The following is a 110,862-nucleotide window of genomic DNA, read 5'->3' as shown; positions in this document are numbered from 1 at the left end:
GCTTTGACATTTAACAGCCAACAAATTCAGAGCTAATTAAAAAAAATAAGTAAAATCTCAAATATCAGTATGAGAAAATGTGTGTTTATATGGATGACAACGTAAAATGTATGGTTTGGCCAACAGCACCCGGCAACACAGGCACCTTGTGGAAAAAGGGGGATTTGTTAGCAGGCTAATTACAGCAGGGCTGCCTGGCAGAATAATGGGAATAACGGAAAATCGGAGTTTACGGGACTGTTTACTGCCTGGTTACGTGCACTCTGTCAGCCTGTCCTTGCTGTTGTTTCCAGGCATCAAATGATAGCATCTAAATCTCAAAGGACAACAGGATTAAAACAGAGCGTGATATGATCTGATTATGCTATTCTAAACATGCGTGAATGTGTGTATTTATGCAAAGTACTTGACATTAATCTGTGTGTCTGCGATTCGTTCCACGTTTGAGTGACAGTAATCCGTGTCATTTTTTTTTTTGGGAGCTGAATTCGAAATTGTTTCGCAGCCCCGAATCTAAAGGATGAAAAGGGAATAAAAAGCTAATTTAGCATCTGAGTAAATATTGCGGATTCTTTGGGTTTTCGGTCCATCCTCGAAACACCTGAGCTCTTTCCAGCAACATCATCCCTTATTTGAGATCCTCAACCCTCCTCCTCCCCAACACTGACGGCAGGTCAGAAAGTGTGAGTGAGTTACAGTGAAACAAGACAAAGCAGCGATTTGCGTCGCCAGCAGACCACAAGGGCCTTTTCTTCACAGGGTTGTGCAACAGAAGATGTGGCCCAGGGAGCTGCCAAAGCCTCTGGGCGTCTTGTAGGCGTTTGGCAGCCGTGCTGGGATGTGATTGTCACATCTGGCAATGCAGCGATGCCAACGCCGCCGAGCCCAGCCGAGCCGCAGGTTTGAAGCCTCCCTCACCATTTCATATTCTGGGCCCGGGCTGTCGGCGCACTCTGCCACCGACTCCGGCGATAACAAGAAGTCCTTCCCGAGATTACACAGAACCACTTAGCAGCTAATCTGCATAAAGACAAGCCTGGAACTGCGGCCCCTCAAAAGTCTCCTGTTGCATGACCCACACGGAGAAGATTTGGCCTAAAATGGGGGACGCTTTGTCCTGCAAGGGGATAGAATCTTGGGTTTCATGAGCAGTCATTAGGTATTTCTAATTATAGAGGATACGGGGAGGAAGCTCTCGGTAATTAAAGGCTAATCATGCTGGTAGATTCAGAGAAGCATCCTCATCAAGCCCCCATTAGCATCCCTCCTCATGATGCCCAGCAGCAACACAAGCCACTTCATGGAGGCTGGGATGGGTTTTTCCTCCCAAAAAAGAGTTAGCATTGCCACAAAAGCAGCCCTCATAAAACCAGACCAACACAGAACTCCACACAAGGTAGAAGGAAATCCAAAAAATCGTAAAAGCTCATCAGAAAGAAAGCAAAAATCCCACGACTATCCAGGAATCCGACCGAGCAATTATAACCAAATTAGCATGCTAATCATTCTGGTACGTTCTGGGATTATTTCTCATATTTGGAAGACTGTGGTTGGTTCCACATGGTGCTGGGGGTTGGGTGTTAAGGGTGAGCACGCCTGTGGGTGTCTGGGGGGGGGTGCATAAGTACAGCTGTTTAGCATTCTTCTGCATCATCCCCCTCCAGGAACTGTGTTTTTCCAGTGTGAATGAATAAATGTGAAAGCTGAGCTGGATGGAAAAGAGCAGCTTGGCGCGCTGGTGGTCTCCTGGTCTGAGAAGGCTGATCCAGAGCACCGGGCTCTTTTTGACAGACAGCACCCGGAAGCCCCGTGAAGAGCCGGCAGCCGTGTCGCAGCCTCCGCCGCTCCACAGGTCCGCGCTCCCGTCTCTGCGCCCTCTGCTCCGCGGTAAAAATAGATCAACGGACCGGAGCGTTCGGCAGCTCCACGCTTCTCTCTTGGATCTCGAGCAGGTGCGGCGGGTGCGCCCCCCCCTCAGTGTTTGTGCATCTGTGGCGACATTAAAGGGCACGCATTTCTGACAGGTTGTGCACGTGCAACGCGGCGTGCCGACGCGGTTTTTTTTTTTTTTTTTTTTTAAATGTATCAGTTTTCCGTCACGCTTGATGAAGGTGTGAGTGTTGGGGGGGGGGGGGGGGGGTGTTACTGATCTGATTCTCCTCCACCTTGAATTTAACTGATGAAGCAAGCTGACGTCAAAGCGTCTAATCTCGATGCGCAAACACAATATTAAGAAGCTAAAACCAAAACCAGTCCAATCAAGGCACGCGTCATGAGTGGGTCCCTGCCTTTTGTGGATGCGTGGAACAACAGGAACCTGTCCGAGTGTTTGCGGGGAGCTGGAGACAAATCCACGTGGTTTTTCCACACTGATAAATGTGTCTTAAATAAGTCTTTGAAAAGCGATCCTAGAGACATATTCATCTGTGTCTGTTCTTGCTGTCAATCAGAGATCTTTTCTTTCTAAGTTGCCTGGGGTGTGTGAAGATCTCCTGTTTTCAAGTGCGGCGGCTCCCTGAAGCCCATTGATCCGTGTCTGGAACGACAGAATCCTGGCTCCTCCCTGATTAGCATCCCACTGCTAATTAAACAGCCTCGCCGAACAGTTCACGTTGATAACAAGGTAGGAAGGAAAGGTCAGGCCATCACGTCCACTTCAACTGGGCGCTGTTGATAACAGCCCTGCGTGCACGGGCACACGTTCAGCACAAACGGTGTTTTTGTGGGGAAACTCCTTCACGCAGCTTTTATCTGGATCAAAGCAGGCTCTCACCAGTGGCACTATGTAGCCCAAAAAATTGCTTTTTCAGGATAAAGCAACACAAATCCTTCTGGACTACACGAGGAGGGCTGAACCTGAACCTGGTTTGGTCCAACCAGGTGTCCAGATCATCCAGAACTTCCTGAGTTCTGGACGGATTTCGCAATAATGTCGATAAGCTCGGAAAAGCTCACACGCGATGAATTGTGATGCTGAATATCGCAGGGCCGGACCCACAAACACATGACCTATATATAAACTATCTTGCCTGCTCATCATTTATCATGAAGCGGCAGAATCAGGATAGATTGGTTCAATTAGACTGGCCTTTAATGTAATCTGTTTAATCCATTTCTATCATCAAAGCCAATACCTACCTTTCTCCTTGGAGAGCCAGATTAGCCCTCCAAGTGCATCTCGGAATGAGAGTCTCCGCTATAATAATAATAAAAAGGAGCCTCGGAGCCGCTTGGAGCTTCCTGTATTTGCTCTTTACAACTGGCTGCGGAGGACACGGCGTCGCCGTTGAAGTTTTAATGGGCAAAAGATTTAAGATCTTCATATCCTCGCCGAGATTGCAAATGCTCTTTGGCACAACGCGCTAACAAAACAGGGAGGGTTTACGCCTCCTGTCTGGGCTCCTCCACAAATTGCCACATCGCCTCTAATATCTGCACCAGGAACGCTCGCAGGCTGCGGCGCTTTAGCTGCTCGCAGGCGCAGCGCACCAATCATCCGGGAGAGTTGGGATTATTGCACCGCTAATGTCTGCACGCTTACAAGTGGGTTCAGATTTTACATAACATATTAGGTTTTTAGCACTTTCCGACAACAGGTGGCTTTAATTTGATCTCATCATATCTAAAGTGCCTGATTAATCAGAGTGTGTGTTTTTATGGTGTTTTATGTGCCATCGTCTTGCTTTTATAGGCCCATACATGCAGGCGCTTGAAGATGGACTCGTTGCCCCGACTACTGGGTGAGTGAACCGCAGCGCTGTCACGTTACTGTGGGGTTCGACACCCGTTAAAGGGACAGGAACAGAACCAACTCGCTGAGAGTGTAACATTTTGGGATCCACAACCCAGTGAATTAGAGGAGCTCATTAGCAGCTCATTCAATTACACGGAACAGGCCGAAAGCATCAGGAAGCACAGAACATGCCAATTTTGAGGGTATAAACATAAAAAAGTCAACCTGACTCCACCTTTCTGGGTCAAACCTAAAGTCAGTCCCAGTTCATCAAACAACAAAGCTGGGCCATGTGTGTATGTGTCAGCTAATCCATTATTAAAGTCCAGTCAGGGTGAGGACATCAAATATTTATCATGAAGCATCTAAAATCACAGGCCTGCATGTAATGCCTTGGCCAAAGTGAACACGGATCCTCTCCAACCGTCAGGAACACGTGACAGTTCTCAGTCACTGACAGGATATGGGATGTGGAACAAGTTGGTTTTTCCGCTCTTTAAGGCTAGCTAGCTCGTTCGCTGTCCCATTCGTCCAGTGGAGCGACACGGTCACAATATTCAAAACGTTGATTACATCTTTCCGAGCTTTGAGCTCCAGAATCCCGATTCTGGATTTAAAGGCTGCGCGCCGTCTTAATAGAGGTATGGATTTGTGAGCTCCGTGACAAAATTCTTTCCCCAAAAGAGGGAGAATCGGGCATGAGAGAAGCGAGACAGTTTTCTAAATTCATGGATTTCCTCCAGCCGCTGCAGTTTACCTGCAGGGAAGTCGGATTTGCTGCTCAACACCCATCTATCCATTCCCCCTGCCTCCAGAGCCGCACCGTCAGGGGAGAGGGGGGGGGACCATGTGCAGGTATTTGCTATTTTGGGCTGAAAAGGATTCCATGGTGCAGAGTTGAACGCGTTCTTACGCGTGTCTCATCCTTCTTTTCTGTGTTTCCTCCTAAAACATCATTTTAAAGCAACATTTTCATGGTTTCTTCTGCCAAAAATAGGCTCGTCTGCTTCGCTCCGCCGAAGGTTCTTAATGCAAGGGCACCGCTCAAAGACACACGCGGGAAGGGTGTGACATGAGTGCAGCTGACAGATGTGATCAAAGATGATTGATTGGATGACAAAAGGCAGGCACATCGCAACACGAGGGGGAGGGGTTAAAGGTTCGGGCTCCTGGAGTGTCAGAGCACACCCGGGCCCCCCACCTCCACCACCTGGTTCCCGCCTCCTTTCCCAACACAAGCCCAATTCCAAACCATTTCTGACAGCAGGTATTGATCAGGCGGACGGGAAGGATCAATGCTTGTTGATTAGGCAGAAAATACAAGGCCGAGAGTGGCTGCTCCGGGTTCAGGACTTCAGAACAGAACCTGAACCAGGGTTCGGTGGTTCAATCGTCAACCTATCGATCCAAAGTGGACGAGACCGAACAATCAGTCTTACATATTGCACTTGTAAATAATGTATTAACAGCAGCAGCGTTAAAAATTCATTGAAGCCAGATTTCTGCAGATGCTCGCACGACGGCGTAGCCCGGGGCCAACACATCAGCATGCAAAATAAAACACGCTCTGCTAGATTAAATAAGGGAATTAATTGATTTTCTGTGTCTAAATATCTGTTGATAAAGACTCTCAGCCCCGCAGGAGCAGCTATGACGTCTGTGCGCTTACTGCCACCTGCCGCTTATTACATGCAATTGCAGTATGTCGGGGGGGGGGGGGGGGGGGGGGGGGGGGGGATTTTTTTCCTGAAATGCTGCATTTAACAAAAGCTGCAACGTGAGGAAAGTGAATTATCTGCCCGAGAGGGCCTGTGGGGACAGTCTGCTTTTACAACACCGAGAAAAGCTGTAGAAAAATTGTCTTTTTTTTAGGCCTTCAGACGATCAACAGCAGGAGGAAGCCGCGCGTCTGCTGCCATCTGCTGGTTCTTGTACGCAAGCGCACCGAACTGTTTCCTTTCGCGGTGTTGCAGCATCTTTCCATGCAAGAAACGTGTCAAAAACATTATTTTCCAGTGTGTCTGGAAAGAACAGGGCTGACCTTGTCATGCAGCAATCATCCAGCAGAGGGTGCTCAAGACGCCCCAGCTTCGCGTCATCTGAGGTGACTGACCAACCAGAAAGACGGACACAAATCCACATAACAGCGTAAATATTAACCATTTATTTAGATGTTGCATCATAAGATTATTCCAACATTGCACATGGACTAATTTTGACAGTTTTATGGCTTCAGAATATGGATTAAATATCTCTTAAAGACAAGACAAGACAAGACAAAAAAAAAAAAAACACAGAAATTTTTGGACACTCCAGCACCTCAGCAAGACTGTCCAGCGTGTGCTAATACATGAGAAACAGGCAGTAATACACATTTATATGCAGAATACATATGAAATATATGTCCTATATTACCACTGCATATGGAAATCAGGATCATTTGACACAGCACGGATGACCAGAGGAGAAGCAGCCGCTAGCAAAACACTCACAGTGCGCTGGTGTGGATTATGGCACATCTATCCCATAATTTAACGACATCACAGGTAATATGAGCAGCTGCTATAATAGACATTTACATTTAAAAACACGCTAAAAACATCTTCAAATGACAAAAGGTTTGAGGTTGTTAAGTATGAGATGAATAACCTTTAACATAATTCTTGTCTTTTAAGGCATGGTAACGCACATCACCGCCGCGGCGTGTTAGCGTACGGTATTAAAACCCACTTCACCGATCAATAACAGTCTTTGGTCACAAATATTCCCGCTCATCTCCCTTTGGGCACCATGAAACTCAACAGTGAGGACTGAGCACGGATCTTAAAGGGGTGTGATTCCATTTCTGCATCTATTCAAACGCTACGTTTGAAATGAAAAGAGACAACGGAAATGATGTAGAGAAGGCAAATAAATCCCAAAGTCTTCTGGAAAAGAAAAAGAATGACCTGTGCTAAGACATGACCTTGGTTTGCTGTAAACAACTTTGAGTTGACACATTTTGACAGGTTGGAAGTAGAACTGACTCCCATCGGGGCTAAAAACCTCTGAAAAGCAGGAAGCAGAGCAAAATGGCAGCTACCGCTAATCCCAGAACTTAAACAATTCCCACAGAGCACCAAGGCAACCTTAAACTACCACCCAAGCTAATTATCTGTTCATAGCCTCGAGGATTTACTTTACATAATATTAGTGACATTATTTTTAAGCTTATATTTACCATTTCCTTGACAGAACACTCACATATAAACTCTGACATTTGGTCTCATAAAATGTTTAATATAGACTGCCTCATTAGCTTTGTTCTCTCTTATATAATTATATACTTTTCATTCATTTAAAGCTACATTTAAATGTGAATTTGATTTATTTTAATCTCTGAGAGCACATAATTTTTACTTTATTTTGAAAATCATATACTCTGATTTAAAAATAAACCTCTGAGCTGTGGGACTCGACACTAAAGAGACGTTTGATGAAAGTGTACATTCAGATAAAATTCACCACAAGAACAGATGGAGGAAAGTCGACCGGGGGACAATCAGACCTGACAGAACAGTGAAGGGCTGGAAAAGTGATCCACACTTTTCCTGATGAACATTCCCGTCTTTTTTCCCTAATCGATCGTAAGTAGCTCAGCATAGTTGGCCATCTGGTTCCGTAAAAACAATCCTCTCACACGTGGGACTCATCCAGGTCCAGGTCGATGGGGGAGAGTGGCAGGGGTGACCTGCGGGGTGAGAGGTGTGACAGCAGCGGGGTGAGGAGGGGGTTCTCCGTGCCGTCTTCCTCGCTCAGATGCAGCAGGTTGGCGCTGCGAGGCAGAAGCGCCGTCGTCTCTTCGTCTCCGGGGCTCTCCCTGAGCCTGTGCGGCCCTGGTTGGGGCGGAGGGAGGAAAGGGACTGGGGGAGGCAGTGGAGGAGCAGGAGGAGGACCCGGCGCCGGGCGCTGTGCCTAGCACGGGGAGGGGTGGGGGCAGAGGAGAGGAGGTGCGGGATAAGACAAGAGGGGAGCAGGTCCGGGAAAGGGGCAGAGGGGAGCAGGTACGGGATGGGGGCGTTGGAGTGGAGGGGCGGGATATAGAGGGTGGAGGCGAGAGGCTGCTCCGGAGGCCCCACTGCTCTCTCTTCTCCTTGCTGCTTATGGTAGGAATGACCTGGGTGAACACACAGGCTGTTGCTCCTCTAGCTCCAGTTTACCAACTGAGTCACAGTCACAACAGTTATTGGTGTTTTTGGTTGGGAAAGATACAGTGCACGGGAATTTAGCTGCACTACCACGTGTGGCCTCTGGGTGGCAGTGGAACTTTTTTTTTTTTTTTTTTTATAAAGGACTTATTCGTTACTACCATCATGAAACCAGTTTTAACCGTGATTCAAAACAGCCACGATGGGGTATTTCACCTTTTTTGCACGTTTGTTGTTCCTACCTGTGAGATGGCAGGAGTGTGCAGGTCCGCAGTGACCATGGCTGATGAAGCCGATGGCACCTCCAGGGTTGGGGACTTTGAAAAGGCAGGACTGGCTTTGCTGCCTTCAGCCGGAGGCTCCGCAGAGCTGGGAGTGGGCGGCTGCTGTCCTGGACTCTCCGTAAAGGTGACGGATCTCTTTTGGTCTCCGTGAGCTATTGAAACAGACAAAACCCACCCCCCCCCGGGTCAAAAGAGAGACAGCAGTCTGAGTGAGAGGACAAACACAGCACCAAAGAGAGGTGAGGCAGGGATGGGAGGGGGAGGAGGCAGAGACTGGGAGGGGACGCAAGACAGACATGCAGAGCATCCTATCGGGTTAGGTTGCAGATTACAGGGGGGCGGGCCATTGCAGGGTGGAGAGGAAGGGTTAAGTGGTCGTGTCTCACCTTCACAGTCCAATAAAGTTTCTTTATTTTCGAAAAAAAACAAAAAAAAAAGCATGAGACACAACAGAGTGAGAAGAGTCAGTCTGGTGACAGGTGATACAACAAAGAGCAGAGGTTGTGAATGAGGACGAGGGGTCAGTTAAGTCAACACGCCCACGGAGGGAATCATGAGTCCTTTTTTTTTTTTAAACATCTGACATTTTTTCCACAAAGATCCACTCACCTTGACCAACAAACACTCACTGTCACACACACAAATTACCAAGTGGTTTGTTCTTGGGCTGGATGCTCCGGCGGGTCGTCGAGAGCCGCGCTCCCGATCGGCTGCGTGGTTCATTTTTTGGGATGGACAACAGGGGGCGACGCAGCTGCCAAGCAGAGGGTCGGTGTATAACTGCGTTTACACATATTGTGTCGGCAAAGTGACGCTTACCTGTCTGAGGCCTCGTTTCCGTCCCAGTGGTGGCTGGATCAGAAGGTTCTGCTGGCCTGGTTCACTCTGCACGCTGGCAACCCTGGTGCAACCAATCAGAGGGACAGACAACACACAGGGAAATAGATCACTGCGGCGGGAACACAGGGCCATCTTTACCTCCAGCTGAGCTCAGCCAACAGTCATTTTGTCTGTAATAAAACACTTTGTTGCTATTCTACCCATTCACACACGACAAACATGGTGTTTACAAGACGCCCAGTCACAGTGCGGAAGGAAACGGTGCTGCTATGATTCACACGCTGGGACACAACAGGGGACAGTCGAGACTGGAGTAGCAACCCTGTCAGGGTTTTCAACCTGAACGCACTTTAAGTTCCCCTTCTTCTAGTCTGGCACATTCAATTTACTGAGGGCCAATCTGGAAATGAGGAAAAGTCTTTTTTATTTCTTTTTTTTTATTTCATTGCCACTCCAGTTCCCGCTTGCCCCAACAGATTGGTATCCAAAGTTGGACGCCCAATTTGATCAGCGAGAAGCCTGAGAGACACATAAACAGTATGAAAACACCGAGGCACCAATGGAAGAGAGGCTGACTTTGTTGATGGCACATCAACGATAAAAATACCCACAGCTAACAGAGGCAAGCTCAGGGGCACCCAGGCCCTGAAAGGGCCGTTTCTTTTAAGGCGGAGGGGGAAGGGCCGGGTTAGAATGGCACAGCGGATGATCTGAGATGGTGGTCAGTTTGGAGCTCAGGGGAGTTGGTGGCGGAGGGAGACAGAGAAGGTACATTGCACCCACAGAGAAAGAGATAGAGTCAGATAAGGGGGGGAAGGGAGGAACGGTGAGGCGGGCCGAGGCGATTTGACTGGATGTGGATGAGTGATCAACGGTGAGACAGCCAATAAAGGGAGGCCGTCCTGTGGCAATGCCCCTCCCACTGGCAGACAGATGCAACGCACCGATGGGACACACACACACAGAGGGCCACTGTACCTAGAGAGGTTACCCTCCTGCAGAAGGCCCTGGGACTCATCTAGCACATTGGGTTCACTGCAAAGAGGGGGGCGAAGGGGGAGAACTGGAGTTTAGGGAGTGCAGGTGAAATTCCCATCAAGTCCCTGAGCCCAGAAAGCGCGGGGGTGTTGGGGGGCTGGGAAGCCCAGACTTCTAACTGCAGTTTTATTCTTACCAAGAGTCTGAGTCGCAGTGCTGACCCGAGACTGCTGCACAGAAACATTTGAGATCAACAGAGATACACAGAAAAAGATGACTGTGGGAGATGGCTGCTTCCAAAATGTTAAATCTCCATAGTTGCATCATCAAGCCAGGACTGAAATCACACATTTCCTTGAGGCACCGGTTGCTATGGAAACAGACTCAGTGGTGGGCTCCACTGGTGTTCATACTCAAAGCTCTTGCCTTCAATGAACTACATATGAAAAGAAGGGATTAGTATGCATGGGTGTGAGTTCTCCCTACCAAATATTCACACCTGTACAAGAAGAACTGAAAATCTGAAAACAAGGAGGTACAAAGAAAAAGAGAGGACCAATCGCAGCCGTCTGTGTCAAAGCAATACCGAGTTACATTCTCTTCTTTCTGGATAGGTGGTAATCTGCTTCAGTTCCTGCCCAATTGATGCAGAAGCCGAAATTGGCAAATGCCAGATAGGAATGATAACCCTCTTCCTCTTTCCTGCTCCAAACTATCTTCGGTATTAACGTTTGGAAGTGTGTCAGTTTGGAAGCTGAGAGCACTACCTGTGGCTTGGCAGCATTGTGGTGCGGTGGGCTTCGGGCTGCGGGGCTACCGAGCCGGTGGCGTGGCTGGAGAAACGGCGCTGCGTGATCACCTGAGGCAAGAAGGCCTCGTGCTCGCTCACCACACTGGGAATACTCACGGAATCATCTGTGAAAAAGACACTTTGTTATTTCGATGTACTGGAAAGTGGAAAACGGAAACTAAAAGTGTTGCCTACTCTCTTCATCGTCCTCATCAGTGCGGCTGAGAGTGTCTTGCGAAGGCTGGCGTGAAGGCTGACTGTCCTGTTCCCAGACGGTGCCCGTACCCGTGTTGGACCGCGACATTGTGGCCAGACTGAGGCGATACGCTGACGTGGACGTCCCCACAGTGCTGATGGACGTCTTGCCCTGATAGGCTGTCAGGTGGGCGGGTGGAACAGAAATATAAGACCTTAAATGCTAACGTTCAATGAAAAGGCGGCCGTTTTAGACGAGCTGTCTCACCGGAGCCACTGTGAACGGCCTCTTTGAGGATCTTGAGCTCATTGTTGAACTCGGCAAACAGGGAGCTCTTGCAGAGAGGACGTGGGATGAAGCGCCGCTCCAGCTGGTCGGCGATGTGGTGCCGTGCTGTTATCTCCTCCTGGGAATCTGCTGGCTGGGTCAACAACTACAAAAACATAGAGATAGTAACACCAATGGTAGCACGATGCTGGAAAAATACCACTAAAGAAATAACTGAATGAACCTCTGGATACCTTGCACTGGATGAAAGGTCTGAGCAGGACAAAGATCGGGATACGGGTCCGGACAATGAAGTCAATAAAGTCCCAAAACGCCAAACCGCCCACTTTTCTCAGAGCCATCTCTTTTACCTGTAGGCTAAGTCGGTACCACTGGTTCCCCAACGCGCGCTCAAAGCAAACCAAGACCACCTTCAGAGCTGTAAGAACAAACAGGATGAGTTTCTGGAAGGAGAGAAAGCTCTGGAAAATCTCCCGTTCATACCCAGATATGCAGCCTGGCCGGTGGACTCAGCTAAACCCTCACGGCGCAGATCTTTCCCCGTGTCACCTGGAGTGGAACAGTGAGCTGGAGAAGCATCCAGCATGAAGTTCTTGGTGCGTGAGGTGGAGATGATCCGGGGAGGCAGGAGAATGTTGATGACCGTCTGCAGCAGCAAGAAGATCTCAGGTGGCTCCAGGTGAGGACTGTCTGAAAGTCCACATTAAAAAGAAAACATGGAATGTTTCTGTCTCAGCCGGGATGACAATAATCCACCATACCTTTACTTCCAGAGCCCACAGTGAGCACAAATGGAATGAGCAGATTGAGGAGCATCCCCTCTCGCCTCTCTTGATTGGTGAAAGGCGAGATCACATGACTGAGAGGAAAGTCCTCCTTCAAGGCCTAAGATGAACAAATATGGTCGCAATAAACACGTGTCCCATGTTGCCGTTGCAGACAGACGGTGGGTGGTCTACAGAAATGAATGGTCTACCTGGATCTGCAGGGCCACCAGTCGGACCACTGCCGTGCTGAAGGGCAGTGGGGGGGAGAGGTACGGGCTCAGGTGGAGAAGGGGGAGCCCGTCGGCTACACTAGATGGACCGACCACACCCATGACCTGGAAAAACCCACAACAACCCTCAACAACCATGTGGTGACTGTGATGATTTGCACCTCATAGGACGTGTCTACAGACCAGGTTGACACAGACGTTGATGAGCGAGCGCAGGTGTGGGAGGAAGGAAATGATCGGCTGCCGCTGGAGCGTTAGGCAGATTCCCTCGATCAGGCTGCTGGCCGCCTCCCACTCTACCTGTCTCCTGGTAAACACGGCACCAACCAAAGGACCATGGTCAGAAATGTAAACAAGAGAGCTGAGACCCTCAATAGCCAATTACCTTAAAACCATGTTTGCCTAAATAGCTGCTGTTTTTTTTTTTTAGAAAAAAAGATGCCATCGACACTGCAAAGCTCTCTCTCTCTCTCTCACACACACACACACACACTCACACACACAGCCTGGTGTAACACCTGGGGCCAGCATTCCCCCACCACCAGGCAGTTGTTATATAGTATGAACTTATCAGGAAAACAAAGAAGAATAAACTAAATCCAATATGTACATCTGCAACATCTTGTAAGATTCAGATGCTGGTGGATGCCGGTTTGATGGACACACTGTTGGAAAGCTCACGTTGCATTTGAACTCCTCTCGCCCACAAACACACCACAGCAGCACTTACGATACACCAATCCACAAAGGCAGTGCTACAGAGGACAGTGCCAGAAGCCGTCTATCTACTGGACACACCACGTCACCGAAACAGCACGATACACTCACGGGGAGACACAAAGAAGTGATTGTAGTCAACAGACCTGGTGCATAATGCCTGTGGGCGAGCGCACCTGAGCGTTGGCATTTTGTGAATCTTGTTGAACATGCGGTCCAGCCTCTTGAGGATGAGGATGAGGGCGGGCCGCACGGCCTCCGACGACCAGTCGGTGATCGGCAGCATCTCCATGACGTACCGGCGCAGCCCTCGGCTCTCCATGGTCAGCGTGTCGTAGGGAGCGAGCTTCAGCAGGGCGTGGGCAATCTCCGCCAGCCTGCCAAACCCACAGGAGCAACTTCAGCGATTCTATTCTCAGGCTGCTGAATGTGAACCGTGTGAACATCATAGAACCATGGTTTCATCACCTCATGTGCGACTTGATGTCCAGCAGCTCGAGTGCTGTGACTCGCGGCTCACCGGCGACGTTCTGCAGGATTTTGAGCCGCGGTCCGCAGTGCTTATAGAATTCTGTGCAGATGTTCAGGAGGGACTCCCGGGGGCGGCGGAACTCTTCCCTGGCTATGCGCTCGTCCAGCTCCTCCCTCGGCATCCCCTGGCCCTCTTCCAGCAGATGGAGGTTATCCCTTCTCGCAGACAAATCTCAGTCAGGCCTGTCATTCAGCCAGACATTCTCAGATTTTTCCGTGTGTCAGACCTGGTGTTGACCCCTCCAGACATGGCGTGATTAGCTGCGGTGCCTCCTTTGTGGCCCTGATCACAGCGGGACATCTGGGGTGCAGTCATTGGCCTGTGGATGATGAAAGCAGGACTGTGAACTTTCTGACAGGGACACATGCCATCTGAAGGTCTATGCAGCCAGACCTTGTCAGGGTCTCAGAGCTGTAGAGGAGCGCCTGCAGCGATGTGGCCAGAGCAGCGATGGCTGCGATCTCGTCCCTGGCAGCCGATGCCGATTCCATCGTGACTGTGTTGCTCTTCAGCTTCTGAAGGAAGCAGGGCACCAAGGCCTCGAGCACCATTAGCATCTGAAGGCTAAAGACGTGTGTCAGCGGGACAGAAAACCACAGAGGAAAAAGACATTCAAAACACTCGATCGGTACCTCCTGAAGGATTCAGGTGCGTAGGCGACCACAGTGACGCACAATTTGACGGCCTCGCTGATTGAGAAGGCCAGGTCCTCGTTGCCGTAACAGAAGTCTGCAGTACAACAGGCACAACTCAAGCGCATGCAAAATGTGCTTCAGTAGAACATACCGATCGTCATTTTACCCAGGGAGCGCAGTGGTTTCTCCGCTTTCACGAGTTCGAGTGCGTCCAGAGCGTCCTGGCTCTCACCCTCCAGAGAAACCAGCAGGTCAAAGAGACACTGAGCCGACACTCCTTTCGACAGACCGGTGCTGGTGTTGGTCTGGAATCATAAAATGAAAAAAGGAACATCAGAAACAAGAGCACATGTCCATGACGAGTAGCTGACCTTACAGTAAACTCCAGCAGAGGAGCCACGCTGGCAAACAGTTGCAGGATGAAGGGTTTGCGGTGAAGGATGTAGAACTGCCGGCAGCAAAACGCGATGCCCTGTCTCAGCAGGGGGTTGCTCTCATAGTCAGCATAGACCTAAAAGAAAGGCGCAACATGACAGAGTGGTGTCACGCAACTTCCTGCCAAAACATCACAGTCAGAAAAGATTTAAGGGGGCGTAAACATGGGCTGCCCCCCCACCTGCAGCATCGTGGGCAGGATCCACTGGTAGCCGCTCAGAGAGAAGAGGTGATTGAAGTGAATGGCCGTGTTGATGGCGGTGGCCGTGTACTGCCTGAGCAGAGAGCTGTCCTCCGGGTGCAGCAGCAGCGCCCCGTTGAACACGTTCAGGAACAGCATCATCTCGTCGCCCCACGGGTACTCGCTGGGCATCCCCACAAACATCTCTTCCAGGAGCTTGATCCACAGCACCTTGTGGAGGGTGTCCAAACCGAACAGCTCCTTGCCTAGGATAATGAGGACCTGGTTAAAACAGTGGTTTTATGTGACGATCCAGCTCAGATTCTTTGATTTACCTTGCGGCTCATTGAAGAGCGAGAACTCTGCATCGATTGCGGTGCGGGGGAAGGACGGCAGGCGCAGGAGGTCTTCCTGCAGTAGGGAGACGTGGGATTGCTTGTGCACATTGGGCATGTGCTGAGTAAGGGAGATAAGGAAGAGCACCCGGCCAACCTCCTCCAGTTTACGGGAAAACACCTAAGGACCAAAAAATGGGATGGAAACATTTATCAAGTTGCCAATCTTCATGTCTAGTCTGAAGACATCATACAAACCTGTTTCTGGATCAGTTCTTGTCCTTTCTCAGGCAGCATGTGGACCAGATTGAGCTGAGGAGAGACTGACCTCCGGAAGGGGTAGATGTCTCTGACATACGTCTGGGGGTGTAAAAGTGCAAAAAAAAAAATCATACAAAAATAAAGCTGCGTTGAGTTGGGGAAGTTGATAGGGACCAGCTGAATGTTACCTTATTGTAATGGATCAGGTTCCACCGTTTGTCCATGAGGAAGTAGTGAGCTGATCTGGCCTCAGGTATGTTAAAGAACTCCAAACACTCCTGGTTGATTCAGGGTGGGAAAAGATCATCAGCCACACTTAGCTATTATGGAATAAGGGGTTCCTCAAGGCTCGATGCTGTACCCCTCTTTTTTTTTCTTTTTCTTTTTTTTACATCGCTCATTCTAGGTAAGTCATCCTTTCCACAATTTAAGATAACAAAAGGTCTTTCAGGTCATTTGCATGCCTCAGTTTAAGGAATGTTTTTGCATTTTTCTTGCCTTTTAAAACATTTTGGTCATTAATATTGTGCATTAATTCCTCTCAATATGTTGGAAGAAGTGCCCAAAAAAAGAATACATGGCAATTTTTTCCTTTAATATAATATATTTTTAGGTCTTAAATATATATTTTTTAAAATAGCAACCAATTACAGGTAAACAAATGATCGAGCACCTTGAGCAAAGCCTCAAACTGGGTGTCTTCGTGGACTGGAAGCTGTGTCGGGATGTCACATTCATTCTGCCCGTGAACAACCAGTGTTTTCGTGCCTGTGTCAAAAAAAGCCACACGCCCACAAAAGAAATATTCAAAAGGTTACTATTCTGGGAAGATTTCAATTAATAGTCCTATTTAGAAAGCGGAAAGTGTCCTTTGCAGTGAATAACACTTGTGACTAGAATGGACTAGAATGTCTTTTCATGTCATACCACATGGTGCCTCAGGAGGCAACACTGAGCCCACTTAGAGCAACATAATTGGAGACTATTTGAAGAACTGTAACTGAATGGTGTAAGTATAATAGCAGCCAAGGCCTGCTCACCCGGCATGGATGCGGTGACCAGCAGTTTGACTTCACACTGCTCCTTCTTCATGGTCTGCTTGAGGTCCTTGAAGAACAGTCCCTCCACATAGCCCACAACCTCCCACAGGAAGGTCAGCGTGGCTGAGATGGCGTCCATCCCCCACTCGCACGGAGTCCGCACGAAATACATGATTAGGCCAACCTGGGGAGGGGCACACATACGTTTTCGAGGACTTTCCTACCAACTAAGAGATACAGAAAGGGGATTGTCCACACCAGGTAGTTGAAGAGGATGTGAGAGGTCTGAGCTGGCAGATCGCCGATGTTGAGCAGCAGCTTCCTCAGCATGTACATGAGCTCATCCTGCCACCACACAGCAAATGTTGAAAATCCTTTAACAACGTTTTTTTTCCCCAAATCAGTTTCTCTTGATTCTGATGATCACCCACCTGTCGGTTGCTCACGGTTAGCTTTTCTAAAAAGTGGCGAAGAACCAGTGCCGGATCTTCAATCAGGCAGTTCCAGAGGATTTGTTTGGCCACAGCGCTTACTGAGGGAAATATTTACAGCCTTTTAAAGACATATTTTCCTCCAAGTGAAACGCAAGAACCCCACAGCCATACCAAGCGTCCGCTACTCAAATAAATCCACTTGGCATTTTACAGCACCTACCAGCCACTCCATCTTCTCGAACCTCCCCATCCTCCATGAGGTGCACTATTGGCAGCACTGCAGCACAGATGCATGCTGGGAACACGGACTGGGGCGGCTGTAACATGTGGTGTGTGGGTGTGTGTTCTGTTGTGTTCTCTTCATCTGCCAAAAAAGGAAGGGGAAAATCATTTAAAACAAACAAGACCTGCATGTCAAAGTTTGTGAGTTAGCTACCTTCAGCACTAGCCAGAGAGCGGACGGACCACACGGAACCTCGACGGAAGGAGTAGTTCCTATGGGAGTTGCTGGAGGCACAGGAGGGACTGACGGACAGACGGCGGGATGTCAGGTTCACCACTTCTTCTGCTGGCGTGAGGAATGTCCGACATGATTGGTACAGATAAAGAAATAAAGACAATATTCTCTCAGGATCCAGTAGGTGATCCAGCAGACGAAGGCCCAGCGTGGACCATGTAGAACAGAGCTCAAGATTCTGCTTTCAGAAAACTTGGAAGATCATATCTGAGCATAAGGAGTAGCATTCTGGTACTTGGTGGCTGCACCAGAGAAACCAGAACCAGAATCAACTGTGTTTAGATGTGGATTCATGGCTGGCAGTCCCACCTTCTTCCTCTTGCTCAGGAGGGGGGCTACAAGTGGGCTCGTAGCAAGCCTCCTGAACTACAGGGATAGCGGTGATGATGCTAGCCTCGCGGCCCAGCCGCCGCTTCTCCTCCTCCTGCTGCAGGTTCTTGAGGATGTGCTCGGCCCGCTGGTGGGAACGCGACACGGCCCGTGCCGAGAAAGATTTCTGGGAAAATGCGAGAGAGGGAGAGAGTGGAAACAAAAAGTAAAGAGGAAACAACAAACGGTGTGCCGAAGATCTGAAGTAAAGGAACAAAAGCGTTCCAACAAATTTCAGGACAGTTTCTGGAACATCTGTGCACAAATAATCTAGATTTAAGACTCAAGCACATCAATACAGTAACTTTTTTTTTGTTTGTTTGGAGCACTTGCACATCAAGTAAAACGATATTGACGTCTTGAATGAGAAAGTTGTCAGTCATCACAAACTAACTGAGATATATTCAAATTGGAATTTGGAGAATGTGCAGTACTGTATTTTGTGGGCAGTAAGCGCTAACACACAAACACCCAAACAGGCTAAACACGATATGAAAACATAAAGAGCAAACTCATTCTCATCCAACGACCATACAAAATCAGGAGAATACACACAAAATGTCCGAATTTCCGGTGCATGCTGGGCTTTAACACTGACGCTGTTCAAGATGCAGCAATGAGCAACACCGACGGCTACTGGCGAGCTAAAAACAGACACAATCCATAGAGATAATTTTCCAGCCAGTTTTTAATGATCTGATGAAACAAGATGCATCAGTACAAACATCCGGACAGTTATCAACTTACTATGGCATGGACTGGCTGAATTAATGCGGAATACTAAAGAAAAGACAGTTGACAGATAAATTACAGAGCAGGTGCCCACACGTATTCATCAGAATGTAGTATGCATCTCTGGAAATGCATGCTTTTTCACACAAAGGAAAAGAAAATCAACTGAAAGGAAATCTGTTTCAGCACAATAAACAGATTTCTTGGTGCAGCAACCATTTAAAGTTCATTGTGTCTTTGCTTTTGGGATGTTTTGAGGTTGTTTTTTTTTTGGGGGGGGGGGGGGGGGGGGGGGGGATCACACACACCGGATGGTTCTGAAGCCCAGGTTTGGTCGGAGCTTTTGTGGTATCTCCGACACAGTGCCGACAATCGTCAATGAACTAGCCGCGTCACCGACCAAAAGCTGCATATTTTACTGCTCACAAACACGGAAAACTGAACTGAGTTTTTGGTGCAAAATCGAGCTCACACCAAGAAAGCTAGCAGGTTAAGTGGAGCCAGCTTTTCTTCCATCAATGTGTTGATGAGATTTGACTTTATTGGAACTGCGGACTTTTAGTTAACACAATTGGCCTTTGGACTAAAGACACATCGTAACACCAGCACATACTGACAGTTACGCCATCTTAGTTTGGATGTTAGCACATGCTAGCATGTGGTTTTTAGCTGTGATGATAAAGTCATTTATTTATATATGTTTTACTCAAATGTGGTCCATTGCAAGTCACAAGTCCCAAAAACAAGTTTTAATCCCACGACTGAGAACAGGAAACTCAGACTCACAGACTGGTCTTCGTTGATTGGGTCCTGAACGCTCCCGGTGTTCAGAGGCACCCAGGGGGGGTCGAAAATGGGAACACAGGGCATTCCCAGGATTGGCGAGGGAAGAGTGAAGTTGATGCTGGGTGGAGGTATCTGGAAAAGACGACAAAGGCGCGTCAGCGAAGCTAGCTTCAGCCTGACGAAGGATGGATGACGCCCACGCTGCACCTTAAAGATCTGCTGGGCTCCCTCCTCCATGCGAGGCCAGACCTCGTAGCGGAAACGCCACAGCGTGTAAAACTTCAGGATGGAGTTGATGCGCTGACATGCCTCCTGGTGATGCAACTCCGCCATCATCATTTCGGTGACGGCGTCGGGGACTTTGACTGCGCACAGGAGGAACATGGCAGCTGGAGGGGAAGGAAACAAAAGGGCCAAAAATAAAAGAACAAAGTAAAGCACATCATATCAAGCAGATCTCTATATGTTCCAGCTAGAACTACAAATAAATATGTGACCAGCAGCAGCTGCCATATGCTCGTCCACGCTGAGCAGGAGCTCCCACGCCGCAGGCTGGATGTCTCCGTACATGTCGTCAGTCAGGATGGGAGCTGCCTTGATCAGCAGGGAGAGAGGAGCCGGCGACAGACTCATCACCTAACAGAGGAGGCGAGTCCACATTTACCTTCATAAACACACATTTCCCAACACCAAATGAGACGACATAAGAGCATTAGCTTGAGTCCCTTACCTGGTTCCGGATATACTTGAGCATGCCGGTATCCTTCTTCCCTTCAGTGTTAGGGTCAGTGGGTCTTCTCTTCATGGATGGGGTCCTCAAGCAGGACTTGTCCGAAGACTGACAGCACAGAAAGCTCTTCGGTTAGCATCATCAAGAGCCTTAGCTTAGAATGCTATCTCAAGTCAGACCTACTTCCTTATTCTTCTTTGCACGTGCCATGATGTGGCCAGAGATGGCGCTGTCCTCTCTCAGACTGTCTACCGTCTCGCCGTATACAAGTTTGATGGCCCGAACCAGGCGAGCGCAGGAGCGGCTGTGGTGCTGGTAACAGCGCGGGTGGCAGAAGTCGATGTGGGTGCAGATGAAACTCTGCTGGTTGCACAGCAGGATCATGATCTGGAAGGAGGCAGTGGTTGAGACGGGCACACGCAGAAGCGCGCTGATAAAGGATCTAAAAAGACGTACGTGGAGCCAAGACATGTTGCGGTGGTAGTTGTCCTCGGTGCCTCCTGAGCTCTGGCCCTCAGGTTCGATGCTGGGTTCACTGGTGCTGAATGGGCTGCCTGGAGGAGAAAACCAGTACAGGTTAGCAAGTATAGCTGTTGACTAGGTACTCTGAGGCTTTCGCCTTCCACCCCTGCACATGACTTTATTAGCTTTGGTGATTTCATTTCAGAAAAGCTGAAACGGAAGTGACTCAGAAGTTTCTGTCAGAAAAGTCTCGCCTATGTCGGTCACGGTGTCCCGGCTGTGCGTCTGTGACAGCAGCCCTTCTTCATTCTCTGACTCGGAGTCTTGCCGGGACAGTTTGGTGCTCTTGAGGCTTCCGGCCCTCCGGATGGATGACAGGGAGCCTCCTTTCTTCACACGGAAGCTGCGAGCCCCTTTGATTTGGAGCAGGCGGGAGCCTCCGATGCGGATCTTTCGGATGGGCGCTGGAGAAGACGGCAGTGGGGAGAGATCGTCTACATTATTTGTGACAACGAACAGAGCGGCTGGCAACGGAGAGTAGCGCGGCGATGCAGACGACCCCTTATCTCACCTTGGGCTTCCTGCCCTTTCTTTTCATCACAGGTGGTGTCGGACTTCAGCGTGTGGCTGCTGCTGTTGAGCGAATCGTGCCCGTCTTCATCATCCAGGATGCCCGCGAAGCTGATCTTCCTCTCGTAGCGGTGACGCCCAAGCTCCGGATCCAGGCGCAGGCGGCAGCTGTCCAGGTCCTAAACACAGGGGACGCATTACCCAGGGCCATGGGGGACAGAGACAAATGACACTGGTTGAGCCGCATGACTACCGACCACAAGGGGCTCCGTTCGTGGCCGTGGTAAGCAGGGAAAGGTCTCACGCTGGAAAGTGGTGATTTCCAAAAGCAGCTGACAGGCGGCCATCTTCAACGCAAAGGGGCAGCCGCATTTTGTGGGATTGACGGTGTCTTGGTGGAGAAACACGCCGAGGTTAAGATCACGGAATAGGCAGCTAGATCTTTCCTCAACTTACTGTCATCCAAATAGTCCTCCTCCTCATCCTCTTTTCTCATTCTCCGTTTGGTCTCTTCGTCAAAGATGTAGCCCAGGATGTTGGCAGGACTCTCGCTGTCAGAGTGACAGAGCTCGCTGAGCCTGGTGCCGATGGCCTGGGTGGACAGAGCTAATTACAGGCCCGTTTGGACATGACACGACGACAGAGCTCGGACTTCCACTCACATCTCCCCACTGGCAAAAATGTTTGGCTGCATTCCACTGGAGTTTCTGGTTTCTCTTGTTGCCCACTATTGGAGATCGGCCCCTGGACAACCCCCTCTTGGTGATATTTACATGGTGGCCCTTCATCCATTCAGGCCAGTTGCCCCGGTTACAGCGGTGGACAAAACGAGCACATTCCAGGAAGAGGGAGGCTCGGGCCACAACCGGTGCTTCCTGGAAGGAATCAGAACCGCGATGATAACGTGGTGATGATGGACTGCTCAAGCCTTCAGGCTGTCAAACTACGCACCAGGTCCAGAGCAGCGGCGAGGATGGAGGCATCGGGAATCGTTCCCGGCTCGCAGCAGTTCAGCAGGAACTGGAAGCGCTTCATTCCCTGGCGGATGGCTCCCAAATTCACCACGTTCTTATTCTTCATGGCCTCCTGACTGGCTGCAAGATGCTCCTGGAAACCGTGAGGTCCTGATGGAAAAGGCCAAATGCGATAGAAGACAAGAGAAAACAATATAACACTGGAGGTGCTGGGCCTTTTTTTCGTTTTAAACTCAGACATTGCATGAAGCAACATCGTCAGGCTGAACAGAAAGCCACCACAAATGAAGCTGAGTGAAAGATGAGCACAACTATCAGCAGTGGTTACACGTCCGACCTGAGCTCCACAAGAGAGGACGAGTTCAACCAAATTACAGGTCGCGTGGCTGCAAAAGTGACTAATGTAACCACAGCTGCCCCAAAGAAAGTGGCATCTATGCTGACTGTTCTGTTGTCGGTCCCTCCAGGGCTTCCGTAGATCGCTTTTTGCTGCGTGAAAGCTGGTGTCATCCTCTGCCAATCTGAATCGTCACCACTAGATGCTGCCAAACCCCACACACGGATCGAAGTGAGCGGCATTTTTTTTTAGCCCAGCAATCCCAAAAATCATGTGGAATCCTGGAGGGATGGGTTTTTTTTTTTTAATCAAAGGCATGAATAAATACCACCAGACGTCACCACAGAAGAGACGGAGAGAGCGCTGACAGCATCATGCTAGCGGTAGCACAGCTCTACGGTAGAAAGATGGTTTTTGTAGGTATGAGTTTGTGACCACACATGTTTCCTTTTCTCCGTTTTCCATGTGGAAGATAGAGGAACAGGTTCTGCTGTAGGAACAGGTCGTGCACGGTTGGACAGAGGAGGATGCAGTATTGGTGATACAATGCACAGTTGGGGGGGTGAGTTACAAATATTTAACTGAAACTATTCACATATTGCTATCACTGACCAACATTAGCATTACCGTACTTGTTTAAGATCAGGAATAAGCCTTTGAACTAAATGCAGGTGTCTCTTTTTATCAGTGGAAAAGGCATCAACACAAACGAGACACTAATGTATTGAAAATGTCACATTCAGTTTATCAGTGTAGCAGGCAGCTAACCGGCGATACTAACATGAAAAATGGGGCTCGGGAGAGTAGCTCAGACCAGAACTAGCAAGGCAAGACAAAACACAACACCACACTGACAAAACAAGAGGAGGGACGAGGACTAGATCAACAAGGGACAGTGGGGTGTTGGTGGGTAAGGGGCACCCCAGGGTGGGGGAGGTCTACCATCTTTCTCTTCTGTGTGGTGAAGCTTGGATGGATTCCTCCTGCCAGACCTCCATTTACCGAGCCGCTTGAAGAAATTCTCCTCCTCGTCCCGAGTGTACTCTACTCCCACAGCGCCACCTTCTGACAGCTTTACCGCACTGGTGAACTTCACCTGCAGGGGGCAAAACAAAGTCAGACAGAACGGCCAAAAGTGTGTCCGGACGCACAGCATTTTGTATTCCCCTCTGACCTTTGAACTCTGCCGTATGAAGGAGAGACGATCCACTGAACTGATATCCAGCAAGTCTTCCACGCCATCAGTTAATCCCGACAGAGACGACCGCTTCAGCCAGTTTCCTGCGGACGCGTGAATATGGTACCGATTTAAACAGGAAACAGCTACTTCTCGAGAAAAGCCACGACAGTACAAGACCAGGAAGTGCTCATGCATGTGGGCAGTGGGGCTGGGAGGAGGAAGCATTCCAGCATTGCGTTGCAGCTCTTAAAACTCAAAAATAATATACAAAATTAAGTTTTTCATACCAGGTGGAGGGAGCGCGTCTACTGCCCAGACAGGATGCTTTTCTCATGAGAGCCGTGCCGCTTTATTACCATCTAGTGCACGATGTTGCATTTGGAATTGGGATTTTTTCACAAAATACCTTGAAAATAGTTTAGATTATTGTACTGTAGATGAGCGTCCTCAATCCTAAAATCAATTAAGCAGCAAGACCTCACCAAGGTCCTGCTCGAAATCCCTGACACCAGGTTATGTCATAGCTGCCATGCTGGCGCTACTGCCTATTTATACTACTAGTACTGGTTAACATAGTAAATACCTCTCCAGGGGCTGTCTGTGTCTGTTAGCAAAACAGCTTAAAAAAATACCAATTTTAATGAAATTTTCAGAAAACGTTGACAATGGGCCAAGAAATAGCTGATTAAATTTTAGTGATGTTTCGGATTCCGAAGGGACTTTGAGCTTTGACCTTCCGAAGCTCAAGGCCAAGGGGCTTTGATCAAAATATAACCTCTCTAATCATAATCAATCAAGGTTACGGTCTGTAACCTCCATTAAAAGAAGCCAACTCAGATCTCTCTCCATGTGGCGGCTTGTCTGATTTTTGAGGTCTGGATTTTGATCATTTTGTTTGGCGCTTGGTTATGATTCAAAAATGTGTCGTTACATCATCCCAAGTGCATGAAAGGAATCCGTTATAACATAACTGGTTATCACAAATTTCAATAAAAATATTTAATGTGGTTATATGTGATACCCAACCGGCCATCAGCAGGAGGGTCTCCCCTATTAGCCTGGTCCTGCTTCCCTTTAAATAGGAGTTTTTCCTTGGCACTACTGTTTTTCAGCCAAAACCGGGCTTACTGTAAAGTGCCGAGAGACAATTTTGACGCTAATAAATAAATAATAGACATGAATTGAATTGCTGACGCCGACCACTAGAGGGCAGCTAATTCCAGGAGTACACACTTTGCTTCCATCCATCTGATAAAACGTACAAATTTTGACCAGTTTTGAAACATCTCGCACAAGGGAAACAGATGACCAGCAGGGGGAGATAAGGACGTGAGATTTGGGACGACAATGGTTTCTGCATCCACATACGTAAGACAGAGAGAGTGAGTGGTGCGCGAGCGGTCCCACGGCATGCTAAAGCACAGGAAGGAACACAGAACAGACCAAAGAGATGAGGTTGTTTGGTCTCTCGGCAGGCAGAGTTGCAGAGTTCGACATACGAAACACACGTTAGAAGGTAGTTCAGGGAGACGACAAATGTAAAATGCATAATGAGAGAATGTGATAGAAACAAAATAATGATTAATGGCATGAACTGGACCTTAGTTTGACGTTTGACCCCATATTAATTTAGTCACTCTGACAAGTTCAAGCTTCCAACCTAAAAACCACAAACTAACTCACCTATCGGCAGCTTGAGTTTTTTACGCAGGGAAATGCGGCGGGATCTGGATCGAGAGCGCCGGTCGGTGGTGGTGCCGGAGTGGGCGGTGGTGCACTCTGAGGTGTCTTGCTCTGACTGGCTGCTGGTGTCACTCGCGGCGCTCTGAGACTTGAACATCTTCCTCCAGAAATCCTTCCTGCCCAGCAGAGCGCCTGGGATCTGTTCATCGCTGTGGGGAAAGGGGGCATTTTATTGATAAAAGGATGCCAAAAAGGACTAAAGGAGCGAGCGACACAAGAGATTCTACACTTTCTTCAACTGGGGGCTGAGACATGACGGCCGTGCCTCGACAGAGATGGTGCGATGGGAAGTGACCACTCACTGTTCGGGGGTCTGGGGGGGGGGCTCTACGGGAGACCGGATACCTGACCCTTCTCCCCAGACACGCCCGCACACACCAACCTGCACACACCAACACACATACAAATCTGGTCCCTGCCTGATTTTTCACTGTCCGTGGGATCTGAACATTGAGATCAATTCTTAGTTTTTTGGGTGATTTTACTGCCATCTAGCGGTAAAGCTGGGGATTTTGACCACGTGTCTCAAGCCAACAGTTTTTTTCCCCCTCCATTTCTGGTTTGATGGTGGGATTCTGCATTAGACGAAGTCAAACATCATTCACTCAAGCCGTAGATGCAGACAGGACAGAAAAATGGAAGTAAAAGAAAATAAATCCACACGCGTACCTCCTGCCTCCGGATTGTTTAGCTTCCTCCTTCTCGTCCGTTTTTTTGGCAGTGGTGATTTTCTCAGCACTGTCCAGGAGCGCACTCAGCGCCACCCTGCGGAACACATTGCCATGAGCCTCCTTGATGAACTGCACCAGCTGGCGGATGTCGCAGTATAGACCCTGCGTGGAAAGAGGGCAGCAGATCAGAGGGAAGGAGAAGCGAGTGAGTTGGAGCGAGAACAACGGTGGAATCGGGCTGATTTTATGTGTGCGTGCTTGCATAGGCTGTTTTTATGAGGATGAATGAGACACCAGCTCAGATTTTGAGTGGGAGGCTTCTGATTCTGTGCCCGTCTTCAGCCGTGTGTCATCTCCCGCCAACGTGCACAAGCGATGCCAACTTCTGGCTTTCTGGACACCTTGTGCAGTCATGTTACCTCAGAACAGTTCTTAAACGATAAATTATGCAGCTCTATACACGGATCGGGCCCAACAATGAGCTTTTTAACTTAAATCGTCCAAAATTTTGCACAGTTTAGAATATAAACTTAGAGCACATAGATCTTCCAATATAGAGCAGGTCTGTAAAAAAGAGGAGGATCAAAGTAAAATAGTGAGACATTTTGCAGCTTTTATTGGAACAATATCGCTTGATGGCCGCAAATGTTAGCTTGGCTGACAGTGGGACCTCAGCTCGCAGCTACAGGCAGCCTTTAATTAGAGCGGGACTTCACCTGGAAATGAACTGTGAGACGGGAAACAGCTGGAAAATGAACATTGGGAGACCAGATTGGAGTTTGTGAAGAAGAGGTCCCTTCAGCGGGGGACGGAGCGCGGGCGGGCACGAGTACGTGAATGACACAGAGAAATGCAAAGCAGATTCGATGTAAACTTGTTTGAGGCTCTAGTGGATTCAAATCCCGGACAATTTTAAGCTTCCGCCCTGACAGATGTTTAAGGAACGGGAGGACATCTGATCATCCCAGTTTTCCAAACCAGCTGCTATGATGAAACAATGATAACTGAGGCAACGCGATACGTCTTGTGACGCAGACATCGGTGGTCGGGAAAATCAAACTGTGTGGGCGGCCGATGTCACCTGCCACTCACCAGGTTCTCCGGACTGTGCAGCTCGTGCGTGGTGGAGGCACAGCGGGTGATGAGGGACTTGAACATGCATCCCACCACCACCGCCTCCATATTCTGTGCCACGGACTTGTTGTCCCCCGTGGTGAAGTTGTTCCCAAAGCCCGCCTTGTCTGGAACGCGAAGTGGTAGAGACCACGGATCACACGGAGGGGGGGGGGGGTTAGTCAGCAGGGGAGAGAACATTATTGACAGCTGATCAGCTTGAGCATAAAACACTGAGCCCGTACAACAGGGAAGGAAGTGGGGCAAAGGAAAAGGGTCCATAAAGCATATGAGGAGAAGCAAACTGAAAAGGATTCCAGGAAGGGAGTAAGGAATACATGCAAGTGACTAAGGCCTGCTCTAAGAGTAGGGGGGCTGAACCTGGTCCAGTTGAATGATCACTGCAAAATACACAGCTCTGCTGATGCTGAATCATTTAAGTCAGAAATTTGGGAGTTGCAGGCAAATTGTGTCACTTTTGGAGACAGTGAGGGGTACAGCAATGGATGCGGTGCCAGGGGAAGGGTCTGATCGGGTGATCTTACTGCCATAATTGACTGGTATTGATTATGTGTATCTACCGATGTTTCTTTTTTTCGCCCTCCTGGACCTCTCACCTGCACTGCCGTACTCTGCAAGAGAAAAGAGGCAGGGCACAAGTTGATCGACATCAGGCCAGCACAAACATGTATGCGGCATCAGAAAGGACGTGGCACCCCCACCTCCGGCAGGGAGGTGAACTCGCACACTAGTAACCCACACACACACACGCACAAAAAAAGGAAACAAAGGTGCCCCGGTTCACTTTCAGAATCCAGTCACTCATCGGTTCGGTAACTTGCCATCATCGATCTTTACGATTTCATCTGCGCAACATTAAATTTAGACATGAAACTGAATTGGAATGTAAAATGTGCCTCAGTGCCACTGGGTCAGGATGCAATGGAGCAAAGCTCTGGACCGGCAAGTGTACGGAATGGATGAGTGAGTAAAGGAAGGCAGGATTCAGCTCATTGAAGAGGAAGAGGAAATAAGAGGGAGGGAGATGGAAGCAGCAGCAGTCTGACGGACAAAAAGGGACACAGACAAGCAAGGACAGGCGGAAGAAGGAAGGGGAAAAACAGATATATCAACAGAGATAGTGCTGGAATGCAAAGTCAAAGTGTGGGGTGGGACAGCGAGAGTGCAATTCAGCTTTTTCCTGAGCAATAACGTGTTCTAATTTAGCACCCACCATTAAGTCTGACGTAAAGATAGATGATTCATGTCCTGGTGCTCAAACTAAAGTTTGGACTTGAAGCAGGAGCTCAGCTCAGAAGATACACCATCAGGAGGTGCTAACCGCTAATGTAGCTGAAATCAAGGCGCTACAGGATCATTTCCGAGCAACTTATTTATGGTTGCGCTATCGGGGGCTATAAAAGTTTGGGACTTGCTGGTCCGCTTCACATGCACTCCACATACTTACTGTCGGTGATGGGCTCCATACAGAAGCCCAGCAGTGCATGCAGGAAGTCCACTATGTTATTGAGGGAGTCTTTGTTGACATACTCGCGCATCGTCTGGCGAAACTGCACCCTGTCCAACTTGTACAGGCTGGTCAAGCAGTTCTGAGCCTGAGGAAAGGATTGGTTAAGGTCACTGCACGTCTTTGATCTCATCACCTTTGGGGCATCACGCCATTTCCGGAAGGTCAAACGGGGTAGAGGAATGAGGCTGACCTGCATCCTGAGGCGGTCTCCGGAGAGGCCGCGGTGTCCCTCGCCACAGCCGTAGGCGCATCCAAGCGACTTTACTATCTTTATCAGCATAGTCAGAGCCAGACGGTGGGTGCTGAAGCTGGAACCCTCTTCCTGTTGACACAAATAACGTTTTTGCGCCTATACAATCAAGGATTTCATTTAAAAAGTCTTGAAAGAGCAACGTCAGAGCAAACCTTTTTGTCATTATCCTTGTTATTCTTCACATCATCTTTGCTTCCCTGCCCACTCCCTCCACCACTCCCGCCACCTCCTCCTCCCCCACCACCGCTGCCTCCATCTCCTCCACCACCTGCTCCTGGGACAGCCCCACCTCCCTGGGCTCCTCCTCCTAGTCCCTGACCAGCCGCATCTTTGGCCCGCGCCTCCTGGTTCTCCTTGTTTTCAGCTTTGGACAGTTTCTTGCCCATCCCAGGCACCACGCCCAGCTGCAGGAGGCAGTCGATGATGTTGAGGGTGACGTCGCAGATCCTCGAACTGATGTCGTGGCTCAGGACGGCGTAGAGAGCGCGCAGCACAGCCTGAAAGGAGTCAGAATTGGGATTTTTCTGCAAACGAGTCAATAACTGATAGCAGCACCCTTCAAATCTAGCTTACTGTCAGATCCAGCATTCCATTCTTCAGGACAAAGTTGTTGGTGCCCTCGATGTTCTCCCCTTCCTCCAAGAAGGAGTAGTTGATGCAGGAGTCGGTGAAGCTGCGCGGCAGGTTGGCGCACGCCAGCGGCTCCACCGGCATCTCCGGCACGGCGACGGGGTTGCACAGCCTCTTCATGTGTTCAGTGAAGAAATCAGCGTAGCCGACATTGAAGGACGCCACTGTGGTGTTAAAGGCTGCCATGGTGATGGTAGAGATCTGAGACCGAACTGAAAAATCCATCCAATGTGTTATTTCCCAGGAATCATGAGAATTATCATCTATATTAACTTCTTACTGTCCTAATTATTTGCAAAATTACTTCAAGTTAATATTTCGGCATGTTTTTCCCTGTCTCTTGCTCTCCCTGACTACCCGTCAACGCCATGGCTCAAATGTGCCGCCGTTTGGAAAACGGCCGAGTCGGCGCTGTCACAATATTTCCATTTGGTTCTATTCCCGCTCCGGTCTGCCTGAGTGGATTCTGAACTTCTGGTGTTTGTTGTTTGTGTTTTTGTTTTCCAGCACAGCTGTCAGAGGAAGACAAAAGGAATGTTTTAAAATGTTTTGATGTGACGGCAGTTGTTACCCTCTTTGACGGCGTTGTCGCTATGGCTGTTGGAGTGGTCGGGCATGTCTCTCAGCAGGGAGTGGTGCGAGTGGGAGTGCTTGGCGTTCAGGCTGTCGGCGTCCGCAGCCGTGTCCGTGCTGCCTCGCCGCGTGAACTTGCCTAGAGAATTTGATGAGTTAGATTCCCCACATCGCAATAATGCCAGGTTTTAAGAGAAGCTAGAGGGAGTGGAATAAGCTGGCTTGTCTTGTACCCATGAAGGTGGCCTGCCAGCCCCCGCGGTCCAGAGCACGTCGGTCATCGCCCAGGCCGGAGAAGCTTCCAAAGGAGAAGGTGCTACGCGTCGGTGAGACATCCAGCTGGTCCTCGTGGAGCAGGAACGGCATCCCCATGCGCCGCTGTCGTTTTTTCCCCGTGTGGTGGAAGGGGATGGAACCTTTCCTCTCACGGTCCTCACGCCGGTTCTTAAACTGGAAAGTTCAGAATTTTCCAAGATTAGATTTGGATCTCCAGCCGACGACATCAGCGTGCAGGCGTCTGACCTTTTTGAAGATATTCATGCCCAGGTCAGAGGCGAGGTCAGGGACGGCCTGTCGACGGAGGTTGGTCAGGGAAACCTTTGCAAAGGTCTCTGTGCTGAGAGACTTTTCCTCCTCGTTGCACTTCAGACTCATGTCCTGTAACACGCAGCCACGTTAGACTCTCCTCGATCCCACAACAGCGATGGCAGAACCCCGCAACAACAGCCCTCGCACCTGAGTCTTTTGAGTGTTGACGAGGGAAGGAGCGGCGGCCACCATGGAGCTGCTGCGAGGCCGGGGCAGCGGCGCCGCCAAAGGCTCGGCGACACGCTCGGGCCTCTCCTCCAGGATCTGCCTCAGTCGCTGCAGGTAGTACATCAAGGCCCAGTGAACGCCCTCCTCTGTCCAGTGCGTTTGGAGCAGGCAACGCAAGACGGCCACGTCAAAGTACGTGGCGTAGCGCGCTCGCTGGGCCAGAGATGCTGGCAGACCTGCAGGGGCTGATGTCCTTGGAAAACAGGGTTAAATCATCTATTAACCAATGCATTAAACGTTCTGTGTCCTTCAAGAACCTTTAGAATCCATATGGGTTGCTCAGCTAGGACCGCACTCATATATTGCTAGCATCAGTGGTGTTAGCTGCTGTAAGAATCAGTGAATCCATTTGAGTGTTTTCCTGCAATTCGAGTCGTTCCGGAACTGTCACATCGCCGACTATCGTCGCGACAGTTACTCTTTGTCACACTCTTTCCTCTGATATTAGCTTGTCATCAGCTCCTTGTGCACTGCTTCATTAATAATGCATCACAGGAGGGTGGTAAACAAGGACAGAGCCCCCCTCCAGCATCATTGGGAGTGCAGAGAGGAGGCCCTGTCGACGTGAGTCCACTATAAATAAGCTGGAATGAAGGTCAGCAGTTAGCAAGCTGCAGAGCGCGGAGCGCGCCGCCCCGCAGACTAGTGAGGAACATATTGATACCATGAGAGAGAGGAGGCGAGCGGGAGAGGGAGGGGGCATTTAATCTTGGCTGGTGTAATAAATGGAGCAGGAAAAGAGGGTCGATATCTACACGAATCGCTCTGAGCGGACAGCGGATGGAGGCTGGATCCAATTCCACTGTCTCAACCCGTGCTGTTGTATCTGGTTGTCAAGGAGATAGAGTGACGACAGCCAGCTGGCCCTTCTGTCTCCATGAGGTAGGACGGGATGCAGCAGCCGGGAGGTTGCCAAGGAAACTGTCTCAGCATCAGCAATGCTGAGAACGCGGCGCCACCGGATGAGCAAGGCGCATTAATCACAGGCAGCGACGGCTGAAATGATTAAATCTGGGCTGAGCGGTGCTGAGGTGCAAGCACGTGAGGAAGAGATCCCAATCCCAGCTCCCATGTGGCCCCTGTGACGACGGAAAAATGATTGAGAGGATATTTTTGAGTGGATCCTTGAAATTTCCCATCTGGTTCACTTTCCACTCTCATAACTTCAGATTGCGAGGCGGCGGGGATCTATCGCCGCCTCCCCGCGTGACCACGTGAGCGTTCAAAAATCCTCTGGTGCTCGTGTCTATATGAGGATAGAGCGAGCTTTGGGGGAGGGGGATTTGGGCTGATTGCAAATGGAATGCTGACTGTCAGAGGAGTGTTGGAGTTGTGGAGATGATGTAAAACCCTCCCAGCCCCCCTCTTTGCCTGCCTCGCTGTCCCAAATCAGGTTGAACGCAGAGTTTAAGGACAACTTTCGAAATGAACACATCATTAATAATAAAATGAGACCTGTGGCTTCCTGCCGGGCCAGGAGAGAGAGCTAAAACTGTCGTGATAGCTGCGGGCCAATAAAGAGCCGCGTGTCACGCTAGGCTCGGGACGCTGCCAGCATCAGACACGTAGCACATTACTTCAGCGTAATTACCCTGCTTTTGGGGGCACATGTCAGAAGGATGTAACGCCGAAGCGAGACAAGGCTCTGCACTCGCGCTGAGGATGCGCGCCGCCGCCTCAGGCTACGCATTACACGCCGGCGAGGCCGCGTGGTGGTTCCACATTCGCTGCCGCAAGAACAAATGTTTAGCTATCAGATGATGTTGGTAGCACCAGCGCCGCGTCTCATATACAACACTTAAGAGCTGCTTGAATGGAACTGTCTCCATGGCAACACCTGTGACATGACCGATTTAGAGCTCGCAGCGGTCGAGATGAGTTTAAATCCCAATTTGTGATACGATGAAATCACAGCAGGAAGCTCCAACGGCTTAAGAAGCTAGAAGTTCTTGTAATGTGGGCAGGCGGACGGGCTTCAGCTCAGGGTCGGGACAGATCTGCAGGTCAAACCGATTAACAGCGCTCACTTTTTCTTGGAAGGGCCTTTGACCGGCGGGGGTTGTTGGGAGGGGCCGCCTTTCTCCACCGAGTTACCGCGGCGACAGCTCTGCTCTGCGGAGGCGGGGGAGGAGGACGAGTCAGACCGGGCCGCTTCGCAGACCACCTGGAAGCCCTGAGACTGAGACGGACAGACGGGCAGTAAAGACTGATGTTGGCGTTCTGACACAGGCAAACCACACACGCGCTGTCACACGACTGGGCTCGAATGAATATAAGCAGCCGCACTCTGGGGGGGGGGGGGGGCATAAATCCAGCCTGAGCATGTTCAAATGTCTAATACATGTCTCACCATGGGACCTGGGTTAGCGGACCCACCGGGGCTGCACTGGTTGTTCACTGGGGAGTTCCTCTTTGCTGTCGAGAGAGCAGATAACAAATTAATTACGATCAAACTGGTCCATGCCGACATCTTCAGAGTGCAGCCCCCCCATCCCTCCCCCCACCTGTCACAATGTTTCTGATGGGTTTGATGAGCAAGGTGAAGGCGGGGATGTCGGGCTGGCGGTGCTCCCACATGGGCTGCCATATCACTAAACCGCTGGCCAGACGGAAGTTCAGATCTGACTCCTGGGGGGGGGGGGGGGAGCACAAGGTAGCATAAAACAGAAGAAACTTACAATCATCTGCTCTGTGTCCAATGAAATGGCCGCTGGGGCTCTGACCTTTATTCGGTGAATGAGCGGCGCGAAGAGGAAAACGAACAGCTCCACCGTGGCCATGCTCTTGTTGAACAGTTTAGCTCGAGCGTTCTCATCCTCCTCCAACAGGGAGCTGCCGTGCTGCGGGCCCGACCCCCCCAGGGCGGAAGAGCCGGCGCAGGAACCCAGAGGAGCCCCTGGGGATGAGCCCTGGTTCCCCACAGGCTGGAGGAAGGCGCTGCTGCTGCTGCTGCCCCCCGCGGACCAGCCGTGGCCCAGGCTGGGCTCGTGGTTGCACTCGTGCGCCGCCTCCAGCAGCATCCAGTGCAGCGTGTGGAGCAGCTTGGTCTCAGCCACGCCCAGCTTGTCCTGGTGCCCTGTCAAATGTCCACATGGGACATCAGGACTTTTCACTTCAATGTAGCACCAATGCTAGACGAGTGACAGGACCCGTGTGCCTTTACCCAGTTTGTTCCTGTTCGACAGCAGGATGGAGGTGCAGTGGAGGACATGGGGCAGGGCCGCTTGGACCAGTTCCCAGCGGGAGATGCTCTGGATGGCCTCTGACAGCTCCGGCGACAGCCCGTGGAGCTTGTTCTCCACCAGCACTCGCTCAAAGGACTGAAGGACAGAGAGGAAGAAGACATCAGGCAGGAACTGAGGGCTCTTTCTTCCAGCAGCTAAGTGCACCACACTGCCCCAAGCGTGGCAAAGCCTGTGGGACAGACAGGGGCAGGTCTGTTTCCACCCAGCAGAGCCTGGAAAACATCATTATGGATATAAATTTATCATGGGAGGAAGTGCGTGTGTATGTGTATGGGGGAAGGGGGGGGTAATTTTCTAAATGAAAAATCCCAGTGAACCCACCAGTGCAGGCGCGTGAAGGTGACACCAGATTACAGGATTATTCTGTACTCCCAAAATGATCATCGAACTCACCACACAGGACGCCTCATACTGTTTCCCCAACTTCGGACGCAGAAATGCACTAAAAAAAGAAAAGAGAAGAAAAGAAAGCGAGAGAAGAAAGGAGGACGGATCAGATCTCCGGTGACACCAGTTTGGTTTACAGGTGACATCACGCGTTCCGCATCCAGTCAAAGATGATGAACACCCTCCTCCTTTGAAAGTGACACGATCGCACGCATCTTTTCGCGCATCTTTTCGCGCGTCGGGCGGTTTTTGACGTGCGTTTTGCCCGTTTTCCGCCCGCTGAGACAAACACCTGTTATCAATCTAGTGAATGACGCCAAACCTGGTCTGCCGCCACAGGAAGGTCTGGATGGGGAACGGGATTCCTTTCCCGCACTCCGGCTCGTTCTCGTCCAGGCTTTTCCTCTTCACCATCTTGGCCGGACCTGCGTGACCGGCTGCGCGGCGGCGGCGGCGGCTGCTGGCTGTGCGCAGGTGACCAGCGAGCACCGCTCACGACATGATTGGCTTCGTCCTGCGTAAAATGGCTGCAAGTGTTGGCGGTAATAGAGAGAGATGGGAAATGAGAGGGAGAGAGAGAGCGCAGGGGGTGGGGGTGGAGGGAGAAGGAGATGCCGCTCTGGTTTCTGCGCCTCCCTCACTGGACAGCCACAGATGATCGGCGTCCTGAAGCTGGGGAGATGCGCCGCTTAAAGACGCAGTGTGATCCAACAAGCGGCCCGGCCCAGATGTTCTCCTCACCCAGCCCCTCCTGCTCCTTCCAGCTTCCTTCAGATTTCCCAGGATACGGCACTAAAACGCTGCGCCTGACTCAAACAGGGGCAGAAATGTGTCCAGATGGCGCATCCGCATAATCCCCCATTAGAATATCAACAGGTTGCCGTCAGGCAAGTGGATCAGGTGAACCGGAAATGGCCACGTCTGGCCCCCACCGCTGGGGACGGGCTGGTGCGGTGTGGAAACGGAATGTTTTATTGATTTAGTTATTGATCGAGAATATACTTAGCTCATCAAAATATATATAATATTAAGAATTATTAAGAATTATTTAACCATCCCGTTGAAGCCAGTCCACTCTGTCCCACTATTGTGAGTCTTTTTAGCCGAGTCATCAAATAAAATATCAAATCTAGAAAATACTAATGAGGGGAAGTGGCATTTACCTTAATTCTGCTAATACTGTCCATTTAAGAATGGCCAGATTATTAACAACAAACCCCTGCATGTAGCAGGCCAACAAGTTAGCATCTTAGCTTTGCACCTGGTTCTGAAACAGTGTCCATCACAAGTGCCACCATGTGTTGTGTTGTTGTGTTGTGCGCGCCTGTGAGAAGTCATGCGACGCGCGTCAGTTTTTAGAATCTTTATTTCTGTTGTCGCCACCCTGTGGGAGTATTTGTCATCGTATACGTCTCAAACATCGGAAAGGTGCGCACACATCTACACGGGTTTCTTTTCTTTTAAATACACTTACACAGGCAAAAGGAGTTGGGGGGGGGTGAGGAAGCACAGAAATACACGGGTGAGCTGAAGGCTGAAGGTTCACAACGCTGAGCAGAGAATATTCTAGCACAGTTGTTTTTTTTTTTATCTAACAGCTTTAAATCGAAGGTTATTTCTCACCTTTCAGTGGCACCGAAGGGCCACGACGCTCCGCCACTGGAATGTCTTAAAATAAAGTTCCCGCGCTATTGAAAACTAACGCACTCACAAGTTCAACACACTCAACTCTGGGGAAACACACTAAAATGGACAGAACACAAGCCAGCGGTACAAAAAGGCTGAGTTTGGACCTTTTCCAGTCAAAGTGTCTGTGACCAGAATGCACAATCCACTATTTTCTCAGTTTACCATTTTAAATGATCTATTTCTTTAACTTAGCTTTTAGTTACTTTAGCCAAAAATTAACCATAAACACAAGAAACATTTTAAAAATCCTCAGAAGTATCATCTGTTGTTAGTCCAGCGGTATTTCACACATTAAGAAGACAAAAACTTTTTTTTGGATAACTTTTATCATATTTGTTGTAACTTGCTGCTGTTTTGTCCATTTGTGCATTTCCTTAACTTGCTCTCGCTCTCAGTACCACTAAACACGTGCTCTGAACGCCATTTTAAATGGGTGCCAGTTATTCTCCAAACTAGATCTGGCGTAGCTATAATAAAGTTGCCATGCCAACAGAACAGCAGGGTTGCAGCCAAATAAAAAAAAAAGACTGAACGTATAAAAACAAAAAGAGCAGCCCACTAGCTTGCGTGAAACGGAGAAAAGAGAAAATCTAGATAAAAATGTGACGCCTTTAACGCTGGATTCGTCAAAGCTGCAGCGGTTATAGGTGGGGAAGTGCTAATAAGCCACTGCAGCCACAGGAAACATACAAAACTGGAACTTTCACTACACTGACAGAGTCAAAGAAGACGTCATTTGTCCAACGATTCAGCACACACAGGGAAACAGGCAGATTATAACCAACAGAATGGGAGTTGAAGCTTCTGACAGGATGACCGTTAGCTTACACGCTCGTCAGTCTTGTCGGGTACATGAAGACTCGTGGAGACTAGCGAGACTTCAGTACCCTGTTATGTTTGAATGCCCAATTCAAGCCTCAATCAACCTTCATCCAAGCAGATGTGTGATGGTTGTTTACACTATTAAAAAAGGTGTACAATCATAAAACAGTCAACTCAACTCGGTCCCGACACAACCAAAAAAAAAAAAATTCCACATCTGAGTGAAAAGAAAACAGGAAATTGAGACAGAAGAGGGACGGTTCCAGAGTAATTCCATTTCTTTTGATCCCATCGGAGGGGTTGTTGACAGATGAAGCTACGGGTGTTGGTGGGGTCACGGTGACTGATGGGGACACGGAGCCGTGGAAGTCGGGTATTCTGCTGTGTGCTCATAACCCCTGCTTGGCCAGAGCGGCGGTGACGTCCTGGGCCAGCGTGGAGAGCTGCGGCGACTCCAGCAGGTTGATGCTGCCGGTGGAAGACAGGTGAGGGGAGGTGCCTCCCGTCCCCACCCCAGGAGAGTGGGTGACCACGATTTCAGCGCCATGGTCCACCCGAGCTTTGGCCACTTCCCGGAACATCAGCTTGTGGTTCTCAATCTGCGGGAGACGAGTGAAGGGTCAGGACAACGGTCACCCGGCACGTTTGTCAGCCTTTTCCTCACCATGACATTCCCTCCTCCGGGGGTGTGGCTGACGTTCGACAGGGAGCCCACCTTGGCGTGAGCCTTATCTTTAAAGTCCACCTTCGCGTTCTCGATGCGCACGTTGCCTCCACCTGAGGACAAGAAGACCATCAACCCTCAGTCGCCACGGTGATCCCAAAGACTGCTTCATTTTAGCAACTTCAAGGCAACTCGTTTTGGCGGGAATTTCAAACACATTTCCAGCGAATACAAAAGATGAATTACAAAGAGATGTTGGGGGTAGCTAAGCTAAGCTAACTGATCTTGTTGCTTGATTATTTTCAGCTTCATACAGAATAAGAACAAGTCTGCATCTGTAAATACGTGTGACGGGGGCTGCTCGTACCAGGCCTGTGGTGGATGTTGGACATGGAGCCACATTTGGAGGTGACGTGGCTTATGTCAACCTTCTTGGTCTGGATCTGGACCTGTGGGCAAAAGCACAAAAGGTGGCATTAAAACACACACGTCGGCACACGAGGGACACCTTCATGAGTCCACCACTCACGTTTCCGCCTCCTGGTGTGTGCTGGAGTTTGTCCAAGGAGCCACATTTAGCCTGAATGTGACTAAAGTCCAGTTTGACGCTCGGAATCATGACCTGGGAACGAGAGCGGCACCGAGTTAAGAGTCATACCAGGAAACAGCGGATGGCTGGAGGCGGGAGGAGTAATCCAGTCAAAATGTCCCAGTTTTTAAACCCACGATCTTTGGGGAAAAATATAAATCTGAGCCTTTCGTTGATGGACTTCTAATGCAGGGATAAGAGAGCACAAGCTACACTTTTAGGGCTGTAATCCTGCTGATTCTTACGTTAAAGTGTAAGAACCAAAGTGACTCGAGAGGGAGCAGAAACGTCCAACTCCCCCCAAGCTGATGGCAGTCAGATGAACAAATAAAAGAAGAGCGAGGCTGAGCTGAGAGCAGAGAGGACAGGAGGAAGAGAGAGAGAAAAGGCGTACATACATTGCCTCCTTTGGGCGAGTGCCTCAGATTATCCATGGAGCCGCACTTTGAGTGAACATGACTGAAGTCCAGCTTCTCGTGCAAAATTTGAACCTAAAACAAAATCGAATCCAAGAAAAAAGAAAATCTAGATGTGCCTCCGTTGGTGTGAAAGGTGACTTTTACAAGCATTACAGGTAACAGCCATTCACAGGACGCTAACACGATGCTACCATGATGCTAAAATGAGGTTCCTGATGTCAAAAACCTGTTCAATGATCTGTTTAAGCTCGTCAAACGTGGATATTGATGTTTGAAGCAGCGCCTACAAGAACATGCGTGTTGGTTGAGAAAAGAAATCAAATGTCCCGTCCATCCGTCCATCCGTCCATCCCAGCGGAGGTCCAGGGAAGCAGCATTGATCCCCGGAGTGTCCAATCCAGCCCGGCTTCACCTGGATTACCTTCTTTCACCTGAATCCATCCAATTTTCCCCCTCAGTACACATTCCTCTGAGTGGCTGCAGCAGCAGCAGCAGCAAGGTCAACCAAGGTCAACCCATCCACAATAAATCCAGGGAGGATCCGGTCTGAGTGATCCAGCCTGCCTGATCTTTTCTACGTTTCTGGCTGGATTGACAGAGAACACCCTACATCTCTGGTGTGTGCATTCATATTTTATCATACTTGCCTGAACCGTAGTGTCTAATTTAAGTTGTGGGAACCGAGATTTGTATGTATTTTCTGTCTCCGATAGATCTCCGTGCTGCCTGAAGCCCGCCCCTCCGCCTGCGCCGCTCGGCTTCATTAAAAATGTCTGCCCCCATGTCACATTTCTCCCCAAAGAGGATAAATGAGCTGGCAAAAGTGACAATTACCAGCTTTGTCCTCGATGCATCACTGGGGTTAATTAAACGTCTCTCTTCTGTTCTGCTCCACAATCCTTCACACTGTCTGTTGCCTTGGAGACAGCATTAAAAGAGAGCAAACTGCTGATCTCTTACCCCCACCCCCCCGTTTGAGAGGCAAAAACCATCAGGAAGTGAGGTGATGTGTTCTCCTGCTTCTGTCCTTGTGTCCCCCTTCTCAATAAATAATTCCTGTTAGTAATTATTAATACACAACAGTCGTGATGGGGGAAATACTAAACAGCTGGAATCTTCTCAGAAAGAGAAGATAAAATAAGATCAGACTTTATTTGTCACTCAATGAGGAAAGTGGCAAAGAGCTTTCGGTACGCTCGCACCTCATTGAGAAGCCAGTGAGGAGTTGAGGTGAGGAGAAAGAAGACAGAAGGAAAGTCAGAAAGACGGGCCAGAGGGGGGGCAATGACGGAGATGACAGCAGACAGGGGGAGGACAGCAGAGGCAGGGGGAGGACAGCAGAGGCAGGGGGAGGACAGCAGAGGCAGGGTTACAGGCAGCCTGGAAATCACATCGCCCTGTTTTCATTTCTGATGATTTCATTCTGAAATAACTAAACTAAACAAGTACGGTTCTTCAAGTTATTTATAGATTTGTTACGACCTATTATTAAAACAAGACATTTGTTTTCTTTTAGTAATATGTACAATGACCTTTACTCCCTCTAGAGGTAGAACGCAGGAACTGCACATTCCCATTTAATATTCTCAGTTGTCAAAAAACCATTCACAGCATCAGGGTCACCTGTCCGCCTTTCGGCTGGTGCTTCAGGTTGCTGGTGGAGCCGATCTTGGACTTTACATTCTTCAGGTCAGGCAGGGGCTGATTGAGAACCTTCAGCTGCCGCTGGACAGAGGAAGGTGACTTGGGTGGGGTTCGGATCACTGCCACCTTCTTCTCCTGGAGGACACTGAAGGACTTTGGTGTGTGGCTGCCGGGCGTGCGGGAGCCGGGGCTGCGGCAGGAGTAGCTGGGGGGCGTACCAGGTGTGATGGCAGAAGCGGGGGTGGAGGCACCGCTGCGGAGGGATCGGGATTCTGTACCTTTAACGGAAAAGAGACGACAACGATGAGACAACGTTGAAGAAAACCATTCCTGGGACCACGTGAAGGACAGAAATGGGGGCGTGTGATCCTTCATCGGAGACTGATGAGGATGATAAGGACACAAAGACTCATGGGACCATAAACTCCGCAAACACACAGAACAAACAGCACACGCAGGTGGCTGTGTTCATCCAGCCTGCCGGCTTGTTGCTAGGAGACGGGTGCAGAGACAACGGGAATGAGTTATCAATGTCCTGAGGAGCAACCTGGATCCCACCTCTTCCTCTGACATTGATTTAACATTTTTTAATGAATGTAGCTCAGCTGTAAAACTATATCCTTTATGACCAGACTTTTTAAATCCCACTCTAGACACTCAGCAAAATGAGTTGGTGATCACTCCTAAACTACTGTTGGACAAAGATGCCACGTAATCATGAGGACGGCATGAAGGGGACGGCGAGCAGCTACCGCGTGATCTACCTGCTATACCAGGAGTTCTCCCAGACCTGCTGTCGGCTCTGGACTGGAATGCTATTTGGAAAGAAAAAAAAATGGAGGAAGCAGAGAAAAGCAGGGGACGGGAGGGTGCACGTTACCAATGATTAAAAAAGGGACTGGGGAAAATTAACTGCAAGCTTGTGACTCTGCAAACATGTGCTGATGGCGTGTGGTTGCAGTCTTACAGGTTGGCCGGGAGGGGGTGCTGTTGTCTTCTTGTTCAGCAGCTGGTATGTGGCGTGTCAGAGACTTGGCCGGCCTGGGCAAGGACGACCTCTTCTCCGGGCTGCGGTATGTTCGCTCCTGCATCCAAAACACACTGACGTGTCAATACATCAGGCCCGTTCGGAAGCAGCGGCCATCTTTCCAGCTGACCTATCGATCCCCGCTTTACCTTCTCTGCCAATTTGTTTGGCAGAGGGGGGTGACGGAAACATGCAGATGAGGGGCGAGCCTCAATGAGCTCCGCCTCCATAGCGGGGATCCGTTTAATACTACAGGCAGAGCCTGGCCGGGGGGGATGGGTTTCGGCTGCCCGGCGCTGGACTGCCATCTTTAACAGAAAGGCCCGCGTGGGGCTCTGACAGGAGGCATGCAGGTGAGGATGATGGGATACGGAGGTGAAGAAGACATAAAGAGGAAGAGGACATGAAATGCACCGATTCAGACAACATGTTTCATTCATTTTTCTTTTTTTTTTCTTTGGCGTGTTTTAGAATCATTGGCAACATTCTGACACACCTTAAAGCCAATTTCATGATAAAGGGAAGTCATTCAAATAAAATGATTTTCACCAAAAAGGGTAAAGAACACAATCAGGATGAGATGGGGCACAGAAATGTGGATGTGAAGATCCCTATGCTCTCCTCTGTTGCTCATATTTGATGCTAAAACACTGTCTACCAGCTCTTGATCACTTTTGTACTCACAGATGTTCTCTGTCGAGACTGAGGCGAGAAAAGAGCGAAGGCATGCAAGACAAAACATTAGCATGCACGCAGAGAGACATAAACGTGCACAATGCAACCCCCTGACTCAACACAGAAATCTGAGAAAGGAATCACTTACAGTGGTCCTCTCCCTGGACTGGTGGGCCACGCTGAGAGGCTGGTGGCTCTCCATACCTGGAAAACAAAACTGCTTATGTAGTGACATAAGTCAACCAACAGGGGGGAGGGTGACGCGAGAGTTCCACATACAGCACACAAACAAACCCCCATAAATGCCCTCAGAGGTGCCCAGAGTTCAAAGTGAGACACAAATTTCACACCAGCGGACAAACAAAAGGCAGAGAAGGAACGCGTTGATGAGTTGATCAGTGGATAAACAAACACAAGCATGGAGACAGGCTGGGGGGACTCCGCCGCTTCATCAGCGCAACCAAACACACAGTTTCTCAAATTAAAAGCCAAATAAATGAATCCTTACGTATGGGGAAGCAGCACACGATGTTTGCCAGCTACATTGCACCTGCTTGATTCTCTGAGCCATCAATAGAGGGAGAGCAATGACCAGTGTCAACTTTTGCTGTTTCTCGCCACAACGCCGCCACAAATTGTTTCAGCTTTGACTGAATTTCCGGGTTCGAATCCCAGATTGGCCTCGAGGGAGTTAAAAAGTGGTTGCACTCTCTCTATCCACAGCACCGACTCCTGGCAATTGGTGTTCACCTGTGGCCTTGCGTCTAGCAGAGGCGTGAAGTAGAGCAGGCCGAGGGTGTCTGGCCGCCACTTTGCCTACAATCTTTCGAGACGGGGAACGACTTTGGAGGGCTGACACCTTATTCTGATCAGCCCTCCTCGCTCCGACTAGCAAAGAGGAGAAAAGGCATTATACCAACATGAAAACAATCCCAGCTCAATGTAGCGTGAAGAATGCATAAGCGGAACCTTTTTTCTTCTTCGGGTCCTCTTTCGGGTGGTGGCCAGTTCCTTTGCGGAACACTTTGACCTCTGTCGTGCCTGTGGGGGCCCTTCCTCTACCGGGGGCCCGTTTATTGGGTCTGTCTGACACAGGTGGACTGACAGGAGGCGGTGTCTGAGGAAGGACTTCCATTTGCTCAGTCATGATACTTTTGTCATCATCTGCAGTGGAGAGGGAAGCGCTATGCCAAGTGCCAAGTGCACAACAACTGTTTGTAAAAATGCAGATTTAGTATGCTAAGAAACCTCCTCCGTGACAGGAATGTCTATTAAAAGTGACTTTGGACCTTTTTATGATCTCCTAGGCGATGTTCTGTGAATATGCTAATGCTAACAGTTTAAGGTTAGCTTGACTTATCCAGTCAATAAATGACATGTCAAATGCAAAAATATAAATTGGACCATTTTATTTTAATAAAAATCATAGCAATCAGCTGTTTGTGTTCACTACTTTTGGGTATATTGGTAAGTTTTACGAGCTCTGGGTACCTTGTGAGTCCATCCAGCCACTGTCTGTCCCTATGCAGGACACGTCCTGGGCGGTCTCAGTGTTATCCGCCTCATCAGACTGGCAGAGCACATCAGAGGTTTGGTTCATCTCTTCACCTATCTCCACATCTCTGTCCACCTCGTCCTCCACTTTCGACTTTTCCGTTTGGTCTCCCACTGCTAGTTTTTCCTCTCTTATGCTTTCAGCGCTGGTACCTTCGACCGACTGATCGTGATCAGAACATGGAGATAAGTGTGAACTATCTGTTGCGGGTTCGCCATCCTCACCGGTGTGGGAGCTGTGACTCCATTCATCTCCCGACTTTGGGTCATATTCCCTCATCGATTCACCTACCGTCAGCTTCACCGGCCCCTTCTCAGTATCTCGGCTCTGACCCATCTGTACTTGTTCTTTACTGTGACCCGCTGCAGGGTCCTCCATGATCTCTTGAGGTTCTTCTGCCATTTCAACATCATCTTCATCGACTTCTTCCTCCACCTGTGCTTGAGGGATAACAATGACTGTGGGGGACGCGAGGGGCTTCGGGGAAAAGATATCTGGAGTCATCTCCTCTGCCTGGATTTGTGTTTCTTTATGGGAATCGTCAGTAACCGTTGCTGCAAATCTTTTCTCTGCATGTTGGGACATCGTGTTTTCTGGGCTCTCTGGAGCCGTTTGTGACTCATCCGTCTTTTCACCCTCATGATCCTCGACCTCTCGCAAGACATCCATCTTTGTCTTCTCTGCAATCATTTCCGACCCTCCGTCGTTTGGTGACTTTGGAGCCGTGGGAGTTGGGGGAGCTTTGTTTCCAGTTTCGTTGAAGGTGAAGGAAGTGTCTGGGGGTATAGGGGAAGCCTCTCTGGAGGGGTCTTTTTCAATATCTACCTCCGGAATGGCTTGGATCTTGAGGTCACCTGGCAGACCAATCTCCAAACGTAATTCCGTCAGTCTGTCTTTGGAAGAAGTTACTGGGATTCTGAGGCGATCGGGTTTTATCCCAACTGGAACGGCCTTTTCAAGCATGAGGGAGGACTTCACCGGGGAATCTTTCTTTTCAAAGATCAACTTTTGAGAGCTCTCATGAGTCACTCCTTCCTGTTGTAGTTCCACGTTCTTTGGCTCAACTTCCTTGGCCCCAAGTTCCCTTCGGACTGGATGCAGACAGTCCACAGGAGAGGGAGAGGGTGCGGCATCAGCAGGAGAAGGCATTGGCCCAGAGTAATCACTGAAGATCCAGTCGCCCAGTTCCTCAAGCTGGTTATTCCGCCCCAATCCCGATGCATCGTCACTCAAAACAAGACTGGTCAAGGAGCTCTCTGACAGTCCGGAGACATTAGATGGCATGGATTTCCGTCGCAGGTGGTCAAGCTCCCTCCTCTCCAAAGATGGCCGAGGCAGCGCTCCTGCCAAATCTAACATCTCAGGAAGAGTGGCCAAATCTTCGACACCAGAGCTGTAGTTATCGGGCAGTAACGGGGCTTCTGAACCGTTGCCGGATTTTTCAGATATCTCAGTGCTTGTTGGGGTGACTGAGACAGCTGGAAGAAGCTGGTGTTGGCTGGTCAAAGACGGTGTTTGAGCTTCGTCAAAGCTCCCTCGGAGTGGAAGAAGCCTCTCTGAGGAGGCTGTAGGATTTGCTCCAGTCGTCTGTCCTGCCGATAACCCCACAGTAATGTTTAAGGAGAGGCTTCTTTGTGCCCTGGCTCTTTTATCAGGCTGGTCATCGACCTTCTGGCAAACACTCCCCTGTAATTCCTCTCCTTCATAATATCTCTGGGCTAACTCCTCTTCGTGACTCTTCAAAGTCGTCTTAAAGGAGATTTTTGATCCTGTACCAGGTTCTAAATATGTATCTGATGGGACTTCCAGGTCAGCGATACATTTTGGACTTGACTTGGAAGACTGCTCTGTTTTTTCTCTATTGTCGTGCCTTGGAAGATCACCTTCTTCAGATTTCTCTTTGCTTTCATCCATCATCCCTGTTGACTTACTTGTCAATGTCACCCCCACCTTTTCTTTGACCTTAATGACTTCAGTTGGATTTTTCCCAATGGCTGCTTGTGCTACAGTGCTTCTGTTCTGGTGTCCCTGGGCGTTTGAAGAGGTTTTACACAATTCATTTTCCTTCAAAGAACCAGAGATGGGTCCAACCGAGGAAGCAAGCTCTGTAACGTCAGTGGCTGCTCCTTGGAGTACCAGTTGCTTCTGATGGGCCACCTGAGGTTCATCTTCTCTCTTAGCAGGCTCCCGTAACGCCTCGTTGCCAGATTCTTCTGGTTGGGCTGTGTGTTTGAAGGATACTGTACAACCTTGAGTTGAGTCACATGAGCCAAACTCTTTCTTCAAACATCCACCAAAGCTAGACAGATACAGTCAAGCTAAAGCCTTCCACACCAGTAGCAAAACACGCGGCGGCGTCTGTCGTAGCGGCCCACATCAGCGCAGGGTTAACTGTAGCATCTACGATAGCGGAGAGGTGGGTGGGGTCGCATGATATTGGATGATGGAGGGAAAAAATCTTAAACAGTTGTGTTCCTATTGACAAAATTGGTCGCTAATTGTGAAAAAAAAAGCTTGATTTCAGGTGATCACTGTGACTTCTTTACTGGAACACGTGCCCAATGGAGGAGGCCACAATGCTATTAACAATAGGAAAACAGAGTAAGCTTTCCAACGATGGTGGGATGGAATGAAACCTACAATGAGACACAAATGATGTGGCTAGAAGGCACATACTCGAGCAGTGTGTAAAGCAAGTCTCACACAAACACGTGCAGCCCTCGGGTCTACAAAGCTGGGCGGTTGAGACGGCGGCGTCTGCAGCTGCAGTGTAGCTGGCAATACACAAAGTGCACAAATGATCAACTTCAAAGCAGTTGATCGATTCAAACGTCACTCTGAGGGAAAGCAAATGAAAGAGAAAAACAAATAAAAAGCTGGAAAACAAACCAGAAGGGCCATGTGGTGCCATTTTGCAGATGGTATTTTCAAGAATGGAAGCAGAAGCAATAAAGCTGCAGCGAAGCCGGAGCTGCACTGCTGAAGGAAACTGAGCAGAAGACTCCAGCAGGTCTCTGGTAGAGGGGAGATTCCACACACTTAGAAACATCACACACCTTTGAGGGATGGGCTGTGCTCACTTCCTCCATTGAGGGCCTCAGGGGTCTGGGCCTGTTGGCAGCCCAAATCCTGGGGCCCTGTTAAATAATCTGCTTGCTCTAAGAGAGAGTCTCCTGGCTCTTCACGCGGCACCTCCTCCTCCGGAGCCTCATCCTGCCGCTGACAACTGACAACTTCAACTTTGGCGTCTTGGGGCGCGGACGGTCGACACACGGATGAGACGAGGACAACGGATGAGTCACAAGATGGAGATGAGTGAGACGCAAACAACACAAAATCTAATCCCACAGGAGTTTAATGATTTTTCCTTTTTTTTTTTTTACAAAAGCCAGAACTTTTACTGAACAGAACTTTAGTAGCATGCACTGGGACTCCAGACATAATCAGAATTATCTGGACACAAAGTGGTGAAAGAACAATCTTGTAGCTTTCAATAGGAAAAAGTGCGTTATAGAATATTTGTCTGTCCAGATACTTCTGGGTCCGACTGCTAACATGTTTTGGTGATTGCATGCTGCATACAAGGAGCTGAAGGGCTGGAACAAAGGGTTAAAATATAAAATTAGGAGCAGAGGAGGAGAAAAACAAGATGATGAGGTGAGGATGTGTGGGAAAGGGCGGCAGTGGCAGGTTATGTGCTGTGGCCTAGAGTGAGGACGATGTTAGCGTAGCCTCGTAGCCGGTTCCGTGTGTTAGATATCACTGAGTGTGTGTATATCAGACAAGAAGAGAATCGGAGAGTGCTGCTCATGCTGCAGGAGAGCCGGCGTGCAAAAGGGACAAACGTTAAACCCCAGCAAGGCTCACAGAGTTTTCTCATCATGCGCGAGGCTACGACTTTTCTGATTCTCTAAGTGAAAGATTGGATTGTAGCGAGCCTCACAACCATTCACACTCCTGCACCCAGCGGCGGGAGTGGTCCGGGGTGTGTGTAGGTGTACCTGGTGCCATGGGCCCAGTCTGCTCAGCGGATGGTGAGGGGGGAGGGGAGGGAGGCAAATTTGCTGAGTCATCCACTGCGAAGGGAGAGAGAGAGAGAGAGAGAGAGCAGGAAGACAAGACGTGGATGGGAGGAAGGACACAGTAATGCTCACAGGGTGTGTGTATGGAGCCTAATCCCATGTTTCTATTGAATTTGACCCTCACCTCAGAGGGCCGAACATGAGATGATGTTTCCAAATACACAAAACCTGGATTTTGTGGAAGCTCTAAAATTCCACATTGGAATTTCTTAAGGACCGGATCTGTTTGTCCCCACTGAAGCGTGAACCAGCTGAACCCATTCAAGTGCCTTTTGGGTGTATTGAATGTCCCGGTCTGACCACGAATCACTTCCACCCGCAGCTGGGGACCCAGCAACGTGGTCAAACATGTACTGACACGCACGAGCGCTCGTAACTCTGTGAACGCACGCCGTGTTCATACCTGTGGCTCCAGGATGTGCGGCCGCACCGCCGTGGTATCCGTTCTCCCTGTAGGCGGAGCCATAGGCCGAGTAGCCGTTCTCGCCGTTCTCTTGGCCGTTTGAAGACCAGTGCTCATCTGGCTGCCGAGCGTCTGCCATGGCGACCTGCTGGGACACCGGGGAGTGGACGGGCCACCTGTCTGGGGGGGACACGACCAGAGTTGCGTCAGAATGTGCACAGGAAGGAAGCGGAGGACCTGGTCTGACACAGATGAGATGCAGTTCTCAAACCAAACACCAGAGGGAGGAAGATGCTGCATTTTAGCAGCAAAGGTTCTGCCTTTGTCTCTGCATCTGTTTGTCCAGACAGGAAGGACTGAATTTCACAATTTACTGTGATGCAGTCCACATATTGGGGCGTGACATCATCACTTCAGAAAACAGCTTAAAAGCCAACAAACGAGCCATAATATACAGCTAACATTTACAGAATGAATGAATGAACGTGTATTAATGTGTCGTGGATTGTATGTCTAGCCCTTAGAGGACATCAAAAAGACAAACCAGGACGATGCCACCATCAGCACATCAAAGCAATAAGACAGGAGACAAAGACATGGAAGCCCCTTATCTTATTGTGAAGAAGAACATGTGATCACACCCTTCACTCCACTCAATGCCGATAAGAGGGTTGTTACCACGGCAACTGGCACAGGTCCAGCAGATGGCTCTGACAGGTTTCCCTGGTTAAAACAGGATAGCGGCCCGCAGCTACGAAGCAGTGAGGCGGCACCTGTTAGCATCAGCGCGACGCCTTGAAAACTGCGTTTTCATCCGTGAGGATGGCGAATCAAAGCTCAAACCCGTTGAACCTGGGCAGCCTTGGTGTTCAACATGCTATTCACGGAGAAGCTGATGGTCTCGCTGCCTGTCTGGCTGCTCCTCATCCGTTTTCCCCGCAGCGCCGCTTCACGTCGGCTCACTTAGTTTTCCAGCAAAGACGTTTGCAGACAGTGAGGCAGAGCTGCTGAGACGGAGAAGCAGCCCCGAGGAGAGTCTGATGCCAGCTGTTGCTAAGGAAGAAAACTGGTGCTCTGGCGGTCAGACTGCGCTAACGGTGCTTTAGCATTCAAAAACGCCGCCCCTGCCTGCCGACTTTGCCTTCAACCATCACTGCTGTCGTGAATTCTTTGTTTCCAGGAAGTGTGCGTAACGTTGGATGCACACCATCATGCTTGATTTGTCTGGGTTTCATTCAAACTCCAGCAGCCACCTTTTCCTTTTTTTTTGCCAGATTTGGACTCATTTATGAACAATACAAGGTTGCCCTGATTAGCTGCTCCCGTTTTGCTCATTCCCACCACATTCCCAGCACGCCCTGTAGGTGGAATGAGGTGTAAAAATAAAAGGCTGACAGCATTTAGCCTCGAACTTCTCAGCGTGAACGATAGAAGCGTCTTAATCCTGAAGGGGTTAAATCAGCTGCAGGAGGAGTCAGCGAGCGGCTCTCAAACCCCATCACATCTTGGAATTGATGGCTCGAATTGAAAACGCCGCTTTCGAGAAGAAGGTGTGGCGGGAGGCTCGAGGCTCTCCTGTCTTCACGCTGTTCTTCCATCATCGTGTCCTCCCAATACCCCTGAAACGCCACCTTTCTACCCCCACATCCCCCCTTTCACTCTCCACCTCAGCCCATATCCCTAATCTCAACCCGCCCTCCCTGTCTGCACCCCAGGCCGCCGCCACCAACACCATCCTCAACCTCCTATCTGGGTCACTTATCACGCCTTCATGGAGCGCCACTCACATCGGAATGTCACCATCCATTTAGGAGGGAGGATGGAATCTCTGGCAGCCCGGCTCAGTAGGCCAACCTGGCCTTAATCCCCTGTGTGTGCGCGCTAATAAACCTTTGTGTCGCCATGCCGAACTTGGGTCCAACATATGCGAGGGGTGCGTTGGTGACACACTAAACCAGCAGCCCGGAGGACGCCCAAGGTGGCCCTGACCCGCCAATAAACCCAGAACCCAGCAGCTTCATCCCGCAGCAGCAGACGGCGGATTATGATCTGCTGACTCGGCGTGACGTGCGGGATTGAAGCAAAAACAAGCGATCGCGGCTAAGCGCGAACGACGGCAAATGCAAACTTGACGAACAAAGACACACAAACATGTGAGCGAGCACAGAAAGGATACCGGCAGATTAAATACCATATTATCTGTAGAACGGGAGCACCACAATTGTGGGACAATGTGAATCTAAATCTGTTTGGAACTCTGTAGTGGATGATTTGGGTGATTTTTAGAGCAGGTTATCAGCCAGGAAAGAAGGAATAAAGGTTGAGTTTAAATCAAAGCGAAGGCCGAGTTCTAACTATTTATTCCCTCCCGCCAGCGCCTGCATGTACGCTTTCCCTTCAGTTTAGCTTCAGCCTCCGATCTGATCAGAAGAGTCGATGCTTCCTGGCACATCAGCCAACCCCACGGTGATGTCACTGTTCCCATGGTGATAAGGAAGGGGGGGGCGGGGTGGATGCGCAGGGACGACTTTGACCACGTTGTGGATGGATCCTGAAATAGGTCAGCGGATCCTCTGGGCTCAGCCCCCCGGGAGTTCTGCTGGTAGCGGCACTGACACGAATGGATACGGGCCATTTGTGACCATCAATACGCCGACGAATACGATCTATTCATGCCTGCACAGGACTATGATGCTGTCATAACAAAAACACCTAAAAATAACAATGAAAAAAACTTTTTTTAAACTAGATTTGGAGTGAACAACGGGGAGAAAGCAATGTAGTGTAGTCGAACATGTTTAGAACTATTTTATTTTATATTTCACGAGAAGCTTTGGCCCCACACTAAAAACATGCACGACACCAGTCCAAACAATCGCCCCCTCTGGGTTCCCACATGTTGTGGAGGTTTGCTCGCTCTCCCCTGCATATCTTTGAACAGCTATGCTAATCATCTGGCTGAGTGCAACCACTTACATCGACTCCCCGGGGGCCCGATGAGTCATGGGAAAAGTGAGTGTGAATGTCGTAGTAGAGGAGTAGAATTCGTGGACGCTTGTGCACCAGCTGGCCTCAATCCCAACATCTTTGTTGTCATTTTTTTCACGTAAGATTTGCCCAAATTCTGACTGACCGTATTAATAGATGCAGAGTTTTGGTTTTGGTCAGAAAAATAAGGATCCCTTTGTGATGCCAAACAGGACCAGGCGCTAAAGGACAGCTTACTGCATCAGCTGGCGGGGCTAATGGTTCTGATCCGATAATGGGTTTTAAACACGCTCTCCAAAAAAGTTGGAATGAGCATTACAGCTCATTTCCCTTCGACTCATTGCTTCTGTGGACAACAAGCTAATGCTAATTATCAAAGCCCTGGTTTAAATAACCAATAATTTGCTGATGTTTGTTGGCATCCATTATCTGAAATGATGCTGTTGTGTAGCTTTTGAGATCACTTTGTTGTGCTGGGCTACACTGTGTTAACTGATACGTATAAAGCTAACGCCGCCGAGGCTACGATCTCTGTGGTTTAAAGACGACCAGGGTCACATCTCTGTGACCTATGTTATTGTGTTATAACACATTAGCTTACATCAAATCATGTTTTTTGCAGCGTAGCGAAACTGCTAACACAAGAATCAGCACTTCTTTTTTAACAACTTACCTACACTGAAAAGGATTCTTCAGTTATGGATGACACAGGTGAATCCCAAGTCAGCCTTTTTCTCAAACCTGCACAAAAGACAGAAGAAGAGCAAATGCTAACATCAATGAGGTTATTAGCCAATATCCAAGGCACATCTAATTACTTTTAATAGCAATTAAAAAGAAACAACAAAACTCTTTCCAGTATTTTTATTTAGACACAGAAGCTTAGCTCTGTCACCTGGATTAATGCTAACCTCAGTGGGGCCTCGTCTCCTTTAAGATGAAGCTGATGAGCTTAACACAACAACAAAGGAAAACCTAATCTACTCGGAGTCTGTGCACGAGCATGCGCACGTGCAAAAACACACAAATCCCACCAGATTATGTAATGCATTTCAAATTCTTCCTTGTCTTTAGTCTAAATTGTTGATTGAACCAAAAGGGAGAATACTCTCGCACCTTTCAAATGAGTCAATTTCCATTTCCCTCTCATTTATTTTCATGTCTTTTTATTATCTTTGCAGCAAACCTAGACTACAAATCTGTGCAAGTCCCACGTAGAGCAAACCTGACTACAAAGTTTGTCGAGTTTTGGTTTTTATATATACAGTAGAATTGGGGAAATATTTAATGTAAATTCGCTTCTAAATAACAAATTCGTTTTTTACACTTGAACAAAACAAAGTGGATTTTTGCTTTATTGGTAAATCGACCGTGGAGATTAAAGTAAATCCAAACAGAAATCAAAGTTTGGGAAACAAGGCCGTGTCATCTGCGTGCCAGCTCGACGGCCTCGGACGCTGATCTGTTTTTAAGATTTGTCGAGCTCTGGGATTGGTCGGCTGGGACCGAGCCAGCGGATGAGCCGAGTCGGCCGTGAAGAAAGGCAGACGAGAGCGTTCGGAGACCATCGGGAGGTTAAAGGGAAAAAAGGGAAGAGAAGCATCCTGTTAACATTAAACAATGTGACCGTCGGGGGGTTCTGGTGCCAAAAGGGACCCTGCTAGAACAGGAAGGAGGCTGATTTATGGAGAGTGGAGAGAAAAGAGGGTCCAGGACGAGATCCAGAGGGAGCCAGTACTGAGTGTTTATTACATTGTTATTAGCATCAATGCCTCAGTAATAATCAAACAGTAAACCGTCTCGCCAATTTACTATCAGAGGAAAAGTTATTACTGTTGAAATATTTATGAATTTGAGCAATTTGTTCTTTGCTTGAAAAAAGTCCAAATGGGGGCTTGAACACTGGTGCACAGAAATAAATCCTTTGATCTTCATGTGGAAAGCCTTTGATCATGAAATAAAAAGAGAAAGAAGGAAAAACGGAACCATAGAGGAGCTTTTTTTTGTCTTCTGTTCCTCCTCAAACAGAAAAAGAAAAGGATAGGAAGCAAAAACAGATGTATATTTCCCCCGAAAAGTCAGCTGGACGAGAACAGACACTGTGGCAGCAAGACGCCTCTGTCCTCACGCAAGCTGTCAGTAAATCATTTTCTGATAATTAGACACAAAATCAGGGAAAATCACTGCGTTTGGTTCTGAGAGCAAATTAGTTCCACCTCTTATCTAATCCCTGAAGTCATTAGTGCGACGACAACACACAACTGATGTTCTATTTTTGCAGTCTTATCAGGAGAACGTCCAACTTAACGGACAAACAGTCAGCTCAGGCTCGGACAAACACACAGATTTGTCCCTTGAAGGCAAGAAGACAACTTAGGAAGCTTTTCTTTTGGTTCTTCGGCCTCTTGACCTCCCGGGAGGACAGAGGCCAAATAGGCCAAACAGAAGCTGATGGAGGAGGAGGAGGAGGAAGGGAAGAGTCAAAAGGAAGGGAGGAAGGAGGTCAGAGGCCAGGCTAATCCACAGATTTGACTTCATCAACAGAGCCGACGCCGGCAGGAAATGAATCTTAATCTGGTTGAGCTAAAAGGAACAAAAAGATCTTCACGAATGAGGCAACTTTAAGGAAAACAAGGAGACCCCTGGGAACACAGGCTGATGCTGTTATTTTTGCCCTGCAAGACAGAATTCAGGGGGCAGAATAAAGGGCTGCAGATAAATAAATGTTTCTGAGTGTCAGAATCAGATGGGCTTGAATTTTGTTTTAAAGGAAAAAGGGAAACTTAATCCAGAAATAAGAGACAACATGAGGCGTCTTAAACATGTCTTGTAACGTGACCTGTGAGCTGACACTGGTCCATGCTCTATAAACTGGGACCAGGTGCTGGTCGCCCCCCCCCCCCCCCCCCCCCCCCCCCCCCGGCGACAGCTGCACTGGTCGGGTGGGAGCTCACAAGCGTTCAGGGGCCGCTCAGTTGCCGAAGCATCATGTGCATATTCATCCTTCAACGTGACGGATGAGACGGTAAGAAACGGACCCTAATCTGTGGAAACTGTGATGGTGACTGCAGCTGGTAAAGTCTGCCGTTCTGGTGATTCCTGGGGATGGGGGGGGTTACAGTTTGGTAAATATTTGTAGTTTTATCCGGTTTGTCAGATTTAAGCTTGTTTGTGAAACAATTGCTGGGCCAAGCCTGGAACCTTGTGGAATTCCAGACGTTCATTTTTTCTTTACCAGAATGCAGTTACAGGGAGGGGCCACCGGGGGCTCCCCCGAGGGCCAATCAGGTCACACTCACACAGGAAGTAGACGGCATAGATTTATCATGGCCAACAAGGGAGGATGGAGTTTTAGGGCTAATGTTCATGATGAAAACCACATCGTACCGGGCAGGAACATCCTGTACAAACTGTACCGCGGGTAATAACAGTGTAATTACAGACTAAATGACCGAAAAACCAAAGTGAACCAAACCATCTGGTAAATTCATTCTTTAAGCTTTCTCCTAACATGCATCACAAACTCTCCTGTAGTGGAATCTTCGGCGTCCAAGGACCCCATCTTTGAATTTCAAGGCCTCTCATTCCTCAACTCAAGGTGACAGTTTTCAGAAACAAGAGTTGAGAGATCTCAGAGAATATTCCTTATCCGAGTCCTTCAGGTTCGGCCACGAAGCGAGCTGAATGTCCCTTCAGAGGAGGCCTCTGCCCACCTCCTGCACCTGGGAGGGCGTGAAGAGGGAGTTTAATCACAACAATAAACAGAATAAGACCCTAAATTCACCCACAATGGCTCCATAATTCAGAAAAATACGAGTGGCCACACGCAACAGTTTAAAATGACTCATTACACAGAGGGGTGGAGGGTGAAGGTGCCTGTCCTTCCTCCTGTCACTCAAAGTTCCCTCCCAGGGAGAGACAGCCTGCCTCAGAGGTGCCAGACAGACGAAAATGGACACAGATGAGGGGGGGTTGGAGGGTAGGTGGGCTGTCGACATCAGTGATGATGTTAGTATCAACAGCCAGTGAGAGGATGTGGGATCCAGTTCTGATAGTGGGAGGCAAAAGGAAAGGTAGTAGGTTGAGACGATAACATTTTCAGGGTCTGACACCAAATTCGATGTTTTTGAGACCAACTTCTATGTTTTTGCTCAGCAGCAAAGGTTGCCAGACGTCCATGATCATCGTTATCTGTCCGGCCAGTGGTTTTTAGTGTTTACGCCACCTAACCTAAACTTGCAGCTAATGTACAGACCAAATGGTAGCAAAGGATAAATGAATACATAAAAAGTAAATTGATCTTAAACCACCATGTCTGAATTTGTGTTTTGTGAAGCTACAGTGTATTCGACTCAGTTATTAGCCAGTTATTATTATACCGTCACACTCAACGGATCCTCTGTCACCACTGAATTACTGTTTATTTTTTCACTTGTTTATGGAGCTTTTTCAGCTCTTTTACCACCATAACCTCAAAGTTCAGGGTGGGTTTTAATAAAACTTTATTTTCGGTTTGAGTATAACCCAGTAAAGAAGCAGATGCCTTTGATTTTGCTGGGTTTTGTAGTTGCAGGACTCAGTTCAAAGGACCAATTGACAGTTATGCATCCGAACGAGTTGCTTCTCCGCCCACTCTGGAATGTGATGTTATCATAAAGCTGGATTACTGGAGGAATGTAGCCATTTCTTAACTCGTTAATGTGAGCTTCGGCGATGGTGGCGTGAAGTGTAAGAAAAACAAATTGGAAGAAAGCCCAGGAAAATGTGCCAGCATGCTCAGGCCTCCGCTGCCATGCCAGCTCCAATCTGTCAAAATCCCAAGAAATTTGACTAAAAATGATGCTGTTTCTGACAAAAGCAGCCTGGTGATACTACAGTCACAGCAGGGACAGAGAACTCTGGGTGAACCGTCCTTCGCCGCCGGCTGATTCTCCAGCCGTGTCTAGACGGGCAACACCGCGGACACCAAAGGCCACCAAAGCCCAGCGCCACCGCCGAAGCCCATCACAACAAGTCAGTCAGCAGCATGCGTCTAGTCTGGACATCCTTCGTCGTGATAAAAATCAGCTGCGGGGGGTCTTACCAGGCGAGGTCAGGCGGGCTGTCGTCCTCTAAAAGGGTGCGGTTTGGGGACGGGGGACACGGCAGCTTCTGCAGAGAGAGGAGACACCAGACCCTGAGACGGAGCCAGAAAAAGCAGTCGTCCAGGCGGAGAGACGCTCACGGACGTCTGATGCGTTTCACCCCGGCGAGCAGAAACCAGCGAGCACGCCCCCTCCCTCCTTCCTCTGCTGGTTTACCTACTGGTGGGGGGATGGGGGATGGGGGGGTGGATGTCTGAGCACCGATATACGTGTGCACGTCCCACAGTGAGTGTCTGAAATGGATACGAGGCTCATCCCCCGTCCTGTGGGATTCATCTCCATCCACAATGATCTCTGCATCCTCAATGAAGGACTGCATTAACTGGCAGCCCCGGCACCGTCTCTTGATGGGGTGGGGGGGGGGGGGCTTCCCCCTCCCGGATGAAGGCTGAATAATCGCTTTGTGCTGGTGCTCATTTGCAGGCATGGCCGACTGCAGCAGCGGTACTGGCACAAAGGCGGAGAGGGCGAATGAGGGGAGGGAGACTGCAGAGGCCAGAGGAGCGACACAACCCGGCGGTGCAACGCCAGATATTCGGAGTCGTGCGTCCACGATTCTCCGATCCATTATCCACCTTTTTGTTGCTGCAGCTTAGCCAAGGTGTCGTTTTCTCCAACCGTCAAGTCTTCCAGATTTGGAAGCTTCCCCCGGAGCCGTCCCAAGCCTCTGAACCTCTTATTTATGAATGAAACAAATTAGCCCATTACAGGAAACCAGTATGCCCAGTCTGATTGGAGACACTCCCTTACAGCAGTGCCAAAACCTCAGAGAGACCTCAGGGGCTGTTGTGAGGCTGGATCACAGAGGATCCATCAAACGCTGCCCAAAACCACTCCAGAAATTAGAGGCAGAGACGGAAGAGAGCAGCCCAGCCGTGCACCCACATCACATCGTCTCCTGGTCCCATTAGCTTCTGGAGGTGGAAGCTGGAGACGCCAACCACCGTCGGGCAGCGGGTCAAGTTTAATGAGCGCAAACGAGGCCTCTGCAAACAATCCTGGCGTCCAAATGAAATCACTTCCAAACCCAGGTGATTGTTCCAGGCAGCAGCGCTGAAGGAGGAGGTTTGGAAAGACAAAGAGAGGAAGGCGAAGACGGAGAGTGGACGGTCCTGTCATCACCAGCTGCCTTTCAGGAGGCCGTCGCTCGGCTCTGATTAAAGAGCGAGGCTGGAGCTGCAGAAGGAACCAGCGCAGACACCGCCTGGTCCCCCTGCAGCCTCCGCTCCCGCAGCAGCAGGAACCGGTTTCACAAACCAGATTCATACGTGATGTTTATCTTCTGTTTTCTTTACATCCACGCAAACACTGCAGGATGCTGCGCGACTGCTTCGCTGAGCTACAGCTGAGCTACAGCGTCAGTCAGGTTTGACTGACTGGTCACATCTGAGCTGCCTGTCCAGCCTGTTGGACGACCAGGACCACCTCTCTGGAGGTGCAGGCTGATCGCCGCAGCCACCTGCTCCCAGCACGGACACTGGGCCGCCGCCAATTCCATCGCACGGGGATTAGCTGAGCGGCTCATCGTCTGCTGCTGCCTAATCCCGCCCGCAGCCCCTTATCCCAATTTTATAACTGATCGAAACATTTCTCCAGCTGAAGAACTCTGAAGAACTTTATTTTTGAGCGCTTCTAGCTCAGAGAGGACAGAGCAGCACTCGGACACACACTGATTGTGGTTATAGACTAAGAGGATTGTTTTGAGGCTGCAGTGATATAATGCTATTATGCTAATTAGAAACGCCGAAGGGAACTGAGGAATTTGTCAAACGAAAAACATTGGACGCAAAATTTACACAGAAGGTCGCCAAGCTCATCCTAAAAAGAGGAAGAACGTCCAAGAAATTCAGGATTTCCTAAAGAGTTCTGAACAATCTTCAAAATAAGCGGGCTAAGGGCTAATGCCTCCCTCACAACGCGTCACCTGCTGAGAAACCCAAACTCAAGATGACAATGGTGATTATGTCCCGAGCACTAACCGTCAGTTAGCACGTTCACGTGACAATGACAGGAGATTCGTCCGCCGATAGCATGCTAATGCCCTCAGACAGCTCTCTCTCTGCTTTAAGAGGTAGAACCTGCTGTGACGTGTTGCTGGTTTGGTCGAGTTGCTTTCAAAATACATTTTCGACCTTGCGAATCTAATTAGCCAATCTAATTACTTGTCTGACCGAAGGTTTGCAGCCAATCATCTGCCTCAGCCTGAGTCAGCTGATATAGCAGGAAATACATTAATGTTCATTATGTGGACTCGTTTCCTTTGGAAGAGCTAAATTCATTCTGATCCTCTGCTGTTTTTTCAATCAGCTTTCAGCATCTTTCAAACTTAATGTGTTGAGAAGGTCAAAGGTCAAACACAATGCTGCTGATGGGCCAGGGGTCAGTTCCATCACGTCAGGCGTGGAGACAGCATACGCACGTCCATCCTCCAGCCGTGCGTGGATGGAAAGCGATGCTTCCTGTCTCCCGCCCATCAAGGCCTCAGAGGGGGCTGCATTCCGTCGCATCGTCGGCGTGGGTACAGATGAAGACCGCCTGTGCTCACCCGTGTCAGACGGTCGTTCCCCTCCGAAACGCGGAAATCTCAGGAAATTCCGCAAAAGTGAAATGCCTGCGTGCGAGGCCTGTTTAAAAGTGAGCAGGAAGTGAGGCGACTGTTTTTTACTGCGGGTGGAGGAGGAGGATGCTCCCACTGTGGGAGAGTGGGGCAGAAAGCTGTAAACTTTATTTTCTTTACAGGTTTGAATAAACGACTGCCTGTCTGAGCGTCTGCGTGTGAGCTACAACTGGCGTGCTTGGCTCTACGCTAACCACAGGGCGTAGTCGTGGGCTTTGAAGTTATCCCTACGAGCTGAGCTAAACTCATACGCTTGCTACTGTTCAAGACCCGGGCTAGAGTCTGGAAACATCACGACATAGTAAACTTCTCAGTCCTACGAGGAGACCTTGTTCGTTAGGGCAGCTCAATGTTGCCCCCCATAGTGTCCAAATGAGTAACTATACATTAACTCAGGGTTGATTATATTTGGTTAGCGATAGGTGAGACTCGAAACGCTAACGCCAGCCAATAACAAACCTTCTGACAGAAGAGAAGCACAACACTGGCAGTAAGACATCTAAAAGACCAAGTGGTTAGCTAATCACAGCTACCTAAACTTTTTCCTGTCTTCTTCATGATCCTTATCTAAAGCAACACTGAACAGTAGCAGAGGGAAAGGTCAGAGATGATGCAGAGAAGAAAATAAAAACAAAAAGTGACAGACAGGAGTGCACTCAGCCATCATTTTAACGCCACGTCCGAGCAGTTTGGCGCTCATTTGTAGCGCCATGCCGGACGTTCTTGTGGATGAGCTTTGTTGTCTGCTCGTCACCTGCTTGAAAGTAGCACCCAGACAGGTTGCAGTGACTTTCTGGGCATCAAAAGTCACTGCTGGCTAGCTTAATACATCTGCAACACATCACGCAACCATGAAGCCTCGTCTTGTAACTGCGCCTTCAGCATCACATCCCATCACGTTTCATCAAATGCTCTGTTTGAGACACGTTGTGAGCGTGAGTCATGCCAAAGGCTTTGATGTTTAGCATTAGCATTCATATGAAACACGTTACCTAAAGGGCTAAAGGCTAAATGGGCTCAGCATTCTGTAAATATATACTGGTGGAGGCTGACGGAGTTCTCCTGCAACAGCCACAACAATCAAACAAAATAAAGCCAAAGGTTCCAGTAAAACTTCCAATAAATCTGACAAACGATTGCGAAATCCAGATGTTGCAATATTTCAGACACAATGAGCCTTGTGTGATTTTGGAGGAGAGAAGACACACGTGTCACTGAGAGCGGAGCGGAAGTTTCTGGAAGTCATCAGGGTCGGGGAGGGGAGGGGCTTGGACGCCACAGTAGTCCATATACATGCACGCTTAACATGAATGTCGGACACAGGATACACGCTGCAAACGCAAGAAATAAACACTTAAAACAAACCAAACAAAGACAACAAAGTCGCCACGTCTTAGCCTAGCGTGCCCAAAATCGCGTCCAGGTCAATTGAAAGTGAAAACACGCAGAGAAACGCCCCAGAGTTGAGGTCCACAGCTGTCAAATCTTATGGGGCGACTCTGCAACTGGCAGGAAACCGCCCCGTCAGGACAGCATCCACGCAAGGCTGCACTTTTACCTCCTCCTCCACCCATACAACCCCCCCCCAAAATCCCTGGGTGAGTCATGCTCGGAGGCGCAGGGACGAGATGATGCTGACTTTTTTTGGCCGCTGCTCGTCGGGGGAAGCGAAATGCAGCGAGACTCAGAGAAAGGCTGTTATGTTTGGAGTGCTGCTGCTAAAAAAAGGAGCGTCAACACAGTCTTCATGTGGACACAGAACACACGCTAAATCAGGCTGTTGCATCACTGCACGCCCAGTTTGGATAATTACACGCTGGGCAGGAATATGATGTAGGACGGGGATCTAAAAAAGGTCCGGACAACTTTGGATCAGCAGATTTATTTCAGGAGAAAATGGTGAGGTCGTAAATGTAAGAGCGGCGAGGACGGAAGTTTCCGGCTCTGCCGCTTAAAGCTGCGGATCCTGTTGTAGCCGAGCGTCAATCGCCGCCACGATCAACCGAAGCTGTAGCTTAAATTGTAGTTGATGGTCAGATGGACAACAGGATCGATGCGCTTTCACGTCTCTCCTCTGTCCACATTAGTGTCCATCCGCTGCTTCCCACTGAGGAGCTCTGCTGTTAACGTAAGTGATACGGAAACGCTGTGGTTGCTGTAGGAGGCTGGGGGGGGGGGGGGGGGGGGGGGGGGGAGTACTGGGATGGGGGGGCGGATCTCTAGTTCCCATTAACGGTGGGCGACACGAGGCTGCGCGTGCTGAAGTGGCGAGAAGCCGCCAAAACGAGATCAGTTCGCAGATACGAAGATTTGGAGATACGGAACCTTGCTGCAGAGGTGTCGATATTCCAGGACATCGTTCAAACTTCCGTCCTCAAACTCAACCAGGTCATGACGTTGCCTAAACCTGAACTTCAGCGAAGGACACGTCCCTGAAGAGCGAGCATCAAAGGATCAAAGGGATGACGGTGAACATACGTTGGATATGACCTTCAGTAAAGGTCATCCTGCCGGATTAGCTTGGTGTCTAATGGCCCGAGGTCATGTGACTCAGACATAACGTTTCCTGACACGATCTGTCAGGAGCCATAAACATGACGAGACCCCGAGACAGCAGGACATGTGACACGTGGGACGAACGCCAGACAATCCCTCGACGTGGCGGGACGACGTTCCAGAAAACTCCCAAACTTCGCGCGAACTCCAAGATAAGAAACGTCAGAAGTGAAACCTGTTCTGGGAGCAGGTGGAGCGAAAATCCAGAACGCTGAGTGGAAGTGAAGACGCAGCCGGAGGGAGGGAAGCGGCGAGGACGAGTCCAGGCCGTCCCTCCCCGGGCTGAGCTGCTGTCAGAGCAGAACATTCACATTCACGGCTCGTCTGTCGTCTCCGTGGCGACGCAGCCACCGTCAGCGCGCATGTAAAACACACCCGCCCAGGCGGGAATTCCTACTCCGAACAGACGCGGGCGGAGCGACGCAGGACAGATGTGACGACAGATTAAACCGTCTCCCTCCTGCAGATGTTTACGGTTCAGGCCCGGCACAGGAAGCAGCTCGTCAACACGTGAATTCTGCGGATGAAATGAATTCACTGGCTGTTCGGAAGCGCATGGAGCTCTGCTGAGCTAGCCCGGAGAAGCCGGGATGGAGGTCCCTCCAGCTGTCACCTGCTCACATCTGGAGTGGGAAACTGGAGGCTGTTCACACAAACCTTAGAGGACCTGGGACCAGAACCCATCAGTTCCCGCCTCACAAAGTGGGTTTCGACATTCCGACATTCCAGAGGCATCGAAGTCATGGAAATTTACAGTTATGTACAGTGAAATTAAGCAATTCTCAATGGCTCCGTGGTGCCGAATCGCACACTGTCGTCATGCATTTGGCTCATTCACACCACAAACATCAGGAATCCAGATTCTCTGAACTATCCTGACGTCAACAGGAAGTCGAAGCTCCTCTTTTCGCTTTTCTTTCCTTCGTTTCAGCTTCTGTTCGATGCTACGCGAGGCCGGATCGGAGATCGGAAGGACTCCGTGTCCAAACGGCTCTCCGGGGGGGTGGCCACAAAGTCTGATCTGGTAAAGTCAAAACATCTGAGGGGCTAAACGAGTCCGAGCCGATAACCGCTTCATGACGGGTTTTACGAACACGTTCTGGCGTCTCCGTGAGCTGCAGCTGTGTTCAACCGGGACTTGTCTCTATTCCAAGAAAGACATTCATTCCAAACGTGTGCTAAAAGCGTCAGTGGGGGGAACTCTGGACGAAGACAGCCAAAAAAACGGTTGCGTCATCCTGGGGCTTCAGGCTCCAGCGCAGTCCCACGCGCATCAGTCGCCACTCAGACGAGGAAGGTTCCCAGTCAGAGGGACGGCGTCCGGCGGTCCTGTAAATATGTGGAGATCTCGTCTCGATTAGCCAGCAACGCTGCCCCAGCAGCCATTCAGTCATCTGCCTGGAAGTGTCTTTGACCTGCTGATGTGAGGGGTCACGCAGAAAAAGAGGGCTATTATTCCGGAGTCATTACTCCTGCGTGGAGGTGGAGACTTCTTTACACGCTTCCTAAGCTCGGGGAGCTCGTTCACAGGGGACAAAGACGGGGGTGGCGTTTGCGGGTTTGGTTGCAGAGGTGGCAAACAGCCTGGCGAGCCCTCGAGGCTGTGGGGGGAGAGACAGGGGAGCTTCAAGAGGTAGAAAGCAGATGGTTGGGAATTAGCATGTGAATGTGGACACGCAGCTCCACAGGGGGTCTCGCCCTCATCCTGCCTCCTAACTGGGGGATAGGTGAGCTGAGGGAAAGGAAGCCCCAGAGAGGCTAAATCAATAACTGGCGACCTACAGTGAGTCGCCAAAAGAACTGGGCGGGGCTTAGAGCGGGAGAGGTTTAGCCCGAGATAAAGCTAATTACAGCGTTAGCTTCGGAAATGATGTTCATATTTCTGAGGACCAGTAAGCAAAACCTGAATCTGATCACAAAACAGGAAGCAGCCGGCAGAGATGGAAGAAACAGATAGAAATCAAGACTTGTTGCTGATAAGATCAGGACTGGGGCAGCTTTGACGGCAGGCAGGCAGGCAGGCAGGCAGGCAGGCAGGCAGGCAGACAGACAGACAGGCAGGCAGACAGACAGACAGGCAGGCAGACAGACAGACAGACAGACAGACAGCTGATAGGTTTGCATTAATGAGATTCCTGATATTATATTATGATGATCCAGAGGCCATTGAAAACGTCGGTCAGAGCACTAATAAATCCATCAGTCTCCTTTTCGTGACCAGATTTATGCCCGTTGATTTATGGAGGCTGCCTGAGGCGCTGGATCTCCGGCCCTTCCTCCTCCAGAGGCAAACACCCTCTTTTACGTGCACTTAAACTCACCACGGCTGCTCCCATGAAGAGGAAGTGGAGGGATTTTCACGTTTCCGGTGTTCTCAGAGTCAAAAAATGGGGCAAAAAAAGACGATGAGGACAAGAGGAGAGAGAACAGAAGAGGAATTGCCTGAGCTGGAGCGGCACAGAGGGTCCACACACCAGGACTCAAGAGGCTTCATTCCTTTGAGGGACTGGTTTCCATGGCAGGGGTTGCTGTGGTGAGGGGGCCCCACGATGGTCCCAATGGTGCAGCAGACATGCAGTCAGAGGACAATTATGAATGAGAGTCCTGTATGAAGTGTTCGGTAGATTGGGGATTAAAATCTGAATGAAAAATGCAGTTTAGAAACACTGATAGCATGAAAATTGTAACCAAAGCTAGCCTGCTACGTAGTTAAAGAAATGCTTATTAAATGCTGCTAAAAAATGCTAATAAGACACCGCTTTGCTTTAGCTTAGCATTTGGGCGGGTTAAATCTTAATTACCAGACCTCAGATGAGCTGGTTTGTGTACACGTCAACAAAAGCGTGAACAACGTTACAGATTCCAGAAACAGGAAATGACTAAGCTAAGCAGTGAGGATTAGCTCCTCATTTCTGGGGTAAGTCTTTGGACAGTGACACCTTGACCTCTGGTGAAACATGGATGCAAGATCTACTGCCGGGACCCTCAACAGAACCATTCAATGGCGGCGACAGTCAAAGATTCCTGGTGGAAGTCTGCCAGGAAGTCCAGCACAGACTCTCATTCGGACCCTTGTTACAGTCCAGTAAAAAAAACCTGCTGTTCTGTCCATCTGTTTCTGTACTTCACACTGGATTTACAGAGTTGCTGTGTGGCACTTCCTGTCAACTGGAGGGGGGTTCCCCATTTATATCACACGCTGCATAAATGTGTGCTAACATGTGGAGCTAAGGTGACTCTGGAAGGTGTGATGAAACAACCTTTAAAGCAGACCCTACCGTTAACGTATAGGACGCGTGACTGAGCGTCTGCGTTGAACAATGAGGCTCATTGATTCAAACGCGTCGGCCGGTGTATTAGCCTCTGCCTGAGAGCAGTTTGCAAATGGATGGGGAGAAAACAATCTAGCTGTTTAGCTTCCACATCTGAAACTAATAACAGCCCGGAGCGCCGCGGCTTAGCTGCTACGCTAGGCTAATAAGAGGCCCTGGGCCCAGAAGCTAGGGCTCATTAGAGGTTTTCACCCGGGGTTGGCTACAGTCCGACAACAACAGGCTGGCCTGCAGTGTCGCCGTTAGCATCATCGTTCAGACCAAAAGAGTTTCGTCTCTGCTGGATGGTTGAATCAATGTTTAACCAACAAAAATAAGATAAGTCCCCTGAAACCTACGGCAGAACGTCACTAAATATTTACTTTACAGGCTCTCCTTTACAGTAATCCCCCAAAGCCCACAAGTCCAACCAGTTTTCAGGGTTCGCTCCATGCTAACACCCCAGCAGGACACAGCTGTCCCCCTAAAGCAACCAACAACATTCCAGATATGCCAACAGGTCAAGTTGCCTGAACTGTGGAGGGCTGATTAGAGGTGTGACGCCACGATCTAAAGAATGTTAAAACAGGGCGGCTGAAGCCTTGCGTGGTCGTTCGGCGGCTCATTCCTGCCTTAGAGAGCCACGTTGGGGGGGGCGGGTGACACAAGGCAATATTGAAGGTCTTTGGCAATTTTCTCCAGCGTTGTTCTGAGGCGAGGGAGAAGCTCCCGATATCTGAGGAAGCTCATTTCCTGATCTTGTCGTCCGTGAGGAATGAAAATGGGACACTGGCTGTCGCGCCTCGTTTGGCTGAGCTGGAGACGGAGAGGGTGCGAGCCGGAGCCAGGATGGAGGAGGACTGGGCGAATCCTCGGGCCACATCAATGGAATTCAAAGTCAGGGAGAATCCAGGGCCTTCCTGGATCTTCCCGACTGGCTGTACGAGCTGAAAAAATCTGGTTTTGTACATTTTTCCTCTCAGGGCTCCTCCGCATTGGGTCTCCCAAGGATCAGAGGGCCACGATGGTGGGACTATTGAGGGGAGGTGCCATCAGCACAGCCACACACTGGACCTTTAACACGGCTGATATGGTGACAGCTGCAACAATAAAGCCCAAAAGGAGCGGCAGAATTGTGTGAATATCAGAATTTCACGCGTTTTACGGCCCTCAATCAATCAATCAATCAATCTTTATAGAGGGTCTGTTACAGTTTCCAGAATCCCAGGGCCTGACCCCCAACAAGCAACAGTGGCAAGGAAAAACTCCCCTTTAACAGGAAGAAACCTTGAGCAGGACCAGAAACCTTGAGCAGGACCAGGCTCATGTAGGGGGACCCTCCTGCTGATGGACGGCTGGGTTCGGGAGGGGGGGGCGGGCTGTCGAGGCACCTTTAGGCTAACGGTGCGTGTTCAGTCTAGATACATCATTTTCAGGGTGTGTGTGCACGTGTGACTCTGCTCCACATGCGGGTCAGTGGGCCAGTTGGTTCCTCTGACGTATGCGATTTAGATTAGGAGTTCTGCCAGTTCCCATTAGACACCTGAGAGCTGACAGGCCTCAGACGGAGCGAGCAGGAGAGGACCTGAGCTCCTCCTGGACCTCGGTCCCGGGGTCAGAAACCAGGTCTGCCTCGACTGCCTGGCGCTAAAAAAACGGATTGTTGTGACGGGGATCCCTCAGAGGAAGCACCATCCCAGATGACAGATGTCTCCATTTCCACTGAGGAGCGAGCGGTTCTGCGGCGTTGGTACCAAACCAGAGCTGACTGCACCGTTCCAGCGTGACGAGCGGCACGTCAGGATCAGGAAACCCAGAAAAGGGCTGAAAGTAAAGCAACAGACACGAAGGAAACCTGTCGTCCGGTGATTAGGGTCACTTCAATTACTCCATCGGTGATTAGACTCAGCCCAATCTGGCCGGTTCCCTGCAGGAGAGACGGCCCAAACCCACCTTAATGCACTTTGGCGCCACCAATCTGACCAGAACGAAGGGGGAGGGACGATGGTTCTTCGTGTTCTGGGCAGATTTTATTATTGTTCTACAACATTTCTCTCGCACCTGGAAAAGGTGCGGTTAGCAAAGCGTAGAACCGGTTTATTTCACGTTTTAACACGTTGAATCACCAAACCCCCCCAGCAGACCCCAGCAGACTGTTGATCCCACAAACCAAAACCACATCAGCTTCCCACCAAAACACCTTAAACTCAGAATTTTAACATAAGGGGGGATTTTTCCAGGAAAAAAAATTGATTTGGTTCTTGATTTTTAGCATCTGCACCCATGTAAGTCTTTTCTGAGGGGCTTTGCCTTGGAAAAAAGACAAGACAAAACAAAACAAGACAAAAAAAACCAGCAGTAAGTATCATATTACAGCAGATGAGACTGAGGGTCTCATGGTGGGGGGGGAGCCATATTAGCATCCGCTCTCTGCTTTCATGATGTATGATGCCCCGAACTGAATTCCCCGGAGACAGAAACTGGAATGCACCAAGGCCGGAAAGCCAGAGGACAGATTTTCATGTGGGGAAATCTGCGCTGCAGCGGGAGCAGACAGTCTGGAGCAGATCCATTCTTCCAGATAATTCTGGATTATCGTGCGAGGATTAACGTATAGAACAAACATAACACCCTGCAGGCTCCGACCGACGCTGAACGGGTCAGAGATGCTGCGCGTCCGGCTGCAACAGTGCCCGTGGCAGACGCGATGCCAACTCCAGGGAGGGCGACTCCCCTCCCCACCGGCGCGGGCTCGGCCCGGAGCCGCACAGACGCGCCGGGATGACGGTTTATAGCGAAAATCCCCCCCCCCCCCCCACACACACACACCTCTGCAGGGTTTCCCCACTTTGCACGGTGATGCGCGCCCCTGCTGCAGTCAGGGGGGTCGGTTTCAGCACCACGCAGGCGAGGACCAGAACAAAAGACGCAGGCTGGTGCGAGATGGGGCGCATCGGGACGCGGCGCGCAACACCTCGCAAGAATCACCCACAGAAGGACGAGTCAGGCTTCAGAGGCGAAGCCGGTGAGGAGCATTCCATCAGATCATCTCTCTTAATTCACGCGTAATTGCACAAGCGTGGAGGATTGAAGGACAGGTCTGCAAGCAGACACTTGAAGCAACAAAGTTTTCCAGCTGCTCGGAGCTAAATCAAACAAACGAGTCAACGCTGGTGGCGGTTAAACCGGCCACAGAGGAGCGTTTGTTCAGAGAAAATAAAGGAAACATCTCTTACCTGGAGGCTCAGGCTGCGGAGCGGCACCAACACGCCTGCGAGAGGAGGGCGACAATGAGCGGCGTGCGTGCGTTCGTGTGGGGGGGGGGGGCGCTGTGACTCCCGGATACCGTAAATGCTGAAGAAAATGCGCATCAGGGCTGAAACGCGTGGTGTTCGGCGCTGGAGTGCGCGCGTGAACGCGCGCGGACGCAGGGTACAGCGTGCGCGTCGGGAAGTGAGCGCGGAGCTGAGGCACCGACAGGGGTGTGGCTGTTGCTGAGGAGAGTTGGAGGATCGGGGGCTGCGACGCGGATGGAGAGCGCAGCTTTTGTGGACCCCTCCATCAAATCATGCGAACCTAATCATGAATGAAAGAGGTATCCAATTCAAATCCCACATTTTAATGTTTGATGTTCTCTGCGGACATTAGAAATGAATACACGTGGATATGCAATATTTTTATCAATTTCAAACTTAGAAGTGATAAAAGTGCGCCGCAAACAGAAGCTACTTTTACGATACCTTGCCGTCACCTAGTGATCGAAACAGACATTACACGCACAGGTGCCGCCCTTTGAATAAAACTTGGTGTGAATATGATGTAAAATAATATAAAGGACCACGCAGTGCTTCATCATTCCAAAACCTGTATTGTATCTCAAGTTATTTACTAAACAATAAGGAAAACCTGCTGTTTCTCCAGCTATGATTGCTGCTAGTTTTTTCTGAACCATCTCTAAAACCAGACAGTAATAACATCATTGAGAAGGCACTATGCACCTTTTATGGAAGACAATCCCAAGCCGAACATATACTATTTTGTTAAGTTCTAATACAAATGTATTAAATTATGCAACCGTCCAACCAGTCCATCCATGATTGAAAGACCAAAGAACCCATCCACCGTTTTCTAGACCTCTGAATTAAAAGCCCGTCACATCCTGCTGACAATGTTGCGGGCGATGAGCTCTTTCATGATCTCGTTGGTGCCTCCGTAGATCGTCTGAATACGTGCGTCCACGTATGCCCTGAAAAGACAAATCACGCCGATCATGGTCTGCAAACATTAGCCCGGCGAACAACCTGGCAGTTGCAACAATAGACAGCTGAACTTGTGGCGCTCTCACTTCGCCACGGGATACTCCCACATGTAGCCCCAGCCTCCGTGGAGCTGCACGCCGTGGTAGGCAACCTTGTTCTGGAGCTCAGATGCCCTGGAAGGATCCGTAAAAAACAAAACAGGACGTGAGCAAACTCTTCCGCGGAGTTTATTAGGGACTAGTTAACAAAAGCTGCTCTCACCAGTATTTGGCCATGGAAGCTGTGGCGGAATCCAGTCGGTGCTCAGCGTGGAGCTGAAGGCAGCTATCTATGAAGGCTCTGCCAACGCAGATCTCCGTCTTCAGCTCAGCCAGCTTGTGCTGCACAGTCTGTTATTCATTTCAGCCCGGCCAGGAAGATAAAAAGGACAGAAAATAAACAGCAGAAGTAAAAAAAAAAACAACCCAAAAACATGTAACTCAAACAAGACAAAGTCTTCGGTCGACCTGCAGGTCAGCGATGGTTTTGCCAAAAGCCTTCCTCTGCATCACATAGTTCCTGGTCTCCTCAAAGATGAACTCGGACCCAGCTAAGGACAAGCCCCCGATCGCCAGACGCTCCTACGCCAAACACAAAAGTTGGGCTTAGCATGCGGCTCGTCTGCTCGCCCTCGCTTCCCGTCCGTTTACCTGCGGCAGCTCGTTCATCAGGTAGTAGAAGCCCTTGTTGGGTTCTCCTAAAAGAGCATTCGCCGGGAGTCGCACGTCTTCAAAAAACAGTTCGGCCGTGTCCTTCAACGAGCAAACATAGACACGGTGATCGGCGCTGAGTGCCGCAGGACTCACATAAGGGGGCGCCCAGAAGGCTCCAGTACCTGGGCCTTCAGACCCATCTTCTCCAGCTTCCGTCCTTTGTTGAAGCCCTTCATGCCCTTCTCCACCAGGAACAGGCTGATGCCGTGGGCCGCCGACTTGGCTTCGCGGTTTGTGACAGCGACAACCACGACCAGGTCGGCCAACCAGCCGTTGGAGATGAAAACCTGCATCAGGATGGAGAAAGAGTTGCTAAAACCAGAGCAGGAGACCCTGGACAGCAGCAGATGTGCCGTTACCCCCCACGGCTGCCCCACGTTTATGCTAACACCTTGCTGCCGTTCAGGATCCAGTCACTGCCGTCCCTCTTGGCGTGCGTCCGAATTCCTTGAAGGTCACTGAAAGAGAAGGTCAAAGGCTTCATCGGAACGTTCTGGATAAACGCGGGGACACCTCCGGCGCTCTGATCCCGACCTGCCAGCGCCCGGCTCCGTCATGGCGATGGCGCCGATGCATCTGCCCGCCGTCATTTCAGGGATGAAGCGCTCAATCTGCTCCTTGCTGCCGTAGTTGCTGATGTACGGCATGACGATGTCGGAGTGCAAGGCGAAGAACGGGCCGGTGCAGTTGGAATACATCCTGACGGAGAAGAACCGGGCCAACGTTTTTAAAGCGCAGCTCCGATTGGAGCGAAGGTTCAGAAGAGTCGACTCACTGCTCCTCCCACGTAACCGCAGCAGAAAACACGTCACCTCCGAGGCCACCGTGCTCCTCCGGGATGAGGATTCCCAGCAGGCCGTGCGAGCCAGCCTTCTCCCATGATTCCCTGCTCACGTGACCCACCTTCTCCCACCTGGAGCAGGACAGGAAGACAATAAGGAGACATCACATTTCAGTTTTTGCAGTTGCTTAGAGAGGATTTATGGATCTAATTGTTGTTGTTTTTTTGTAAAGATGTTCCTTTTAGCAGTATAGCTCGGTTCAGGAGAGGCACGGAATGGAGCCGACCCAAGAGAATGCCCAATTGCTGATTCCACCTACTCGCTATGATATGGAACCACTTCCTCTTGATAGAAGCGCCGGACGCTTTGCCTGAAGATATCGTGCTCCTCGGTGAAGATGCGTCGTGTCCCGATGTCCATCATGGTCTTGGCAGAGGAGCTTTCTGGACGCGCAGAGGGGCCGAGCTGCTCCGTCGCCCGACTGTGCTGCAGCCTGGACGCAACATAGAAACGATCCATGACACCAGTGGAGACGGTTTAACATCTGTGTGCAGTGGTGTCTTCATGCTTTGGGTTCTTGGTGCAACATACGCTGCAAATTCACCGTTTTCAACAACAGTAATATTACCTTGGATTAGCTTCTTGCAGCTACAATAACATACTCAGATTTGCTAATTAATATTTAATATGGGATACACAACAAGTGTAAGAATAGTTACATTGACATAAGGGCACTAATTGGTTCTGAAAGCAAAACACCTTTGTAACGTTGGTCTAGGTTTGGTATAAACTCATTTGTTGGGAGGGAAAATGTTTAATTTATAACATTTGAGTGTATTCTATGCACTGGCTGCATTTCTCCTGTCAATATGGACATGTTTTCTTGCAGGTTTTAGCATAATTAGCAAACATTTTCGTTCCAAGCCGATCGACAAAAGTGTGAAGACGAACAAAGGCCTTTTTTCCCCAACTTTTTGACATTCTGTCGAGAATATCCGATAATTCAGAACAAAAAATGTCAGAATCCAGACTTTTAAACGAAGGTGGTGGTGAATCAAGACTTCCATTCTTTCTAGATCAACTCCAGTTATAGGCCAGAAACCTTCACACTCACCTGGTAGTTAGCGCAACTAGCGCGTCCCTTCGCCTGCTGACATTCCTCAGTCCTAAAAGACAAGCTTTGATCATGTTTGATGAGAAACAAACAATTACTTCCACTCCTGTCAACAGTGCAAATCAGCACTCAGGCCACAACTGAAGGCGACCTGTTTCCGCTATCTGCGTCATAACCACGCCCCCTTAAAGGGTATTGGTCCGCAGCGGTGTGTGGGCGGGGCGAGCTCGGTCCGTTTGATTGATTTGATTGTACTGTATTGTTCAAAATAATGCGACGATGATAAGAGACACAAACATTCGTTTTGGGACTGAGGCACAATTGAGAATTGTCTATATTGACTGAATGTGGATTTAAAAATGTTTAGTTTGCGAGATTAAAATGTGTGGCGGTTTAGAAATTTAAAGCTTTTCTTTAAATTGAACTTTCTTACAGGGGGCTGGATGGAGGAGAAACAGTCCTGCGTTTCTTAAAGTTATTTAATTTCATAAAGAAACGTTTCAACAGCGAATGAATTAATTTCGTATAATGCCCGAATGTCTACGATATGAACCAATAATGTAAAATGTTTAATATAACAATAAATGCTTGTAAATGTACAAATTGTGTGAATTAGTCTCAGATAAATAAATTCTACAATAAATCATTTAACGATGAATTTTACAATTTAACCAAAAGGGCTTGAACTTTCTTGGTCAATACTGCCTTCTACTGGCTGATGAATGCAGGACCAGCAGGTTTGTTTTGCAAAATAAAGAAGCAGTTTTGTTTGTTTTTTCCATCTTTTCTAAAAAGAACCATGACACGAATTGGGTGGTGGATCATGATGAAGATTCTGGATATGAGATTTATACATAATCTGAAGTAAGATGTCTCTGAATGTGAAATTCAGCACAAATGAGGCCAGATGGGATGTAAGTTGGAAAAGTTTATTCTGAAATGAACAGAATGACAATAAATAAATCTTCTGAGGGAAGTGGGGAGATGTGTGGCGGTCTGACCACGACCTTTCTCCAGCACCTTTGGCATTGCTGGGTCAGTGATGGCGTGACTGAATGAGGTGGCGGTGGGAAGGGAGGGATCTACCCTCACTTGATGAGCGGTCACCCCTTCTCCCCCGTTTCTCACCCCATGCGGCAAGTGGAGACGTGCCCCTGGGGGAGCAGAGGCCGAGTGATAGGTGGGGATCTACAGCGGAGAGGTGATGGAGATGTTCCGAGACAGAGGAGGGTTTGAAATGAAAGGAAAACAAAATGCAACAAGATGGGTTCGCTTCAATATCCCTTGTTCATAGTCCTTGTCTTTCCTTGGTTGGTCTTTGGCACGGCGTTGTTGATGTCCTGAACACCGTCGGGCTGCCTGTAGACGAGCTACAGTTTCCTCAGCACTCCTCCTGCCGGCCTCTTACACAGACATGATGTGCTTGACGAAAGCTGGAAAGAGGGAAATCTGTCTTAGAGAACTTGGATTGGGAACTTGGAACTCTGAGGGAAGTCAAGGCTTACCCTCATAGTGCACGCTGCCGTTCTCGTCCTCCTGGCCGGTCATGAGGGCCTCAATCTCAGGCTCAGACATCTTCTCTCCTGCAGACCCAAGGGGATCCATGTCAAGATCGCGCTATCGGTTTCACATGCCGCGAGTGCTAAGCAAACTATTTATTGCACGTCTATATTTGGGGAAGGTGACTTGAGACCCACCCAGGGTGGACAGCACAATGCGCAGCTCAGCGCCCATGACTGTGCCGTTGCCCTCCTTGTCGAAGACGCGGAGACCCTCAACGTAGTCGTCGACGGTGCCCTTGGGAAGGGAGTCCACCTCCTTCAGCATGGGCAGGAAAGCGTCAAAGTTGAGCCTCTTGTTGGCCATGTCTGTCGGGCCAGAATCACAGGTTTGTTCAAGGGGCTTCACCCAACAGAAGTCACGCCAAGGTTGAGGTCAAAGGTGATGGTCATCGACACTGGCGGCCAGTCGGGCAGTCTTACCGTCAGCGGAAGGGTTGCCCAGAATCTTTGCAACATCCTTGTTGGTGGGGTTCTGGCCCAGAGCGCGCATGATGTCGGCTACCTGGTTGAAGGCCACCTGACTGTCACCAACTCTGTCAAAGAGACCAAACGCCTCCTTGAAGTCTGGTCAGGAAGAAAGAATCAGAAATTTGTTATTTAAAAAAAAAAAAGGCGCACAGTTGGGACTAAGTGCTACGATTGTTCATCAAGTCAAGTTAGTGTTCGATCATTTTTCCACGGGTTTCTGACTCTGTGATTGAGGTGGAATCAAAGAGAGCAGAAGCCGCAGACTTCGTCCGTTAACGAGGGGTAGTAAAGGCTAGCTAGCTCTGTGAATCCCACCAGGAGGCCAAACTCTGCCTGACCTTTCAGAAAAATTAATACTCCAGCGCAGCTTCTGAAAAGCAGCACCAGGAGCAGCTGTGGCAACCCCCCCACCCCACCCCCCCACCCCACACCCCACCTCCCACGAGCCCACACTCCACCCGCCCCACTATTCTTGCCTCAACTTGCTCATGGGAGGAATTTGGGAGTAGCAAACTGATACACAGCGACAGCGCGGACCGGGGCTAAATCGAGGCATGACCCTGCTGGGTTGAACTTGGGAATGCTGACGGCGATGTAATTAACACCCCCTAATCTGCTGGCGAGGGGAGGTGCAGCAGGACGAGAATCTGTAGGAGCAGCTTTTTGCTGTGCGTAAGTCGACGTTGACAAAGGGTCGCCTCGGTGGAACCTGGCGAGGAACAGGATCAACTTTGACAGTTTCGGGTGACTCCTCGTACCAGGGTGGGGCCGGAGGGAGGAGGGATTCGGGTAAGATCTTAAACCTTGACTCTTGCGATTGACACCTCCACAGGGCTGAAAAACAACGCTTAGAATAGACATATCATAAATTCTCCTGGACAGCTGGACAAGTCCAAGGAATGCGTCTGTCTTACTGTGCTGTACCAGAACCGCCTGCATCCCAATCTGACTTTATTCACCTCACAGTTTTGGCTACTTTTAGCACTTTTGTGTTATTTAAGGGACAAAGTTGGGCTTGTGAGGCAGGTAAAAGATGCAGGACCTGATCCGGACACTTACCCTCAATCTGGTCTGGCGTGTACTCGGTCTGTCACGTGGAAATGCACCAAAAAGTGCACGTGTACATTGAGAAATACACAAACAGAAGAAAAACAGAGAAAGAATTTAGCAAAGAAACAACATTTCCAGCCAAGTCATCATCTCACGACTGATGTAAAATTAGGCACATATTTCAACGCAAGTGTGCGGTTTCATCACAGAAATGCAGATGTTTTCATGGCCAAAGTCTCTGAAATTTGGAAATTTACAAATTTGAAAAAAGGCAACTCAATATTCCCTCCTTAGCATGACCTCAGCGTTACCAATTACATCCTAATTCTTGGCTAACTGGTCACGCAGGTATCCAAAACCCTCATGCCAAAAAGAGGAGTTACTCCATCGACGGTCCAAAACACAAACAAGTACACACCATTTTGGAGCGTTGGAGCTGGAGGAAATAAAGGAGAAGAGAAGCTGGAGTCCCAAGACAGAGTGGTCCTGAGCCAGGCACAGAGCCCCCCTCTTATTTATTCCGAGTCGATGATGTCACATATGCTAATCAGGCGGATCAGATGACACGATGCTACATCTTTAACTTTCTTAGGGCACATGGAGAGGAGAGCAGCAGAGGTACGACTTTGGGGGGGGTGTATTTTTAGAAGAAGAAATAACTGTGTCAAGACTCTCATGTGCCACTTTGAAGAGTTTGAAGATCAGTTTCCTCAAAGATTATCAAATTCACTGACTTCACCTGGAAAGATTCCCCCCGTCATTAACGTGTGGTTGGTGAAAATGTAGAAAAGTCGACCAGAGAAAACCTGTTTCAGAGGGGCTCCGAGCCCAGAAAGCTCCATTACAAAGTGATATTTTTAAACAGAGCGAGCTCCTCCTCATATGGCGAAAACAACAGCAGCGCGTAAAATCTGCCTGAAAAGATCCTTCCACTCGAGCGCGTGTGGCGTTTCACCCTTTTAAAGCAGGTCCAGGTCGCACACGCAGAAATCAGAGCAAAGTCTCAGTCAACAAAAACGCACCGCGTCGGGCTCCTCTTGCAACAGGCAGGCGAAGGAAAATCGGGACGGCCGTGCGGAGCTTTCGCTTCAAATGACTTTATTCAAGTTCAAAAGCACAGAACAAAGCAGCCGCCGGAGCTCTCCGTGGTCCTGATGGCGAAGTGGATCTCCTCAGCGAAACCAGCAGAGAGGGTTTGAGAGCAGCACATCAAAAACACTCAGAGTTCTGCAGGTTCCAATATCATCTGGGCTGAGAAGGCAAAACAGGAGTGAAGCAGAGCAAATGACAATATCTGTAAATTCCCCTGAATGTATGTGGAATTCAAGGTGACGCTCAATTTGGCCGTTGTTGAAACGCTTAAAGTCTTTAAAGGTATCAGAGGAGGTTGATGTTTATGTAGACCACATATTTATTGGATTTACTGGAGCAAATGTCAGCGGCGAGATGCTCACAGTGAAACCGTGTTGTTATTTCCACTAAAGGTTAAGACAGATGAGATAATCCGGTATTAGTGTCGATACTCGTACAGATTCCGGCAGACTTGCTAGGACTCTGGCGGCAGCCAGCAGAGCGCCAGCGGACCACTGACAGACACGGGCGACGGTTCACGCCCTGGGACAGATGACTTCTATTTTTTACTCCGGCTGCTGCGCGGCGTGTTTGGTTTCGCCGTGGGCGGAGACGCTGCTGCTCCTCAAGACTAAAATCCTCCCCGGCTCTCCATGACCCTGCCAATCCTCCTGAGTCCAACTGGCGTCAGGGCCAAATGAAACAAGGGCAGCGGGATTAAAAAAAAAGGCCTATGGCATTGTGTTGGTAGGCCAGCCAACTGCAGCAGCTGGTCTAACTGGGACAAATGAGAGGATCTGAAAAGATTTCTCTGCCCTCCAAAGTGGATATATAATAAATGAAATAAAAATACAGGACAAATGCTGAAGATCGTCTTGCTCAATTTGATTGGCTGAGGAATCTGGCCTCTCTGCTGCCCCCTGCTGGGGCCTCTGTGTGAATGCGAATTTCTCACAAAATGGACACGACAAAGCAACGAATGTAAAACACCTTTTTATTTTTTTTTATTAATCTGAACAATTTAACGCAACACTGACTTCTTCCATCATGCAATTTGATGTTGTGACAGTCTGGAAATTAGTTTTCTGTCAGTTCCGAGGACACAATATGAGCAACAGACCAAATCAAAGAAACAAAAGAACCTCTCACCTTCGAGATTCATGGAGCTTAGTGAGGCAATGACAGAAAAATAAAGGAAAGAAAGCCGGTAGCGTCCAGGAGAAGCGATGCCGCTCTCCGTTGGGTTTGGAGCAAGGATTTCTGACCTGAGGAAGATTTCACAGCTCAAACGCCGGAAATCTCGCCTTCGCCGGCTGCAGAAGGTCGGCCAGGAAATAGATGGTGCCGGCCATGCCTGGAAACACAAACCCAATGCAGGAATTTTAACTCCACGCCAGAAAGCCAGGATTTTTGTGAATGGGACATTTTACCTTCAAACAGGGAGAAGGGAGTGTCCGGTGTACGACATCCATGTTTCCCATAATTCATGCACCAGTCTGCAAACTGCGGAGGGACACACAGACGGATGAGTGCTGCACTGCAGCAAATGCAGGAGTAAGAAAATGGTGCATTACATCCTGAAACCATTGAATTAAATCCTTGAAATGAATGCGGGCATTGGCTGCACAACCATGACTGGCTGAATAAATGAGCGTCGTTTGGGGCCCCAAACGTGAAGACGCGGCACAGAAACCCGTCCTGGCGTCTGATATCTTAGACGGCAGCTGTTCCGTTTCAACATCGCCGAGTCTCTTTCATGCTCTCTCACCACGCAGGCTCTGTAAAGGTGTTTGGGATCCTGCGTTTGGCGGTAAAGAGCCAGAAAGGTGTAAGCGTTGCCTGCCGCGCCGTGACACAACCCGTAGCCTTTCTTCAACAGGCCGAAGTGCCAGACCACCTCGCCGCACTGCATGGCGTCAAACAGGTACTGCTGCACCCCGAAGGTCTGAGGTGACAGATCAAACACAGGGAGGAGAACATCCGCTTAACGGCTAGCCTTTTTTTTTTTGTCAAGTTCAAGCCAAAATGTAAAATTGACCACAGGATGGCCCTGTGACGCCACATTCAAGCACGCTCACCCGATAGGCCTGCAGCAGCATGTAGATCACACCCGGGGAGCCGTGGCACCAGTGCACCAGCAGGTCTCGCTCGTCCCCGACGCAAGGAGGGTAGTTCCCCGTTGCAAATTTGAGGCGACACACGTGGTCGACGCTGGGCTTCACCAGTCTGTGAACGTACTCCTGGACGCTAACAAAGCCTGGCTGCATGGGGGCGGAGTCAATACGATGCACGTCAGTGTTCAAGTACTGGAGGACACACCTACAATCCCTCATTGGTATTTTAGCTTTGAGCACATTGCTAATCCAGCACCTCCACTAAACACTGGGGGACATTTGGATGCTCGGTCCTTATATTACCACACAGAAAATAGCGCCATCAGCCTAGAGTCTAAGACATTTTATTTGGTAAAACAAGACGACCCAAATAGAACAAAAACCCCCTGATGCTACAAAATAAAACCACAGCAGTACACCTGCATCAGGTAGTAGTAGATGCCAGCCAGGCCGTGGGCGGCCCCGATGTACTGCTCCCCGTACCACTCGTACATCAGGGGACTGTGGTTCTGCATCCTCAGCCTCCTGCTGAGTTCCTCACCTGTCACAAGCACGGCCTCGCTGATCTGAGGAAGGAAACAACACATCCCGCCTCATAAACATCTGCAGAGTCAGAAAAAATCGATGGGGACCAGTTAGACATAAAACAGACATCGGTGTGAGCCAGATAATCCAGAATTAAGTCAGTATGATCATCCCTTAATGACTAGTAGAAAGAAACATGAAAGAAATTCCCGTTTCTTGTTGATGACCTACCTGTTGGATGTACTGCAGTGGGATCCGGTCTTGTCCCAGCTGCTGGTTGACAAACACGAGGGCGTAGAGGTACCCCACTCGCCCGTACAGCAGCTCGTTGGGAAGATTACCGGAGCCTTTTACCACAGCCTGGTGAAGCTGCAGCAGCCTGGGAGAGAGAACAAAGGACGCGTGCGTGTGAAGATCAAGATCATCTTCAGCCACAAATGGCCCATTTGTTAATAAAAATACCTAAAGAGTAAAATAAAATAGTATACAAGAGACCTGTTGATGCACTCGTCAGTCTCTGGCGCCCTCTGCAGGCGATGGTAGACCACAGCCGCGACAGCAAGAGGACCCGTGTCCCCGCACAGGAAGGTGACATCATGGCGGCGGGTCAAACACATCAGACTGCGTTCGATGTATTCCCGAGCTCTCTGGAGGAAGGCGGCTTCTTTGAACACATCATGGAGGTGCAGGTAGAGCAGAGCGATGCCTGACAAGAAGAACAGCAGCTCAAAACAGGCAATCTAATATGCTCAGAGTGGAATGTTAACAAATGAAAAAGATCTGTTCAAAATGAATACCAGCATTATATATGGGTTAGCTGTATAAAATATGGTAAAACGAAGCATGAATTATAAAATGCATGCATATGATGCATATTTCATGTCTCTCCTGCTGCAGAAACGATTAAGAAGGGCAGCAGGAATTTATTGGCATCCTAATGACACCTTGACACCTGGGAGGCCTCACCTGCCCAGCCGGTGTAACTGGTGCAATCTCTGGGGTCTGCAGACTTCAGCCCATTCTCCATCACTGAAAGAAGTTCGTGGATTTTGCAGCACAGCCGTTGAGAAAACTCTGGTGTGAGCTGAAAGAAGCAGGGGAAATACACGTCGGTGCAGAGTTCCGTGTACATGAATCCCCATCCATCTCCCCGTCCTTCCTTACCCTTCCGTGGGAGTCGAACAACTCCCGGGTGAGCGCGGGGTTCCCGTCATAATCATGATAAGGATTTTTCAAAGCCCTGGTGTCCATTTCACGCAGCACTGTCCTATAAATCTGCGTCACATCAAATAAAACATGTCTGCCAGCTGGAAAGGCCATTTAAGACACACGACACAGCGCATGGGAGCCGGATGTGGAGAACATTAGGAAAATGATGGAGTCTTTTGCAACGCATGGATGAAGCTATATTGAGTTTACTCTGCACGACTTCACACACCCACACAACACGTTAGCTCGCCAAAACCTGCGTTTAGCTTAGCTGCGCCGCCAGAGCTGCTAGGTTCATAAGGAACCAAAAGGCAGAACGGCGATTACTTTATACTTATAAACCTAAAACAGATAAAATTGTAACATGTGTGCACAAGTAGTGACGACATTACCTTAGCAAGCGTACCGCAGTTGTTGTTAAACCTTCTTATTTGTGTCTTTTTAGTGGTGTTCTTCGCATCAGCTGGGCGCTACTCCCCCTGCTGCAGGGGAGCGGTACTGCAACTCCGGAGAATCCAATCTGTATCTGTGCCTCTGTATTTCGCTCTGTCCCCCATGCAAATTAAAATACTTTTTTTTTTAAAGTCACTGAATTAATGAGCAACTACGCTACATCTGTCAAACTTTAAAAGGCGTATTAAAATTCAATTTCCCCACGGGGATGAATAAAGTCCATCTTAATCTTAATCTTAATCTTAAAATGTAGATATGATTTATTTTGGGTGAGGAAATAAAGGGAGGAAAAAAACCCTCTCTGATGTGGCAATTAATATAGCTACTTACTTTAGATGAAAAGTCAGGTTTTTCAAATGTCTTCAAATATATATGAAATGTGATATGGATTTTTCTTTTAGGCCCTCCAGTGGTGCATTTCAGCCTCATTGATTTTGGATCAGTGAACGCATTCGAGTTCCATTTCTTGGACCTGAGGTATTAAAAAGCTCTCTGTTCCTTAAAATTTAATCCAATTGTGTTTAAAATGACCAGCAAGAACAGATGCTGACCTCCAAAAGTGTGTGTGCGATGAAAAGATTGTAAAATATGTGGAATATGTAGACGGGAGCCCCAGTTTTACAGCAGATAAAGACCTTAAAAGGGTTGTCGCAGTATTTTGAGATCCATATCGTGCTGTCAGATGGCGAGTTGAGACCTTAATGGGAATGCAATTAAGACCGACCTCCTTCTTTTGGTTGGCCAAAGGAACCTATTGAGGGTTTATTTGCAAAGAGGAATAGGAAAAGCAAACATTTTCTCTATTGTTGATGCTGAAGCTCTTCCTCCTCTGCTATTCCCTGCCGGCCTTTCAAGGAGTGCATCCCAATTAAACCACTGTGAACCAAATACGCATCTCTGATCTGCACAGATTCCAAGAAGCTGCTGCAAGACGATGCAGATTAGAGATGAAAGATTGAGGACAAAATCCTTATTTTTCTCAGACTGGAGTGTTCTGCGAACAAGTTGAAGAGAAGTTTAGCCGTGCTTGAAGCGGCCTTATCAACCATTAAAGTTGTTTGCATAACACGCAGATTCATTTGTCTTTCTGGACTCTTTGTCCTGATGACGACAGCAACCTCGTCAGTGAAAAGTGCAAATTAAGCAGCAGATTTGCAACAGTCGTCACTGTGGCTCTTTAGTTTGCACGTGTAGGCGCTCGTACTTCAGCCACAGCAACTTTCTGTCATTTCCATATGAAGGAAGTGGCTGGGAGCTGTGGGTGAAGGCTGGTCCTGCCCTGCAGTCTCGGTTCCACACCTTGGGAGCTGTTTTACTTCGCCTTGAGGGACAGGAAATGGAAATGAGGCGGAGAGGGAAGGCTCAGAGGGAGACCTTCAGGCTTGATTAGAGCTCCTGGTTAAAAAGCACATTATTGAGCCACAGCACCACTGGGAGAAATAAACAGCACTGCGGCAAAATATTAATTAGAGCTGTGATTGATCCTCGGTTCCTGCAGCACAGGAGAAGATCCAAGGTCCGGTCACACCTTACATCTTATATTCCGGTGAAATGCTGATGTTCTGGAGTTCCTTCCTGTCAGCAAATGTCTTTGCGTTCAAAAGTTACATGAAATCGACAGTTTCTGCAGTAACAATCAGTTTATTTGGTATTTATCAGTTAGAACAGTCACGAACAACCTAGTGGCAGGAAATAATAGCCCCCGCTCCGCATTATTTACCCTGCTCAGGAGGACCTGGTTACCCCAGCAGACCTGACCTGCTTCTGCTCTTTTCTGTTGCTCGCTTCGATCACTGCACTGAGATCAGCTCCTGCTGAGGCGCACGGCTAAAAGACACAATTAAACTTTCAATCTGAAGCACGTCTAAAAGGAGCAGGAGCCAGTCTGGCGCTGATGGAAGGCCTGACAGTCGGGATAAAGAACATTCTGGACAGAACCAGAACCATCTGTGGAGGTGCTATAAATAGGCACTGTCTGTTGACGCCAAACTGGACCACTGTCTGCTGAGGGGGACACATTTCTGTGGTAATTTTAACGATATCTACATACGTCGAGAAGGAAACACTTGATATTGAGTTAAAATCACCCCTTGGTTGGGTTAGTTCCTTATTTTACCACTAGGGGGCGAGTTAAACCCCACAGTTCAGCTTATGTGCAGGCTCCAGTTTTGTTTTTTGCCTGCAACAGGTATGAAATGTTGGGCTTGGCTATCAGATATAATTCATTATTATCAAAGTTATTTTTTTATGATTTAATAATTGGATCCAAGTATAATAGATCACCTCGGGCCACCACCCTTCTGAGAAGGGAAAAGATAGTCGATTTGGAAAATCAGTCTTATAAAATATACTAGTGTGCCAGTTAAGCAGAATTCACTCTTGTTCAACACTCTTGTTCAGACATTAATGAACAATAAAGAAAAAACATACATGCAAAAAATACAAGAAATACATGCAATCAATCAACCGCCCAGGGTGATGGCGCTCAGTCTTCTGGGGACCGGGCTGAGAAGTTAAGGGTTCTTGGTTCGAGTCCCAGTGTGGACAAAACACGGAAGGTGTCTTTTCACCTTCCCATACTACCAGAACACCTTCAGAGCACTACCCAGGTGTCCTCGAGCAAGGTATTAAACCCTCAAATGTTCACAAAAGGCCCTACGATGAACGGGCCACTCACCCAGGGGTGAACCCTGCCTGAGCCCATATGTGCACGCTCCCCGTGACCCCAAAGGGATAAATCGGTCAAGAAGAAGAAGATGATGACTCTCTATCTACAGTGTATGAACAGGGACTGCTGAGGTCTTGAGGCCAGGAACAAAGAAGATCAATCACAGAAGGTGGCTGCCATGTTGGGTACTCAGTCCATTTGCTGGCTGAGGTCACACGTGTGTGAAATGTCATATGGAGTGTGTGTTTCCTGTGGAGGGAAGATGGTTAGTTTAGCATGCAAGAAACCCTGAGTCTATGTGTGGTGACTATCACCAACACTAACTACACAGCCTGTTGGTGCTACCAGTCCTGGAGGGGGAGATTAACCTGCACTCCTTGTGTTTGCTGGCTAAATGAACTTATTTGTAGTATCTCTGTGATTCCTTTGTTGGCTCTCACACCACTGTGGTGAGGAAGGGCAGCGTCACGGCTAGAAGGTCCCCTGGAGTGATGGAAAAGAAGCGAAGGAGGTCAGAGACAAAGGCTGAGCAGAGCCTTTATATGACCCCATGACCTCAGAGTCAAATGCCTCAGTCAACCAGTTGTAACGTCTCCACAAAGAAAACCATGTGGTCAACATGGTGATGGATGGAGAGTGTCCATCGCTCTACAGGCCAGAGTCCAAACACAAGCTTAGAAAAGATAACTTTGATACCCCCAGAGTCTGGTAGCAGTGGCAGCTAAAATCTGATGGTAAGCAAGCCAGAGAGACCACCGAGACAGAGACACAGAGACAGAGAGAGACACAGAGACAGAGAGAGGGACAGAGACACAGAGAGACACAGAGACAGAGACACAGAGAGAGGGACAGAGACAGAGAGAGGTGGGAGCAGAATCGTTCAGGGGTTTATGGGCAAAGGAATTCTGAAATTGATTGTGAGGTCCACAGGGAGGCCAATGGAGGGAGAAACGATGGTGTAAGATGTGCTCTCTGCTCATGTCCACCACTGAAACGATGGAGAGAAGCGGCTAAAACATGATGAGACACCTTGTTAAGCCCGACAGAAAAAGACTGTGGCTATAAAGGCAACCCTGCAGAAGAGAAACACTCCAAAAAATAAAAATCGTTCAATTTCATTTCATAAAAATCGAAAGATTTCAAAGGAAGAAACAGAAAAAGGTTAATGTTACCTAGCAACAGTTTTCTACCCTGAATGGGCATGAAAAGAACATCTCGGAGACCTTCATCACTAAAACTCTGACAAAGCGAAGGCCTGAGTACGCCTTCCTTCGTGTTGCCGAATTCTTTGTTGTCGACGCTTCGTATCCTTGGAAAGATGGCAGAGATCTGAGAGTGGAGGGTCCACGATGGCTCAGACAGACTGACGCACTTACCTGTTCATCACTACATGGGGACGTTTGGAAGACATTTATTTTTCGGTGGGGTCAAACTTGGAATCAGGACTGAAAAAATGCTGAATCGTCAGATCCCTGAAATGAAAGAGGATGTGCTGCTTTCCACCCAGTAGCTCCGTCCTGTTCGATACAGACACACAGATACAGATGTTTGCTAACCTTCGGGGTATCAGGGGTGGCACAATATGGTCAGTGATGCCTCCATCCTGGTCTTGTCCTGCCTTAGAGAAGCCAGATCCAGATGTACTGCTGCAAACCTGACCGTACTTGAGTCAACGTGCGGCGAGTCTAACTAGCCCGCAGTTAGCCGAGCAATCATCCAAATCTGGTAGAGTACTAAGCATGACTAAGTCTTGACATTTCAGGAAGAATTTCCTTTGTGGTCGGGCTAATTCTGAGGGGGGAAATGCTTCTGAAATGCACCAAAACCACGAAAGCAACTCTTTTAATTAAAAGAGTAAACAATGAAGTTGTTTGGCAGATTCAAATTCGGGGCTTCCTTCAGAGACAGTTTTCTATTCAAAGTCTGAAAGAAAGCAGACAAAGAAAACTGATTACAGCCAACACACACTTTCACACACCACAAATTCTCCCTCCGAAATTGAGTTATGAAAATTTGATCAGGGACTTAATCTAAAAAAGCACCCGTCTCCTCCTGTATTAACAGCAATCTGCGTGACAGCAGAAGGATGACACAACCAGGGACACCGTGTGTGTGTGCGTGTGCGTGTGTGGGTGTGTGTGGTAGAGTAATGTTGGGTTTCTTCTCTTCATCATCTTCATCATGGCTCTAGTAAAGAGTTTCAGGACATTTCATTTACAGTTAATTGTATCATGCCCCCCCCCGTGCCACCACCACCACCCCCTCCACCGCCTTTTTTTGTGTTCTAAAGACAAAAAAGATCGATATTTTTGCATTATATTGTGCTGTAGCCCCCCGGCCGCCACTAGGGGGCGTGTTGTAATAATCTAGCCGTGTGCGCTAACTTTGGCCTCGCATGCTGCTGCACCTGCTGGTGTTTTATTTGATTTCTTCATCACTGCTGTTAAACCACAGGCTTTTGTTGACAGTAACAACACATTTCATTATTTTTAATTGTTTCCTTCTCCTTTCCCAGGATTTGTCGCTGCTATCTGCATGCCGTGCACATCTGAGAGCCACACACTGAGTATCTGCTCCTCCCTCCAAAGGTTGATCTTTAGCAACAGGGACTGTTTAGCTTTCCTAATTAGAGAGCAAATGCTAAGCACTTGCACAGCCTCCCTGAATGGACTTAACAAACAGGCTCCTCATTAAAAACAGGAATGGCTCTGATTACTGATTGTGCAGAGGCTTGAGGACCCCCCACCACCACCACTACCAGAAATATAAAATAAATACCACACTTTATACCTGACGTTGAAAGCAGCATCACACAGGAGGCCCCGCTACGGTGTTGGATGATGAAGTTCTTGTGCAGCACAATTAATTAATAAAATGAATAAAAACTGTGCCAACTACCGGACTGGTGCTGGAAACCAAACTTTTATGAAAACACTGGAGGAGTCTTAATGACCATTCTTGTCCACAGTCCAGTTCAGAAGAGAAAACAGATGTTGTAGCTTGTTTAGCAAAAAGAAATGAAGCAAACGGAGGCAAAAGAGCTGCTCCTAGGATCTGGGCAAGTATCCCTGACTAGACAACTACCTCTGAAATGAATAAACAGGTCAAGGGAGGTGGGATTTCATCTGCTGTCACAGGGCAAAGGTCAACATATATGATGAGCTGATGACAGTTAGCACACTCTGCTAGCGTCCTCCCTGTTAGCAGCTCCATTTTTTCACTCTTATTTGTCAGTTATTTTGCCATTTTTCTGGATCCTGTGCAGTTAATCATGAACAAATTCCTTTTGAACAGGTCAAATTTTCAGCATTTTGTCTTGTCCTTTCAACTTTGGGAAGAATAAAAGTTAAACAAGCAGCTTTTGCATCCTGGAACATCTTAAAATGATAAATTTAGCTGGAACAGTAATGCCGAGTGGCCCAGAAATGTTTCTCCGAAAACATTTTGACCTTGCAAACTTCTTTTTACACTCTGAATTGCGAACTGGGACGTTTTAGACATCATCCAACTCAAAAAGCAGCCATATTATGAACCCTCGCCATGCCTCAGTAAACGGAGGTGGCAGAGCAGCAAAGTTAGAAACCTCCCTGTTCTCAAGCGACGAAATGATCGGTAGGCAGCTCACGATTCCACCTCCCCCCACCCCCCCAGCTCTTCGCCCCGCAGAGCTGAAATTCATGTGTCACTGTGGGGGGGCCCCCGCTTAGAAAGTTAGAGCTAACCGTCAGTTAATGGGCTGGACTACCCGAAGACCCCTTCTGCGAGTGAGGAGACACGCTGGGCCCGTCTCACCGTCTGGAATCGCGTTAGGCTGCCAGACCAGAAATATAATCAAAGACTGTTTACGTGTTCTTTATTCTCCAAATTGAGACGCGGACGTTTAGGAGCGCTCCTCCGGCTAACAGGTGCCCTGGAACGACGCTTTGATTTCTCATCACCAGTAAAATCCTTTATCTCGTCGCTAATGAACAGCAGCCGACCTCGGTGGCGCTCCCCAAAGGTCCCCCGTCAGCACGCCAGTTACGCGTCTGCGGTCTTCTGAAGATGTCATCGAGGTTCCATCTGGTTACCTGTAATATCAGGGTGAGCTCAGACTCTGGGCCCCGATGAGGTCTCTGAGAGGCACTGCTCCTCGCTGACATGCACCATTTTACCTGCCCCAGTCCTGCATCTATCAACCATCTGTCCCCGCTGTTCTGTCAAGCTACCCCCCCCCCCCCCCCCCATTCAGATGCAAACCCAAAGTTTTCCTGAACAAAAGCTCGTATTCCTCCAGCATGAGTCAGTGGAGCGGGATGAGCCGGAGCAACAAAACTGTTTTTGTTTTTTTTGACAAAGCCTGCATCAGGCGCGTGAATCATGCCGCGCTGCCTCATGATCTGCCCTTTGCTGTCCCCTCTCCCCCACATCGACTCACCACTACCCACCCCCAGTACCTGCCGATGCCGTTATGTTTTGTTGCTGTGCACCCAGAGACTGTGAACATCTGCTGGGTCACCAGCACCAGCTAACCAGGCCTAGCGCTTTGCCCTCTGGATTCCTGGAGAGCTGACATAAACCGCCGCTGGCATAAACATCACAGAAGGACCAGAGCCGAGTGCGGGGAGAGCCGAGGAGCCCGGGATGCTCCCCAGTCAGGTTGTGGATCACTGAACAGCTGAACTCACGGACTAAATACGTCCGAGAAGTGCTGATAAAGCAGGCGGGGGAAGCAGAAAGTTAACAAACCCGACTGCGCAAGCAAACTGGTTAATGCAACTCCAACAAATGAACAAATTAAAGGCTTGGAAGCGTGCACTGTAACGATGTGGCCCGCTGGGACGTACTTCCCAGCTCAAGAAAAAAAAACCCCGCAACCCCCCCCAAGCATTCACCACAGGCGGCACAAATGAGCCTTCGCCGTCTTACAGAGGGGGAAGATGGCTGCGTATGAAATTCTTTCTTTAGCTAATCCACTCAAAGCACTTAGTATTACAAACAGTGTTTACGCCTCCCTGCACGCTCCAACCAGGACACCATTAAAGGGAAGGCCAGGGTTCTGCAAGGAACCTTTGAAATGGAGAGTCAAATTAAGCTAGCCCTTAGATCCAGTAGCTTCCCTGCCAAGCAGGGCCGTCTTCATTAAAAGCCCGGATACAACAAGTGTTCCTGGAGATCACGTGTGTCTGCGCATGCCTCTGTGAAGTTCTGAATCATAAGAGAACGTAGCATTTTAGCAAAAGTGAACCTAAATCAGAAAAGCTCCAGTAATGTGGGGGACAAACATCTGCAGTCTATTTGAAGAGGTTAGTACTCTTCACTGTAATAAAGTGGATTATAAAGCTTCATTTATTTCATGCTGAGTCTACAGAGGACACATCTCAGACAAGGACAGGCTTCTACAGCACGCGCATGAGGTTGATGGAGCGATCCAGGGACAAGTACATCTCCATTCTGTGTTTGGAGAAGAAAAATAAAAAAGGATTCGTCCGCCAAGAGCTGCTGCTGGTAACCTCCATGTCCCCATTCCAATTTGGAAGCACTTGCTCACACAAAGATACTCCACTTATAAGACGAGCGTGGACATCTAATAATTTATTTTTATATAATGGTTATTTCTAATAACCACTGTGAGTCATCATCATCGGTGGGGGTAACAAACAGCAACCGCTTGCTTTCAGTTGGGCTCGCAGGTACATCTAAGTGCATTAAAGCCTCATTAGGAGACCTCAGGTCTGTGTTTTCACCCCCGGTGGCTGACTAATGGGAGAAGCAGGCCGGGAGGAATCCGTCATGGTTTAGCTGCACCGATAGTGGTAATATAACGCGACCCCGGTGGGTGCCGGCGCAATCGGGCCTCTGCTCTGCTCAAAGAGCGCTATTGATCGGCGAGGGCCTGAGAATCAGGGGGACGTGGAGAGAATCATAAAGCTGTTTAAACTCCTCACAACTTCTTCCCCACAGACTGGAGGCACCCCCGGTTACCGGGTAGAGTTGCTTCGGACAAAGGTTCCGCTAATGTCTCATAATGTCGCGTGTGGCGTAGGTATATTCCTGGAAATAGCCTGGAACTCTTTTTATCAGACTACAAATTTTCCTTGAAAACAGACATCTTGACCCACCAATATAGCCGTGTTTGATGTGTAAGTTGTCAAGAGCCACAGCGCCAAGGAGCTCATTAGGAGCTCCATCTCAGCCAATTATTGGTTTTTAAGCAGCCGGTCCAACGTGGCATCACGGCGTGCGGAACGCCGATGCTCCAACACAGAGCGACTCATTATTTCTCTTTCCCTGCTCCGCGGGGCGTCTCTTCACTATTCACATGGCGACCTCTGTCACTGACGAACGGTTGACTTCATTACAGCCCAGCCAGAACGGGGCGTGGTCCTGGTTTTTTTTTTATTTCCTAGCTACGGTTCATCTGCAACCGTAATTATCATTTAAATTTAGAAGTCCCATTTGGACCGCGCTTCCACACTGGGAGCAACAACTAGCATGATTCCAACACTTCAGCCAACTAACAATAAAAATACAGTTTAACTACATAAAAATTCTGTTTCCTTTTAGAGGACCATAAACCTCAGAGCCTTTCTGAAGGGGCAAGCTAGGAAAAGCTATTTTAGTTCCGATTCCTGCTGGCTAGCCTGTATGTGTGTTAGAGCCTAAACACTGTTTTCCCACAACTTTCAATGCTCACAGGTGTGGGAGACACCTTGACTTTCCCATTAAAGTCGACTTTGTCGGTCCACCGCGTCATTTGTTGCCTGGGTCACATCGAAAAAAGCTTTTCTAGTATTTTTTCCGTCTTATATTTTACATTATCAATGATAGATTCAATCTCAGTAAACTCAGTAAGTGTTTAGTTCACAGTTCTATTTATGCCAGATGTCCAGATGGTGTAAAATATCCCAGTATATTCTCCAGCATGCTAACAAATGAAAAAAAAACAATAACAAAAGCATCAATTTTTAAATCCTTTCGTTCTATTAGGACAAATTCCACTGGCACTTGTTTAACACCAAATTGGGCAGAACCAGAACAGCACGGACCTGTGATGAGTGCTGGAGCCCATGCAAGGACGCGCTGTTGGCAGCTGACATCCGTCGCTCCGGTTGTGTCGTGGAGCAATTTCAGGGTTTTGAATCAGTCCAATTTAAACCTGGAACTGCACCAAAACCTTGGTTTGGTTGTGTTGAAGTGTTGAAAAAGTGTTGAAAGTGTTGAAAAAACATCATCATCAAACATTGTCAGAATGGAGTGACGATGTTGGCCAACAGGGTTTGTTCTGAACAGTCCTCTTCTGGATGTGGAGGCCGTTTGGTCACCGCAGGCTACAGAACGATATCTGACGGTTTGATGGGATGTTGGAGAGCGCAAATGTAGCTTTGACCTTTTTCGCCATCTCCTTTTTCCTACCTACTACCGGTTTACTCATTTTTTATTTTTTTTAAATTGCCACTTGGGAGATGCAGTTGCAACAGAGCAACAAATGCTCTCGTGCAGGATGAATATCACGCATTTTCACAGGCCGTGCTAGTTATTCTGGAACAGCTGCGGCCACATTTTCTGGGTACTAATGAATTTAGGCACGTTTGAAGAGCGTCACAGCGGTAGAAACAGTCAAGAAGCTTGTAACGCTGTTTCAAACAGCTAAAACTTGCTCTCTAGGCTAGCTGGGATGTCTTCAGAGACTTCCAATAAGCAGCACAGTTTTCAGCCCAAAGAAAGGGCTCACAAAGACATTAACACCCCCTCCCCAATCCCACACACCCACAATCCAAATAATGAATACAGGACTTTCCAGGGCTAAACTTGCTGCTACAGTGGCTGTCATCTCCGCTTGAATTAAAGCGCGATTAGAACTGACCCCCCGCGTTCTCCTGCCTGCTTACCCCTCAGCCAGAAACACCCCCTTCCCTCCAAAGCTGCATTGTTGTCTTTCCGCGGCTGCAATTTCGCCTCACACGTTCAGTCCGTCTCTTTTGTGGCTCCGCGTTCTTTTCAAAAGGACGTTAATGGCACCTGGAAATTGTACGTTTGACGGTCATTATAATAAAACCGCTCTGATCAGGTGCTTCTTCTGTGAAGAGCAGTAATTAGGCACATTATATCTAAGGGGGGGGGGGGGGGGGGGGGGACAGTATGGAGGCCCACAGAGTCCAAAGGATTTACTGTTTTTCTTTTACATTACATTTTTTTTAAACTTCTTTTTAACAAACTCAGAATGAACTAACGGATATATTTGTAAATCACTGTTGGCTAAACAGCAGTTTGTACATGTTTTCCAGATTTTTACTTACAAAAATCTTCCAAATGAATTTGGGGGGGGGGGGGGCTTTAATTGTTGAATTGTTCCATCACGGGAGTTTAGAAAAAGAACAAAAAAAAGTGCTCCACTTTCCCCATTTCTCTCAGCCTAAAGTGTTTTTCGTCAGTAGAAGGGCAGGTACCGCTGTGTCTTTTTTGTTTCTCTCCCTCCGCTCGGCCTCCATTTTCGTGATTGCACTCAATCCAGGCTGGTTAGCGGCGTGGTTTGAGGCCCGCGGCAGGTTGGTGATTATGGCGTCTCACGCTGGGCCTGCTGATGGCAGCAGAAATCTCAGTCACCTCACCTCGGCTGGCCTTGGGCCACCGCCCCCGGTGTTGCCACCCTGCTGTATTCCCACCCGCAGCTCCATGCTGATTATCCCAGCCTGAGCCACCAAACGTGGCGGCCATCGCGGTGCGTGCTGCCCGGTTACGCTGCCCATGCTGAGTGTTTGGAAGTTGGGACGTGCTTGTGAGTCTCTGGCCCTGATTACACTCCGTGAGTCCGCCATGATGGGAAAGTTGTTTAGTCTGACGTGTAGACGCCGCTTCACCGGTAGGGAAAGATGGCGGAGTGTGGAAATATCAGGACACAAAGGGAGGACAGGGCCCAGATGATCTTAGAGAATTCATAGAAACAAAGTCAGAACAAAATGGGAATATAAACCATAACGTCCGCCACATTTTAGCACAGCTAGTACATTAGTGCATCTAAAGGATTTATCGGATCACACTGAGGATTCTAATGTGAAATATTAGACTATTAAATGACCTGAAATCAAAGCCCGAGAGTCTTTCAGGCACAGCAGACTTCAGGACTAAAAGTTGGGAGTTTTGGGACTGGGAGTTATGGTTTGAGACCAAACGCTGCAGTTGTGAAACTGCTATTTGCTTTTTCGCTACTGGTACATAGCTCCAGGCGTCACCCCTCAGGCTGAAATAAGAAGACTCCAAGGGAATGGGCAAATGATGGTAACTTTAGTTCTTATTCTCTGCTGCTGGCCGGCAAGCCAAAGCAGAGGGAGAAACACAACAAAACCAAACAAATAAAGTGGGCGAGTTCAGTCTGTCAGAGCCACAAGCGGTGGGTTTTCTTCCCTCGGCTGTGACACCGGTATTAGGCAGACAAAGCGCAAGCTTGCCGCCCCACTAGGCCCGCATGACAAGGCTCTAACTCTTCCATCCCATTCCATAGTGGCCCTTCTGTTGGCAGCCTAATTGAATCCCAGCGCAGAGAGCAGAAGGCCCTATACATTAGCCGTGTGTCAGCGATAGCGGCCGAAGCGCTCCAGCGCTTCATAATAGCAACCACATAAAGCAAACAGATGTGTGCGCGCCAGCAAGGCCTATAAATGCCCGAATGTATAGATAACCAGCAAAGCATGCTGGCACTCGCACATCCACCATTTCCACTGCTCGTGTGCTGTCTTCCCCCTCTGCATCCACTCCATTCCATTTCTTTGTCACCTCATTGTTCTGCACTGACCCTCAACTGGGAAAAGGAGGAAATGTCTTATTTCCTCCTTGACTGCCTGTTTCAAATGAAGCTCCGTTCGCTGTCGCCGCGGCGCCGGCGCCTGCAGGGGTGACTTCATTTCAAAGACCTGTGCAGGCAGCGATTTACAGAGTCCCTCCAAAGGGGTGCGAGTGCTTGTTTTAGAACAGAGGCATGTATTTAAATTAGACACGGCTTTTAATTATTTTGTCACAGCGTAATTTCCTTGCTGAGGGCAGTCAGTCTCTCGCTGAGGTTGCATTTCCATAATTCCCCAGAATTCCCCCTGATCGTTCTCTGCATATTTTAATTGAAAGTGAAATGTCAGCTTTTAAGGCACTACCTCTGTCCCCTGGCAGCGCCGCCGCTGTTTCTTATTAGAAGGAGCTGCAAATCAAACACAAACAGTCCGCAAATGATATCGGAACAGGAGGAAGACAGACGGATTGAGGAGAGGGAAGGGGAGTTTGGTGGAATGTTGCCGAAACTATGGCGACGGACAAATGGTAGTTTTCCAGTTGCTGCTGCCGGAGCTAAAACAAAAGAACTGGTGGTTTACCGTGGCCTGGAGAAGGCAGGGGACCCAAGGGTCCTCCTTGATCCTGCTCCATTGATTTCAGATGCTCTTCTCCTTATCTCTGCTCCCCAGTAGAAAGACTTTATTAATCAAGCTCAGAGGAAATGACTACAAATCAGCAGAGCTTGAAAGAAAATATTTAGGCGGGTCTACGGACGTCGATGGTGGTGCTCCACGTCTTCCTCAAGAGGAGGGCAGTGACCTTGACACAAGAAGCCAATTCAACTTATGTCTGCAGATGTGAGACATTAAATGAAAGGTAAAATTTAAAGCTCAAACAGAGCACACAGACTTACAAAGACACGATTCGGTCAGTGACTCATATATTGTGCTGTTCAGTTCAAGAATGACAAGAAAAAGGCCCAGGAAGGTGCTGCTGCACCTCCAGCTTATTAGCGTGACAGCATAAACGAGCTGGATGCTAGCATTTTTAGGTTCAAACTGTTCATATAGCAATGCTGTAACTACTTATTATCACTCCTGACCAGAACCCTGACCTACTTTAGCTGATGTTTTATCGCCTCAAGATAGCAGGGGACAACCTGACCATCCTGTGGCAGTCCGTCCCCCATATATGTTCCTTTTGTATATATCATGCTTTGTTTTATCCTGTGACGCTAACACTTACGCTTATTGCAATCTTACATGTTCGTGTGCTAGTATAAAAATAAACCTCACCAGGGCCCACACTTGTAGCTCACACTGCAGACGTGTGGTTGCAGCAAGTAAACTGAAGCTTCTGCCTCATTCCTCTGATGGCAACAGCACGGGTAGAAAACTGATCACTTTCTTCCTCCCTAACAAGCGTGAATGCTGGAACCTGCAACAGGAGATCAGATGCTTCCTCAGCCTTTTGAGAGTATTTACGCATCGAATTCTGCACCAATGAGCTCCATCTGATGCCGAGATACTGACCACTAGCTGTCATAGCAATTAAATTGGCTAGCATTATAAGGTTTACCACTATGATCTTTTAAGTTGTGGTTTTATGAAATGGTTGAGAGTCCGAGCCAAGGCCCAATAAGCAGCAAACTTGAACAGATTGGCTCTCATGCCATTCTGCTGACGAAAAGGAAGATCTTCTAATACCATTCTCTCCCCACAGTCCTCTAATCCGTTGTGGAATGTAATCTAGGGATATGCGTTGAAACAGATCAATTTGGTTGAGCGATTTGGTCCTCGGATAGGCCCGATAGACTGCGTGGACTTTGAGCTGCATCTTAATGCCGGTCCGTTTTTCACTGCCGCGGGCTTTTACTCTGCCTGCGTTGACTCGCTCCACAACCGGGAGGTAATCACCCAAATAATGGATTTCCTTCAGCAAAGAGAGGCTTCAAGCGATCTGTATGTTTTAGGTCCATCAAGGCTCTGCTTTGTTCCACACGATATCCCTTCTGAATTCATCGTCTTTTTTTTAACAAAGTCTTAAATGAGTGGAGCCCTTCAGAGAAGAACAGACAAAATGAGAAATGGGCCTGAAACTGTATTTGTGCAGCACCGAGGGAGGGACGAAGGAGTCGACGGTATATCCTTTATGGGTTTAGCGACACGCTCAGGGGGATTTAAATCAATTTAGGAATTAAAGCTGTAGTTTCTGCAGAATTTCAAGAAACCAACGTGACACGGGGAGGAATGTCGTCTTTCCATGGAGAGGACGACTACTGAAGCCAACAACCTTTTCATCTGGCCTCCAGTCCCACCTGAAATAAGAGAGGATGGTCTTCCTCTTCCCCCGCTGCAATGAACAGCCCGGCAACAAATGGTCCAGGTCTGATATGAAGGAAGGTGAGAAGCTGCTCGGATCGTGTTTAATTCCTGATTTTATGGGCCCTTTGACTGGTTAAAGCCTTCATTACACACCTGGATCATCGTGTTGGTGGGGGCAAAGCTGTGCACACAGCAGTCAGTTAATGAGAAATATTACTCAGTGAGTCTGCTTTAATCTTCTCTCTCCCGATCACTTCGTCCCTGTTTACTGCTGCTTACCGAGCAATTTATACGAACTTCACGCCGCAAAGTCGAGCTGGTGCTCAGAGTATTTGTTTAATTGGTTCAGGCCTTCGCCTTGGTTTTAAAGTCGGCGATGCAGTTCCTGTTCCCTGATCTGTGTTTGCTTTGCGTAAAACCTTTTGAGGGTTCAGGGAGAGCCTGGCACAAATCGGCCAATCAGAGCCTTTGTTTACCAAACTTCTGCACATCAAACTCGTCTCACGAACTGGTGAAAAACCGGCATCTTAAATTTTCAGCGCACTGTTCCTGTTACCTGAATATGCCAAGTCAAGGTCTTGCCCTCATTTCGCAGTGTGGTTCTCGCCCTCCCTCCTTACTAGTCCGATCACGACTTCCCCTCCCTCCCACTCCTCCCGGCTGGGGATCACATTGTGTATTCATTACCATTAAAGAGTCCCCGGCTGGTCCTGCCATTAGGCCGCATTACTCGGCTCCACACCTTCTGACACCGGTCACCCTCTGATCCGTAATCTGGCCAGAGCCGGCGCAGGATTTCCTGGCGGGTGGCTTTCCTCGAGTTAGCCGAGGGAGATACGCACACATACACAGCGCACCCAGATTACACTGAGGAGCCTTGTGGGGATTCGCCTGTGCCGCAGCGGCTGCTTCTGATGGCTTATCCACCATGTCCTAGACCAATCGCAACACCTCGGGTTTGCTCCCAGTTCTGGGAAGGCATCCTGCATTCCAACAGGGGGATCGGGAATTCTGTGTGCAATTGATCAGATGAATAGCACCAGCTTCAAAATGTTCCCAGTGGAAATTTAACGGGACCATTTCCTGCTAACGTACAAGCACAATACCACCAGCCCTCACGGTGCGTGTGAGCCTCTACACCCCAGGAAGGATCCTGACCAGAAGGTCAAACGCCACCAGGTAGGGTGGAGGTGTGATGGAGGTTCGATGTGGAGGAACAGCGATGCTGCTTTGAGCTCCTCATCGGCTCAAAGCACACTTGCACTCGCACCTTTTTCCGGAGTCGCTGGTGATCTGACCCTCTGTCAGGTGGCCAAACCTTCATGGAGACCATCACTAACAGGCTGACAGCCAGTTTTCAGCCGGGTCAACCTTTCACCAGGTGTCCCCCGCACGTGAGCGCGGTTTCACTCTCGGGTCCCTTTTCTTAACCGTTAAAAATTAATTCACTCTAAACCAATCTGCCCCCTACTCCATAACGAACCTTCCCCGGTTTCAATTCATCGTCCGAGCGCCGCATTATCTCTTTCATCATCCCATTACGCTGCATGCGCTGATGTGTTGCGCATCAATTCATTATGAGAGCCGTGAGCTGACATTTCCCCTCCAGAATGGATCATTTATTTGGAGCACCTTGATGGTGGCGGCAGCCGTTAAAACCGCCGGAGCAATTCAAAGACGGGGAGCAAGTTATTCTGACAGCCAGCCGTCTAATTGTTCATTTGAGGTAATCACCCGACAAGTCAGAGCAATTTCGAGGACAATGCCAGAGACTAATGACGGTGGACGTGCTCGCTTGATGAGATCAAAACCAGACGGTCGCCTGCCTGTCTGAGTGCCAGGGGCCCTGAAAAGAAGGCATCTTGCTCGATACCCTGGAAATTATCTGCACCTCTGTGGCGTGTACTCACACGGGGGGGTTAGCTGTGATAATGTCTGACAGAGACGGGGGGCAAAGGCAGCAACGGTGGAGGGCGAAGCATATTGTTCTTTTATCTCAGAGGGAAATCCACTCAAGAAGAGCCGAATAATGTCCACCGCTTCGAAAGTCAGCCTGAAAATGTATTTTCACACCCCCGACCAGGACTCTTTGTGCAGCTGCCAGCGTTAGACGCATGCTTCCCTCTTAGCATGCAGAGGGAAACACACTGTTCTTACTCTGCGTGTGTGCGCGCATGTGATGGATGACCAGTGTGTTCTCCCTTTAATTGTAATGTCAGCGCTTTGCTGTGGCAACCCCGGCGGTGAGCGCTGACAGACAGGAGTGTGTAGATGTGTGTGTGTAAGGGTGTGTGTGAGGAATTCTGACATGATGCTGCCGAGGGAGGGGCGGGGGGGCTCCGCCTGTCCCAGGCCGTTAGGCTGACTCCCTGGAGACAGTTGGAAGAGTTTGTTGGAGCTGCCAGTTTCAGACTCATTCAGCGGCCCAGTGGCAGGAAGTGAGACAAACTGGTGAAGAGTGTGTGTCCATGAATATCACGATCCCCCAAGACAAAGAAGGTTCAAGTGACTGATTAAAAAAAAAACTAAAACGTGGTAAATGATCTAAGCAAATCTTAAATAAAATTAAAAAAAATCAAAGGTGGAAACTCAAATCAGGACACATTTATAGTGAAACTGTCCTCCGCATCACTCACGTCTGTGACGAGACTCGGAGAGCAGCTACAGTTCATGAGGGTGGTCAGAGGATGGTGCTGTTGGACCTGAGCCCCGGCTCCACCGCAGCTCCTCAGGCGCAAATTGATAATGTATATTGTATTACAGCCAGACATGGCAGATTTAAGTGTGAGTCAAGCAGAGGCGCCTGGTGAAACCATAAATTACAACAACGAGGAAACTGTGATTTATGAAAATATTGTCGTTTGGTTTGATGCGTCGCAGGAAAGCAGCTGCTGCTCACTCCAGGGATTCTGTCCAACCTCCTCCTGGGCCCGGAGGATGACCGCATCTGTTGCGCTCTTGCTATTCCGCTCAGGAGCGATGTTGTTTGTAGGAGAGGCAGAGCCAGTCGGTCCATCTCAGCAGCCGGAGATTTCAGCCAGCACTGTGGACTTCAGGGGGAATTTCTAATAAGGAACAGAGCTGCAGCTCTTCTGGCTTCCTGGGGACTAGCTCGTTGTAGACACACGGCTGGTCAGAAATAGAGCTGTCCGTCTTGGCTGGTGTTGCACCATTTTCTGATTGAGAATCGACGCAGACACCATTTTCTGCATTTCAGCGACGCTCATTGTGTGTATTTCTCCAATAGCTTTGCCTTCTGTTTCTACCTGATTTGTTCTGCACATACCTGATGTGTTTTGGATGATGTAGAGCTGTCACTGATGGTTACTGCCCCCCTCGCCGTCTGCTCGCCGCCCCGGGATGTCGCTCCAGGTGTGTGAGAGCAAGCAAGTCCCCTCGTCCCTGTTCAAGGCGAAGTGGGCGCGCCTCCATGTTCTGCAGCTGTGGGCAGAAACATCATCAAGGAGATTTGTCCTCCGCGCTGCAAACACAGCGGCACATTTGGGATTTAGGTGCACAACTGATGAGGTTCATCTTTCGAGAACAACTAACCCCCACATTTGGATGAACTCCAGCTCAATGGAGAGCTGGGCCTGGTGTCGATTGGGGTAGAGGACTGGAGGATGGCATCAGTTGGGAGACGGTATCCTATGGGTCTGAAGACAGTCCTTCTTTAACACAGAACACTGGGCTCGCTGGTGATCCCGAACTAGCGCCACATATGCTCTGCTAACCTCGCTGTCTGTTGCATTAGGAGGTGCTTTGGGATGCTGTTGCATGTTCCCCTGAATGGATGGCTTCTCTTCAAACCCAACAGCCTTCAGGCTGCCACCAGGGGGCAGTCTGTACATATTTGTTATGAAATATATACAATTTAAATACACGCAATGACAGGATTTTGGGCAGGATAAAATAGTTTCCCAAGTTCTGGGGAGGTTCTGAAGTCAAAGTCTCAGGCTGTGATGTGATTTGTATTGAAAGAAATGTTTCGATGTGGTCAACAAGGAGGTTAAAGCGCAACGGCAAAGGTTTTTCTCCTGTGAATAAGTTGCCTAAGTCCATTTATCCCCAGGAGATTCCAGACGCTGTGTAAGAGTGATGGGTCTGGAAATCCCTGGCAAAGGACCGCTCCTGTTCCATGGATCCGTCAAAGAAGCTGGTGACAAAGAACGTTCACACACAGCTGGTTTAACTGGAGATCCTTCATTTCTCAAAGCAGTGACTCGTTTATTGTCCGCCTCGGTGGCGGGTGAGGACTCACACCTCAGCAGCCAACCATACGGGCCGCAGCACTGAGCTTCTGGGAGGGGAGATGATGGAGGAAATGTTGGGGGTGAGGCTGACCACAGAACAATCCTGCTCCTTCTTGCCAGCCTAATCCTGCTAATGAATTCTCTCTCACAGTGCCCCGAGTGGCAGCGTGGCAGCATGGCAGCGTGGCACGGACCGAGTGGGCTCTGGAGACAGAGAGGCTGCGAGGTGCCATCTGCTGTGCCACTGGTGCACGCCGCTCAATTTCCGCTTGAGAATCGATGGAGATGGAGGCTACAAGGATCGGCTCCTCTGGGTGGTTCACAACAAGAAAGGAAGTAGCTGTCGAACCTGATGCTTTTCCTGTGCACAAGATCCATGTGAGCTGTGATGTGCAATGACTGCGAAGAGCGCCGGCGATTTCAGTTCTGATTTGACTCATCACGCTGGCTGTTTGTAAAGCCCCTGGCACACATTTACCGTTTTGTTAATTCGTGTGAAGACCTCGAATAAAATTTTTATCCAGTGTGAACAAAGCTGTGTTTTGCTTCCGAGGAAAATTCCGGTTTCATCTTTTACTTTCCATCATTTACCATTGTGGGTCATGACACATCCTGGGAGATCAGTCCCGTATCTCATTCTTGCACTTTTCCCTAACCCTTATCAGCAACCGACACCCCTCTGGCGACTCTGTATTCTGGGATCTCATGTAGCAGACTGAGCAAGCAGTCTTAACCTGTCATTAGACCGTCCCATCAGAAGAGATACAACGTCAAGTCAAATGGTGACAGATGCTAATCCCTCACAAGTTTCCTGCATCAATCAACCCCATGAAAACCGTGAGCCGGATTCTGCTTGACGTGCTGAATTTCTGGATATGTAAGACGACGATTGTTGATAGTTGTTTTACAGCTTTAGCTAACGGGGAAATACCCGCTCATCCCTGTAGACTGTATGCAGACTAAAGACCTGGTACTGAGAGACCTGTCTCGCCCCTGAAATGCCGCCACCTGATGGCCACTCGGAACCATAAACGAGTGCATAAAAGTCAACTGCAAGCCAACAAACATTTGTTGCTAGAATATTAAACAAGGTAAAATGATCAAATTTAGAGATCCACTAGAGTCGTTTGAGTTGTTGATGTGGGAAACGTCTGAAATGTTTTGGCTTTTAATTGAGTCAGACCCGGTTGACTGAACGAGCCCCACACTGTCCTTATTCTAGTTCAATCCCAATCTATACTCACCAGCTCTGCAGTCCTATGTTGAATAGTTCTATTAAAAACGGCTAGAGGTTTCTTGGGATCAAGGAATGCAAAGTGCCATGTTTCTGTTGCGGTAAAACCATGCCCGTGCCTGTTCCTCACTGACACGGACAGTGAATCACTCAGCTTATGTGTGAAATCTGATCCCTGGTACCCTTTTCCTCGACTCTTTTCTGCGCACAAAGGCGAACGAGTCTTTCCTTCTCCCTATCTCTCTTTCTCCCCGGCTCCTTGTCGAGGAACTGGAGCTCACTGTGCCCAGTGTAGCAATCCAATTATGAAGCAGAGCTGTGTTACAAGGTTGCCATGACAGAATCAATGAAAACAATATAGCAGAATCCCACTTTATACACATTACTGGAGAAAGGACCGAAGACCTTATTTTAAAGGAAAATGTCAGAGTCAACAGCCAACACAGGGATTCAAAATAGACCTGGAACTTATAGTTAAGAATTATAGTGACAGAGAAGTTTCCCCACTAGCATCTTGCTAATAGCATCATAATCTCAGACACTAACTGTTGTAACAGCCAAGTGACAGCATTACCGCAACAAATGCATTCCTGGCTTATCTTCCTCATACACCGGCCCCAACACCTCCTCCAGCAAACTATCAATTTCATATTCTGCTAATTACTGCTGAGTTCTGCATCTCCCTCTCCTGTGTCACAGCACAGGAAGCAGCCTCTGCACCGCGCGGCGATCGTAGCGCGAGTTAGGTTGTGGCAGCCTCGCTGATCTTGGCTGCGTTTCAGACGAGTGTGGAGGAGGATGAAGGCTCCCATCGCTTGGATCTCTCTGCAGGAGAGCAAAGGCCTCGCTCCGCCCACGTCTACGGAGGGAGACGAAAGGAGAGGAAGTGTGAGGCTGAAGCAAGCCGCCCACACGGAGGGTTTGGTCGGGGGGGGGGGGGGGGGGGGCAGTTTGTTCAGACGCGCTGCTTCACGGTGGCGATTTGTTTCCCAATCAGACGCGATCTGAGGAGCTGTGGAAGGGCTCCTGAAGAGAATAATGCCACAGCACAATTGACATGAAGCTTTGCATGTTTGCTGCAGTCCTGCTACGCTGATCAAATCAAGGGTAGCAAACATGACCTTGGCAGCCCCTTCTTTCTTTGGTAAATTAACAAATCTGCTCGCGGATCATAGGTGGTTGTTTCATAGGTCTGTATGCCCAGGACAAACAGGTTTTAACTAGATTTTTGCAGTCATTAATTTGATTTGTAAATATCAGTGAAGGACGTACCAGTAAGTTAGTGTTGCTGCTAGTTGTGGTATGAGGTGTTTAACTGCAGCAGGAGTATCAGCAATAGGTGGTAGAGGTCGCACAAAAATAGCCGGGAGTGAAGTGTGCAAGACCTGCTCTCCAATCAAAAGGAATTTGAACCCAGTAACATGACGACCATGACAACTGAAGAACCCTCTGAATGTTGGGCCTCATTGATAGACTGCAATTATGCACGCAACTCCCCTCCTCCCCGCAAGAGTCCCCACCCCCTACCCTGTGAGAGGTACTGCCCCCTAGCTGGCATGCCACACACCCCAGTAGGTGATGATATTGATGGTGGTAATAGTGGTTAATTTCCGTTACGAAGGAAGAGCTGTAATTGACTGACCATAGGAGAGCATTGGACTGCACCTATCTCCCTCTCTGAGTGTTTACCAGCTATAATTAGGCCATTAATCAGCTTAATGGAACATCCCTGACTGTGGAGTCTCGGGCATCGTTGCAGTGGGACTCAGGGGTTAACTGATTTCAACAGCATGTGCGAGTCATGGCAAGATTTGGATATAACCAATGTTCGCGCTGCACTGTGGAAGTGATACGGAGCCAATGACTGTGGGTGTTGCGACTTCAGTGCCACTCTATTCAACAGACTGGAGGAAAGACCGGAGCCAAATGTGCTTGTTAGCAGATAAACAGATGAACTGTGGACTTATTTAACGCCGCTGTTTCCAAACATAGCAACTCTCTACAACAGACCCAGAAGGCTACATCAAGTGTGTGTTTGTGTGCATTAAATGCTCAAAAGATTTTTAGTGCTTGACAATTTATTGACAGATAAAACAAGAGAATGAAATAAATTGGAGGGTTAGCTAGCATCAGTGGCTTTCTAGGTGCAACGTAAAGGAAATTTTCATCTTTTCCAGTTGTTGGATTGCAAATTTGATTTCCATCTTTTTGCTCCTTTAAGGCCAGAAACTCAGATTTCAATGATTGTTCTTTCATCTGTGAAAGGAACTTAAAACAAGCAAAGGCTTCATTCCATAAAGGAACCTTAATCACCAAAATACTGATGGTGCAACAGACAAAATGTCACCAGAATAGTTTATAAAAGAAAGGCTGACACTTTAAGGCACTTTAACAACAACACAAAGAAAAGCTTAAAAGAAATTAAGCCGCTATTACCGCAAAGATGAAGCTTGTTTCTGCGATCACATCTTCACCAGCTGGAACCACAACAGCCACTCTGATTTTACCACGAAACAATGCAGCAGGCTCTTAAACAAACGAGGTGTCACACTGTGAGCTATTTCGCCTGATTTGTTTGTTGGGTCTTTTTAAATCCTGGTGTGCAGAATGAAATAGAAACCTCAGTGTCGGGTGCCTCGGTATTTTCTTCATGGTTGCGTTACTGTCATTGCGCGCCAAAGCTCATCTCGACCTAAACATGCTGCGATGTAATTGCTTGTCAGCGCTGTCTGTGTGCTTGTTTCTTGTCTCGCTTGACACCTACCTGACAGAGACACATATTTACACACTAAAAGGGAATTACCAGCAATCTAGGAGCACAGTTTACAAGTCTGGTGGGTTATCTCGGCTGAACTTCCCTCACAACTGGCTCTGCAAACCAAAAGGACAAAGATAGACTTTTTTGTCAGTAAACTTTTTTCCCCTCCAAAATTGTCCAAAAGAGCCTCAGAAAAATAAACTCAAAATGGACAAAGACTGCAAATCTGGTCTTTATGTTAAATGTGTGTGTGCCAATTCCTGGAATTTGCCACTTTCGTTTATCCACCTGTCGGTTTCCAAGAGCTGACCAGCCAATCAGAACGTGCACTCTATGGCACATTATATAGGAAGAATTTGTGAGATAAAACAGGGCAAAAAAAGGTACCAGCGAAGAAAAAAGGAAGATATTTGATGATGTTGGGCTTAGCTCATCTTATTTTGGGCGTTTGTGCGGAATGACGGCTGGCGCCATGTTTGTGGGTGTTTACTCCAGAGCCGGATTGTGTTTGACATTTGTGCCAGACAGATCTGTTTGGGCCTGGTGGTATTTTGGGATAAGAAGTCAACAGAGGCGAGATGCACGACAAAGATGTGAGAAGGGTCGCGATGGGGATGCCTATGATTGATATTCCCATTAGCCACCTGACAAGGTGAGGACAAGGCTCTGATAATGAATTGTGACACATTAATGAGCTTGTCTGGCTCAGACAATACCTGATCAGCCCTTTTAGCATTCAACCTTTGATACCAATGAGGGAAACTGCAAATAAGGGCAAATAAGGCCTACATGTCACGGGCAAAGAAAGAACATGACTTTTAAAAACAGTTGCTGGATGGGACTTGGTAAACTACAGCCAAACAAAGGGTTGTCCTTCAGGATTAAAATGTTCCCCTTGGCAAGGATAAATGTGATCACATTTCTGTGCCACTTAAAATCCCAGTTTAGTTAAAAGCTTAAACTCATGAGATCAGTTGGTGTTACGACACTTTTGGTGGCCTCACAGAGATCTTGTAACCCTAACTGTAACCCTTGGCCACACCTTAAGATAGCATTGAATATGTTCCCAAAGAGTCAAAAATGCTGTTTTAGCATTTGGGAACGCGCTTTTTGCCTTGACTTTGGACATACCGGAACCCCATTAGGCACCATTTGATCCCACCCAAATGAGGGATTGCATTTTAAAGAGAAGCACAATTAAAAAAAAAACATCACTTGAGGTTTGATGTTTTGACCGTGGCGATCTCGCGTTCTCTCTCTGCTCAGGAAAACGTGCGTCTGCCTGCCAACGTGAAGTGTTCCTCGTGTTTGTGTGCGCATGTTTGTGTGGTTGCATCGACGTCGTCCTCGACCCCCACCCCCACCCAACCCCGACACCTCATTGGGGTGCTGGATGTCTGTAAATCGGAACCCAGGGGAGCTCATTAGAATCAGCGGAGAGGAGTGGACCCCAGACAGGGTCAGGACAAACTGCATGCAGGGCTGCATAGTGATGCCTTCTGCTCCGTCTTCGTGTCTGTTTGCTTTGGCTCCGTGTCAGCTGATCTTAGCGGATGGCAGATGAGGGATGGGCCCACTCGCGCACTTGACAACCATGTTGAACACCCACGCGCTCACACAAGCACGGATAAATGCACATATAGACAGAAAGGGATGACCCATGGCACGTTTGTTGCCATTTAATTACCAACTCCATCATAAACACCTGCATATAATGAAGATGAGCCTATGCGCATATGCCCACGTACACGCCACCAGACTTCACCCTCCTGTCACAATGCAGCCGGCAGCGTCTTGTGCGATGTATGACAATAAGCACCGGGTGTGAGCCGGGGCAGATGCGCCGCCACCCGTGAGATGCTCATTAAATGCTTATGAATCTGAGGTGGCGTTTGTTTAAGTGCGCTTGTTACCGCCGAGTCAAGAACTTCAATCAGAAACACAATGCCTGCTTTCAGTGGAAACCCCTCCCTGGCCCCGTCTCTCACTGTTGTCTCCTTTTAACTAGCGTTCAGACGCTTCATAAGAGGCACAAATACTGACCTATAGGACAGGCAGGTGGAGCATAAAGCTGTGTTCACCAGCTAAATCTTCACACTGATGAATCGACACTGATGAATCGACACTGATAGACGACTATATTTCACAGCTTATCAACTCATCTTCTGGAGGCTCCCTGATAAGCACCACCAGGCGACCATCTTGGATCTGCTGTGCACCTTTGAGAGAGGTGACACTGGCTCTCTGGTCATTTTTATGCCTGATTATCAACAGACTGCACCACAGGGTGAACGTCCTGGTTTTAACCATCTCATGAGCTGTTTTACATTCATGCGATTTGGCTTCAAAACCACACCGTGCTAGCATCTTAGAGAGTTTCTTTGTTCCTGTTTTGATATTGATGTAAGCTTGAAGCTGGCGGACTGCCCTCCTGGCCGGGGTTATTGCTGCTCCGATTGAGGGAGGTTAAACATCTCCAAGTTTCATTTTCAGACATGATGGAAAATGGAAGGAAGTTCAACCTGTTTTTAGTGGGGGTCATGAGGAGGCACACCTGCGGACACACCACTGGATGACTAATGTGGGCTCAGAGCCACCCGTCCATACATCCCTACATCCATCTATCCCTCCATCATTCCATGCATCCTGCAATTGCATTCCAGTGTTTTTCACAGCTCTTCCTCAGGACATGGAAGTCTTACCACACTAGCTTGGTGCTTAGGAAACCTAGTCATGCCCTGGATGCACCAGTTGTATGTAAGTGGCTCCTAAATATGTCAGCAGTCTTAATAAAGCCTGTGTGAATGGACCAGCGCTAAACTGACATCGATGGTGAAGGTTGGGAAGAGCAGCTGACCAAACACTGGAAAACTGTAGTGGAATTATAAAGAATTTATACCCTAGATGAGGAGAGAACAAGCTAACATCCTGAGGTCCTAATGAATCCCTGATGACATCATACATTGCAAAGTGTCTGGATGTCCTGACATGTATTTTGGACATGAGGACGGCTTTCCGGGTGCTCCCAGACAAGGGAGAAATCTTCACAGGACCCTTGATGTAATTGGAAGGGAAAAGAAAAGAGGCAATGCCACCAGAGGTGCACAGGCCAAAGGCAGGAAAGTAGTGGGGGTGGGGGGGGGGGGGGGTATTTTCTCACACAGCGGTGCGGTTGAGACTTATTATGACGGGAAGAATCAGCAGGACGGGAAGAACCGGAAGCCGTTTGTTATTTGAAAAGCCTCCCCATCTCTCTGTTTATGCCTGTTTGTGTCGCTCCCTCTGTCTCTGCGTAATGAGGCTGTGGGATGGAAGAACGATCTGCTGTCATCCCTGACGGTGGCCTTCCACCGCCTGAATGTCAACACCGCCGGAGACCCCCCACCTGATCGAGCAGTGTGCTCAATTAGCCAGACTCGCTCACTGCAGGAGCTGATGGGACAAAGCCGCAAACACGCACATGCATATAACAATAACGCCGCTTTTACTGACTTAAACCTAAAAGAAAGAAGACCCAGCCCCCGGCCGTTACATTAATTACATAAAAGGTGACAGAGATTTTCCTCATGGTCCCTCACTGAAGATGAAAGTGGGCGGAGTCAAGTGGTGGCTGAACATTCAGTTTGCTGTGTTTGTCCACTTTAAAGACACTGCTGTTACAGACCAAAGAAGGCTCTGCTTTGTGTTTCACTACGAGGAGCTACGGTATCTTGTGTGCTTCCCAAAAGGGATTAGGTCCTGATTAAATAATGGTTTCAGTTAGCTGATGGAGAATTTCATTAAAGTAGCTGTCCCTAAATTTCCACAGGATGAACTATGGGAGCGTGGCGCTGCATCAGGGTCGCTGGTCTGAAAACTCAGGGTCAATGACTTTTATGATTGATTGAAGATCAGATGGATGAGCAGATTATGATGGCCATGAGCAGGTGACGGTGGGGGGTGGGGGTGACCTGATGCTAATGACAGTGTATCAGCGTTCTGTCTGTGCTCCCGCATCTGAGCATCTTTCCCTTTGATTTGTGGGGTTATATTTTATTGAAGTGGTTATCTATCCCGGGGTGGAGTGTGAATACACCTGGCCCTCACAAACACCTTCACCTCATCGCAAGATCTGCCAAACTAGGCGAGAATCCGCTGTTTTCGGGCAACTCTGCAAATATGGTCGATGACACCAGGCGTGGAAGCCTCCTTCGACAAATAGATTGACCCAGTGTTGAAACAGCTTGATGCCTGCGCAAACAAAATCACAACCCTGTACACGCGCGTCACTCAAGCTGAAGGCAACATTTTGAGCCAAGAGGACCCCCGCAGCTATCTGTGGAGCTAAGCTATCAGACGTTGAGTAAGCTGAAAGTGCATCCCTGATCATGATATTAAAGGATTTTTCTGCAGCAGTACGAAATAAGCAACAGGAATTCTACCAGGTGAAAGAGCAGTTCAGAGTGAGAAGAATCACAAACCTGACTACCCTCAGGATTAGGTGCAATGGGCAGGAGAGATTGCTTAACTCCCTCCTGGGGAGGGTTTTCCCTGCAGCTAGCATTTCTTCAAGTTTTACTCTGGGACACTGACTGTCCACTGAGCTTGTTTTGGAGAAGAGCGTACCCTTGCTTTACAGTTGTGCATCTTCTACGCTTGTAGGTGTTTATTTCCGTGTTCATATTCTCACTCTACCTGTTATCTCCTCTCTGAGTATGTTACTTTTGCTTTAGAGGTGCTGCATGACAGCAGCTGATGGGACTTCCTCCCTTAAAGGTTTGGGAGAGTTTGGGAAGAGTTTTTTTTAGCTTGCGTCTCTAAATGTCTGTGACAGACCAAAATCTTAAGTCCTTTTGTTGTCCGACACTGAATGTTTGCAGCTGGAATGTGGCCGGTAGACACAACCCTGTTCAGTTAATTAAAAATAACTACATTTAAAAAAATCACATGTCCATCTGATAAACATATGAAGCTGAGGCGTGACTGGGCTGGCCAGGTGTTTGGTTCATCCTCAACCAGGAAGGTGTTCACATCTTAATAATCAGGCACCTGCCCCCAGTGGATGTAGAATTAATTTCTGACAGGTGAGGTAGATGTTTATTGCTGAGGCCTCGTCTTCATGATCAGTGTTTCTCATTTTTGACTATTTATTTTCCACTGCACATTCAAATGATTTCTTCTCTCATGCATTTTACTTATTGGCTGATTGGATCTGTGAAAACACAGCGATTGGAGGCAATGTCAAATTCCAAGATTGATAAATCACTTCCAGTGGAAAACCCATCGTCTGAAACATGCTGTGAAATTGGCCTGGTCGATACCTGGTGTCCTGGTGTACAGGTCTCCTCTGGGACACTATGAAATACTACATGGAGGTTGACTTGAAAGTATATTTCAGATATTACTACTTTATCTAAACCAATAACACCAAGTGACATCATGCAGGGTATATACAGCAGGGATTTGGTTGTGAATTTTATATATATAAGAAAAATGCTCTACTTACCTCATTCCAAATGTAGCAATCGGGGAAGTCGGGGACCCTCCCTCACTCCCTCCCTCCTCAATGGAAGATAATATATCTTTGGCATGGAAAAATGGGAAGCCACCTGTGGAAGGAATGCTCTCGGTACAGGGTTGTGTCTGTTTTAAACCGTGATATGAGGATCAAAAGTCCTCGCTTCCTGTCTGGAGAAGGTCCTCCTCTCTGTTATTGCGATTGATCAGTTTGGCCTTATAAAAGATGGGTTTCCTGCTCATAATGTTTGCTGAAACATATCCAGCTTCCCCTCTACAGTGCGGAAGCTGTGGTCATTTTGCTGGATGCACAGAATGCTTTTGACCAGTTAGAATCGCCATATCGACTCTATTTGCAAAAATGTTAAATGGATTCAGATTCCCAATCTATTAAAGTTAATCACTAATTATGGCTCTTTCTCTGGATACAAAATTATCTATTCTGAAAGTGATCCTGTGTCTCTTTATAGTGCATCGAGGGTAGAGCCTCACATCTCACCACCTTTTAGATAGGCTCCACAAGGTTTTAGTTTTTAATATAAAAATATTTCCCTGCTTTAAAGAGCTAAGCTAAACTTTGCTTGCCTCTTAAGCATTGCATCATGACCTTGAAGGATGGCGCGGCCTCCCTTACCTTGGACGGATACCACGGCCTTCTTTTTCATCGTATCTGTGGACTGTACGGTTTAAATTAATTTTGGAATAGTTTCTATATACGACTGGCTCAGTTGGGAATCAGCTTCATAAGATGGGATTCCTCTGCTCAATATACTTTATAACTTGCCCGGGAAAGCGGGAATGCTGTTAAAGGATAATATAATTTTACGAAACATGGTTAACTTCTGGCATAAAGTCTGGAAATTAGAAGGATAAAATAACTGTTTTTAATTGTTGACCCCCAATCCATGATGCCCTTGACTGTCCTCCAAGCCTTCAAACTGGCCTAGCAGGCTATAAAGGCATTAAAGTGGTTGGAGATTTGGTCCATGGGGGCTCACTTCCTACATTTGAGCAAGTAAAATAAGGTTTGGGCTGACCAATATTTATTTCTTTAGATTCGTACAACTAAGGATCTTTATTTGATCTAATCTGAGAACATTTGCTGGCGGTCTGGCCATTTCTCCTTCAGAATTCTTATCGGTATGAATACTGATCTTAAACTCTTTACCAAAAAGCGCTCCTGTCTTTAAGTAGACAACTCAGACAAGGTCTGAAGGAAATGGCCGGCTTATTTCTATCCCACTGTTGTGGAAGCATGCAATGATCTAATAGGCCAGCACAGGGATTTATCATATCATTATACAGGTCGCTAAGTTATCATTCAAAGGCTCTTTTTAGTTTTAACCCAGAGGCCCGACACAGAATGTACCCAGACGTGTCGAGATTTTGTTATAAATGTCATTTGGCTACTGGCTCTTTTTTTGTTAATCCGTCTTTATAATCTGCACTTTTGCGATACAATTTTACAACAACCAATCTTCAAATGCAGAATGCATCCTGTGACAGTGATTTGCTTCTGGAGACTCAACCGCCTTTAATCACTGTCATTCCATTCGAAGCCTTTTCTGCAACACTAAACCAACCTTTCTTTTAAAACTTTTCTTATTTTCCAAACTTGGGATATATACTTTGATTATTTCGGCTTTAATGCCTCCCAAAGGATGAGATCTGGTCCCGTTGACCTGGCCTGGGTATGAGAAACTGTCTCACTGGCATCGTCCATGTGTTAAACGTGTGATTGGTGTCAGTTTTTCATTCACATTTACTTGTTTGCTAATCAGCTCAGTATTTTTTTAACCTTTGTTTCTTGTGTTGTCTGGTTCCTGCTTCCAGTTCAATAAAAATATCTATTTTTTAAAAGACAGGGTGGTTTATTCCTGTGAGACAGCGGCTCGCCTGAGTGGGAAAAAAGAGCGTTCCAGAGCAAGCTTGGGGTGTCAGAAACTTGGGCTGCCACCGTCAGGAAATGGCTCAAATAAATAATGGCTGTGGATCGTCAGAGAAGCATCAAAGTTTAGCCGGCTCATGAATCTTTGCGGTTACAAGCTACCCTATTTTCTGCTCCTTGCAGTATGAATCCGTTAATGCTGACATGAGCACAAATGGAAGGACTTTCACAAAAACCCTCCAGGCCCTCATTCAAGGCTTGACCAGAGCCCAGCAGACCATGGTAAAGGAGCATTATGTGATTCATTCCACATAAATCTCATCGGTCTCAACCATCTGGGGGCTTTGAAATGTAATTGTCCATGTTCATCTGACAAAACCGGGAAGTACTGGTGCAAAACCAGAGTTAGATCTTATGGATTCATGTATCTAAAAGTTCTGGATTTTCAGAAATGGATACCTTCTCCACAGAGAT

At 48.7% G+C, this 110,862-nt stretch overlaps 5 protein-coding genes and 1 long non-coding RNA gene across 32 annotated transcripts; all 6 read right to left on the bottom strand.

Moving 5' to 3' along the window:
* Positions 1-5,887: 5,887 nt before the first annotated feature.
* unc80 (unc-80 homolog (C. elegans)) lies at positions 5,888-35,419 on the bottom strand. Of its 17 annotated transcripts, none has more exons than XM_029840211.1 (66): positions 34,805-35,417; positions 34,489-34,537; positions 34,014-34,170; positions 33,574-33,926; positions 33,355-33,478; positions 33,201-33,265; positions 32,878-33,029; positions 30,770-31,043; positions 30,557-30,691; positions 30,268-30,484; positions 30,033-30,173; positions 29,405-29,673; positions 28,984-29,328; positions 28,769-28,900; positions 28,516-28,663; positions 27,629-27,679; positions 27,027-27,175; positions 25,933-26,096; positions 25,204-25,412; positions 23,515-23,621; positions 23,283-23,436; positions 21,981-22,153; positions 21,692-21,904; positions 21,486-21,621; positions 21,287-21,420; positions 21,031-21,208; positions 20,714-20,953; positions 20,454-20,551; positions 20,181-20,384; positions 19,998-20,105; positions 19,765-19,903; positions 19,475-19,656; positions 19,268-19,399; positions 18,497-18,529; positions 17,690-17,876; positions 17,300-17,431; positions 17,084-17,227; positions 16,861-16,961; positions 16,688-16,774; positions 16,430-16,613; positions 16,063-16,157; positions 15,578-15,667; positions 15,387-15,488; positions 15,129-15,309; positions 14,794-15,059; positions 14,554-14,688; positions 14,344-14,482; positions 14,175-14,271; positions 13,936-14,106; positions 13,769-13,861; positions 13,479-13,697; positions 13,157-13,387; positions 12,477-12,600; positions 12,273-12,398; positions 12,058-12,181; positions 11,780-11,986; positions 11,530-11,714; positions 11,276-11,441; positions 11,008-11,187; positions 10,790-10,937; positions 10,023-10,079; positions 9,024-9,105; positions 8,853-8,958; positions 8,591-8,611; positions 8,163-8,356; positions 5,888-7,889 (listed from the first exon to the last, which is right to left on the bottom strand). In XM_029840211.1, the coding sequence occupies exons 1-66, from the start codon at positions 34,894-34,896 to the stop codon at positions 7,422-7,424; spliced, it is 10,299 nt and encodes a 3,432-aa protein (XP_029696071.1). In that variant the 5' UTR covers positions 34,897-35,417; the 3' UTR covers positions 5,888-7,421. The 17 variants fall into 17 exon arrangements, with proteins under 17 accessions (XP_029696071.1, XP_029696075.1, XP_029696072.1 ...); XM_029840215.1 differs by having other exon boundaries at positions 13,187-13,387; XM_029840212.1 differs by having other exon boundaries at positions 17,300-17,428.
* A 411-nt stretch (positions 35,420-35,830) lies between these two features.
* LOC101075053 (microtubule-associated protein tau-like) lies at positions 35,831-68,199 on the bottom strand. Of its 11 annotated transcripts, XM_029840236.1 has the most exons (19): positions 67,904-68,199; positions 56,123-56,190; positions 51,713-51,780; positions 48,052-48,231; positions 47,568-47,642; positions 46,623-46,814; positions 43,858-45,788; positions 43,503-43,728; positions 42,981-43,175; positions 42,762-42,899; positions 42,160-42,215; positions 41,277-41,394; positions 41,074-41,124; positions 40,289-40,587; positions 38,645-38,737; positions 38,187-38,279; positions 38,025-38,106; positions 37,658-37,770; positions 35,831-37,592 (listed from the first exon to the last, which is right to left on the bottom strand). In XM_029840236.1, exons 4-19 carry the CDS (start codon positions 48,188-48,190, stop codon positions 37,383-37,385), a joined length of 4,011 nt encoding a protein of 1,336 aa, XP_029696096.1. In that variant the 5' UTR covers positions 48,191-48,231; positions 51,713-51,780; positions 56,123-56,190; positions 67,904-68,199; the 3' UTR covers positions 35,831-37,382. The 11 variants fall into 11 exon arrangements, with proteins under 11 accessions (XP_029696096.1, XP_029696089.1, XP_029696091.1 ...); XM_029840229.1 differs by having other exon boundaries at positions 43,503-45,788; XM_029840231.1 differs by having other exon boundaries at positions 43,503-45,788; positions 51,717-51,780.
* Positions 68,200-68,515: 316 nt separating this feature from the next.
* acadl (acyl-CoA dehydrogenase long chain) lies at positions 68,516-71,747 on the bottom strand. The gene is made up of 11 exons (XM_003978321.3): positions 71,575-71,747; positions 70,780-70,953; positions 70,454-70,591; positions 70,213-70,377; positions 70,070-70,136; positions 69,801-69,965; positions 69,616-69,717; positions 69,433-69,546; positions 69,188-69,315; positions 69,013-69,099; positions 68,516-68,913 (listed from the first exon to the last, which is right to left on the bottom strand). Exons 1-11 carry the CDS (start codon positions 71,646-71,648, stop codon positions 68,820-68,822), a joined length of 1,308 nt encoding a protein of 435 aa, XP_003978370.1. The 5' UTR covers positions 71,649-71,747; the 3' UTR covers positions 68,516-68,819.
* Positions 71,748-72,483: 736 nt separating this feature from the next.
* Positions 72,484-75,187, bottom strand: mylz3 (myosin, light polypeptide 3, skeletal muscle). The gene is made up of 6 exons (XM_029840240.1): positions 75,073-75,187; positions 74,664-74,691; positions 73,557-73,700; positions 73,272-73,442; positions 73,080-73,157; positions 72,484-73,007 (listed from the first exon to the last, which is right to left on the bottom strand). Exons 1-6 carry the CDS (start codon positions 75,073-75,075, stop codon positions 72,979-72,981), a joined length of 453 nt encoding a protein of 150 aa, XP_029696100.1. The 5' UTR covers positions 75,076-75,187; the 3' UTR covers positions 72,484-72,978.
* A 1,515-nt stretch (positions 75,188-76,702) lies between these two features.
* lancl1 (LanC antibiotic synthetase component C-like 1 (bacterial)) lies at positions 76,703-80,118 on the bottom strand. Its single transcript, XM_003978319.3, has 10 exons — positions 79,966-80,118; positions 79,529-79,639; positions 79,331-79,448; positions 78,860-79,070; positions 78,596-78,743; positions 78,259-78,405; positions 77,804-77,986; positions 77,494-77,670; positions 77,156-77,228; positions 76,703-77,079 (listed from the first exon to the last, which is right to left on the bottom strand). Exons 2-10 carry the CDS (start codon positions 79,613-79,615, stop codon positions 77,003-77,005), a joined length of 1,221 nt encoding a protein of 406 aa, XP_003978368.1. The 5' UTR covers positions 79,616-79,639; positions 79,966-80,118; the 3' UTR covers positions 76,703-77,002.
* A 17,411-nt stretch (positions 80,119-97,529) lies between these two features.
* On the bottom strand, positions 97,530-98,504 carry LOC115250729 (uncharacterized). Its single transcript, XR_003889299.1, has 3 exons — positions 98,312-98,504; positions 98,046-98,200; positions 97,530-97,935 (listed from the first exon to the last, which is right to left on the bottom strand). It is a non-coding gene; the product is annotated as an uncharacterized lncRNA (long non-coding RNA).
* Positions 98,505-110,862: the final 12,358 nt, after the last annotated feature.

The sequence above is a fragment of the Takifugu rubripes genome, chromosome 8 (genome assembly GCF_901000725.2).
Source record: "Takifugu rubripes chromosome 8, fTakRub1.2, whole genome shotgun sequence".
NCBI lineage: Eukaryota > Metazoa > Chordata > Actinopteri > Tetraodontiformes > Tetraodontidae > Takifugu > Takifugu rubripes.
Note: the sequence above shows the minus strand (reverse complement) of the source record. Positions and strands in the feature narration are given on the sequence as shown.

Bases quoted from the DNA above. Each gene is read 5' to 3' on its own strand.
- unc80 (XM_029840211.1), bottom strand. From the start codon at position 34,896: ATGGTGAAGAGGAAAAGCCTGGACGAGAACGAGCCGGAGTGCGGGAAA. The intron at 33,479-33,573 runs GTCAGAGCCCCA...CCCCCCCCCCAG, and splicing joins CGCTCATTCACCGAATAAAG to GAGTCAGATCTGAACTTCCG. The intron at 19,657-19,764 runs GTCACATATTTA...CTTCCCCTCCAG, and splicing joins GCATATGGCAGCTGCTGCTG to CTGCCATGTTCCTCCTGTGC.
- LOC101075053 (XM_029840229.1), bottom strand. From the start codon at position 48,190: ATGGCAGACGCTCGGCAGCCAGATGAGCACTGGTCTTCAAACGGCCAA. The intron at 43,176-43,502 runs GTACCCAGAGCT...TCTCCACTGCAG, and splicing joins TGGCTGGATGGACTCACAAG to ATGATGACAAAAGTATCATG. The intron at 37,771-38,024 runs GTACGAGCAGCC...TCTTGTCCTCAG, and splicing joins CAACATCCACCACAGGCCTG to GTGGAGGCAACGTGCGCATC.
- acadl (XM_003978321.3), bottom strand. From the start codon at position 71,648: ATGATCAAAGCTTGTCTTTTAGGACTGAGGAATGTCAGCAGGCGAAGG. The intron at 70,954-71,574 runs GTGAGTGTGAAG...TGTTGCGTCCAG, and splicing joins CTAGTTGCGCTAACTACCAG to GCTGCAGCACAGTCGGGCGA. The intron at 69,100-69,187 runs GTGAGAGCAGCT...GGATCCTTCCAG, and splicing joins GCTTCCATGGCCAAATACTG to GGCATCTGAGCTCCAGAACA.
- mylz3 (XM_029840240.1), bottom strand. The intron at 73,158-73,271 runs GTGGGTCTCAAG...TTGGGTCTGCAG, and splicing joins CATTGTGCTGTCCACCCTGG to GAGAGAAGATGTCTGAGCCT. The intron at 73,008-73,079 runs GTAAGCCTTGAC...CCCTCTTTCCAG, and splicing joins CGGCAGCGTGCACTATGAGG to CTTTCGTCAAGCACATCATG.
- lancl1 (XM_003978319.3), bottom strand. From the start codon at position 79,615: ATGGACACCAGGGCTTTGAAAAATCCTTATCATGATTATGACGGGAAC. The intron at 79,449-79,528 runs GTAAGGAAGGAC...TGCTTCTTTCAG, and splicing joins TGTTCGACTCCCACGGAAGG to CTCACACCAGAGTTTTCTCA. The intron at 77,080-77,155 runs GTAAAATGTCCC...TTGTGTTTCCAG, and splicing joins TCCCTTCTCCCTGTTTGAAG to GCATGGCCGGCACCATCTAT.